The sequence below is a fragment of the Paramormyrops kingsleyae genome, chromosome 23 (assembly GCF_048594095.1).
Source record: "Paramormyrops kingsleyae isolate MSU_618 chromosome 23, PKINGS_0.4, whole genome shotgun sequence".
NCBI classification, from domain to species: domain Eukaryota; kingdom Metazoa; phylum Chordata; class Actinopteri; order Osteoglossiformes; family Mormyridae; genus Paramormyrops; species Paramormyrops kingsleyae.
The window spans coordinates 6086823-6231001 of record NC_132819.1 but is presented as its reverse complement, the minus strand read 5'-3'; the positions used below and the strand labels follow the sequence as shown (position 1 = coordinate 6231001).

The following is a 144179-nucleotide window of genomic DNA, read 5'->3' as shown; positions in this document are numbered from 1 at the left end:
TTACGACCTATATTTAGCCAAGTTGTCACGCACCTCCACCGATAACCATCGGAGTTCACACCATCTGTTTTTCTGGGAAAGCGGCATTGCAATCGAGATTAATGCTGATAAAGCCACAGATAAAAAAAATTCACAGAGCACTATCAGAAATACCTGCAGAGACACATATCTGGCACAGGGGTAACATGCAATAACCTATTTTGCATGCATATAAATAACATATTATGCCTAACATTTTGCATATATGCATAACCTATGGCAGCTTCAGACATTCAAACTGCGTACATAAGTAGCCGTGATCAGTTATTTTTTTTCACAAAATCAAGATAAAGACAAAACATATCTGATTATTGCGCATATCATACATATCCATGTCCTACACAAATAGAAATATATATGAAAAGAAAAGAGCGACCTACACGTAGGCAATTACGTGACTATCGACGATTATAATTTACAAGACAGCACTGAAAGGTAGAGACTGAAATCAGTATGTATTTAACTTGTTTTCTCTCGCCGATTAACAGTCCGCTCGCTGCCCGATCGCAGCACTGGTATCCCGGCTGCTTCTCTTAGCTGACACTCGGGCTTGGGAGGCCTCCGAGGCCGTCCACATGCAGCAAAATGAAATGCAGCTTTTCTGAAGCGCTCACCTGCATGGAGTCCGCGCTGATAATCTCGCCCTGGACACGTTTTGCTATTTCAATGGCGAGCTTGGATTTGCCCGTGCCCGTAGCTCCCAAAATCACCACCAAAGGGGGTACGACTTGTTTCTTCACGGCGCGGCGCATGGCGACAGAGGCGGCCGCCATCACTGCGAGCCCGCGGTCGGCGTGCCGGGCATGCGGAGTACGATCCGAGAGCAGCCCCGCGCCGTAGCCTGGTAACGGGAAGCCGTTTCCATGGTTACCTGGATGGAGGTCCTCCGAAAATTGGCAAATGGGATGAAGCAAGAGATATAATTTTCCACCAAAAGACAAAAAAAACCATCATATTGATCAAAGAATTTAGTGTACATGTTTTGTTTTTCATATAATGTAATTCTGCGGAACTTTACACTTGTTTTTTTACACATTTTTTTCAATAAGTTGCACGACATATCCATATTGCAAATCGTCCGACTTTAGAAATAAATCGCACGTGCAGCATTTTATTTATTTTGTGTCGTTTGTTGTGCAAGTATCCCTAATAACTAATTTATTAGAAGCGGTGGACATTGCTTCGCACCTTCCGTAAGACTTGAGTATGAATAGCCCAGTTCAGGTTGCCGTAGAAACGAATTTTTTTGAGTCCTGTAAAGGAGAGGATGCTCGTTACCATGGCGAGAAGCTTGCATGACGTATCTCCGTGGAAACGCCGCACGGGTATGAAAAGCCTGTGACCAGCATAAGGACCCTCGGTTAAACGGGTACTGATAAGCACGTTTGGTGTCCGTACTGCGTCGTCACCGTTGGTCCTGGCTGTGTTGATATCGTTTAAATTGAACGTAGCAGAACGAATCCATCATGTTTGGTTAAAAGCAAATTGTTAGGTCTTGCCAGAAAGACTGAACATTTTACGTGCTGTTAGCGTAATCAGTTATATGTTATAGTCATCGTGTAATAATATTCTCCGCTTTAAATTAAGCTAATGGAATCCCTGGGAAATTGAAATCGATTTGGGAAAGAATGTCTTATACATTTTCACACAAGTTACCTTCCATGTGTCTTATGAATCCTATATATTTTAATAAACATTTTGTGTTTAGTCAAAATAAATTACCGAGGCAACGTACAGACCGAGGTAGCGAAACATTTGCCTGCCATATTAGCGCATATATATATATATATATATATATATATATATATATATATATATATATATATATATATATATATATAGTGGTTTAGGTACTTTGTCAGGAAAAAAATATAGGCCTGGTTCAAGTTTGTACAATTGGCAGACCCTTGAGGGAACAGCCCCAGGAATTGTACCCTCAAATGTATTGATCGGTACTTTTTTCCTGAAACTGTATATTTTGCTCAAATAAAAATAAGTTCCAGGCTTAAGAGCAAAATTTTTTTATACAAAATCATTTACAACAGTATAAATATCACCAGTTAAAAGTGGGAATTGTTCTGTATCATCTGGCATCATGGTCTCCCACAGATGATTGGATTAGGAATTAACACCTATTACAGGTTATACCATAGTAATCGTGTTGGTGATTGTGGGCCAACCATCATAATGCACCAACAAAGTCTCCCTGAAGAGGGGCTTCCATTGTGAACTATGATTACCTTAAACCTTATGCTTTTACTTACCCAAGGCCTGACCACAACGCTAACCGGGATGAACAGGGGGAGGTGATGATTTTGTTCACTTTAATTTACATGTCCACTCTAAAGAGTCAGTATTCATCATGTGCAACAACAAGAGGCCAGCATCACTTTCTCTATTTATTTTTCTCAGTATTTTTTTTCATGTATGTTTTTATGAGGTACTGAACACAAAGTGCTAAAATATGGCTGCAGCCATTCTACAGTGACATAAGCAACCCAACTGCATATATGAATAAGCAAACTCCACAGACAGTATAAGAATTCATCTGCAGACAACAGAAATTCCTTAAACTTTGCAGTCTTAGCCAATAAGGTGACATGTGCTGGACTTGGGCAAAATACACGGCGACTACATCTCCGAGGTACAGAGAACTGGCAGGTAGATGTAGCAGAAAAGATACAAAAGGCCCGGTATGGACCCTGTGGATAAAGGCCATCGCTAAAAGGGAATTTTATATTATATTATATGCTTTCGACCTGCAGGCATACCTTTGAGATGCAGCTGAAACAACTTCTCAAGATTTCCAGGAGAGCGATTAAAAAGCTTTCCTCCAGTTTGTTATTTTTTCTCCTTGGCCAATAGGAAAAGTCTTCATGCAGTTTTGTAAAGCTACCAACAATTAGCATCATTAGCATGACTGTACAGCTGCCACTGTAATACACAGCAGCCAATATTAATCGGGTGCAATTAAACCACAAGTTAATTAAGGGGGAACGTTATGGAGTCAGGGCATGTCTCTGCTTGAGGAAACAACCGGCTCCGTGGGTCTGGACTAGTTTTCGACCAGACTTGGCTCTATAATCGCTTTACTAGTACTTATCTGAATAGCAAGTCATTTGATCTGCAGTTTCAGTTGTCTTTGAGTCGCTAATGCAAAAGGCTATCGAGATCCACAGTCCAGCACTTGACACCAGAAAATCATACATTTAAATGAATATAGGACCGCTCTCCACAAACACATTGTAGGAAAATATAGTATAAAATTGTTCTGTATTATTCAGACTCTATACAAATCAATAAACCAAAAAGTGAAATTAAAAGTACAGGCAGTGGCAAGTGTCACAAAGTGTCTAGTGTGATTGAAGTAAATAGTGTTATTTTGTTGATTTTTAATTATTTCTTAACAAAAATAGAAGCTTTGACATATATCTTGGTAAATATTTTTGACAGATCAACAGTTTGAGACCACCTGGGGGCTAAGGGACAATGAAAATTGTCTTTGAAAAGTCCTGGTGAATGGCAAGTATACTTATTTACAGAAGAATCCATACAGAACAAGCATTCATATTTTATATACAGAGATCTTTACATATATATACACACACGACTCTAAAAGATATTGTTCCTTAAGGATGTTGCTAAAGATACACGATTGTTTGAATAGGAAGAAAAGCTGTACCCCAACTACCTAAAACATCATAAGATGCACGTGGTATAGGTGACAGCTTTTGTACTGGACCACTGTTCTCAAAGACCATCGCAAATTGAAACTGATTATTAAAAGCTATTTCTCAAACACCACTAAACCTGTCTTACAAGTTAACAAAGACGGATTTTGTTGGGTTTTTCTTTTTGGTTAGATAAACACGTTTTGAGTAGTAATGCGTTTGATTTTCAATGGAAAAAAAAATCTTCTTAAAGTTCTGTCTAAAAGAGTTTAAAGACTATATTTGCTTAGGGTTTTTGCATCACTAAAATTGAAACACTCAGGCAACAGACAGCCTTTTCTCTTCAGGAAACCCACATGGTTTTCAAAATGGTTCTTCCTGGCAAGATCTATGCACCGACCAGGGAGCAGGAAGAAGGGATTATAATTATTTAATAACTTTGGATGGTATGCAGACCACACATCTCTCACATTATTGAATGAAATCTGAATCGTCGATCATGTCATACCGAGCAACCAATTCCTTCTCCCTTAAGACAACCATTGATCTAAAGCAAATTTGTGCAAAGACAAATGAAAACTAGAAAAACTAAAGAAATCGAATCCCCCCCACCAAAAGAAAAAAAAAAACCCACTCTCTCTGCTTCATCAGTGTCATGTGAAAAAGCATCATTTCAACATTGATTTTTTTTATTTTTTACATCCCCATGAGTCTGGTCACCCGTCCCGGAGCAGCCGCCCATCGCCTCACGGCCGCTTCAAGTCCGCCAGCTTCCTGAGGAGCTGCTGCTGGCGTGATCGGAGCTGCTTCTTCTCCTGCGCCTGGTGTCGCTCGCTGGAGTGCAGCAGACGCAGGTACTCACGGGCCTTGGTCAGGATCACCACCTTTGGGGTCTTGGGGCAGTCCACCAGACTGGGAATTTGGTCCCGCAGGGCCAGGAAGCGGGATCGCAGGTCATTGCGACGCTTGCGCTCCAGGTAATTGTGGGTCCTCCGGCGGTCAGAGTCCTCGCAGTCGGAGCTTTGGGGGCTGCTGGGCTGCGACTTGATGCATTGGTGCGGCGGAGAGGCGGCGGCGGCGGCTTTTCCCCCGGGGCTCTTCTGTGGAGACGGTGAGGGAGACTGCGGCTGGTGGTGCTGAGGCGGGGCTTCCTGCCGAACCCGTTTCCGGGGCGGCTCGGGTTCCGGCGGGCTGTCGGGCGACGGCGCAGCGTAGTTATGCTGCTGCTGGTGGATTGATATGTGGAAGCGCTTCATGCAGGGGTCATGGGGGTCGGCCCGCACGGTGATGGTCACCGGCTTACGCCCCCCCACCAGTCTCCCTTTATTCTGCTTGCTCTCCACCGTCACCACGTCGATCTCCTCCTCATCTGCAAAGAGCATCAGTTACAGCTAGACAGCACATAGGCTACCGGCGCAAGTAGGGGTCTGTCAAACCACCATCATCATCATCATCATTGTCATGATAATACCAGCAACATCTCCTCCTCCTACACCACATGCTTTACTAAAACCATTCAGCTGCAAATTCATATTGATGTATTACAGCGGAAACCCTTCATGCAGAGGTGCTGTGAATGAGTGCCGAGCTGCGATGGGAAGCACAGAGCTTGGGCCGGTTCCGCTGGGCGCCAAGGTGGCTGTTTGGGGGAGGAGCATAGCCTTGCAGAGGTCAGAGGTCAAATCCAGCTCTGAAAAATTCAACTTCATAGGATTTGCTCTAAAGCAGTGTTTCCCAATCTGATCCTCGGAGACCCGCTCCAGGGGCTGGGAGGGAGCAAAAACATGGACCGTCTTTGCGTCCCAAAGGACCAGACTGGGAAACACTTCTCTACAGGACCATTTCCTCTGGACCACTAAGTATTTAATTCACAACATTAAAATAGGCTATTTACCCAAAACTGAAAAGGGACGGAGCTTCAGCAAATGATGCAATCAAGTGCTGTTCCTTTCCGTTAAAAAGAGGAGACCTGAAACCCTCAGTGTTGCCACTAAAACAATAAAAATAGATTTTAAGAAATTGCTTTAGGTCTGTTCCCAAGGAAACTTCTCTTTAAGGTGCTGATTGGGTTAATCTAAATTTGAAATTAGGGACAAAATCAGGTCGGGGGTGTTGAGCCTGGTGCTTTGTTAGGGTTGAATAGCTCTTTCAACAACACAACACTTTCACAGCCTATAGAAAAGGAGGCTCTTGCTCCGCCTTGCAGAGGCTTCCCTGCTTTTTTTTGGGGGGGGGGGGCTCGATGGTGGGGGGGGGGGGTGCTTTCTCAACACTCCTGTGACGCATGTTTTGTTGTTGCCTGCATTGTGCTCACCTCCAAAAATCATTTACTTAGAGGGGGGTATTTTGAGTTTAAATCAGCTATAAACTTTTGGGCATATGGCACAAAACTGAAGGATTGTGCTGAGAAGGACCTCAAACTGATCAGAAGCACAGCTGCGTGTATTAAAAGGCCGAGTTACTTTTGTTGACACTGTGTGGGTCAAGTCCCACTTATGGCAATCCTTCAGTCCCTGGCTGAATTGGCTATTAAGGAAGGGGGTGTGTTGGGATGGGGGGGGGGGGTTTCCATAAACAAGAAATAGAGAGACCTCTAAAGGAACGAGGGACCCCCCAACTCCCTGTCTGGCTATTAGTGAGGTATTACACAATATATATTTTTTTTTTATAATCTCTCAATTGGTGACTGGGGGCGGGGCACAACACTTGTTTTGTTTTTACTAAGTCAGGAAATTAAAGTCTATAGAAGTAACAAAACCTTCATTCCAAGGCAACCCCAAGCCCATGTTAATTGAAGACCATCTTTGTCACATTAACACCTGATGCTTAGGATTCGTCATTCCAGGAATAGCCGAACACAGGCGCCATGAGCTTAATTTCCCCCTTCTGCCAAACGTGCCCTGTAACTCGAGTTACTCTACCGAGACTGTGCCCTGAGCTCGGCACACTTGTTAACAATGATCAATCTACGGCAGAGATGGGAGTCCCTTACCGGAGGAGTCGGTGCGTGATTCGGTGCCGGACGACGCCTGCTTTTTGCAGTTGCCGATCGGGAAGGTGAGCACCGCCGTGGGGTCCACGCAGTCAGTCGCCAGCCCGTGGTGAGCGGCCGGCGCATCGTGGGGCGCACACTGCGCCTTTGCCGCGTGGTTTGCGCCGGTCTGCGCGGTCAGGGGCGGCTTGGTCTGCACGGCCCGTCGCTCACTGACAACTTTCTCCAGCTGCCTGCTGGCGGAGAAACTGCTCCACATGCAATCCTGGATGATGATGGAGCTCAGATTGCCGAATATCTCCTCGGTATCGATTTTGTACTCGCCCTCCTGCTCCTCGTCCTGTCCCAGGAACTGAGTGACCCACTCCAGCCTGTCGCCCGGCGGCATGCCGGCACCCTCTGGAGTCCTGGAGGGAGACACGGGCGGGGTTGGCACCAGTTCGAATTTTTTCCAGATGTCCTCGCTGGGTGCCGTAGATTTGTAAAAGTCTTCGTCCAAGTGATGGTCGTCGTAGAAATAGTGCTGATACCGATCGTGCTCCATGTCCCAGTTCTCATGCCGCGATGCGCTCGAATTGATCCCGGGCATCTCCAACCTCTCGCCCCTCCCTCCTACCCCGCAAACCCCTCACTTTATCACAATCTGCGGGGGGACAAAAAAGGTGACAGGTGGCATTAGACCAAATCGCATAGCTGCCCAGTGCAAAAACAGTTCAAACCATTACCTCCTATGCTGACCTAACCAGTTACAGGGAGTTGTATACATACGTAATCGCAAAATGAAATACTAGCGGAGCAGAGACGCACCAAGCACCAAAAGCGCGTAATCAATTTAATGAACCAGACAGCGACAATGGCTATGTATAATTAATTGCCGTTAGCTAGCCATGTCTTAATTAAAGCGCTGGTTTGGAGAAAGCTCAGTGCGAATGGATCCAGGCGTCCTTCGCGCAGTCGGCACACACTTGTCGTGATCCACTTGTAAACTTTAGTTTCGCAATTCGCTATGGGCTACATTACACAAGGCTTCATTGTAACAGGGAGTCCGCCACCTCCTCTGAATTGTGCTGCTCTTTACTCCTAAATGGTGGAACGGGCAGATCCTGTAGGTAAAAATGGTACTTTGCACCGTATTCTGAAATGCTTAACTACAATCCGGGGGGAAAACACACTCACCGGTTCGCTTGCCACAAAATCTAACGTTTTAAGAAGCATCGAGAATGATTGAGGTAAAGCAGCCACCCCCCAAAAGAAACACCAGCGTATGATCTTCAGCCTTGTCAGGCGGCAACCAAAAAATACACGATCTTGCTCTTTTTCCCTCCTCTGTGCGAGGTGGGCGTCAAAACACAGACGGATTAATATCCAAGAGTCAAACGTGGAAAAAAAAAGTTTGAGTTGAAAATGCCTGGATTTTCGGTTTTCACAATGGAAAAAAATTAAAGCAAACTTTTACATATTTCTGCTTTTATTCCAAAGAATAGTTTTTCTCTCCGCTGCGTTGTTGACTTACGGCTGAGATTAAACCGGCCTCTGACTCTAAATGACAATCCTTAACCGGTCTGCACCGAAAACAAGACGAACTGCGCCCCACGCCACAGCCTTATTAAACTGTGAATAGTTTAAAGGACTGCAGCTCTATTTGATCGGCGAGAAAAAGGAGCCGGACCCAGTATTTGCATAAACGCGCGGCCACGCCCTCGCTTAAAGCTACAGCACCGCTGAGTAATTGCTCCTTATTGCCGTGCAGCGTCTGTTCATTTCGTGCTGGCTTCACCTGAGCCGATACACCCTTCTCTAGTGACGTTAATAAGCAGCTGTTTGTGGACAACCACAACACGCATAACCGCCCGTTTTGGTCGCCTGCAGTATTTTACTATAAGTTGTGTATCAACCGCGTTATAGGTAAATTAAAAACCACCAGCGGGGAAAACTGATTTTTCAGTTCTTTGCTCCTATCGCGACCTCGGTATGGTCTCTGTTACTGCGGCGTGTCTGGGTGTTAATGGTAGAGGTCGCGATGATTTTATTTTCCCAGTATATCAATCATCCATATGGTCAATGGTTTAAATTGATCTGTAATAAGTATGTTCCCACTAAAGTAATATTCGAATACAGATCAATAGTATTTTTAAAATATACTTGAAAGAATAAACGAAATACAATATATCCACGATGTTCCCCTTCTTTCTGCTACTTATAGGCTGCACGTTTACTGGATACTGGATGCATATGAACGGAGGCTTTTAATTGCCCCACTTAATGCACATGAATTATGTGAACTTTGATTCTGTAAGAGATAGTGATAAGTATTCAGTATGATCATAATGTCCATCAGCTAACTCTGCCCTATGCTGACTTTTGTTTTGAACCCTATTTGAATAAAGAATGTTAATATTTCCAGGATACAAGAATCTCCGATTCCTGCTCGAAGAGTAATACGGGTATGTCAGAGCAAATAAAGTATCGTGGTAATTATCTGGCCTGGATTGCTTGTGCACTTCTGACAGTAGTAGAAATGGCATTCAGTTTAATTAGGATTAATCAACTATTCAATTACTTAATTGCTTGAGTGCTCAGTTGCTCATTTACATCTGAAAATGTATTAGCATTCTTAGCAGGACAAGCATACAACATAAAAAAGCATTCTCTAAAGAATTTAGAACTACTAAGATAAGTGAATTGAATTCATTTCGAAACTTCAACATGCCTAATTAAATAAATAGTGCCGTTATTCCACAAGATCAGGGTTATATGTCACTGACATTTGTCTTCCAATAAACATCACTTTCTTTGTTGTAAGTGGAGCTAGTGAACAGCGCTAAAATGTTTTTATCAGAGATATTATATGTAATGTAATTCATTTAAAAAAATAAGCAGTAAAAAGCCACTTAAATGTCATTCTCTGTCCTCCCCTGGAATCTCGCCCCTTACAGGGAATGATGGTCTGACAGGGTTATTGCCGCCGGTCCACCTTGATACATGTGTTTGTGTGTGACTGTGCAGAGAGGTGACCGGAATTTGTGAATCACAGGGCAAGGTCCAGCCTCGCATGTCAATGCATTCCCATCAGCCGTACTCGCAGTCACTTTCAGAGGAACGGGCCATTCTTTCGTGCTTTGTTACCACCGGTAGATGCATTTGCACGACACACAAAGGAATTCTCACCTCCTAATGCTCGAACGACGGCCTGCTAACCAATGTACAGGAGCGAAGGTCAGTTATCCCTATTGACAGAGCAGCCCCTCAGTCAGACTGTCTTCCAAACATGCATCGCTACTCTCGCAGAAATGCTGCATTCCATGCGACGGCTGCTCACAAAAGCCTACTGCCCTGGCCCTCCGGGACTTGTGAACTACTAGTTTGGGATTAATTCCCATTTTGCATGTGTAAAGCTGGAAACGCTGCTGGAACCCTCCACCAACCCCCCCTGCATCCCTGAGGGACAATGGGCAAGGTATGTGGGGCCGTGGAGCACTCCAGCAGATTAGTGAGATGTTTAGAAGCCTACAGAGCTAATTACGGAGTCCGTCCTCAGGGCTATAAGCTTTTCAGCCCGCTGCAGCTGTACAAAAATGACAAATCAGCTGGAAATTAAAAATTATATATTCACCGTGTTACTTTTATGCTGGCCCCTCCTCCCTCTGGTTACTGCTTTAGTAAGAACATGGGATCAGATTCTTTTTCTCAAATGAAAAGAATCTACACTAAATGTCACCAATGGTCCCAGTATGACACGTGAAGACATCCCATAATGCACTGCTTGGGCTCTGCCTAAGTACAGCCAGCAGGGTTTATACTGCACCTTTTGACCTGAGGCAAAAATCGGTTAAAATAACAATGATGTAATGTTATCAAACTGTATGAACCGGTAATCTTTACAAATACGGAAGTTACTTTGGAGGAAGTCTGTTACACAAATCAGGAAGGTATGTCACTCTGGGTAACACTATATCAGTTGTCCTCCTGAAAAAAATCCTGGCCCCCGCAACACCTTTCGTTGTCTCTCTTAAATAAAGTTTCATAAAGACTTTAAATGCTTCCTGTCCCAACCGCACTCACAACTCTGCTCTTCAGTCATTGCCTTATCTTTTGCTTCATCTTTTAGATCCTCACTGCTTTAGGTTTGTCTGGGCTGGGGGGCTGGGGGGCTGGGGGGGGGTCACTGCTGTTTGTTGACCCTTAGAGCTGGGATCCAAACGGCCGGGCAAGTTGAAAGGTCCAGAAGACCAGAGCCGCAGTACAGCCAGGACAAGCCAGTGGTTGCCTAGGAAAAAGGGTGAAACGTCAAGGTCACCCTGTATCCTCTTAGCAGCTTTTGTAGAATTTGGGAAGAGCCACAGCCAAAGGTGGAGGAGGTACGATAGCAAGGATGGATGCTGCACAAAATTCTAACTTATCCCCTTGAAAAATCACTAAACACCTATAATTCTTAGTTATACTGGAATGACTGAATTGCTACAGGTCTCTGAAAACCAATAAATCTGACTGGACTCTTTTTAAAATGTTTATTTAAGTTCCTTTAGGGTAAGCTCTCCAGCAGGTCACACATCCCCCCCCCCCTTTCCTTCCTGGAATCCTTAATAAGTTCCTCTAGCGTGGATCCTGCAGCAGACGCTACCTAATCTGTTACACTGACTCCACCAGACATCTGTTGGCATATATGAGACTGGAGGACTGTCCATCAGCTAGCTGCTATCATGCAGGAAATGGAGCTGAAATATGAGTGTCAGTGCCGAGTCGTGACCTTCAGGATCCTGAACATGCTTAAGTACTTTGCTCGAAGGTTCAGCTTTGTTTTACCTTCTCCTGGGACTCGAGTCTGCGACTGTTCCATCACACGGCCAGCTACACACAGTCCCCTAGCAGCTACACCACCTGCCACCACACGCGTCCAGACGGCGATGTCGAGGGGCCGCCACTTTTGTTTAATGTTTCCTCGTTTTGCGGATCTTCAGTCGGCCGTTGGCTTTCACCGCTTGCAACTAATTAAGGAGCAGATTACTATGCTTCTTAATTGTTGAAGAAGTATAGTAATCTGCAATTAATTGAGTTGTGGACACTCCTGGAGAAAAAGTTCAATTTCAGAGCTACTTAATCACTTTAAAAGCTTTTGGTGGTACATGTATTTAAACCGTTTTAAGGATAGTTAAGCATTGTGCCATATAAACTATAAAAGTGAGGGAGAATATCCCACTACAAACAAGAGTCTAAGTAAAAATTCATGTTATTTGAAAAGCAAAACTGCGTCCACTCGAATGGATTGCAAACAGGTCTTCCTAAATATGCAGCACAAATCTTGTGCTTAGAGTGCAATGTAACTGAATTGGCAGTTCCATTCATCAAAGGACGTGTGGCTTAGGACACCCGAGACATCTGATTGGCCGAAATCCAGTCAGGAGTCTCCTTTTGGCCTCTCATTGGCCGTCGTTTGAATGAGGCTTGGCCAATCGCCTGCGATGCATCATCTGCAGTGTCCAGTTGTAAATGTGGGGAGCGCATGCATGGGCCCTTTCTCCATTGTGAGTGCCGGCCGGCCCCCTTTTTTTGTGTTGGTCAGTTTGTCCTTCGTTTCTGGCTGAGGCCCTTTCTGAGTAGGGGCTCAGCGAGGGACATGAATCGGTTCCAGGGGTCCCCAAAACCCCCATATTTTTTTGGACAGGAGAAGGAAATTCTCTGCATCTGCCTATCAAACGCTGCAGCATCACCCTTAACAAAGAAGGGTCAGATGTTATGGTTTTCGTGGCACCGTGTGGCGCTTCTGTCCTGGGGGGGGGGGGGGCTGGGTCAAAAAAAATTAATCCTGTTGCACAATGTTCACACCTCCCTTTGTTGTACTTGTGAAAAATACAAGTCGTTCTGAAAAATAATGCATGTCATTGGTTACCATGGTGAATCGGCTGTGGTGGTACCCCGGGCAGGATGCTCTCTGGATCAGGCCCGCACGGGGCCGGGCATTACATCCAGTCCAGTAGATTTCATGGTTCCGAATGTTTTTCTGTTGTCAAAAAGCGTAGCACACGTGATTTTTCTTGAGGAAATATTAAAACAGAACAGAATAATCTTCACGTATGGGAGTGGCTGAATGTTTCCCCCAAGTTCCTTCTCAGAAGGTTGGAGAAAATAAAATCTGGATATTTTAACGAGGATTACTTTAAAAAAGGAACGCTTGGGTAGTGGCTGCTTTAGGGTGATGGATGCACGGGAAAGCCACACGCCGGCGTCAATCGGGAACGCATCACTTTTACGGCGTTCCTGGGTGCATCGATCCTGCGAACGCGGAGCTTAGCTGTCAGCTTTGCGCACAGCCTGTACTTGTTGCAAGACGGGTCTTGGCAGAGGAGGACGAGAGAGATGGATGAAAGTGAGATCTAGACAAGAGACACTAAAAGGAATATCATGCTCTGCATTTCAGCTCGGCACACATTACATTAGGAAATATATGTTTCTCCAGGATATTTTACCGTGGAAATGAATCACGTCAGTTTGGCAGTTACATTACTATTCATAAGAGATTTAAAGAGAGAGAGCGTGTTTACAGCGGCAGATAATCAGAAGTTATAACTTTCTCTCAGTGGATAATAACATGGCACGCTTTCATTATTTGGCTGCTACATCTAGCTTGTAATTTCTCATTGCATGTCATAATTTGGCTGTGCTGTTACATTCAATTATTTTTCATCGTTCTGCTGTATATTTATTGCTGCAGCCAATATGAGTTTAGCACCTTACTGTAGTTAATCTCAGTGCCCCCCTCCCCCCACCCCCCAATTCCAGCTGACTCTTACTAACGTTTTGAAGCAAAATCTTACTTTCTCTACCATTTAAACAAGTATGAGTACAGGCACATTGAAATGCTTCTTTTAACAAATCCTATCTCTCCACTGAGACAGGGGCAAGGACGCCCTGGCAGATTCCATCGGCCCTGCATTTGACAGGGGCCCTTGAATAGGGAAAATTGGGCCTGAGGTGACATTTTGTCAGGGGGTCCATAAGCTTGGGGTCTGAGCACAGGATTGGTGTCCCAGGAGCATTTATTTGGGGGGGGGGGATAAGGGTGTTGCTCAATATTCTATCACTATTCTGCCAAACAGGGGATTCAAACCAGCGACCTTCTGATCATAGAGCCTGACCCACTGAGCCACATGTTTACATGCGTGGAGGGGTCTCAAAGCTGAGGCAGGGGAGTTGGTAAGGGCATGCATGTTAACCTTCAAGATGATAATCGGAGAAGAACCGAAACCTGCTGTAGCTCGCTGCTCCTTCAACCCCCCCTCCCCCTCCTTGGAAGTCCAACCAGTCCTTCAGACACCAGAGAAAGACACACATACTAATGTGCCCCTATGTGGACTGGGATATTCGCATCTGCCAGCATGTCTGTGTGTCACATGCCCCATTACCAAACCCCATTACCCCCCCTGCCCCCTGGTCTCCCCTCCCACAGACCCTGCAATGCACTGAGCGGTTCTTCCATGCCAACACCTGTGGCCCATTAGTGCCATCTCTTTCCACTTTAATCAGTCATGTGACCATTAGGTACCTGAACAACTTCATTAAAGCATTCTGATGTATGAATAAGGGGTTTGTGTGAACGGAAAATAAAAACAACCTATATAGCATGTAAAATACCTTGATTATATCTGAAAATGTAACGCCTATTCGGTTTTGTTCAATTATGGGTTCATAAGCCTTCTAGTTTGAGGGATGTTTTTCGCAGTCAGGGACTTTGAACCAATCAAATCATTTGGAGCAATCTGGAGCAGGGCCGGCTCTTTGCTATAGCACACAATTGGTAGCTGTCACGGGCCCCAGAGTTATCTGTGTTGCAGAGGAATTGAAATGGTCATCCGGGTTCTTGGTAGGGGGGCCTCCCAGGTTCAGCTTTGCCTGGGGCCCCTGGAAAGGTACCAGCCCTGACCTGGAGCTAAACACTCTCAGAACAATACAACTGCTAACTTGCTTCTGCAAGACCCTCTTCACCGTTAGCCGTGCAAATGAACAATGAAGTTGTTGAAGTCTTTGTGTGCCTGCGATCAGCACCTCCAGCGCACTTAATTGGCATAAGAACATCACCAGCAGCACCCGTCAGATGAGAACACTGACTATAACCCAACCTAACCTAACCCAACCTGGTCCATCCGGAACCTTGGAGAGCCACTGGATCCTTCATTGTCTTAACAAAGCGTTCAGCCCTGGTATAGTTTTGTTCCTCCAAGATACAAACAGCATTAATGTTCCCCCAAAGGTACAAAACTGTTCCTCAGAGTCCATTTCTGCACTAAAAGGTACAGTACAGCCCCAGTAATTGTACCCTCAAAGGTACAATCAACTGGTACTTTTTTCTGAGTGTCCACATCTACACACTCAGACATCACACGCTGTCTTTCTGCAGAGCTGATAGTGGGTTCCTGCTGAGCACTTCCCAACCCTCTCCTGATTCCTACAGGTCCACCAAAGCCGGGAAAAACAGCTACTCTGTGAGAACCGAACACCAGGTAGCCGAGCAACCTTGTAACAAAAACTCATAATCTTAACACTGGGTCAATAAAGATTTTTACATGAGCAGCACTCATTGTTATTTATGTGCCGATTTCCCCACTCATTTGCCCTCAGCTGGCTGCGCTGTATATTTGTTTTATTTTATTATGCTCACTTGCTTATCTATGAATGAGCCGTTTGTCCAATGGGAATTTAATGCAGTGACACCTGGTGGCGAGATTGTGTAAGTGCCGTAATTAGGGTTGAGAATAACGGCTAGGAAAACATACAATTTTCTGGGTTTTTTTTTTTTTTAAAAAAAGCACCAAGTCTTTTCAACTTCAGAGCAAATATAGAGTTGCTTGCAGTTCGGTCCTTTTTTGCTGCTGTTTATTTACTAAAGCTCTGGGTTCAATATAAAATCCAACAACAGTGTCCCTTGAGTGCTGAGACAATTGCCCACATGGCCATGCGATCCACACCGCCACACCGGAATAACGGAGCGCATGAAAGACACTGCAAGTACGCTGTCACAGAGATCGCCTCTAAACCCAGCTACTGGAGACATGGTGATGTAATTTCACAAGGTAAACACAGTGACGCAAACTGGCACACGTAAACACCCTGTAATACCCACAGACTGATTCCCTGCGACTCCGAGAGGCATAGAGATGAGGGAGCGGCGGCGAGCGAAAGGTTGCAAGTTTAAGGTGAGGCTAAGGGTGGCGCTGTTGTGCCTGTGAGGCAGATGTTTCAGCGGAAGCATTTTTGCGCCGACTATGGAAGCCTAAGAGATGTTGATCCCATCTTGTGATATTCGCCACAGTGGGGAGGTCAGGAAATAGAGGTGGGTGTCACTGTGAAGTGTGAAGTCAGGCCAGTGTTGGTGGGGGGAGATTATACAGTGGGAAACTCTACAAAAGCTCCTGACCCCCCCATCCCCCAAACCATTTCTTCCCTACTGAGGGCCACATTCACCCTACCAGCCCAACCTTCAAAGTCCACCAGGAGCATCTATCTCCACATGCTCAGTGCCAAACATCCACAGAAGCGTGGAGTCAGATACACAGGCCTTTAGCGTTTGTCTCACCGCCTCCATCTAGGAACCATGCAGATGTGGGAGATGGTGGTTTTCACTTTATCTGGCTTTATCTTTGTTCGTCGTTTACATTCCAGCTTTTGCGTATGCCAATTTCGTTTGACAGTTCCTGGTTTGAAAGTGGCTGAAATGATAAACGACTGAAAGTGATTTTCTGGATTTGCATCGACCCACCCGGGTCAGCCTCAATCTATTAGCCTCCACTCTAAACACATTCAAATAGTAGGTGTAACAGAAGTTCAGTATAGTGTCTCAGACACTACAGGAAGTTCACAATAATAAAAGTAGAGATGAATAGTGTTAAAGAAGTATTAAAAACTACAATGGTGGCGTAGATTTTGAAGAGGTTGGCAAAGCTTGTATTGTTCACCATCCCACCAATACAGTAGGTTGTTGCTGTCATTTACTACGCAGTTGTTTGGCTCTGAACAGGTTTCAGAATGTTCTGCGGAGCTGGGATCTCTGGCACTGCCAGGTAGAATAAAGATCTCCTTCAAATGCAGTAACTCCTACAAAAGTAGGTAGAATGGGGATCTAATTCAGAACTAGCATCTCCCACAAGAACCATGGAGAACCCAAACCTCCCCAGAAGCAGATCCAGTGGCTCGTGGGATCTAATCAACCAAGGTAAGACAAAAAACAAAACTTCAGAACTTGTGACTTGCCTTAGCTCTCAACAGATGACTTTCCAGAAAGGCCAGAGACCATTACCCTGCCAGAAATACTACACCCATTCCATTCTGCTTTGATGTCAACACAAAAGACAGTGTACCTTAATTCAATGATGTGTTATGTATTTACCCCCAATCAATCAGTTCACTAGCAGCAGGCCACAGCTATGGTTAACATGTCAGAACTCACTACAGTTGAATCAATGAAAATAATGAGGTTACGAAGAAATTATGGTGAACAGTAACCAGTATGGCCTTTGCCCCTGCAGTTCTCCTGTCTTCTTCAAATCCTTAGTTCTTTTAAACCTCCTCTCCCTGCTGTGCCCGTCCCTCCCTCCTCTCTGCATGCAGCCCCCCTCCCCCCCAAACCCCCTCCCTCATCATTCCCGTGTGCTGCGTGCCCAAGAGGAACGGCGCTAAATGATGCATGAGGATGTGCGTGTGGGTCAATGTATGGGAGGACAGTAACTGATTGGTCCCTGGGTACCGGGGTGAGTCATCAAGGGCCACTCAGAGTGGTGGAGAGGAAGAGGAGGAGTGTAGTGGGTGTGGGGGGAGGGGATTTTGGGAGGGGGATGGGGCAGAGACAGGGGTAAATGAGCCAGGGGCTGATGAGGCAGATTAAGAGAGGATGAGTAAAGACAACTGTGAGTGAGGGGGGTGAGCAGATGGAGAGGGGGTAGGAAAGACGGAGGAAGCACTAATGGACATTCGATGGGGGGCTTCCATGGGCCTCCTGAGAGATCCTGCACATGGGTGGGGTGCAAACAAGCAAAAATGTCACCGAAGACCGGTGAGATAGACACAGGCAGATCACAGAGACTCACAATTTGGAACACAGAACTAGGAAAACTTTTTTGTCGGTAATTGTAAGCATTCCAGAATTGGTTGTGGTTCAGGACAATATCACAAATGATTTGGCAGAAACACTTCACTGTACAATAAACACAAAAACCAAAAAACACAACGGAAAGAAATTACAAATTCAGGGGAAAACACAGAGCAAAGATGTCTTCAAGCAAAGAGTTTGCATACAAAAAAGTTAGCCCAAGTTAGACTAAATACCAACCTTGTCAGTTCCTCTAACTGACAAACAGTACGGCTACAGGTCATGCACAAACATGGCAGCGTTACATTGATTAGAAATCACTATTTGTTGAAATCATTCATTTTTGTGATTTTTCTCATCTAAATAAAACTAATAATGGCAAGATTGCTGCTCTAAATCATGCTTGTCATTGGATCATTACTTAAGTCGGTTAAGAAGGAGACAGATGGCGATCGGTGGCCGTGGGGTCTGGGACAGAGACAACTGAGGCTCATTCAGAGCAGACCAATATTTCTCCTCAAAACACTACCTTCAACGGCTACTTCTGAATGTTTGCCATCTTAAAACCTTGTAGGACCAGCCTTCATCCCCTGACCTGCCACCTCCAGCAACTTCCTGCAGTCACCCATCCTCATCACGCTTTCCTGGCTGACAGGATAATCTATCCTTTATCAAGAACTGCTTGTCCTTCTGGGTAAAACCTTTCAAAATAATATTAATCGTCTACTTACACATCTTTTACACACTTGTTTTACACTTTTTATTTATTCATTGAACTGCATATTTAATAAAGCAGTTAAGCTGACAGGTAGCATGATGGCTCAGTAGGTGGTGCTGTTGCATCTCACCTTCAGGGTTGCGGGTTTGAATCTCATCCTCGGCTCTATGTGTGTGGCCTCTGCACGTCCTTCTGTGCTTGTGCGGATTTCCTCACATAAAAACATACAGTTAGGCAAATCAGTGTCCTTAAATACTCACACAATAGCTGAGTGGTAAAGAAAGACGGATGGATTGCATTAAGATAAAGTTCTATGGATGTGATAGCAGAGGTTCTAAATCCTACTAAACACAGGCAATCATGGCTTGCTAGGGAAAAAAAAAAATTGAGTGGTGGAATTCTGTGGTAGCATTCAAGGCAACGTCACAATCTGTTGCTCCACTAGATATTCATTGGTGCCAAAGAAAATAAAGAAACACTGGCCCCCACAATAGCAGGAGTGAACACACACCCCCATCCCACACCTCACCACCTCCTGCTACAAGAAAAACACTTGGGAACTATCTCCTTAATTTGTGTTGTTAGGGCAACAATGGTTAACACCAACAATAGCCAGTCGCAGGTCAGCCAGAGCCGTGGAATGACACATTGTTGCGCTATTGTCGGCCTGCCGTATGTTTGTCAAATGGGAACCGAGATGCCATTGGGGAGAAGTCAACCAGTGAACATTAACCCATTAGCACATTAGCACATTAGCCGCTTCTCCAGAAAGACAGGACACAGGAGGTAGGAGGGAGTGTAAGGAAGGAATTGCTTTTGGGGGGGTGGGGGTTGGGGGAAGGGCACTCCAAGAATTTGGTTCATTCAGGCCCACTGTGCTTCCTGATGCATGCGTTCCCACACCCACCATAGACGGCTCACCAGTCCATCCTATGTCCCTCCTACTTCTGCATTATACCTCAAATGTCTTTCTAAACAGGATAACAGAAAGAAGTTATCTTCTCACTGGGAGGGTATCAGCACACTGGGTTGTATATTACTGACAGGATTGGCTCCCACCCTCTGTTGCTAGTTGTGCTTCCATGTAGGACCCAAATGGTGAATCCATTGCTTCTTGCCTCCTTGACCTTCTTCGTCACCCCTTCAGGGAAGAACCAGCATCGCATGGTGAGGACAGACCACACAAAAAGCTGCAATGTCTTGGGAACCATTTTTTTTTTCAGACGCAGTCAACCTTGGCTTTGTGTTGCTGGTGGAATTTGCCCCTTAGAGAAAAATAGTTGGGATCTCCTGGACTAGCTGATATATTTCACATACAACTTTAGCTAAATTTACATTTAGGTATTCTCAGATTTGGGAGAGAACCTTCTTACGGTAATATCAATGGAACGTTACTTACATTTTACATTTTAAGAAAGGTTTTGTAAATATCAGCACAGTGACATTACTACCTGAACATGCTATTAATGTAAATAGCGTCAAAAAGCATTGTTTTATGACAGTGCTCCATCTGTATTCTTCAAACATGGCATCCAGCCTTAAATCTGTGACCTTTTAGGGATAAGGTTCGAGTATTATCTACAGCTCTACCATGTCTTCTATGTGTTTATGTATTATTGCAGTGGGGTAACATTCTGGGAACGTTTGGAAAGCGTGACACTTTGAACGCATTATTTCATTTCTAGAATGAGCCATCGCTAGCTTGGGTCCCCCCCACAAACTTATCAGATGCATCTGTCATGGCAAGAAATTCATGTCTGCTCATTCGAAACAGACGCAGCAAAGTTCTCGTGGAGGATGGACTGTGTTTACGTCCATTAGCGTTGTTTTTCTTCCACAACTGTATTCTTGAGGGAGTGATCTGCGAGAGGAGGTACAGAGGGAGCGGGCAGAGGAACAGACCCCCGGGAATAAAGACATGCAGTGTTCAGTTGCTCTTCACCCACCCCCCCACCCCCCCATGGCCCCGCCCCTGCTGTGAATTGAATTCTTTGGGGTGGGTGTATTTCTGGGGCTCTGACAGTTTCTCGATGCGAGCGTGTGCGATGGGCAGGAAACATGCAGACTCAGCTCCTGGGGGGGGAGAGGGGGGGCACATCTCATGAATAAACTGTAAATGCAATGATACAAGACACACATCAAATGGAGAACACTGAGATGCATCATCCACCCATCATCTGACCCATCTGCTCACCTGACCACGGAGCCACAGCTCCACTTCCTCTTCTGGCATCTGGTGATCCGAGGAAAGAAAGGGGGGGGGGTGTTTCCCATAGGGGTTATCTTTAAGGGCCCCCCTCTGTCACATCGAACGACCGGCTCCTGCCAATTGACACTATTGATGACCCTGAAACCCTCGGAGATGCACACGTCGCAAAGGCCAACTGATCATTTGTCAGTCCATCACAGGCGCTGCCTGTCGTCCGTCTTTCTGCTGCTGACTGCTGCATTATTCGGCATCGACGTGCAGAGCTGGGGCTTTCCGGGTTCGAAACTCGATTATTCAAAGCCAGAGCGTTAAGGGGGGGCATTCACACAGTGATGTGCTTCTTTGCGGCATGAAGGTATGTGACTTCAAATGCTGAGAATGCAAACGTGGCATAAGAACTGGAATATAAACATGATAAATGGTATGAAGATATTATTAAAATATTAAAGTATTAAAAATGTGATACAAATCAATTAAATGTGAACAACAGATAAAGTTAAAGGTCGAGTCTTTACATAAAATAAAAAGGCAAGTCATTAAAAGAAATTCCATAGATAAACAAACTCTATAATATAATGTGTTTGTTCGTGGTTATAATCTGACGTGTAAGTCAGGACAGCTGCAGACTTCTCCTGTGTTTTTCTTTCAATAGGGTGTTTTTTTTTTTACAGTCGTATCACATTTTGTATTGTGTGTAAATCTGAGGGCAGAGTTTGAAGAAGTGTGTGCATCGTGTTTCAGGGGTGGATGAAAAGAGGTGGATGATGGAGTGGTGTGTGTTCATGGGGGTGTATCGCATAGCAGCTGGTATGGAGCACAAATCTGTTCTGCTCTGAACACGCCCCTCCCCCCTCTCCTTCCACCCCTGGTCGAACTGGCTCTGGGGGGGCCACTTCTAACATAATGGCACCCACCTTTAAAGCTATGTCTCCCCCTCTGCCCAAAAATGGGGCAGGGGTGGACGATTCAGCTCAAATAGCGTGGAGGCGCCTGGTCAGCTTCATCGTAGCCAACAAGAGGAAGAATGTTCCGAATTCCGCTGCTGGTTTCCCGCTCTTTTTCCGTGTCAGGAAATCCGAAGCCCTGGGACACTGACCTCTGACCCCCATGATTGTGTGTTGAGTATTAGGGGCCAGCCTGTCTGCGTATCGCTGAGAGAGGGACAGGAAGAGACGAGGCGGTAAGGGTGCACTGCATCGCAGGATACAGGTTAACATGCTGAGATCCTCAGGTTCACTGATTCTGCACGTCTGGTGTGTATAACCATGGACGGAAATGATGGGATGGATGAGGGGGGTTGTAAACCCCCGCCCCAGTAATCAAAAACAGCCAATACAATCCCCTGCAGCCCCTTAAATGGGTGGAGACCTCAACCCCTATGGCCAACATAAAGTTATACCCTTATATACTGAATGCATAATACCAACAGCCTCACCTCTCAGACAAGGTCTAACAATAATTCGGTTGCTAAACTGTCCGTTTCATTTCTAATAAAAAACCGGAGTAGCCTGTCCTTATATCGCGTCCTATTTGCGCCACCTCCTGGACATTTGTATGCACGACAGCTTCACTATATGACTTGTGAGTCTTCGAAAGACCTCCGGCTTCTCGTAAGTGCTTTTCGAAGCGTTTCTCCTGGTCAATAAGCTTTGCTGTCCTTGAGGGGGCGGATAATTAGCATCGGCCTCCGTGGCAGATTAATGGAAGTGCTGCGTGCGCTGCTTCTCAAGCACAAACTGCTAGCCCCCCTGGGATTCGAACACGCGGGCTTGACCGGACCCAAGCGGATGGCGGGGTGCACGGCTTGGCCGACCGACCGATTCCTTCTCATTAATAATGAAACGGCGCCGTCATTATCGACAGACAGGTAGCCTAACCTACAAAGTTAGTCTGCGCGGTAATTTTAAAAAGATCAATTGAGATCCTTGGCTCAATATGGTTATTGCAGGAGAAAACAATCCGAAAAACAATTATGGGTAAACAAATATTGTCACGGTGGTAAGGTATTTAATAGACGTATTGGAAGTCTAACAAGCCAATTGGAATCCATAAATCATTTCTTAATAGCAGAAGCTTCCTCTCTCATATAGTATCTGGGAAATGTGATTAATCAAGTGTAAACCATTCACTGCAAATTCTCTAGAGACCGATAGTATTTATTGTGCTCTTAAACATAAACTTGTTTAAACATATGACTGCTTTGATCCCCATGGTATTTCTATATGGTATAATGATTACGGTTAATCTTATGTGTTATTATATATACGGACTTGAAGTGCGTGTTTAATCTTGTCAGTGAGTGATTGACTTAAACTCATATTCAGAGATGACGTGTGATCCATGATTAATGTTTTATTGTTTATAAGCAAGCTTACAGGATCGGTGGAGTACGCCCTGCAGTTGGGAGCGGCTGTCCCATCACGCAGCAGGGCTTGCAGATGCTCCACGGTGGACGCTTGCATTGATTTTTTTAGACGAAGAGGGGACCATTAGACACAGCGAATCGATTTATCGGCCTCCCAGAAACGACACTGAATATGGACAATGAAACACTTTTTTTCCCTTCCCAGAACCGTTTTGACGAATGTCAAATAAACGTGGCTGTTTAAATTAATTTTACAATACTATAATCAGACGCTCTTATATAAAAGTAAGTTTACTGTTATATCACAATGTCACATTAATTATTTTATTAAAGTATTTGTCAACTTGTATTAAATGCTCTTATATACAAATTTTCTAAATTGTTCTGTTCTGCTACACGCCGAGACATTAAAATATAGTAAAATATAGAGCAATACCACCAACGTCGAGTAGATGGCAGCAAAAAACCATTTCACACGCATTTTGATAGTATTCGTTTAACAGAAATACATTGGAAAGACGTGGTTAATTTAGGTCATTTTGGAGGTGGAGTGTTTGCGTTTGTGCCACGTTTCCTCCCGTAGTGCAGAAACATGAGACAAAATGACGTTTCTAAAATACCCATAATTATGTCATTTTAAGTGCTCTACGATGAGAAATTCCGTGCGAAATTCCAGGCTTACCCTATTCTGGATCAGGGTTATTAAAAGTTTATATGGGTTAGTAAAGTTGAACATTTAAATGACAGAGATTTGATCCTTTTAAAATTGTTATAACGAGCTTTTCACAAACACTAACTCAAAGCTAGTAGTGCAGGTACTAGGAGATACCTAATACCTCCCGCTTTTGACTGTCTGACACACTGCATCTGCGTGTTAATCTTACTGTGTGCTAATCGTGCGATTGTAGATACTAAGCATTAAATGGGACGCTTTTGTTACAAGTCCTGGGTGAAAAATCCCAGTGGAGAAGAGAAAAGAAAATAAAGTGACCGTTGTAATGCAAATAGGGCGGTTGCTGTTGAGCATGGGCGTAAATTACGGGGGGGATGGGGGGTTGTAGCCCCCCCCAATAAATCAAAACCAGCTAATACAACCCCCCAAATAACCATGTTCCCTCGTAATGGGTGGAGACCTCAACCCCCGCAATGTTCCACCCAAAGTTACGCCCTTGCTGGTGAGGAAGGGAGATGCCGCGCTGTCGGGCTTTCTGGTGCCGTACCTGCATAAGCTCACTAATTTCGTAGTAACGAGTGGTGTGTCTGTCTGTGTGTGTGGGACTGGGGGTGGCTCTCTCGTGACGTGAGTGAAGGTCTCTAGTTCTCTAAAAAAAAAAAGATCAAAAGGTAGCACTTTATTTGGGGTAGTGGGAGGCAAAAATACTTATTGATAACTCAGTTACTACTCAAGTACAAATCATGAACAAATATAGTTGCTACTTGAGTTGAAAGATGCGTCCCGACTCATTAATGATGACCGAACATTAGATCAGTATGTAATTATGTCATTCATGACTTAAGTAGTTCCTGCAGTGGTTCCTTCAGTAGTTCACAAAAGGGTTTACAGAATTAACAGATATAGTAACAAATATAGTACTTTGTTTCAGATGATAGATGTTTCAACAAACATGAGATCAATATGTGATTGTGGTTAATTAATATACCAGTAATAGCATGATGGGACATTATTTGTGCCCCCTCAAGAAATGTGTTATCGATTAAAGTAATCAACATGTCGCTGCTTAGAAATGACATCAGCTGAATTAGGAAAAGCAGCAACTGTGCCAAAGTTCCGTGCGCTCACAGTTTGTTGCCCCTAGCGCAGGGCATTACTCATGCAGGCTCGGCTCAGTGAGCAGTCCGGGGGCTTTCAGCAGTACTGCCAGCGTTACTAGGTGATCTAATGCAAAGTTTCTCAACCCAGTCCTCGGGGACCACCAGACGGTCCACGTTTTTGCTCTCTCCCAATTGGCAGGGAATTGGGAGAGAGCAAAAACATGGACCGTCTGGTGGTCCCCGAGGACCGGGTTGAGAAACCCTGATCTAATGTGTGTAAGTGCTGATTAGCAAAGTGGAAGCGCCACATTTGTCGTTAACGTACTTGGCAGGTACTTTTGTCGTTGACTAACTTAGCTCTTTAATTAAACAGTTTTGGACCCATGTAAGTTGACTGGTTAACTTTCGTCAAGGGTACAACTGCGGGGCAAGAGGAAGCTTGTACACCAACCACCTTTTGGCCACAAACCGGACTTCTTAGTTACTACTTCCCTTTGTGTGCATGGATAATTTGTAGTTATATCTGATATCACAGAGAATAACTGGAGATAATGAGTTTGCTGTACTGGTTCTTCTGTCAACGTTGTTCATTGATGTGTTTTAATATCACAATGCAAATCAGTCAGAGTAAATTCTGTTCGAATCAAAATCAAAAATGGAACATTTGCATGCAGCAACATCACCGTGAGCAGCTGCTATACCACATTAAAAATGTGTAATCTTCTTAGGGGTTGGGGCACAAAACCGATATATGTGTGGGTGGGACACTCTTCTTAATTGTTTGCAAACTGGAGACCTGTGACACCCAATGGCCGCTCTCCTGCAGGGGTTTCGGATGGGTTGAGTGATGTATTTAAATGAAGACAATGTGGAAACTCTTGTTCCCCTTCATCTTTTGTTCTGGCTGGAAAAAGGAAAATAGCCTTTGAGGGCAACTGCAAGATTTTTGTCTGGTATATGTGTGTGTGCATTATATATAGCACACACATTATTATACAGACACACACACTATATATATATATATATATATATATATATATATATATATATATATATATATATATATATATATATATACACTCACCTAAAGGATTATTAGGAACACCTGTTCAATTTCTCATTAATGCAATTATCTAATCAACCAATTACATGGCAGTTGCTTCAATGCATTTAGGGGTGTGGTCCTGGTCAAGACAATCTCCTGAACTCCAAACTGAATGTCAGAATGGGAAAGAAAGGTGATTTAAGCAATTTTGAGCGTGGCATGGTTGTTGGTGCCAGACGGGCCGGTCTGAGTATTTCACAATCTGCTCAGTTACTGGGATTTTCACGCACAACCATTTCTAGGGTTTACAAAGAATGGTGTGCAAAGGGAGAAACATCCAGTATGCGGCAGTCCTGTGGGCGAAAATGCCTTGTTGATGCTAGAGGTCAGAGGAGAATGGGCCGACTGATTCAAGCTGATAGAAGAGCAACTTTGACTGAAATAACCACTCGTTACAACCGAGGTATGCAGCAAAGCATTTGTGAAGCCACAACACGCACAACCTTGAGGCGGAAGGGCTACAACAGCAGAAGACCCCACCGGGTACCACTCATCTCCACTACAAATAGGAAAAAGAGGCTACAATTTGCACGAGCTCACCAAAATTGGACAGTTGAAGACTGGAAAAATGTTGCCTGGTCTGATGAGTCTCGATTTCTGTTGAGACATTCAAATGGTACAGTCAGAATTTGGCGTAAACAGAATGAGAACATGGATCCATCATGCCTTGTTACCACTGTGCAGGCTGATGATGGTGGTGTAATGGTGTGGGGGATGTTTTCTTGGCACACTTTAGGCCCCTTAGTGCCAATTGGGCATCGTTTAAATGCCACGGCCTACCTGAGCATTGTTTCTGACCATGTCCATCCCTTTATGACCACCATGTACCCATCCTCTGATGGCTACTTCCAGCAGGATAATGCACCATGTCACAAAGCTCGAATCATTTCAAATTGGTTTCTTGAACATGACAATGAGTTCACTGTACTAAAATGGCCCTCACAGTCACCAGATCTCAACCCAATAGAGCATCTTTGGGATGTGGTGGAACGGGAGCTTCGTGCCCTGGATGTGCATCCCACAAATCTCCATCAACTGCAAGATGCTATCCTATCAATATGGGCCAACATTTCTAAAGAATGCTTTCAGCACCATGTTGAATCAATGCCACGTAGAATTAAGGCAGTTCTGAAAGCGAAAGGGGGTCAAACACCGTATTAGTATGGTGTTCCTAATAATCCTTTAGGTGAGTGTATATATATATATATATATATATATATAGTTTTTCTGTTGAACAGGAAAAGGTCACACGTCCCTGGAAATGGGTGTACAGAAGTACCTTTTAGTTTAATTTAATCTGCATTATACTATAGGTCATGTTACGTGCAAGTGGTATCATTTGCAAGTGTAAAGCTATAATTCATGTAAACGCCACATGTCCTTTCCTTTATGTCCCCAAATAAATCTGCGTTGTGCCTTAAACATTAAGGCGTTGGCACAGCTTGCTGGTTAACACCCAGGCATTTTCACACCTTAAGCAACTATCTGTGCTAGAGTGTTTCGGAGAAGCTGGTTAAGTGAAATTGCCTTTGACAGTTGTCATGTATTTGTGTTTGAACAGACTGATAGGTGACGTGATTCACAGGTCTCTTTAGAAGCAGCGTACATCCCATGAAACCTGAAGTGTGTGTGTTGTATCCATCACATTTTCCAGTTGGAATAAACATACAAATAGAAAGAGTATAAATTCAGACCAAGGTTTTGTTTCAACCAACCAGTTGAGTATAAAGTGTCACGGAGACCTCAGCTGGTTGGTTGAAACAAAATCTCAGTCTGGATTTGTACTCTCTGGACCTGAAATTTCCACCGCTGCTGCTTCGTTACTGAGAACTATATTTTCAAATAGTGCAAGAAAATAGTCTGTTCTAGAACAAGTTTTACCTGAAATACAAAAGTTCATCCATCCATTTTCAGTAACTGCGTGTCCTATTCAGTGTTGCAGGGGATTCCTGAGATGGTCCCGGAGGCTACAGACTCAAAAGTTTCCCTTCTAATTTGAAATGTATGTGGTACAATGTAATGTTCATTGCATGTATTTTTTGATTGAATTATTTGTCCACATGCAGATGGTTGTGCTGGGCAGAGAAAACCTTCGTGTGATTTGAGAAATTTTTAGGAAAATGCATTCAGCAACCATATTTCCATATATTTTTTCCAGTGGTTTATCATTTTATAATATTATTTTAATATAGATAGATAGATAGATAGATAGAGAGATCACAGCCTACAAAGTTGCTGTGTGGCTCTAAACAAATATGTAATGCCAGGTTCTTCTAACTGAAATATTTGTCATGCTTTAATAGGCCCTGCATACTTTGCCTGGGGAAGAATCACCTGTAACCCAAAACTCTACGATCTTGCCTTTCCCTTGTTTCTGAAGCAGTGCTGAAGTTCCCCACAACACAAAGAAGCTTGGAAAGGCTGGTTAATAAGAGGTGCCTCTGTGCTATCTTATCTGCAAGGAGATTAGGAAGGTGAGAACCTAGAAACGGAGAATGCACACCAGCAGTGGGGGAGGAAGGCGTTCCCCAACACAAACGACAAGGCTGTCAGACAAGGGGAGGGGGGCGAAACCTGCCATTGTTCCTGCACGAAGAACAGAGGGATTATCCTCTGGGTACTAGGTGCAGCAGGTAGCTTGAAACGCTGCAGCTGTTGCTGAAAGTTCAGACTGGCCTGTAAATCTGAGGTTAACTGCTGTGGTAAAGTCTCCTTGTAAATGTTTTGCTCTGTATGCGGCTTTTCATAGAGCAGGTTCTCAGTATAAAGACGCGAGAAAACAAAAACACCTTTGGAGTTGGGTTCTACCTGTATAGATTACTTAGGAGGTCTTGAAGGTCAGAATGTCTTCATTTTTTTCAGTGCCATATTGTTGCATTGCAGTTTATTGTACTGGGTTTTTCTTTGGGGGGGGGCGGTCCCCTTTCATAGATTTTAAAATTAGTAATTATGCTACCTGGCTAAATGCCCGAACATTAGCAAACGTTCAAATTTGTTATTTTACAACATGGCTACATGCCTGCTACACAGACAGACACAGAAACACGTCATTGATATATAATATATGTGTGTGTGCTCGTGTGTGTATGAACACAAAGCTTTAGGCAAACATCAATATGCAACCTTTGGCCAAACCTTTGTTTTGATCAGATTTCGAACTGTCTAATTTACTTGGCAGTACTCATTCAAGGACACGTAACACAGTGTTACCACACATAACGTAGCTCGCAGATGCAACAGAATCAGATGCGATAAAGCTTTAGTTAATCATCCCCCCGTGCTACCCCAGCAGGAAGGACGGCACGACACGTGGCACGTAGGCTTGTTCCTGCCGTCTAAACAAGCCAACAGACCCAGCGCAGCGCCGTTCGAAATCGGGATAAATGTAAGCGTTGTTTTTGGTGGGGGCGGGGTGGAGTTTAGGAACCGCCAAAAGTCAACCTTGTCTCAACCCTCTGCCACATTGACAGCAGGGCTGAACTTTGGAGCTATCAGCAGAGGATCACACTGCCCGGTCACTCTCATTGTTTTGGCTCCTTTACGGTACAGACTCTACGTTTGTCGATGCGCACCTGACGGCACCAAGAGGTGTTACTCCGTGCTAAATGCTCCAGCCTCTGATTGAATAATATGCTCTGCCCACAGTTTTGGCTTCAAGTTGAAAAGTTTGTGCTGAACACATGCTGAAACTAAAATTAAAAGCAGGCATGCCATTGCAGTTCGGACCCAATATTCATTATTTGGAACAAGGAACTAGAAATCTGTGGGGTGCCCGTTATACCTGGGGTGGTATAGTGTTCCCATGGGTTTCCTGTCCTAACGAGCACTTCCTGTGTTTGTATGGGCTTCCTCTGTTTGCTTGGGCTTCCTGTGTTTGTATGGGCTTCCCCAAGTTTTTGTGGTCTTCCGGTGTTTGTGTGGGATTCCTGTATTTGCGTGGGGTCCCTGTATTTGCGTGGGATCCCTGTGTTTGCGTGGGGTTCCTGTGTTTGCGCAGGCTTCCCCTGTTTGCATGGTCTTCCTGTGTTTGTGTGTGCTTCCTGTGTTTGCTTGGGCTTCCTGTGTTTGTATGGGCTTCCCCTGTTTGCATGGTCTTCCTGTGTTTGTATGGGCTTCCCCTGTTTGCGTGGTCTTCCTGTGTTTGTGTGGGCTTCCAGTATTTGCTTGGGGTCCCTGTGTTTGCATGGGGTTCCTGTGTTTGCGCAGGCTTCCTGTGTTTGCATGGGGTTCCTGTGTTTGCGCGGGCTTCCTGTGTTTGCATGGGGTCCCTGTGTTTGCATGGGGTCTCTGTGTTTGCGCAGGCTTCCTGTGTTTGCATGGGGTTCCTGTGTTTGCGCAGGCTTCCTGTGTTTGCATGGGGTTCCTGTGTTTGCGTGGGGTCTCTGTGTTTGCGCAGGCTTCCTGTGTTTGCATGGGGTCCCTGTGTTTGCGTGGGGTCTCTGTGTTTGCGCAGGCTTCCTGTGTTTGCATGGGGTTCCTGTGTTTGCGCAGGCTTCCTGTGTTTGCATGGGGTCCCTGTGTTTGCATGGGGTCTCTGTGTTTGCGCAGGCTTCCTGTGTTTGCATGGGGTCCCTGTGTTTGCATGGGGTCTCTGTGTTTGCGCAGGCTTCCTGTGTTTGCATGGGGTTCCTGTGTTTGCGCAGGCTTCCTGTGTTTGCATGGGGTTCCTGTGTTTGCGTGGGCTTCCTCTTGGTTTCCGCCCACAGCCCAAGACCTGTGATCAATTGACATCCCTTCCAGAGTATCCATCCTTGTGCCCTGTGCTTCCTGGGAGGGGCGTCAGCCTACAGCATAGGATTGGATGATGCAAACATGCATTCAAACACCAAACACACACACACACACACACACGCACCGGTTTGTAATTATATCTTTGTGGGGACTCTCCATTCATTTCTATGGGGAAAACTCTAATCCCAAAATGACGACCTTAACCTCTACCCAGCCCTAACCTTAACCATAAGTAACCAGACAAATACGAGACTTTTGCCATTTTTAGTTTTTTGATGACATTCACAGATCTTTGTGGGGACCTGAAAAAATGAAAAAGTTTACATGTACAGTACTGTGCAAAGTCTTAGGCAGTCAAAAATGTATAAATGATCTTCACATTGGTGCAAAACTATGATAGTATGCCTGTCAAAGCGTGGCAGCTTAGCCATTTTAAAACCTTCAAAATTGCCCCCGTATTTACAGCAACTGTCCTACACACAAACATATTTTTCAAGTACTTATTCAGCCTGCTTGGCTAATCAATAGCTCATTGAGTTATGTAACTAATTAGTTAATTAACCAATATATATAGACATTCTTGTTATTTTTTTTTATTGTGTTACTGTTAATTTGTATGTAATGTTATAATGTTGCTGAGCAGATTTGCACTTGCTCAGATAAATAGCTGTAAACATTCTCTTTGGCTGCCTAAGGCTTTTGCACAGTACTGCATGTACCAGGCAGGGAGAACAATCACAGCCAAATTCATCTGCACATGCTCTCCATGTGAGTCCTCATCACACCACTTGCTATATATAGCCACAACAATGTTCTCTTGACGCGCAGTCATGTTTGGGGCTTAATGGCGGCAGCAGGACATGGGGGACCAGGAATAACCTGGATGGTTTGGAGAAACGCCCCCCCCCCCCCCCCCCCCACCAAGGGGGCCATACTGTAAGGGTGGACATGGCACCATTGACGGGAATGGCAGGCCAGTGCAGATCGGGCTTCTAAGGGACAAGTGGACATGCTTAGCACTTGACGTGGCGGAGATAGCGGTAGAGAGTTGTGATTGGCTGGGAGGGTCATGTGAGCGGTTGGCGGCCATGTTGAATAGCAGGGAGACCAGTTGGGACAGAAAAAGCAGAAGACACTTATGGCATGTTCTATTCTGTTTTCTCTCTCTGATTCCCACTGCTCTCATATGAATTCACACATAAATCAGCATTTCCCAAGGTCTCCGTATTATGAGCACTGGGATTTTTTTTCCAAAATGGGTCAGTCAATTGGGTAACAGAAGTGAAGAGCCCAGCAGAGAGACGACAGGATTCTGGGAAGGAGTTGCGTCCTGTTGTAAACGGTTAGAACCAGGTTTATCACCAGTGGAGCTGCTATTTGGCAGGAAGTTAGAAACCAAATTGCCAGCATTGTCATACACAGATAAGACACACAGCCTGAAGCTGTAGCTACAAGGGGTAATAAAGCATTCAGTTGCTTAGGGAGCTGCTGACAAGGCATGATGGGAAAGTCATTTTTCACTCATGACTCGTGCCTAATTATGTCTGAGCTGACATGTGCTGTCAGGTGTCTCATGGCATCACTTTAGCATCTGCTATCAACCGTGTCTTTCTTTACAGTTATATTCCTGAATTTCCCTCTGGGGTTAATAAAGTATATCTTATTCTTGATCATGTACTGTGTTTTGAATCTGGTTAATTTATAAGTTGTATATGGACACTCAAGGTTACCCATGGATGTAGACTGGGGGTTTTAATGTAGTGATTTATTTTTTAGACCAAAGACCTTCCAGCTTGAGGGTTCTATCATCCAGCATTATATTAACCAAGAGAGTATACAGGGGCGGGGTTACAAGGGTAGTGGGCCTAGCTGAAAGCTGATTGGGCCCCAGAGTACCTCCTCTGCTGTCACTCACCAATTCGAAACATATAATTGGTTAACGATTGGGTTGGCCCCTCTATGAATTACAAAAACCTCAAATCGTCCGTCATATAAATATTTATTTTGGTGTATCCGCCCAGAAAGCTTTCTTGGTAAGGTAAAACAGTGGTTCAACACCAAGCAAAATTCTGACTGATTAAAATTCATTTTTAACGGACATGATATTTAAAAAAAGGGGGGGGGGGGGGGGACCTAGTGCTACCTACTGTAGATACATACTGTTATTTCAAAATCATGGTGTTTTTTTTTAACATGAACATAGATGAGCCTTGCCACGGACAGGTTGACGAATCCTCATGATACTATATGATTTTACTGTACATAGTCCTGAATTGTTCTCGTATCTTATCTGCTGCTGGCACACTTTCCCAAACATTGTTGACACCGTGGAGAACTGTATGGATTGGTGTTGGCGGTGTGCAGATAACCCAGTGCTGGTGTCACTTCCACAGCAGGTCAGTCTATCTGATTGGACACGCTGCTGGCTCCACGTGGCTAACCTTGGGACCTCGCCTGACATGAGGCATTTATCAGCACAGTGAGCCCTGTGGGAATGGGCGGCTCCAAATTACAGGCCACTGCCATGAAGTAACACTTACGCAACTACCCCCCACCCCCTCAAAAAAAAAAATAAAAATAGATCTCAGTGTCATGTCAACATCTCAACTAACAACTTTTTGTATACACTTTTATATTTTGTACTGTTTTTGACCTTTTATTCTCATATAGTAGCACTGATCATGAAAATGTAGCTTAGTCTTCTTGTACCATTGTGCAATGACAATAAAGCTTTCTACTACTTTTAAATAAGGACAATGGTACAACAAACATAGTTGCACTGTAGTTTTTAAAACAATACAATTTTTTGTTGATTATGAGCCAGGCTTAAAATGAAATAACATTTTAAGCCCAATGAAGCGTATAATGCTAACAACACTGTATTAGCTCCTACAGCTGCAAAGAAGATATTATTTAACAATGTTCTTTATAAAATCTTATCCTGGACAGAGAACAAGGCAGTGTACACACTGAATGGGGGTCTAGTCTGCTACAGGACACACACCAAAAGCAGACAATCCAGACACTGAGGAAGGAAAAGGCAGTGTGCAGAGAATTAGATTAGATTAGATTAGATAGTACTTTATAAATCCCTCGGGAAGGTTCCTCCGGGAAATTTAGTATAGGCAATAGAATAGGCAAATCTACACTCCAGTCTAAGAAACCTAGAACCCACTGAGCCGTAATAATAGTATCCATCAATTTTCTATACCCACTTGTTCTATGCAGGGTTGCAGGGGGTTGGAGCCCATCCTGTATAATAATAATAATAATAATAATAATAATAATAATAATAATAATAACAACAACAATAACAACAATGATGATAATAATAATAACAATCATTATTATTATTGTTGTTGTTATTATTATCATATCAATGACAACAACAAGGATAATTCATACAAATACATAAGTCAATAATAATACATAATTGTGGCGTTTTCATGTTCCCTAAATCTCACTTCCATATGAGCTGAGCTGTGGATTGGTATCATGTTGTTGATATATGCGCCAAAACGACGACACTCTGTGCTTGATAAGTATTTACGGAAAATGAATGGAGAACATAAGACCCTAAACTGGAGGAAATGTATGACGAGAGCGTTAGTAAGGATGACGTGCGGGGAGGAGGCGTGGCCGGGGCAGCCGCTACATCAGTAATGAAGCGCGGCTACTCGCCCAGTGTCGCCAGTAGCGTGTGAACCCGCCTTTCCAAGCACGGTTTGAGCGCTGAAATCCTGCAGGAGCCCGTCAATTCAGCATTTCTTACACAATTTTTACAGCAGTATGGTGAGAAGAGAAGGAGATGATACATATTCCGCCACTAATTTGTTACACAAAAAAGGCTTTTGGACGAATAGGAACAAATTTGCCAGTAAGGTAAGTCGACGTATCACTTAGTATGTGGTATTAAAAGGTTAGCGAGTTGTGGGAAAGCAAATTATGGGGAATGTAAGTAGAGCCACTGTATTAATTGTAACTTGGCTGGAGGTAATAACGAGCAGTTCGGTAACTGTGTAGTATGTGAGCCGTATGCCTAACCGGACCGAACGCCTGAGCCCGTTTCATTCAGTCTGAGGGGGAAAAACGCCTTTCTTCCGAGTCTGGATTGGCTTTAAAAAAAAAAAAACCTTAAAGCCGTACGAGATGTTTATGTTTTTAAATGTTTTGTGGTAGTAAAGAGATACTTAACACGAGTAGGTTTTTCTTAGGCTGCCGGGGGCTACGTGTCACTGTGAATGAGTGAATTAGCTTCGCTTAGGTTAGTCAGTCACCAACCCGTTAAAATGTAGTCAAGTCACCTAAACACTCATTACTGTTGGTATTGTAACTAATACTTATGTTATTAATCTTTTACTAATTCTCCTGTATTTTCTTTTATGCCTTTATATTTTTCCCCACGCCTTCCCCACGAGTTCACTTGTTGCCGGTTTAAAATACTACACGGTACCTTCATTGATTTTTTTCCCTTCCCATTGTTATTTATTATGATTTATAATCAGTGTAATAAATGAAAATATGTGCTACGCTGAACATACCACCTCCGTAAAAAGAAAAATGTGTCGGTGCTTAGTTCGGATTCTCCCCGGAGCGAATTTTTTGTGGTTTCCGGCTTGCTGTAGTAAAAAACGATTCTGTAGCTATCGGATGGTAGGTAACTTAACATCTTTGACCTGCTACGATTCCTACGAATGAAACCCGAAGTGTATGCCTTGGAAATATACTGGGATGTTTTAATAGAAACTTTTGTAGCTGTGGTGGAAACCCCATAAAAGTTTTGGATTTAAGGGGTTTTTTAACAGCTAAAACAAACCTGAAAAAAACCCAACATTGAAGAATCACACATTCAACACAACAGTAATTCTTCTGATCCTTATTTTGAGTTGTTGCATTCAAAATGTTAGATCTGCTGATGAGTGGTGCAGACATTGCAGCTGTCTGGAAACGAGCTTGGACCCAGTCCGGTCCATGGGGTATTTTGTTCAGTTTGACTACCATCCAGGCCATCTGTATATTTCGTTGTTCTGTATTAATGTCCGTGGGCCACCTGTCTCCATAAAGTTGTGAGCTATTGTCCAGGTCTCCAACCATGATAATTATGTTACTTCAGTCATCTAGAGGGCACCTTAACTCCTAACACGCATGTGCCCACTGGCACACGTGTACTTTTGTAGTCCACCCATTATATTTGCAGTGGGGGTGGGTGAACAGATTTTATCGACCGGATAGTGACACACAAGTCCGAGAGATCAGAATGTTGTTGGATTTGTCAATCCTGTGGGTGTGTCATGGGCCTGATGTCTGATACCATATTAAACGCCGCAGTGACAAATTGTCAGTTGGCAGAGCTGTTCTGGGAGCAGCGTGCCACGCTCTGGAAGTATACGCGAAAAACTTGGGAGGAAAATGGTGAAATTTCGTTGTCAGTCATGGCATCAGGTTGATGCGGTTTGAGGCGTCCACACAGCTGTGAGTTCTGATAAGTTGGGTCATCCACTCAGTTTCATAAGATTAAGATTACTCTCCCCAACCCTCCCCCCCCCAGAAATGGAGAGCCCAAACCAGGAACACATCCAAATGTCCCGAGGTTAAATGAGTGAGGTGCTGCCAGGCCGGCCCATAAATGTATTAACTTTGCACTGTCTTGGATCCACGCTGTACAAGTACCATGACCTTTGAATAAAGTTTTTTTTTTTTTTTTTTTCCCCTCCGTGGGGTACAGTCATACTTGTTTCCCTACTTCAGACCTCAGTTAACTCTTCTCAATTTGTACCCCCCCAGGGAGAAGAGAAGAAGGGCTTGTCAGTGTGCAATAAGCTTTGCTATGCAGTTGGAGGTGCCCCATACCAGATCACAGGATGTGTGCTGGGATTCTTCCTGCAGATTTACCTCCTCGATGTGGCACAGGTGAGCTCTCGGCCAACATCTCCCCATATACTCCACACACCGTTTTTTGCATACGGTCAAAGCACGCTATTGGTCGTAGTCCTGCTTATAGAAAACGGTCGAGGGGTCGCATACAATTTATTCCATCAGAAATGTATCTGTAAATGTGAAGTCTGAATAGTTTTTAAGATTATCATTTACCTGTAGGCACCCTTTAAAGGAGTGCTGTCTGTTTATAAAGTACTCAGACCTGTAGTGCATCTGTTTACCCAAGACACAGTTGTGGTACAATCTACCAGGCTCCCAAGCCATTCTAGCCGTTACTCTGTTTCGAAATTGGTTGCAAAGGTGCCTTTCCTCAAGTAACTGGCTTTTCCTGGCATGGTTACTCTGTCGTATGACCTTGAGCTTAATGGTAATGACCAGCTCATTTTCCTGTGAAAGGTCTGACCTTAAGTTCAGTTACTGTGCACTGTACGCTTTGAAGCTTTTCTCCTAGATTGCCTCGTCTGTGATGCCATAGGCTGACTCTTGGACATAATTTGAATGCCCCCTTACCAAAAAAAACAGAAAAGCAATTAAATGAATTTATATGCCTTAGCTAGAATGACATCCGTTCAACTCTGTTTTGTTTATGGTGACTTTAAAGCTGCTGGTGTACATTATGGTTTGACCTTTTTTCCATTGGGATTTCTTTGCCTTTGAAGCAGCAGTTTAGGGGACCTTACCTTACACAGCATTATCCTTTGAGTAATGAGTCTGGGTCTAAGGCCCCCACACCTGCGAGTGAGTGAGAGGCGGTTGGTATAACGAGGAATCTTACCCATCCCCCTCACCCCCCCGATTCTTTCCTACAGCTGGATCCTTTCTACGCCTCAATAATCCTGTTTGTGGGTCGAGCTTGGGATGCTGTGACGGACCCCATGATCGGCTTCCTGGTCAGCCGCAGCCCCTGGACCCGCTTCGGCAGGATGATGCCCTGGTACGTGTCCCGCGTCTATGATGCTGCCACCGGTTCTGTACTTTTGGTACTTTGAGCACACGGTACGTCATGTGACGCAGCTTTTTGTCATGTGGCCCGGTCTAGTTTTATGCATACCCATGTCATAGAGCGGGACGTGTGTTTCTGATCCAGGTTTACTTTGTAACGCCCAGTCACCTTAATGTCGCAGGCTTGCAGCCTGAATCACTAAGCCAAATTTCAGTCGTCGGAAGCCATCGGTGAGTCGGTGTCAGCTTGGTTGAACACGGTTGTTCCCCATTGATGCCATTTTGGCCAGTTTAGCATCTTGAATTGCCGTCTGAGCTAGTCAGCTTATCTGAGCGAGCTCTTTGATTGGTCTGTATATTAAGTCGTTTCTAGCCTTGCTGGTCTGCTCCAGCGCCAATGATCATAATCAACAGGAGCCGACGGGAGTGGACCGTTCGCTTGGTGTATACCCAGCGTATGCACTGTACCCTGAGCTGCCTGTGTCACTTAGTGTGCCCTTCAGATTGGCAGTCACAGTGCCCTGAAGAGAGCAACAGAACTGATCTTCAACTTGTGCTGTCTAGAAAAAAAGATTAACTCCTAATAAGTACCTGTGAAGGCATGCTGCAGAGTGGTCAATAGCCAGAGGAAGATTTATTCTGGGGTTTGTGAATTCTGCAACTTCAGCATTGGGGGTTTTTCTGGGATGCCATCTTTGACTGAGAGGCATGCCAGCACTCGGTGAATAGCTATTTTTGTGTTGGGATTTCTGTCGGGAGACTGATTGGGGGGCTGAAGAGGATTGGCTATTCTTAGGATGCTTCCTTCAGTGAGTTTCAGGATTGGCTTCTTACTCGGGTTCATCACCGTGTCCTCAATGTCAGAGGGACTGTATGTGTTCTGCTTCTCAGTCAAAGGACAGCAGTGGTTGCATTTACCTGAGGAAATTTTGCTACACACTATGACGTGAAGCTCTTTCACAAGAAGAACAAATATTTGCATAGTATATGTTCGGTATAAATCCCACCATTTGTATGGTGGGATGGACAGAACTGTCTTTGCTGAAGTGTTGCACTAAGATCCAGTGTTTGTCCCTGTGATTGTATCCATAGAGAGCCTAGGGTGTAATGGCTAAGCAGTTAGTCAGCATGAACATACTGTTCTCATAAACGGTCTTTGGGCGAAATCTGCTGGGATGCCTTCAGCATTGAAATGGCACACGAGACTAAAGCAGCCTCTGTATTTTAGAAGGGAAGACTGACTTGTGCAAACTGATGCCTGTCAGCGTTGTCTGTAAACAAGCGTGTATCGTGGGCTCTCTTTGCTGGGGGGTCGGCTTTGGGGTAATGGGGAAATGATGGGCAAGAAAATTATTTGATCTGATTAGTCTCTTGAGCCAGAATACAGAGCCTGTCTCGGGAATTGGGTGCAAGTGGGTAACTGGCAGTCGCTGTCTTCCAAAGAACAGGATGTTGGGGACCCCCCCCCAGCTCTGGGGGAATGGTGAAGGAAGTGTGTATGTCATCGAGTCCGGTTCCAATGAGATGTGTGGTAATGAGCATCCTGCGCCAAACCCCGATTCCCTCCTGATTATAGATGCGCTGCGGAGAAGCGCTTGTTCCCTGAAGCAGTCCTGACTTGGTTTTAGTGTCTCTTCCCCAGCATGTTTTTCTCCGTACATTTATTCTAAGTTTGATTTAAGGTTTAGTGGTGGACTTGATTGTGCCTTCCAAAAATTATAGTGCTGTCACTCAGAATACAACGTGTGACTCAGAATAACTATTACGCGTTTCATGGGATTTATAAATCAAGTGGTGTCATCACGCATTAAGACTAATTATAAAACGGGAAGATGGCACCTACGGGAAGGGAAGTGTTAAGCCCAAAAAAACTAACAAGAATCACGTGGAACTACATACTTGTGTCCTCTTGTATTCTGAATAAAAATCTACTTAAAAAAAAAACTGAGACTGAAATAAACTTTAAGATGTAAGGGACCGGGAAGCCAAGGCACCAGTTTTTCCCTGTTGGTATGAGAAGAGGAAGTCGTGTTAAGCATGTGTGCTGGGGGAAGGGCTTCACTGTGATTGGTCCAGCCCACAACACACCACTCACTTTCGCCCAATAACGGCTGCCTCGCCCACCCAAAACGTAAGAATGCATGAGGAATCTGGGAGGTTACTACAGTTCAAGCTGCTCCGTCGTGGTCTGACTGCTAGGCTCAGTGTCAATTGGCTGATGTATTAGTGGGGTAATGTGAATCAGCCCTGTGTAACAGCCCACCATCACCCCCGAAGCCTACCCTCCAGGCCTGACAGACACAAGAACCAACTGCCAGGCTGTCCGAAAAAAAGCATGTTCTGTGTATTTGTATGAATTTGACACTGTGTTCATCTGTTACATATGACTCCTTGGTCGCCTTTTGAATTGACTTGTTGTAAGAATTAAGAATTCTGTTCTATTTGTGTCATGCATAACTATTAGTCATTTCACTCTCTTTAGTTTTTCCTTAGTGCCACACGTGTGGCAGTGTTTGGTAGATGGCTGCGTTAAATTTGCGTGTGTGTTGCGTTTCTCTTGTGTTTTGTATAGGAAGCCAGTAGGAACCGATGACTACAGACTTTGGCAATTTATTTTCTGAGCACTGGTAAAATCAGTATTTTCTAAGCAAGAACTTTATTTTTTGTCTCTAATCTGGGCACAGACAGGAAGTCCCAGATCTCCCATGGATAGCAGTGTTCTGTCACTTTCGTCGTGTTAAGTACAATTGACTGCAAGTTGTAAAATGGTTTTAAACAAACACGACTGCTCAGGGGTAGAGTAAGCAAATGCTGGACAAATCTGGACAGAAATAAACCGCAGCAAACGTGCTTGGGTTTCGTTGGAACTTTAAATGCAGCTTATAGAATAAGAGCCGGTTAGTTATGGTTATTGCGATAAACCTCAACTGCCGGTTCGTTAAACACACGTCACCCAGCCGGTCGAAAACTGGTCCGGACAGCTGTCAGTGGCATATCCACCGGCTGGCTGTGTGTAACAGTTTCACAATCTGTGAGGCTTTAATTACACCAGATGTACCTTTTAGCTCCTTGATAATTGCACTTTGAGAGTACGGTTTTTGTTACAGAAATCCGTTATGCCACGCCGTCTCTCCCAGTAGTGGAAGTAGGCAATTGAGTAATGTATGAATGATGCAGTGTCACGGTAAACTGATCGTAAGGTGGGGTTGGTTAAATAAAACGAATGGGATACAGTTACTCTAATTACTCAATGCTGCGCTTTGATTCTGATCAGTGTTTACACGCAGCCTGTTAGAGGATAGATGTGGGAAGATCTTCCCCATGTGTGGAATAGCTTTGTCACGTTGCGGTGGATGACTTTACACTCCAGGGTTGTGTTTTTTTTTTTTCTTTCTGGCCGTGGAGCACTAGAAACGTACCATACCAGTGTGTGATCTAAAGCTAGATGTCCTCCTGTACTTGGTAACGGCTTACCAGTGTACTTTTGTAAGGGATGTGTGTAACTGCGGTTGTACCCTGGGGTGGAGGTAAGCCCAGAGTAGGACTCTTACGCATTTCCCGACACGTACTCAAATTTTTTTACGTGATGCACTGAACTCACGCCTTTGAGATGTGGAAGAAAACTGTAACGGCTGGACAAAATATTACCACAGTACAAGAAAAATGTACCAGTACCTGATCATCCCACTACTGAGCAACCTGCTGTCTCATCTGTCTGCCAGTAATTTAGTCATGTGCTTTCATCAAGGGTCATGCAACACCGGATGGTGTTTTGGTCACAGATCCAGAGTAGATTAGCAGTGTAGAGAGACCTCTGTGCCGGCTAGTGACGTAAGCAGTTGTGTCATGTCTCTACTTGCCGCCATCCAGTCTGTTTCCATTATGAGGGAGTGTGGCCTCTGAGGAAGTCGGCAGTGGGGGTTGCTTCAGTGTTTCCATGGCGCTCACGTTTTACGCATGAAGACATTTCTGGCCTTTGTTAGGGGAAGTGCTCCCCGGAAAGTCAGCGGGGACAAGCGGGAAATGTTCTGGTCAGGACAGAAGAGGGAAGAGGCTGATGAGGTTAATTGGCACACTTTTGCATTGTAAATGCTGGGAATGTAATGATCATCTGGAACATGTTACAAAGGAAGTGACTCAGAGTATGATGTTAGACTGAAGTTATATTGCAGAAGGATCTGTTTTGATATAATATGTGGAATAGTGCAGGTTTGTGGTTTGACCTCACACCAGAAGGTTGTGCATTCAAATTCCAGGGACTGCACCTGTGCTTTTCCCAGATTATTTTGTTTATACACTGTTAAATTTATGGGTATTTACAAGCCTTGCCTTGATAAGCTGGTTTGGCTGCATCTAACCAAAAGCAATTTGGTTTTGAGTTTTATAACACAAGTTCCTCTGGTGTCTGTTCCTTGGAATGCATAATTAACAGTTGAATCATTTTAATTTTGTCAGATTCTAAAGCTTCTATAGCTCAACAAGTAAAGCGGTGTTATACCAACACAAAGGTTGTGGATTCATATCCTAGGGGGTGTGTTTCAGGTAAATGTGTAATGCATTGTGATTTTGCTTCAACTTTGACCAACTTTGTTTAGTTTTTTTTTGTTGTTTTTCACACACCTTGTCATTGCATTAACTTGTCATTAACTTCTGGCTCATTCATCCAGTTGTCTCATTCATCTCCCTCAGGATCGTATTCTCCACTCCTCTGGCGGTGATGTCCTACTTCTTGGTCTGGTACGTCCCCCCTGTCGAGAAAGGCAAGGTCGCCTGGTACCTGGTATTCTACTGCATCTTCCAAACTCTACAGACGGTGAGTTTCAAACATCTGCCCGCCTGGCCCCATTCCCCATTTTGCGTCAGTGTATTGTGTTACTTGGCCTGTGTAGGGGCTGGATAGTCCACCCTGATGACTGAGGTCCTGTTTCACTCATCACAGTGCTTCCACGTTCCCTACTCCGCTCTTACAATGTTCATCACCTCCGAGCAGAAAGAGAGGGACTCCGCCACTGCATACCGTAAGTCGCAGTGGAACTGAGCGATGCAAGCCCCTTATCACAGCGCTATCGCCGTATTTCCAGGCATTCCTAGATAATTCAGGTTGTCTCCAGTCATTATCTGATTATGGGTCCTCTCACTGATTCGTGTTTCCATGTATCTCACAGGAATGACAGTAGAAGTAATGGGAACACTGGTGGGCACAGCAATCCAGGGCCAGATAGTGGGAGGAGCCAGTGCTCCTTGCATCCCGGTGACGACTGACAGCGTCCAGGAGTTCAACTCCACCAGCCTGCAAGTTGGCCTGGATGTCAACGTCTCTCATATATCTCTGGACCAGACGGTACGAGCTCTTTAAGCTGCTTTGTAGCAAAGTTCTCCTGTTGAACACAACTTTTCACGTCACTAGCCGGCACAGAGGTCTCTCTACACTGCTAATCTACTCTGGATCTGTGACCAAAACACCATCCGGTGTTGCATGACCCTTGATGAAAGCACATGACTAAATGGTTTTGTGTAAATGCTTTTAATCATTCCACAGTATGTCTGCTTTCCTCACTTTAGTACTTTTTGCATGTCAGCATGTTGCTTTTTTGCATATTAATTACGGACACTATTTACTGATAGCTTGTGACATCACTATTTTTAATCACAAGGCCTGCTACAGGCATGCCTATTTTTTTGCTATAGTAAAATGACGCTCCCTCCCTATTTCCTTCCGCCCTCGGCAGAAAACAGCCTACATGATCGGCTCCGCTGTCATCTGCGGCATCTACGTCATCTGTGCAGTCATTTTGTTCTTTGGCGTGAAAGAACACAAAGGTAAGAGAGGTTTCCTTCCTTTCTGTTGTTCCAGCTACGCGTCCATCCTGCTTACGTATGATGAGTACAGGCATCATGTCCCTCACCATTCCCACAATGCTGGCAGCCCTCCCATTCCAAGCAGGAGCAAATGTAGGCCTGATTTGGCTCACCATGAGACTGCTGGACTGCATGGGCCAGAGGCTCTCGTGTCCTTGACTAAGCGTGTTGTGTTTCTGAAGCACAAGCCGACCGGCAGCCATGAAATCCCACACTGGGCAGGCTGGAATTAGTGCATGCTGGGGGTGGGGTGGGCTGGGGCGTTGAGCAGCCACATTTTCCAATAGCTATGTACACTGAATTCTGGTAATTTCTTCCCCTTCTCAGAAATGGGCCGATCAAAGTCGGACCATTCCATGTCGTTCCTCCAAGGGCTGCGCCTGGTCATGAGTTATGGGCCTTACACTAAGCTTGTCATGGGTTTCCTCTTTACCTCCCTGGCATTTATGGTACGTTCTGCCTTGACTTTTAAACTTAGTGTTACGATATGACATCCTCCACAGGCTGCCACATGATGCAGCTTCTTTTGCAATCTTGTCGGCTAACGTTTTGCTTTTGTCTGCCCCTGAACAGCTCCTTGAAGGAAACTTTGCACTGTTTTGCAGCTATACATTGGGCTTCAGAAATGACTTTCAGAACATTCTCCTTGTTATTATGGTAAGACAACATGCTAACATTGTTGTGAGACCGACTGAAGGTAACAGTAGATTCAGTGCTGCCAAAAAAAGGGTTATTCTAATTCTGGTACAGGTACAGCTTTTATGGAGCAAAGCCTCTTTGTATGATCTTGCATGAGGTTCCCAAATCATTCATTTATCACGCTCCATTTTATAATATCTACTTAACTTTTACAATGCTAGCTGTAAACATACTGCCCCTCACTTGGCGCTCTCAGCCTCAGCAGATGCCGTTAGTCATTTAGATGTCAATAAAAGAGGGGGGGGATGTTACGGAATCGGATTTGTGGTTAACGTTAGCAAGTTAGCTAACGTTAAATAGCTAAAAGCTAAATTACATAGCAAAGCTTAACTTCACTTCTAATTTAGCACAATAAAATGTACAGTGCAGCACAAACATCAACATTTACACTTTAATATTGTTGTCGGATCCAGTAAAAATTAATTAGTGGGTAGTGAATGTCCAGTCCCGCTGTTAATTAAAAATGTCCGTGGCACTGACCTGTCAGTCAAAAACTTATTAGCCAATGGGGACGCGTCCCTGAAAAAGTTTGTGTCAGAATTGTAAGCAAAAAGTCAGGGAGCACAAGTGAGGAAGCTGGCAGCGTAAACAAAGGAAAACTGTGTTTATTATTCTTATATCTTGTACTGACACTTTCTTGCATCTTTGTGGTCTTGCCAGCTAATTTCATTGTCCAGGCAACTGTACAATGACAATAAAAAGTCTTGAAGTCTTGAAAGGAAAACATTATCAAAAGACCAATCGTGTTTGCAAGTTATAAATTTTACTTTTGAGATGACATTTCTTTTGCTTCAGTTTTTTTTTTTCTTCTTGAAGCCTTGTTTTTGCTTGATGTTAAAGTTTTGCTTGATAATATTGGCACAAATCTGATTCCATAGGGATGTAACCCAACAGAACTCATTTTGCGAGTATGTTGAAGGGGAGTTGGTTTTCCGAGAAACCACGCACTTTGTTGTATTGTGGGACAGCCTCTAGGTTGCCATGGTATCCGATTGTTTCCTTTCAAATACACTCCGGTTTTGTGTTGAAAGCAGGCTTTCTAAGCTGGAGCTTGTCTGGCTGCCCCTTTTATTGGAGGGAGGCTGGGGAAAGTGAGGTTGAAACTGATTGCATGGTGGGAAGCGATGGAACCTGACCCTCACCTGGCCTGGCAGAGTCTTGTCCTCCGTTACTTAAAAAGCAGGGGGGTGAGAGTGGCTCAGTGGATTAGGATGCAGTGCCTGTGATTGGAAGGTTGTTAGTTCAAATCCCAAGGGTGACAGAGTGATGTCACCATTGGCCCCATGAACGAGGCCCTTAACCCGCAGCTGCTCCAGGGTCTGACCCTGCCTTCTCAATTGCATGTTGCTTTGCATAAAAGTGGCTGCAAAGTAAATAATGATGTAAATGAATTCATCAGCCTAAAGACGCCGCATGGTGTTTCAGGAGTGCTTGGAAATATAGATTATCTCAGGCATTTGTCGCCAAACGACGTCGCGGTCATTTTCTTAGCTCCTTCTCGGCTAACTCGTTTGCATCTGTCTGTGTGCCTTGTGATGGGTCAGCAATTCCTGCAGATGTCTTTCTGGTCCAAGGCGTAATAAATTGGAAATTACATTTATGCTGTCATCAGCGATGTCAGGGTTCTTCATAAGACTTTCAATTTCCTAGAAATTTCACTTGGGTGTGGAGGGATTTCTTGTTCCATTGTTTCAGTAAGATATCCTGTGTTAATAACGAAGCTTAACACTGGAGTCCTAAAACTGGTTTAGTTGCCTGCAACCAGGGTCATTATTGTTAACAAAAACTAAAATAAAGCATTTTCATAAACTGAAATAAAATTAGATCCGAAAAATAAACAACTAAAAATGAAAACTGTAAATATTGCTTCCAAAATTAACTGAAATAAACACTAATGTCAAACACTTTCCTTTACAATTTTTAAATATTTAGTTAAGAGTAATTTCTTTAGTGACCAGTAATAATACCTGGGACATTTTGAGAACTGTGTATTCATGTAGGCTTCTCTAAAGACCAGGCCCATAAAATAGCTGTACAACTTTTCAGTCTGTCCCTAGAAATATAATTTCTAAACCTGAAACGAATAAATATATAAAAACTAAATGGAAATGTACCACAAGGAAAACGAAATGAATGATTTCAAATGAAAATGTAAAAATAGCTTAAAGTGGCTGGGACTGTGGCCCTTAATCTGCGACCTTTTCCAGCTCTCTGCTACCCTGACCATCCCATTCTGGCACTGGTTCCTGACGAAGTTCGGAAAGAAGACTGCAGTGTTCCTAGGCACCGCGGTGAGTACCGGCACATCTTTGCCAGAATTTTCCCCTACGCGTTGAGCGTGAATTACATGACACATGCCCTGAAGTGTTTAGACAATCGTGAATTTATAGCCTGTTTATGCTGTCAGTGTGCTGACTGATGCCTTTTTTTGGCAGCCTGTGAAAATGGCAGTCACTAAATCCTAATCTTAATTCGCATTCCATAGTCAGGATTTTACAAGCACAGCAGAGCCTAGGATTGACGGGGAATTCTGGGTAAAGTTTTCCCTGTATTTTGTTTTGCGCCCATCTAGTCAGTCATTCCTTTCATGATCCTGCTGGTCTGTGTGAGGAGCAGCCTCATTGTCACATACGTGTTGACCTTCGCCGCTGGTGCCAGTGTGGCTGCTGCCTTCCTCTTGCCATGGTGAGTTGGAGCCCGGACTGGGACACTATTAAAGTGTCTGTGTGGGGTTCTTCCAGTTGTGCCCAACCCAGGCCACACGAGTCCCTCCCTCTGCCCACAGGTCCATGCTCCCTGATGTGATCGATGACTTCCAGGTGAAGAACCCGGGCTCTCGCGGCCACGAGGCCATCTTCTACTCCTTCTACGTCTTCTTTACCAAGTTCGCCTCTGGCATCTCCCTGGGCATTTCCACCCTGAGCCTTAAGTAAGAGAATTTAGAAGTTTTATTTCAGTTTGGCAGACTGCTGCATGTCTGGGCCGCAGTGAGAGATGCTTGATATTGAATAAGAAACGATTCATTCAGACACTTTGCGTAACCTGGAATATCTGTGGCTTTTACAGTTACATATTACACGCTGTTTTTGGCCATTTTGTTGACATAATCTGTAGAAGTCGCAGCTCCCTCATGAACAGATTCCTTATGCGCCTCTGTCCTTCAGATTCGCAGGGTATGTGACCAGAGGCTGCTCTCAGCCAGACGCCGTGCACTTAACCCTCAAGCTACTGGTCTCGGCCGCACCCATCGCGCTCATCTTTCTGGGCCTCCTCATTTTCTTGGTGTACCCCATCAACGAGGAGGTCCGGCAAGGCAACCGCAAGCTGCTGCAGGAGCTCAGGTGAGGGGTCTTGCTCCCACCCCAGCCCAGCCGATTTGGTTGGATCTTGTTGCTCGATTTAGGGTCTCTAGGGTGTCCAACATTAACTCCTTTGGCAGCTGCTGATTTAAAGGCTGAGCTTATGTCCCAGATCCTGCACATTCACATCCCAGAAAGCTGACTCCTGTTGGTCTACCTTAATTGCTTCGTTAAATGTTTAACCAATAGACTATCGGAAGACCGAATCAATTTTGCATACGCGGTCCGTATAATGATGCCGAATGAAGCTCATTGAGCACATAGTCTGGTAACTACAACCAAAGCTACTACTTGTTGGTGACTGACCTACATGCTTGCTGTGGATTTGCAGGGAAAGCCAACCGGACTCTGAGGACTCTACTGAGCTGGGAACTGTGTAGGATGCAGGCCACACCTCCAGCGGAGTACTGCAGGGAGGGTGGGGGGCTTTGTCATGGGTGTTGAGCACAAAGTGCTCAGCCACATCAAAGGCATTGTGTGGTTCACCAACCACCCCACCCCCGCCAGAGACCTTTGGGGGTCAAGGTCACTCGGGCTTCTCACTACATGGACCAGAACCCATTGAGAAATTGTGAGCCCTTACAGACAAAATGCCAATGTTACAAAAGAAGTTTTTTTTTTTTTTGCGGAGGGGTAAGGGGATTGATTACAATTCTTTTTTTAGTATTCTGGAAATGGCCACAGTTTCCACCAACTGTTACATGCCTCATGCCTACAGTTCTCAGGCAGAAGTACTGGACGAAACTTGTGCTTCGGAGAAGGTCAGCTGCGATGAACGGAAGTGCACACACCCAGCGTCAGTGCATCTTCAAGAGCCAAATGCCTTCTGGGAAACTGGAAACTTTAAAATATATGCAAGAAATGTGAAGTCATTCAAGCTGATCTATTTTTTTTTCTCCCTTCATTTGTATTTCTATGCTCAACTTCATTGAGTTGTGGGAAACACCTGGGAAAGACGTTTGACAGTGGGTGTCATTCCGGATATCCCACTCCGCTGTATTACATACAGTGACGTTTGGCAGTGGGTGTCATTCCGGATATCCCACTCCGCTGTATTACATACAGTGACGTTTGGCAGTGGGTGTCATTCCGGATATCCCACTCCGCTGTATTACATACAGTGACGTTTGGGAGTGGGCGGCATTCCGGATATCCCACTCCGCTGTATTACATACAGTGACGTTTGGGAGTGGGCGGCATTCCGGATATCCCGCTACGCTGTATTACATACAGTGACGTTTGGGAGTGGGCGGCATTCCGGATATCCCGCTACGCTGTATTACATACAGTGACGTTTGGGAGTGGGCGGCATTCCGGATATCCCGCTACGCTGTATTACATACAGTGACGTTTGCTGTATCTGTTTCTCCTGCAAGATTTTTAAATTAAATGTAATTGTCATTTTTATGGCAGGCATAATCTACTACATTTAAACTTAAGAGGGTGGGAAAAAATTTGAATTGGCTAATGTGCCCCTCCTTTGCAGTTGAATAAACAAACACTAATTTCCCACTCAGCTGGGACTGTAAAACTAGGGGAAAAAATGTTTTGATAGAAGGCTGTTGCACATTTTTACGTGTATATATTTTGTATGTAAATTTGTATATATATATATATAATATTTTGTAACTATAGACCCCAATGTGGAAATAATTGATTTATGTTGTAGTGAATTTTGTGACATAAATAACTGTTAATAAATGACAAGATTCATATGAAAGCAATGTTTCTTTCATATGAATGCCCCCCCCCACACACAGTGATGTACATGTGAGCTGATTGGTATAACCAGCCCCTTTGAGAAAAGCTGGAGTGTATTTTCACTTATTGACACAAGGTGGCAGCAATGACAATGTTGAACACTGGGTTCACTGCAGGCTATTGTACATTGCAGATGGAAGTTTAACTGATGGGGGGTTTGTTTAAAACAATTACATTTGTGCAGGGGCTTGTTTGGTAAAAGTGGTCATACTTTCCACTGAATGTTGATATTCACACCAGGGTGGTTTAGTGATTTCTAATTCCCCGTTAAATCCAGTTGTTAGAAGCTGTAGGCCAAATTTATCTTTAGATGAATGTCAATACCAAGAATGCAAAGACTGTACTTGTGGTCATGGCGTGACCAGTCTTGCTAACATCCTTCCAAGAACAAAGTTGGAGTGCAATAAATCATGTGATTAGTTTTGTTTGGCGAGGATGCAACTGATGCGTCCTTGACATTTCAGGTGGAGCAAGAATGACATCCTGGGATTTTTATTGTCCTCTGTACTTTTGTTTTTAGTATTGGAACTGGTCTTTGGCAATGGAAGATAATGTCAAATGGGTACATGAGAACACAAGTGTAGCAGAGTACACACACGCACATTGGGAAGCCCCCTATGTCTCCCTAAGAGATCTTAACTGCTGGTCAGTTGAGCTGTCCATAGTCTCCCTAGCATAAATATTAAACAACCCACAGATGGTTTTAAGACTGCTAAATCAATCTGCTGATTTAGTCAGGCACAATACCAGCAGGATACTCAGTCGAGCATTTAAATAAACCAGTAAGGTCTATTAGTTTAATTTGGAATAAAATGTGGTGGAATACATGTCTGAAGTTCCATAATATTTTTAGGTTGCAACGAAGTTAGGTCATTGCCCTCCACAAAGATTTAAGGGTCTGTTCTTAGTATTTAAATGTAATTGTCTTTTTTTATTTAGGCGACTACAGGTTCAGAATCACTTTTCTTGTCAAAGTAATGTGACATTTACAAGGAATTTGTGACATTTGACCTAACATTTTGTTCCAATACAATCAAGATAATAAATACTAAAACTGTGAGCACAAAAGAAAGTACTAGTATAAAGTATTAATAAAAGCCCTACTACAATTATACTATATATATATATATACTGATTTATGAATTATATACTTACTGATTTATGAATTATATACTTACTGATTTATGAATTGAAAGAAAACATGTTTTAGTTTTTTCATTGATCAAATAGACAGATGATGACATTGTACAAACATTTTTAATATTTAAAAAAAATATTTTCCCCTCCTGTTTACAGGCTATCCCCCAGTAGTAACTGGGTACTGTACCTTGCTCATGACTGCTACTGGCACACTGCTTGTCAGCTGCCCACTGCTCCTTCACAGATGGGTCACATGCAGAGGTCACATAGTTGTGGTGCACTTTGCATTGTGCTGTGGTGACAAATAATTACTCACTACAGTAATAATAATAATAATAATAATAAGAAGAAGAAGAGTAGTAAAAATTGTTAAATACAACTACTAGTAGCAACACGAATTGTAATTAAGAATATTAATAATATACGCATACATGCACATATTTTATTATATTTTTAAATAATTAAGTGTATGTCCTAATTTAATAAGAGAGAAATTCCGCCTTTTTTTACGTCTGAAGGTGTAATAAAATTACGTCTTTATGCATGAAAAATCGACATGTTGATTTTTTGCATCCAAAGGCTTGCAACGTCTTGACGGCTTGACGTCTCTGGCCGTTAATATTTGACGTCTTTAGGCATAAAGTTTTAAGACGTTTTGGCCCCGTTGGCCTTCCATAGTGAATTTCCGACTCGTAGAGAATAATCGAACGCAGGTGCCCTTAACCCCCCCCCCCCCCCCCCCACATACTGGTCCCCTGAGTAAGGGGGAGTAACCCCCCCCCCCCCAAATGCAGATGCTCCAGTGGTGTCAGGTAAATGCCTGAGCTTTGCTTAGACACAAACTTTGCTCTCAGCTTTATGTAAACCTGTGTCTATGTCTCCCAGGAGAGCATGATGGGATATGAGAAAAGAAGAGCAGCACCAATGTATCTGTACTCGTACTTGTGCAAATGACAATTAAAATATCATTTAATTTTATTTAATTTGAAGTGGTCTGAAGCCCGCCCCTGCTCCGTGCGTGTGCAGACCCCATGGTCCCCCATGTTGTGTGTGGCACCGGCGTCTCCAATCTGCCGATTGTGTGTGATTGTGTGTGCCCTCCCACAAACTGTCCGTCTGTCCAGGGTGTTCACCTGTCCCATGCTTCCCGGGAAAAGCTGCCAAACTCGCTGTGAGCCTGTCCTCGACAAGCAGGTGGCAGACTATTGTCTTTTGATGATCTATTTCCTAGCAATTTATGGAATGTTAGACGATTAAAATGCTGCTGTGAGAATTAATTGGTTTTGGTTTGATCTGGTCGTCAAGGATTCACCTTAGACATCCACATGCCAATGCATAACTAAATTATAATCATAACCAATTTATATATCACTTTTCCTTACAAATGTGTTTCACATTAAGTTAAAAATCCTTGGCATCTATAAACTCATAAAATCATAAATTTAACAGCCCCGAGATGAAGGTCGACCCATGACTGAGTAGCATACATAACAAATAAGTGCGCGCCTGTAGTACATAACGTGGTCCTATAGGAACATGTGGCAGATTTTACTTTTGACGTCTTGAAGGACGCATGGAGGGTGGAGCGGAATGGAGATCAGTAAGGAAAGTTTGGAACTTACCCACTGCGCATAGTGACGTTGGAATGACATCTTTAATATGTCGTTTTTGGACGTCCAATTTTGGTCCACTGAAGGGGTTGTTTTGTAACGCCAGGCGACGTCTTTTTTTGACGTCTAATGAACGTCTAGTATTGACGGCCGTGGGACCTCCATGTATGGGCTATTTATAGTCCAAATGTGGTCGTTGTGGACGTCTTATAATACCAAAAGCAGACTAATTTTAGACAATGTGTATGTCGTGTCTCGACTAAATTCATATATAAATGAACAATTTCACCATGCTTTCAATTAAAACTTAAATTTAAATAACGTATTACTGCGACGGGCAGATGGAGGTATCGCGAACAGAGAAACACGGAGATTACTCTGTCGGAGAACATCCACTCAATTAATAATCCGTACAAGGATTACATCAGGCACCCAAAGAGCACCAAACATAATTATATGTAAGAAACACAAGGTTGTCGGACAACGAACTGTAAGACGCATCCACGGTGGGACATTTATGTAAGCTAATTACACACGAGGATCAGACCGGGTACACACAAGACACATGTAAACACATGCGCAACAATAAGGAATTACCTATTAATTAACAATAACAGCAACAACACAACAATGGCTATTTACAACTGCACGCGGGGCATGCTGGGACATGAGCCCAGCCGGTGCTACAGTGTATACAACAGAACAGTACAGAGCTAAAGTATCATGAAAAGTAGTTTCCCCAAGCGAGCTCGATGGGCCGAATGGCCTCCTCTCGTTTGTATATTTCTTATGTTCTTATGTAAGTAAAAAACATAATTTAGCATTAACCTGGTTTAGCAAGCTGGATGTTAATTTGTTCGACCGGGCATCAAGCTGCTGCCAGATTTTGAAATCCCGCGTTCTGCACGTGCACAAAAGTGTCCGCGAGGGATGTGGATAAAACTGTTACAGCTGCTCTGCACTACTCAGTTTTCACATGGTTTTCAGAACGAACATAAAAAACAATGCACGATATAATTTATTGTCATATCAGCGCAAATGCACATAAAATACGTACGCATTGGCATAATAAATCATGTTTGTTTCGAAATAATCATCTGTATTCACATTTATTATGTTGATAACAACAGTGTTGATATTTGTAAATAAAACTATATTTCCTGCACCTGTCATAGTCGTCCAAATAACGTCAAAAAAATTACGTTCAAATGTTGAATGTCATATTGACGTGCAAGTTGGGTCATGGATGGACGTTCAAATTGTGGACCTAGTTTGGACGTTGTATAGATGTCCAGAATTGGTCATGGACTGACGGACCTAATATAGACATGATCTGCACGCCTATCCGACGTCCAATGTTTAGTGGGTAGATGTCAGCAGGCGCATTTTGCAGCTTGTTTTGTTTGGTGGGAAGCCGATGCGGCTGATCTAAGATCAGAATACTTTCGTAATCTTGTGAGAACCCTGACAGCACTATTCTGGAAAAGTTTTAATTTTCTAAAAGTAATAAAAAAGAAAGCCACAGAAATTTATGGCGATACAACAAACACTTGAATAAGCCATCTTATCACCTGCGGAAAAAATCGGTTCTATTTTTCCGAATTAATTACATAATCGTCTTGTTTTTACGAGTAATATTTTTTTCTGTTTTACTTTCTGTTTTCCCACCATGTATCTGTTTAGTTTAATCCGCTTTTATTTCTATCTTGGTTTCACACGTTGGGAGAAATTCAAGTTTTTGAGTAGCAACTTGGCGCAGGCACCTCAAGATTTTCGATTTGTTTAGGCGTAAAGCCACTTTCGACCTGCTTGACATTAAAGTGTTTCTCCTGGATCCGTTGATAGAGTATGACATGCGGAGGCGGATCTACATTGGGGCATGGGGGGAGCAGGTCTTGCCCCACATCTTCCCCCTAAACTTTTCAGTTGCTAAAACTGTAATCATACAATCGCCACTACGTCCATAAGTTGCTCAAATCACTGAAACAAATGGGACATGGAGAGAAATCAAATAAATGCAATCTTAGGTCCTGCAAAATCTTCGCTAGGGAACTGCGCTAAAACGCGCTGACAGCGCGAGCCTGCCTGCGCGCGGGTGCGGAGTAGAAGAGCCACTGAGCTGCGCTGCGTCTTCGAGCGAAGTCTTAATTAGGTCTAACCAAACACCCGAATTTAAGACAAAGTTAAATCAGTAATGCATGTTAAGTATGCTAAATCAGCAATGTATGGCTCGTATGCTAATGGAAATTCAACAATTAGTTACTGTGATGTTAGCCAAAAGTAAGCTGAAGTCGCTCACTAAACGGAGTTCAAACACATGATTTCTAGGAGCATTTAGATTTAATGACCTGGCTTTCGTTTTAGTAAAAAGACATAAAGAGCCGCAAAACACTAGTATGTTTGAACCCATAACACAGCAGTAGGTTGCCAGTGGGGACTGTAGGGTGTGAGTGCAGCTTTTCAGCTTGGAAACTTGTGAAAAATCACATGCGCCATACAACCACATCACATGACCGTCTGATGAATCTGGCTCTTTTCAACATTGAGAAACAGCGTGCAAAAGAACTTACAGTAATTTGGATGTGTTTGTTTTTCTGCATAGCACAACAACCATCGCCTTAAGCTGTCATAAAAAATGTGATCAGACATGGCCAGATGCGTAGCGCAGAGCCAGCAAGAGCTGCGCAGTTTTTCACACGAACAGTTGTTCCAACTGTCGATCATTAAGATAAACTTCGGGAAGTGTCTATTACCGTTTTTCTTGATTGCTTTGGCACATTTCATAAAACATACCTAACAATTAAGTTCTCAAGATTATAAGAACATTTATCAAACCAATTCATGCATACAGCAAAGCACTATGGTTTAGCTGCAAAGCCTGTACTTATCCAAAACAAATGTCTGAAAAGCACATAATTCCACCAATGAATTAATCAGTGCCAGCAAAATGAAAAGTACAATAAGCATCGTTTTAACCATGAGAGTCAAAATGCTTAGATATATCGTCAGTTTGTCAGTGTAAGTATGCTCCTGAGCTCCATAATTCTGAATGAGTTGGTTCCCACTTTCTCATTGTCACTGATTGATCATTTTTCTTTAGCAAATTGATTGATTTGGAACAATTCGCAGATGACAACATTTCCAAAATAAGAAGTATAATCCCCACACCATAATGTAGGTATGTTACAAAAAAATCCAAACCCCCCATATAACAGAAAATCTTTTGTTCTTAATGTATTTTAAACAAAGGCTGTGATCTTAAGTTGAGAAATTTAAAGAAATTGAATAAATTATGTAAATAATTTAAATAAATTCAAAAAAAAATAATCAATTTGTTTTATAAGCTGTTTTAGTGAAAAAAGCCCTGCAGGAATGCACAAAATATCAGTGAAAGATCTCTCATAACAAACACACTTGGTCATCTACAATGTAAACAAACGCGCTTGACGAATCAGGTTGCAGTATAGCAGTCAAGTGACCTCTGGGGCACCTCATTACCGTGACCGCTCAGTAGGGAAAGCTTTCGTTCGCAAGCAAAACCATTGACTTCGCAACTAAGAATTCTCACGAAATTTCACACAGACATGGTTGAATAAATGATATATCAAATCTATAGGATTTTATTAAAAATCTATTTACCTCTAGTGATTTTGAAGCGATGCCTTTGAGAAGTAATTTATCGGTAATTTTGCAACGGGAAAAGGAAACACTTCTGACCGGTCAACAACAAAAATTCGAAATCGAGGTTGTGACGAAAAATGTGAACTATGTCATCTATAAGCGTGTGCACCTGGAACTTTAAAGATAAACCTACCGTTCAACTTTTTCCGCGGCTATGCTATTCCCCGCATCCACCAAACTCGTGATGACGTGAACACACCTGCGCGGAAGAGCGACGCAGCGGGAATCAGGAGTTTGTAACATACCTACATAATGTTACTTCTGCACAGCAGAATATCATTTCTCTTTGCCTCACACAAATTTCCAAATGTTTTAATACACATATATGCAAATAGTTTTGTACAATTGTCATCGTTTGGCATAATTATCAGTGGCTTTAAGCTTTAATCTAATCTAGTTTCCCACTGTAATAATTTTACACCCAAAACAATATATGTATGTGATCAGCTTGTTAGCCACCCCATACAAAAAAGTTAAATAAGCTGTCAAAAAGATATATTCCATAAATTGCAGTGATACAGCATTGTTGTGTTTCTGGTTTCCACAGTATATTTTGTTGTCATTTTGTTGTTCTTCAGCAAACACGGCGTGTGGAATCACACGAGTCGGCCTAAATGCATTTCAGATGCATCAGTTTATATCCGTGCAGCATGCCGTACTAAATCAAAATGTGTTTTTTAAATAATATCAGGGTTTCTAACTTTGGTCAGCTGGCTGGAGTGAGATTCAAGTCTGTACACACATGCACACGCATTTGCACGTATGTCACAGTTTTATTACCTTGTAAATAGTCTGTAGGGTTTGCAAACTACCCCAACGCTTTTAATGGAGCTAGTTTCAGTTTTGTAATGGAATAATATAGATTTGCCGTAATATTTCTTGCATGAGTGCCACGCCAGGTATGGAAGTTGGCAACTCTGTAATACAGAAGCTCAAAGAAAACACGTGACTTAAACGCAGCGAAAGTCGAAAACCTTAATCGATTGCTCGGTGCTGATTGCTTTTCCTGGCCCGTGTAGTCGATCGCCGAAACAGACTAGTGCTGATGTAACACATTGACACATTGAGCGAGGGACGCACCACCCGGCATCAGTAAACCCGGATCGCTCTTTTCCTACATCTTTGCTGATTCAGTGAGTTAGAGTTCTGTCCGACATGCTATTTTCACGCTAAAATCGTTGTTACGTTTTTCTGTTGCCTTTTTTGTCTAGATTGTCAAAATTGGCTGACCAAACTTCATAACCAGGAAGATCCATTCAGTCTTAGTAGGTTAGCTAGCATAATGTTTTCTTGACTACCCACCCTTAAGCTCAGTTTAAGCCAAAACTAAATAAGTATTTCAGTTATATTTTTGCGCTGTTAACGACGTAGACAGCATTTTTTATTAACGATAGGCTGGGTGAATTTATCTGCGCGCAATGGTTGGCGCTAAACACGTCATGTTATTGAAGCATGTGCGCCGACATGCTGCTGTAATATGTACATTGTTAAATGGATGCTGTACGTTCTGGCAGTTATTATAATATTGGTAATGCATTCACTTAGTTCGTAGAAAATGCATGGCCGACCTAGGCCTGGACTTCGTGATTGCTCAATAAATCTCGTTTCGGAAATTCTTCATTATATGATGATTGGGACGTGTTCGGTACATTGCATTAAAAAAAACTTGCTTTTGTGCTCCCTATAGTCTTCACGTCGTAAGAAGCAGGCTGTCGTGATGGCGGAACAGCAAAGCCCAGAGGAGAAGTTCCATCTTATCACCCGGAACCTTCAGGTGAGGTTTTCGCATTGCTTCTTACAAACCAATTGAAATCGAAAGTCGCGCTTGTCAGCTTAGACGTTAAGTATTTGAGGAGCAGTTTAATACATACAGTACCAGTCAAAGATTTGGAAATATCTACTCATAGAAAGGTTTATTTGAATTATGAACTGAACAAAAAAAGTTACAATTCTTTGGTAGGGGCAGCTCTGTGGGTTGGGACTCAGAAGGCTTGCTTCTTCTCCAGGAGGTGCTGGGGGAGGACAAACTGAAGCAGATCTTGCAGGAGAGGGAGCTGAAGGTGTACTGGGGGACAGCCACCACGGGGAAGCCCCATGTCGCCTACTTCGTGCCCATGTCCAAGATTGCAGACTTCCTGAAGGCTGGCTGTGAGGTATGAAGATGTCCGTGTTGGTGATCCCAGCAGTGCTGTTTGTCTGCTTGGAATGGCTTTTGGTCACACCGGGTGTCAGAGTGACACACATTGGGACATTATTATTGATTTCACTGAGCGGGGAATGCATATGGTTTTGAGGCCAGTCTGCCACAGATAGTTAGTGCAATAGTTCAAAGTATTTGATGGACCTTTTTCTAACATTGCAGGCACATTGTATGGATGAAGATCAGGAACAGTTGAAATTTTTTAGACCGATCACACCAAAATTGAAGTATAATGCATAATGATAGCAAAGAGAAGGGCAGTTTCAGATCCTTGATGCCTTTTATATGATGACTCAAAAAGTCTTTTATGGATCTTTTCAGTCCAGTAGTCTCAGGTGGCAAAAAAGGACATAAAGGGCGGTTATAGAATACACTTGATCTTGTGAACACAGTAACTCTTAAAGCATTTTATGGATCTTTTCCAAATTTGGTAGACACATAGTAGAGCTGGGCGATAAATCAATTTAATCGATTAATTAGAATTTACAGTTCAGGACGATGTGTTTTCATGAAAATCGATGTTATTACTTTTTTTTTTTTTTTTTACACACGAGCGCCAAAAGCGGAACTAATGCGACGCACCATTCTTCACAGGTAAATTAGCGCGGCGCACCCAAACACTGTAGCAGATTCACTAACATGGCAATGACAGGGGAAAAGCTGGCACTTGTGCCCAAGAAAGGTGTTGCTACATCTGTAATATGGAATTGGTTCGGTTTTGCAAGGTCGGACACAGACCAAACAAGTCCTCGTTGCAAAGACTTTAAAAACTTTTGGCATACAGCTCATGAAAACCCTTTTCCTATCTCAAAAAATTAGCATATTTCATCCGACCAGTAAAAGGAAAGTGTTTTTAATACAAAAAAAAGTCAACCTTCAAATAATTAATGTTCAGTTATGCACTCAATACTTGGTCGGGAATCCTTTTGCAGAAATGACTGCTTCAACGTGGCGTGGCATGGAGGCAATCAGCCTGTGGCACTGCTGAGGTGTTATGGAGGCCCAGGATGCTTCGATAGCGGCCTTAAGCTCATCCAGAGTGTTGGGTCTTGCGTCTCTCAACTTTCTCTTCACAATATCCCACAGATTCTCTATGGGGTTCAGGTCAGGAGAGTTGGCAGGCCAATTGAGCACAGTAATACCATGGTCAGTAAACCATTTACCAGTGGTTTTGGCACTGTGAGCAGGTGCCAGGTCGTGCTGAAAAATGAAATCTTCATCTCCATAAAGCTTTTCAGCAGATGGAAGCATGAAGTGCTCCAAAATCTCCTGATAGCTAGCTGCATTGACCCTGCCCTTGATAAAACACAGTGGACCAACACCAGCAGCTGACATGGCACCCCAGACCATCACTGACTGTGGGTACTTGACACTGGACTTCAGGCATTTTGGCATTTCCCTCTCCCCAGTCTTCCTCCAGACTCTGGCACCTTGATTTCCGAATGACATGCAAAATTTGCTTTCATCCGAAAAAAGTACTTTGGACCACTGAGCAACAGTCCAGTGCTGCTTCTCTGTAGCCCAGGTCAGGCGCTTCTGCCGCTGTTTCTGGTTCAAAAGTGGCTTGACCTGGGGAATGCGGCACCTGTAGCCCATTTCCTGCACACGCCTGTACACGGTGGCTCTGGATGTTTCTACTCCAGACTCAGTCCACTGCTTCCGCAGGTCCCCCAAGGTCTGGAATCGGTCCTTCTCCACAAGCTTCCTCAGGGTCCGGTCACCTCTTCTCGTTGTGCAGCATTTTCTGCCACACTTTTCCCTTCCCACAGACTTCCCACTGAGGTGCCTTGATACAGCACTCTGGGAACAGCCTATTCGTTCAGAAATTTCTTTCTGTGTCTTACCCTCTTGCTTGACGGTGTCAATGATGGCCTTCTGGACAGCAGTCAGGTCGGCAGTCTTACCCATGATTGCGGTTTTGAGTAATGAACCAGGCTGGGAGTTTTTAAAAGCCTCAGGAATCTTTTGCAGGTGTTTAGAGTTAATTAGTTGATTCAGATGATTAGGTTAATAGCTCGTTTAGAGAACCTTTTCATGATATGCAAATTTTTTGAGATAGGAATTTTGGGTTTTCATGAGCTGTATGCCAAAATCATCAATATTGAAACAATAAAAGGCTTGAACTACTTCAGTTGTGTGTAATGAATCTAACATATATGAAAGTCTAATGTTTATCAGTCCATTACAGAAAATAATGAACTTTATCACAATATGCTAATTTTTTGAGAAGGACCTGTACATACTGTGGAAAAGCTGGGATTCATTAACATGCTAAAAGTTTTAGACCCGAAGTATGTGCCTCATTTTTCTTAACACTGGCAATTTTTCAAAAGCTTTCTTTTGCACTATGTCAAGCCCAATGGCATAAAAGTGTTTACTTAATACCAAGCTGACATGATAAAATTGTGTGTGTTTTTTTCTATTATTATTATTACAATATTACTTATTACTTTTATTTCTAAGTTGGAGGGCATATTGTATTGTTGCCAGTTTGAAAATAAGCTGTAGAGAAAGCTTTCTAAAAGTTTTTACATGTTTCTAAAAGTGTTTACAATGGCGTGGTCTGCCATCTCACTTACAAGCATCTTTTATGGCTTCTCAGATTGCACTTTAACCCTAAAGTAAAAAAAAGCTAAATAAATTTAAAACTTGTTTTGAACCATTTTTGTCATCTGTAGTTTGACTTTGAGTAGGGGAGGGGAAAATCGATTAAAATTGGAAATCGGATTTTTTGTGAAAAAAATCTGAGATTTTATTTTTAGGCCATATCGCCCAGCTCTAACACATAGTATGATTGATGATCTAGTACATAAATTTTGGAAATAAAAAAATACATCAAAATTTATGCAACATTGCTTAGTGGCAGTAAAGGGACAGGTGACTGAGGCAGATATTTTACCCTGTGAATGTAACTGATATTTGATGGATCTTATTTCCTCTTCACCTATACATGGTGTTTGGGGTCTGAACGCAGTATCAGGCCTTGGGCTGCACGATATCACATCACAATATAGTCGTGATTCTATGCTGCATGCGCAATAAACATTAGGGCTTTAGGTCATTTATCAGAATGCAGGCTTTTCTGTACTATTCCTACTATTACATCCACAATTTTATAAGCCTAAAATATTGAGTATCAATATCTTTTAAAAGAGGATCTATTGTGGTTAAACTAGGTCAAAAGACGTTGGAGATGTGGCGGTACATTTTGCACTTTTAAGTCCGACACGTTTATTAAACTTGTATTATTATATGTACAGATTACTTACTAGTGTGAGTGTTCTGCTGAGACCAGGACTCGAACCTACGACCTCCTGGTTGCAGCCCCCTCCCCTATGTTGTACTACATATTTTTTTTCTATGGACCCTGCAGGTGACCATCCTGTTTGCAGACCTGCATGCCTACTTGGACAACATGAAGGCTCCCTGGGACCTGCTGGAGCTCCGGACTCAGTACTACGAGCAGGTCATCAAGGCCATGCTGGAGAGCATCGGCGTGCCCCTGGAGAATCTGAAGTTTGTCAAAGGGACAGACTTCCAGCTCAGCAGGTAAGGCTGCATTCGGCACTTTCACACCCTCCTTTTGAAACATCGGTAAGTTTTTGATTCTGTCATTTGTCAGTGTGTAAGTATGTGCTGCACAGAATCCGAATCCTTTTTATTAGCCAAGTATGTTTCCATACAAGGAATTTGCCTTGGTGGTGCTTTTAGAAGACATTACAAAAAACATACAACAATTATCAAAGGTATGTACAGAAAGTAATAAACACTAGATTGGCAATTGGGTAATTATATGGTAATTAATTTTTAACAGTAGCAGTAATGATGGTAGTGATGTGATTAAACATGTAATTATGAGTAATTATGTATGTGTATGTATGTGCATAGTAATAATTGTAGTATAAATATAAAACAATATTAATATAAACTATATATATATATGATATAATAAATTAAAGGGCTCTTAAATAGTGCAGTAGTAGCCAAGTCAACTCTATATGGTGTGTGAGTGCAATATGTATACAGAGTTAGCAGTATGTGTGCATAATGAATGAATGAATGAATGAATGAATCTTTATTGTCATCATACAAAATATGATGAAGTTGGATGCAGTCCCTTCAGTGCAAATCTTAATGTGCAAGAGTGCAGAATATAATCATAGAGGAAGTTTATCAGTTGTTCATTGGTTATGCTGGTCGATATTTCATTGCAGCTGACAATTAAGTCCATTCAGAGACTGATTTGGTTAATGAGAGACACAATCTGAGGGAAGAAGCTCTTGGCGTGTCTTGTGGTCCTGGTTCTGATTGCCCTGAGTCTTCTCCTGGAGGGTAAGGTTTGAAAGATGTGGTGAGCTGGGTGAGATGGGACCTCAAAGATTTTGTATGCTCGTTTCCTGGTTCAGGTGTGTCTGGAGGGTAAGCAGGTTAATGCCGATTATTCGCTCTGCTGAGTGGATGATGTGTTGCAGTCTGGCCTTGTCTCGCTCAGTGGCTGATCCAAAGCAGGACTCGATGGGCGCTTTTCCACCGCACGAAGTACGGTACTTTCGCTTTTCCATTGACTTCCGGTCGAGTACCAGTACTGAAAGTGCCAAACCAGCTGGGGTACTTCTTTGGTACTTTGGAGTGGGATTTGCAAACGTATTTGCTGTCGAACTGGTTATGCAAATAGCCTGCCGCTGAAACACAAAATACACACAGCGAACAGCGAGAAACGAAATAAAAAGCAGTAGAAACAAAAATATTGAGAAAAGTAAAATGGAAGGATGGACAAACGAGGAAACACAGGCTTTAATCGCCATATGGTCGGATGAACAGATCCAGCGGGATTTAGATGGCACGACTCGAAATAAAAAAGTATTTGCCGTCATAGCAAGTCGCTTGGAATAAATGGGGGGTAAAGAAATGGGTCCGTGATGGTTTTAAGGTATGAGGCACAAGTCTCTCAAAAACCTTCATTAACACCGATGTGAGAGCCACTGGTCTGTAGTCATTGAGGCAAGAGACTCTGGGTTTCTTTGGAACAGGTGTTATTATGGATGATTTAAAACAGGCTGGAACAACACAAAGATCCAGTGACTAGTTGAAAATATCTGTGAAGACAGGTGACAGTGAATCTGCACAGTGCTTCAGAGAGGCTGGGGAGACAGAGTCTGGACCAGGAGCTTTCCTTGTATTCTGACTCCTGAAGATCTTGTTTACATCTCTGTCGTTGATTCTTATGAGGAGGTGGCTGGAATTAGGGGGGGGGGGGTGAGCTGGGGAGAGTGTGGGCGAGGTGTGAAGGAACCCAGTTGTGAAGAAGGCCATTGAAAAGGTGAGGGCTGTGAAGGTGAGGGCTGTGGAGGCGAGGGCTGTGGAGGGCGAGGGCTGTGAGGGCGAGGGCTGTGGAGGTGAGGGCTGTGGAGGTGAGGGCTGTGGAGGTGAGGGCTGTGAGGGCGAGGGCTGTATGATGCGTGAATGTGGCTTTTCAAACTAGCAGTAAAATTAATTTAATGTATTGGGCAGTCGATGGTCATCTAGTAGCTGGGTGGCATTTTTCTTTTTGTAGTTGGTTAATGTCTGCATTCCTTTCCAGACTGTAGATGGCTTGTTTGTTGAAAACTGGTTTTCCAGCGTTTTGCCATATTCCAGTTTGGCAGCTTCGATTGCCTACAGGTGAAATACCTGTTTATTTTAGGTGCTGCTGCAGTCTTGGCACTCCTGTAGACAGTATGTTGATGGATGTCTTCTGTTTAAGCTGAATGGAAGGAATCATTTCCTGGAATTTGGTGATTGTGAAATATTTTGCTTTCGCGTTATTCACTTATGGTGCGATGGTACAGTGGTTTGCACACATTAGCTTACATCGGCGCTGTTGCCTTGCATCTCTGGAGTGCAGGGTTTGAGTCTCCACCATGGCCCTATGCGTGTGCCCCCTCACATCTCCAAACACATGTTAAGGTGAAGTGGAGTTGCTAAAGTGCATGTTTGCCCTGTCCTGGGTTATTTCCTGGCTTCAGACCCCGCTGTCCTGCATAGGGCAAGTGGGCGTGATGGATGGATGGATGGATTATTTAGTCATTGGCACAATAACACCCCCCAAGTTAGTTCCAGGCAAGGCTTGTCCTCTTGTGACCCCTCCCTGTGCTTGTAGGGAGTACACCCTGGATGTGTATCGGCTGTCCTCAGTGGTCACTGAGCACGACGCCAAGAAGGCTGGAGCTGAGGTGGTGAAGCAAGTGGAGCACCCCCTGCTGAGCGGGCTGCTCTATCCAGGCCTGCAGGTAGAGTGCCACTCGCACCCGGCACCTGGGCCAGTGCCTCTCAAACTGTGGCATCTGAGTGCCCCCAGAAGACTGGCGATTTATCTGTGCTAAAAAAAAAAGAACTAAAATCAAGGATCAGTGTGGTAGATCAGTGAAATCATTGTAAATTACTTGATATCTGAATCGTTTTCATTTTGATAGTTTCTCATCATGACAAGCAGCCTGAGCTCTCTCATGGAAATGCTAACTGCTGTGGTTGTGCTGTGTCTGAGCCGCACGCTGCTGAATCCTGGTTCCAAAATGGTACTTGGCTCATGAAGTTTGAGAGCTGCTGGCGTTGGCTGGTGCTTCCCGACCCAGTCCTTGGGCACACCGAGACCGTTTGTTTCCTCCCAGCTCCAGCCATACCAGATATTTAGGGTTCTTGATTGGCTGGGGACCGGGTTTGGAAACACTGGCCCCCAGCAGATAGACTTCTTTGCGATTTATTGCATACATACATGGAGCAACTTTTGCTGACACGTCCTGATTTTGCAGAGTTTCATGTGTCTCTGGATCAACAAGGGAGGGGCTTGTGTTTCACTTTAACCAACCACAGCCTTTATTCTGTGACATCACCACATTAATTAAAGCCAGTGCTTTCTGTTAAGTAGCAAAGCACACAGATTTGTAAAGTACCTGCTTTATTCTATATGCCTTTTGTTAAGATACAAAACAAAATAACACTGCTTACCTGCAAAGGCTGCATGGAGCACTGTAAGGGCATGTCTTTGTTTTATGATGATAATAATAATAATAACAATAATTAAAAGGCTTGAATCAGCAACCCTGTGACCACAAGCACAGAGGCTTAGCCTGCTGAGCCACACACTGCCCCCAGCCAGATGGCCGGAAGCCTTCAGTTTGAAAATAAGAAGAAAACAGATCGATGCAGTGATGTCATACGATGAAGACTGTGATTGGTTAAAGAAGTGAAACACAGGCCCCTCCCTTGTTGACCCAGGGATACATTGAACTTGGCAAAATCAGATTGAGCATATTGATGCATTGTGTACATTGTATTTTGTTCTTTATGGTTAACAAACTGAGTGGATACCCAAGTGAGAACCTTTGCAGGCAGTTGGAATGTAGATTATTGTACTCAAGGAAATGTTTTAAAATATCAAATAAATCAGCAAATGAGTGATTTTCGTGGTTAATGGTAACATCCCCCCCAACTAGGCTTTGGATGAAGAGCACCTGAAGGTGGATGCTCAGTTTGGGGGAGTGGACCAGAGGAAGATCTTCACGCTGGCTGAGAAGGTACTATGTCCGGCTGTCCCTGCCGGTGTCTATGGCATGTGGCCGATTCTGCTGCTGCATAGCTGGCAAACGGTGCCAAATCAGGGTGCGGTACTGAATCTGTTTTTAATTAGTTGGGACACGGTGGGTTAGAACGCTGTGGCTGTGATGGGAAGGTTGCTGGTTTGAATCCCAGGGTCAGCAGAGTGATGTCACCATTTGGCCCCTGAAGCAAGGCCCTTTCCCCCCAGGGAAGGCTTATTATTGGGACTGTCTGATCCCGTTTCCCCCCCCCAAAAAAAATCTACATCACTTTGGTTAAAAGCATCTGTTAAATAAATGGAAATGTCAGTGTAATCACAAAAAAAGTAGCTATCTTGATTCTGGGATGTTGGGAGTGATGCTTGATCGGCCAATGGGAGAGGAGCATAATTCTAGACTCCTATTGGTTGACGGCTATGACTGGAGAGCTGAACTTGATTGAGTAACGCAGATTGATGTACTCTGTGTGTCCTGCAGTATCTTCCTTCTCTGGGATACTCCAAAAGGATTCACATGATGAACCCCATGGTTCCCGGGCTGACGGGGGGCAAGATGAGTTCGTCTGAAGAGGTGTGACACCGTTATACAGCTGCACCAAAATGCTGAGGCATTTTCACCACTAAACAAAATTTACTTGACTTGTCTGATTACTGCTATCAGACAGCTGCTAATTTACGCTGTTCCCTTTGATATCTTGTGGTGTCTTAGGAATCCAAGATTGACCTCCTGGACAAGAAGGAGGATGTGAAGAAGAAGCTGAAGAAGGCCTTCTGCGAGCCAGGCAACGTCCAAAACAATGGCGTCCTCTCTTTCGTCAAACATGTGCTCTTCCCCCTGCACTCAGGTGTCTTGTTGTTGTTCGCCCTCTTGTGGTAGACAATAGGAACTGCAACTCCGTTTTTTTTCTTGAGACGGTTCGGCGAACTATTGCCTACTAATGCTGCAAAATTTGAACATACCCGTCTTCTTGCAGAGTTTGTCATCAAAAGGGACGAGAAGTGGGGAGGTGATAGAGTGTACGCGAAGTACGAGGAGGTGGAGAAGGACTTCGCGGAGGAGGTGGGACCCTCTGTTTGCTGCCTGCTAATTTCACGATCGCAAATTACAGGTGTAGACGGCTCAAAGTTAAATCTGCAGTTCGTGCGAAAATAATGTTTAAAAAACAAAAAAAAAAAAGGTCAGGGTCTGACATGTGATGACCTGCACCGCAGCTCATCCACCCGGGGGACTTGAAGGCTTCGGTAGAGGTGGCTCTCAACAAGCTCCTGGACCCCATCAGGAAGAAGTTTGGAAGCCCCGAGCTGCAGAAGCTCACCAGCCGCGCCTACCCAGAGCTGGCCAAAAGCAGTGAGTGATCTGGAGGCCATTTCTGCATTGCAGTGCACTTAGCATGCTATGCTTGAACTGCATCATTTTTATCAACAAATGTTTTTTTTTTTTTTGGAAAATTAAAACATTTGACTCTGCTGGTGTTAAACTGTCCTGAAGTTAATAAAACGTTGCAAAGGTACAAAACATTGACAAACTGAATCGCGATTTAACGATTCAGTTGTATGAGACCCGCCCCCGAGTTACTCTGACCTCTGATTGGCTGTCATGTCCAACATGACTGCATGACCAGCTGCCCTTCATTTGGTGTGATGCAGGCCTGAATTTCATTCTAAATGTTTGCAGGGTAGCTCCACATACTGGGAGTTTGGTGACCCAGTAATTAGAGCTGAACTTAGGATTGGTAGCTGGTTAAATGAAGATAGTCAGGCTGTAGTACATTTCTTTAGAAAATGTGTGTTTATGTAATGTACACGATGTGGGTAAAAGTATGTGGCACCAGCTTGTCCAACATCTCGTTCTGAAAACTTTTATTTTCCCAGAGGAACTTGTTTACATTGTCAAAATGTGTAGAGGTGTTTTCATTTACAGGATTTCTTGTATGTTTGCTAACAGAGGGGGGCGCCAAAGGAAACCCCAAAAACTCTGATGAAGAGGAGATAACTCCTGCTCGCCTGGACATGAGGGTGGGCAAGATCGTGAGCGTGGAGCAGGTAAGGCAGGGAGGGCACCGGTCTTAGGGCTGTAAGTGTGACTTACGAAAACTTCAGGCTGCGTGCGAGGAGTCTGAGTCCAGACACAGATTTGACAGACCACAAAAACCAAAATTTTGTTATGCTGATATTTTTTTTTATGTTTGAGTTCGTTCATGATATACATAAATAAATAAAATAATGTGCCAGATACAGATAATATGCAATGAGTTGTAACAGAGTTTGAATGACCTAAATGTTAACGACATCTACCCCCCATTTATCCTGGTCAAGAGTTGAAGAACTGAAAGATTTATATATTAGGGCTGTCAATAGATTAAAATACAGTGGTACCTCAGTACTAGAACTCATTAGAACTCGAATTTCTTCAAAGTCGAACCAACCAGTTAGAAAAAAAATGACCTAAAACTCGATCTGAATCGCAGAAGTCCAACTGTGAACGCCGACCTCAGATAACTTGTACACGCGGGGAAATCAGTCACACGGCACTTCTCTCAGCAGATACAAAACGCTTCAGTCTCAGCCTCGAATCGCTGTGATAATGTTTGTTGGTGATAGTGTTTTTTTTTTATTGAAAATATCAGGTAATATGCTGTATTTTATATCATTTTGGTAGCCATTGCTCATCCGAAAGTTACGCAATAGTTGTACAAATGTTACAACCTAAAAGTTTGCGATTTACAAACAAATTAACGAATACATAATAATAATAAAAATAAACAATGGACCGCATGGCATAGTCTAGTGTTGGCATAGTGTTTGGGCATGGCTTGGGGTAGTGTTGGGGCAGTGTTGGGGCATGTTCTTTTGTTTTGTATCTTAACAAAAGGCATATAGGATAAAGCAGGTACTTTACAAATCTGTGCGCTTTGCTACTTAACAGAAAGCACTGGCTTTAATTAATGTGGTGATGTCACAGAATAAAGGCTGTGGTTGGTTAAAGTGAAACACAAGCCCCTCCCTTATTGATCCAGAGACACATGAAACTCTGCAAAATCAGGACGTATCAGCAGAAGTTGCTCCATGTATGTATGCAATAAATCGCAAAGAAGTCTATCTGCTGGGGGCAGTGTTTCCCAACCCGGTCCCCAGCCAATCAAGAAGCCTAAATATCTGGTATGGCTGGAGCTGGGAGGAAACGAACGGTCTCGGTGTCCCCAAGGACTGGGTTGGGAAGCACCTATAATATATAAATCGGAGAAAATATAATAATTTTACGAAGATCTGGGAAGGTGTGGTGACGATTTACTATGAAAAATATATGAAATAATTACAAATCCCAATAAACTTAATAAGCCTACATCCAATTTCGGACACTGAAGGAAACTATACCATTTGACCGGAAACATACTCTCGTAGAGAATGACTTTGAGGAAGAAATAAATTACACAGTTAAGACATCACAGAAGCGTGTGACGGACCGCCTCATTCACATATAGCTAAAGAAATAATATTATTAACCCATAAATAAATCATTTCTATTTACGAAAGTATTATCATAATATGTTAAGACATGAAAATGCGAATGCGTCTATCGTTCTGAGAAGAGCCGCAGCCTGGTATGGTATTTAAGACTGGATGTACTTCGATGTACTCATTTCACATCGACAGTAACTGCAAATAACTATGGTCTTGTCAATGGACCCATTTGACAGAGTTTTGAAGCTGAACCTGCCATTCAAAATACCTTTTCCTTTGTTCATTATTTTTCCCGAGCTGCCATCCGACTCAACAGGCGTTAATGGCGTCAAAAAAATTAGTCAGGTTATAATGAATTCTCGTTGACACGCTATTATCGCATTAACTTTGACAACCTATGGCAAGCTGTTTTAACATTTAATAAAGTCACACTCCTATCCGTAATTACATTTTAGATATACCTAATAATATTTCTTCTAGTCATAATTATATTCTTACTAGTCAGAATGGCAATTACAGATATCCACAATTGCATTTTTACTAGTAGAAAATCTAAAACTTTATTTCTCCTAGTCACAATTCTATTTAAGATCTCTTTAAATCTTTACAAAGTATAAGTGGCCGTTTTGACATTTAATCTGGACTGGATATGTATTGCAGATATCCGTGATTCAATTCTTCCTAGTTAAAAAGAGCATTTCAGATATCCACAATGACATTCTTCCTATCCACAATTGTCATTTCAGATATCCACATCGTCATTCTTCCTAGGAGAAATTACGTCACTTGCCATTCATGTGTATTGGGCTTTCAATTTCAGATATCCACAATTATATTTCAGATATCCAGAATGTTCATTCTGGATATCTGCAATTCAGTTCTTACTAGGAAAAACTCCCATTTCAGATCTACAATCCAATTATTCCTAGTCATAATTTAAATTTCAGATAACTGAAAAGGATACCACCATTTTAGATATCCATAATGTAATTTTGAATATCCAAAATACATTGTGACTAGCAAAAATTCAAAAGTAACATAATTTCTCCTAGGAAGAATGATGATGTGGATATCTGAAATGACAATTGTGGATAGGAAGAATGTCATTGTGGATATCTGAAATGCTCTTTTTGACTAGGAAGAATTGAATTAGAGATATCTGCAATACATATCTAGTCTAGCGATTAAACGGCTTGTCATAACAGCCCTATTATTTATATTTATTTATGTGTATATATATACACTCACCAAAAGGATTATTAGGAACACCTGTTCAATTTCTCATTAATGCAATTATTTAATCAACCAATCACATGGCAGTTGCTTCAATGCATTTAGGGGTGTGGTCCTGGTCAAGACAATCTCCTGAACTCCAAACTGAATGTCAGAATGGGAAAGAAAGGTGATTTAAGCAATTTTGAGCGTGGCATGGTTGTTGGTGCCAGACGGGCCGGTCTGAGTATTTCACAATCTGCTCAGTTACTGGGATTTTCACGCACAACCATTTCTAGGGTTTACAAAGAATGGTGTGCAAAGGGAAAAACATCCAGTATGCGGCAGTCCTGTGGGCGAACATGCCTTGTTGATGCTAGAGGTCAGAGGAGAATGGGCTGACTGATTCAAGCTGATAGAAGAGCAACTTTGACTGAAATAACCACTCGTTACAACCGAGGTATGCAGCAAAGCATTTGTGAAGCCACAACACGCACAACCTTGAGGCGGATGGGCTACAACAGCAGAAGACCCCACCGGGTACCACTCATCTCCACTACAAATAGGAAAAAGAGGCTACAATTTGCACGAGCTCACGAAAATTGGACAGTTGAAGACTGGAAAAATGTTGCCTGGTCTGATGAGTCTCGATTTCTGTTGAGACATTCAAATGGTAGAATCAGAATTTGGTGTAAACAGAATGAGAACATGGATCCATCATGCCTTGTTACCACTGTGCAGGCTGGTGGTGGTGGTGTAATGGTGTGGGGGATGTTTTCTTGGCAGACTTTAGGCCCCTTAGTTCCAATTGGGCATCGTTTAAATGCCTCGGCCTACCTTAGCATTGTTTCTGACCATGTCCATCCCTTTATGACCACCATGTACCCATCCTCTGATGGCTACTTCCAGCAGGATAATGCACCATGTCACAAAGCTCGAATCATTTCAAATTGGTTTCTTGAACATGACAATGAGTTCACTGTACTAAAATGGCCCCCACAGTCATCAGATCTCAACCCAATAGAGCATCTTTGGGATGTGGTGGAACGGGAGCTTCGTGCCCTTGATGTGCATCCCACAAATCTCCATCAACTGCAAAATGCTATCCTATCAATATGGGCCAACATTTCTAAAGAATGCTTTCAGCACCTTGTTGAATCAATGCCACGTAGAATTAAGGCAGTTCTGAAGGCGAAAGGGGGTCAAACACCGTATTAGTATGGTGTTCCTAATAATCCTTTAGGTGAGTGTATATACACACACACACACACACACACAGTGATCCCCCACCTATCATGGAAGATGCGTTCCAGACCCGCGATATAGAAAGACAATATGAATAAACATTTTTTTTTTATAGTTCAAGCCTTAAAATACCCCTCCCACAGGCTTTAAACAAATATAAACTTATTAAAACAACACATATGATATGTGGATGTTGGTCTAAGGATATGAGTAACATAATAATAATAATAATAATAATAATATGTAATATCCTTGATGTATCGTACCGTCGATTCATTCAAGCCATAATGGCGAGCGACGTCTGCGTAACGCTTTCCTTCCTGAAGCATATCCAGGAGTTTTACCTTCTCCTGAATGGTCAAGGTCTTCCTCTGGCGCTTAGGCTCACTGCTACCAGAAGGCTTAGAAGATGCAGGACGCTTGGGAGCCATCGTAGGGCTTAAAACGAAAACAATCAGACCACAAGCAAGGTACGCGATACGCAGAGAACTGTGAAGCGTCGGGGAAAAATCTGCGATATAGCGGGGGCGCGATAGCTGAACCGTGATATAGTGGGGGCGCGATAGCTGAACCGTGATATACAGTAGTGGGGGATCACTGTAAAGCAGAGTTTGTGTTGGCTGTCTTTAAACTTCTCAGACTGTTATAGATGAAGTCTTCAGCTTCATTTTTATAAATTGTCAAATAATTTTGTAGCTGTTGTAGTCGAACTATGAATATGATGGGTTAAATAATTACTGATTGACCACTTAAATGCCTACAACTGAAAGGTTTAAATTAGTTATTTGTAAGATTTAGGCTTCAGCTTAAAATGACTTTTCACTTGGCCTATGGTTCTCAGATCGTAATGATGAATGTTTTGAAATCCTTTCTCAGAGGTGCTGACATTTCGCCGGGGGTCTGACTCTGTCTATCTCTGCCTCCCGGGGGGGTTGGTTCTGAACTTTGGGCATGGCTTGGGGTAGTGGTTCTGTCGCCAGTTTTGCATGTTGTTACACCAGCACATTAGACTCCAAACAGGAGAGAGTGCTGTTTGGTAACAGTGGCACCACCTCTGGTGACCCACCGAGACCAGACCCTCGACTGGGGTGGATTTCACAATGACGGCCAGAAGAGGCATTTCCAAAAAAAAAAAAAGGGCCCGATTTCTGACAGTCTGCTCTTTGCTCTTTGCCTTCTCTCTCACCATGTCGCTTGACCTAGTTTTCCAGATTTTCCTCATATGGGTCATCATATATATATTTTTTCTCAAGGTTCTTTGTGAAAAATTTTGTTTTACATAACTGTGTTTTTGTGGGGTAAGTCCAGCCCCTAGGACCCCTGTTCCGTAGTCCCTGTATCTCCCACTGCTCCTCACTGCTCTCTCCCCACCTCCAGCACCCTGATGCCACCTCCCTGTACCTGGAGAAGGTGGACGTGGGTGAGGCAGAGCCCCGGACGGTGGTGAGCGGCCTGGTGGACTACGTAAGCCAGGAGGACCTTCAGGACCGACTGGTGGTGCTGCTGTGTAACCTGAAGCCGCAGAAGATGCGGGGCATCGAGTCCCAAGCCATGCTGCTCTGTGCTTCCATGTGAGTCCCACCTCCTCCTCTCCCTGCAGTAGACCCTCTCCTCCTGCCTCAGCATCCTTTTCCTGTATCCCACCCTGAAGCAGTGCTGCTCGAAGCCTACGTGGTGACCTAGGCGAGCTTCACTGCCGGCACCTCTTGCCTGAGAGAAAGGGAAATTGGCTTGCTCCACCCTCCCAGAAGATGGTGCCCTAGGGGGCTGCCTATGTCACCTCATGGCTTCACAGCACTGCCACTAAGGCTGGGCAGCCGGATGGTTCCCACATTTCAAACTTAGTTGAGCTCAGAACAAACTAGAACTTATTTTGGTACCTCGGCTCTTATTTCCCGCCCTGTTGCCATCTGCTTTTCACATTTTTTGTTTATGTTTGTGTTGTTTAGTTAAACACTTATTTGCAATACTGTTGCAGAATTTCATGAGGCGTTTCAGTCATGAGGCGTTTCAGTCATGAGGCGTTTCAGTCATGAGGCGTTTGTCGGCGAGGCGTTTCAGTCGGCGAGGCGTTTCAGTCATGGTGGCATATAAGAATCGTTTCCTTTTGGTGTGTCTCCACTCTGTTGCTCAGTGCCTGGCTTCTCGCTGTTTTGCAATCTGGGTTTTGGCTCGGTTTGGTTTCTGAAGCGACCTGTTTGCTCTCTTCGGTGTGGCGGGGTGCAGCGAGGGCGATCCGAGGAAGGTGGAGCCACTGGACCCTCCCATTGGCTCCGCGCCTGGAGACCGCGTCTTTGTGGAGGGGTTCGAGGCCGGCATGCCGGACGACGAGCTGAAGCCAAAGAAGAAGGTGTTTGAGAAGCTGCAGGTACGTGAAGCTCCATGTCAGAGAACAGACCCCACTAATGAGGAGATGTTCTTCAGGCTGGAAAACAGCCGTTAGCTTCATCTGTACCTCCGGCCAGTTGTGTTTGTGTGTGTGCGTGTATGTTTGTGTGTGTGGTGTGGGGGGTCTCCGGACTTGGAGACTCTGTCCAAATCCCAGGGATTTTGGCCCTGTAAGTACTCTCTAACCTTTGACCTCTTTACAATGAATGACCACCAACCTGATTATAATGAATAATTAAACACATTTCAGATCGTTATGAATCTTAATCTCGAAATCTGATCAGTATAACTCATCAAATCATAACTGATTGATCTGACATCATTAGTATAAAAGTTAAGATTCCATGCATCTTTTTTTGCTTGGTGTGTAAATCAGTGGGTTATGGCTGTGTGTGTGTGTCTGGAAGGTGGTGGGTTTGAATCCCGTGTCCGGCATAATCATCATATTACAAAGCCCAGCTGTTCGAGCCGTTCAGTTTTGTTTCTGATGTATTGTTGCCTTTTTAAATCCTGCTCTTTTTCAAGGTGGACCTGAAGATCTCCAGTGCGTGTGTGGCCCAGTGGAAAGAGAGGGACCTGATGACCAAACTGGGACCAGTCTCCTGCAAAACACTCAAAGGAGGCAACATCAGCTAGATACAACTGTGCTCCACCAGCCGTACCATCTCCATGAAGGTTTGGGCAGCACAGGGAAAACAGAGGGATTTTCCGTCCCTTAATGTTAGCAGGTCATTGCCAAATTAACTGTGACGGATCCACGCTCCTCTCTATCTCCTTTGCCTCAGCCTTGAGTTCATCCTGGAAAATAAATGCCAGAATTTTTTGATGATTAAAACACTTGATCCTAATGCCTGTTACTTATCACTTTAGCTTCAACTTCCATTTTTATTTTAATTGTTTTCTGCCACTGTATTTTCTTCTTTGATTTTTGGGCATCATAATCGCACATGTAAAGGTGACACTACCCTGTCACAGGCATGGGACATTTCCTGAACGTCTGCTAAAACTGTTTGCGTCGCTTCTGTGAAGGACAGGTCTGCCTCTACATCTGTTGTAGTCACATACCTCACGCTCATCTCACGTGACGTCTGGCGTCTGCACAAACCACTGTTCACACTGGTTATTAAATGTCCTTGTTTCGGGATGTTCTCCAAGTGCGCAGTTTGGGTTGAGTTGCTAGCGTGTGAGAGGACGAATTTGTGGCTTTTCGCATGGGCGTTGGGGTGTTGACTGTCTAGCATTGCGCAGACCGAATTGTAATTATTGACATCAGCGCTAGACGTTGTACTATTGCAATAAACAGCTGTCTCCCTGGGGGTGGAGTTTCTGCTCTCCTTGTGTCAGACACCTTGTGTGCAAACAGCTCTGGGATACTCTGGGATTGCTCAGAGATTTCAAAGTCACCAAGCATTCTCATGCATGATCTGACATCCATCCATCCATCTTCTGTAATCAGGTGTCCTATTCAGGGTCATAAGGGGTCTGGAGCCTATGGGGACAAGGCAGGGAACAAGCCAGGATGGGGCACCAACCAATCATAGGGCACACTCACACCTATGGGCAGTTTGAGAATTCCAGTTAACCTCCACTTGTTTTTGGGCTTGTGAAATGGGAAGAACATGCAAACTCTACACATGGAACCCAAACAGAGACTTGAACCCCAGTCCTTGAGGTGTGAGGCAGCAGAGCTAAATACTGCGCCACCATGCCACCCCTCAGCTAGAGAAACACAAAGACAGACATGTTAACCATTTCCTTTCATCCACAATCTACCTGTTAACAGCATCTAAGCTGGAATCCTCTGTATCCAGCTCTCATCCTCAAATAGTTTAATGTTCATTTCAAATAAATGACACCTTGTGGGATCTAATGTTTTATTTATAATGCTCTTTTTAAACAAAGCAACTGTACATTATTATGTGTAATCATAACCATAATATCATTATTACTTGAATATCAGAGACAGAAGGTATCTTGACTGCATCCAGTGGAATCCAGTGGATCACCTTTTTCCACTTAAGTGATTCTCAGAAGGGCGAGTTGTGCAAGGAGGCATCAAAGTCCAAAAAAAACAAAAAAGTAGTGGTTAGGGTAGAAAAAATTGATTTTTTATCTATAGCAAAGGATACAGCATCTCTGCTGTTTTGTCTGGAGAAATTTTACTGGAGGACCCTGGTGCACTGGGCCTTGGATTGCGATAATTGGCTTCTCATCCACATAACGGATTAACCCGAAGGCACTGTCTACAGTGTCTAGTCACCACCAGGCTCAGTTAAAGGTCACTTGGTGTGGGAGAGAGCCAGGAGTGAAGTTCAACCCCAGGTGGTCACTTGCTGTTATCTGAAGGACTGGTGGGCATTGGCCGCGTTAAACAACAGGGAGTCCAGCTCAAATACAGACCTAGACAAAGCTTTGATGTTGCGCCATATTATGTGGGCTGTCACATTCTCTCAGTGAGTACAGCTGTGTCACACTAGGTGGGGCGAGTTTCTTTGGCATCATCAGGGCAGCCTGTGTTTCAATATTTAGAAATCTAAACTAAACTGCAGTTTTTGGAAATGAAAAAAAAAAAACATACAAAAATTGACCTGAAAACAGCAGTAGATTGATTGAACAAGAGACATACGAATTTTAAGAAAGTAGTCAAACTACAAAGAGAAGAAAATTTTGAAAACTTTTTAAATTTATATGTCTGTATACATCCAGTTTGATGCCAACATTTTTTTGAGTAACAGTGCATTAAGGCATTATAAAGTCTTGGAAGTTGTACTAAGAAGCAGCTGATTCATTCAATTCTCTCTTTTTACTGGAAACCCTCTGTAATCATTGCCTTTGCGAATGCAACAGATCTGATACAGCTTATTTACTTAAAGTGCTTTTCTGATTGACAGCTCTACCACATTGTTACGCAAGTATCCCTTTTTGTTAAGCACAACCTACTTAAAACAAAAAAATAGCAAAAAATGTAACAGGTGTTTATTTCTTCAGTAAATGACTGAAAGCTTGTAAAACCGAAAATGAGAAAAATAGAGCTGCATACTTTTGGAACCAAAAATACAAATGGAAAATTATGCAATAAGTAGTCATTCAGCTACACTCCAAAAAGGAATACTGCATTAATTGTAATGATATCTTTAATTTTGTGATGCTTTTAATATATTTTCTTCTTATATCCAACCTCTGGAATGTATCACGTACGTCGTTTTGGACAGAAGAGTCTGCTAAATGTGTAAATGTAAATTTTGGGCCGTTTTCAAAACTTGGCAGTAGTGGTTACTACCCATCATGACCACTAGGTGGTAACGCAGGCTTACAGTCATAAAGACCATGGAATTAAAAAGAAAAAACAATATTCAGAGTAACATACTCAAGGGGTTTCTACTTGCGCTTTTGTAGAACAGAAACAATTTAAAAAGACAAATGTTTCAAAATAAAGCTATAAAATCAAGGGAAATTAATATAAACACCATTTTTGCATAAATATGCAGGCCACTTAAGGCTAAGGCTTTGATTAAGACTTCCTCGCAATGAGCATTTCCAACTGACTCCTCTTTAGAGTCTCTCTCCAAATTTCTTGCTGGCTAGTCTCCAAAAAGACGTGCAGTTGTTTACAAGCTTGGTGGTACTCCAACCGCACTTCCATCTTCTTGACTACCTGCGGAGAAGGGAGAAGATGAGAGAGCCAAGTTTATATCTGGCATCCATTAGCACAGACTAAAGCAAAATCATCACAACTGGATGCCACTTCCTCAGTGGGAGAGCTGATGATAGGCTACAGGGTAATTTGAATAACTAAATAAGAAATATAACTAAATAAATATTACCGTTTTGCCAAACAAGGACAAGTTTCTTAAATAACGAGTTGTCTAAGTTATCTTGTCCAGGATATATCCTAGGCATTTGCCCAATGGTGCCTATGGTGGGCTGGCTAGCTGGATGGATAGATGCATGGATGGATGGATGGATGGGATGGATGGGACAGGAAGCGTTGGCATAAATAAAAAAAAAAGTTCTAGCTGAAGTGTATGTTGGGAATCTTAAAAAGCTCAAAATTCTGTGGCTCAAATCACTTTTGTGGATTATTTTGCTTCTCTGTCAATATGCAAATCATCTTCAAGAAGGATGTTTACAGAAATTTAATATTATGAAATGCATTAAATAAAAAGAACGTGGTCTTACTCTAATTGCCATCCGTTTGCTGTGCTTGCTGACCTGCAGGTCGCACTCCTCCTGTATGTCCGTTGGCATTCTCCACGTTTGCACTCTGGCTCATCGATTTTTCCCGCTGGTTCGGTACATACTCTGGTTTTCTGGCAACAGGTGGTGGTATCTTGCTTGGCTTCTTGGTTTGAGTCTGAGCGCATGAATTAGCAGCCACCGAACTTGAGTCCGTGATCTGCATAAGCTCTGCTGCCAGGTTCTGCTTGAGGCTGGATTGAAGCTCAGGGGAAGTGGGTGTCTCGATGACGACTTTCTTTGTGCTCCTGGAGAAGATAAAGCTGGCAGTGGAGGCAGGAGATTTGTGAATGTCACCCCCGTCTGGTGACCGTGGGGAGACTGCCCCAGACTCCACACTGCCAGATGATTGCAGGCTGGGCCTGGCCAGGAGCCCTTCCTTTGGTCTCATGGCCGCTGTCTTCATTCGGATAGCTTCCTGCAGCCGCATGGAAGATGATGTCCCTACAGGTGGAGGTGATTTCATGGACAATGATTTTCGAATGGGCTTCTGAGGAACACTGTGGCTACATGTCTGGGTCTGGCTTTGGTCCTCGTTGGAGCTGTTACTCTCAGTTGGGTTAATGCTCTCTGTAGGGGTTGTGGTCTGATCATCACTGACATTGACAGATCGTAGACGGACCATCTGGAGGAGCGAGGGTGTGACTAGTGGAATGTTGGCATCCTCCTTGGGTACAGGAGTAGTCTTGCTCCGAGACTGCTGGTCTTTACCCTTGCCATCTCGGTTTGTGATACTTGTTCTTTTAAAGCTCATAGTGGCTTGCTTCTCTCCCAGCAGTATGGAAGCATGGGGGACGTGAGAAAATGCAGGTGGATCAGTCTGGATAACGGTAGCTGGTGGTAGTGGTGGAGCTTCCTGTGGGGGAGGAGGTATACCCTCTGGTAGAGGAGATGACAGCCGTGGAACCTGAGACTCTGAATATTGACTTACAGTAGAAGTTGGCCTCATCTCCAAAGGAGTCGTTGAACAGTGGATTTGGACCTCTGTTGTGATAGGGTTGACGAAGGTGGATGATAAGCCTGTGCTTTCTTGTGTCACATCTCCTCCAGTATGGGTTACAACCTGGGTTCGGCATTCCTCGTATGCTGTCCCCATGTGGGTAGAGGGTGCCAACTCTTCAGGTGGCTCTTCCTCTACTGTTCTCTCCTCTGTGGCGCCCGACATTCTCTGAATCTCAGCTACTGGGAAATTATCCACTACATCAAGCAGGGTTTCCTGAAAAACTGGTGGTGGAGGTGGGGGAAAGTCCAGTTCATCTTGCCCTTCAAAGACTGGTGTGGGATTCTCCTCCATGGGTGGAGGAGGTGGAGGAGGCCAGGATGACTCTATTGTGGGAGTCTCTTGGTGGTCTTCCTGGAAAACGGAGGGCACTGCGATGGGGGGGCTTTTTTTCGATGGCGGAGGGGGAGGCTGATGAGAGGGTGGTGGGGAAGGAGGTGGAGAAATACCAACCTGTTTGGGACCTTCCACTAGAAGAATCTGCATGGTTGACTTCAAACCTACAACAGGATCTTTGACCTTAGCATCTTCCTTCTGGGTAGTAAATATTTCTTCAGGGGAACTATGGATTTTTACTTCTGGAGGGACCATTTTCATCTGAGCCAGCAGATTTTCCTCAGCTTTAAGGTTCTCTTTTTTATATGCTATTAAACTACTCCTTTTCATGACCGGGGGTGGCATTTTCTTTACTATTACCATATCTTCTTGTTCCTTCTTCTGGTTTGTTTGGTGAAGTTGCAGAACTTCACCATCTAAACTTTGATCTTTGGCTGGTTCTGTCATTTCTTGTTTCTGAACATGTTCTGCAGTTTGCTTTACTGGACCTTCCTCGATTTTCACAGCTGAGGGATCCCCGAAACTTTTTACAGAAAACTCAGAGTTCTGCACTGATGCTTGCTCCCTTTGGCTTTCCATTACCACCTCTTCCTTCTTTGAAGTTAGATCCTCATCTTGTTGCTGCCCCTCTGCTGTCCCTTGACTTTGATCACACAGGAGGACCGTTGCCTGCTGCTTTTGAAGCATGGAAAACCTGTTGGACGCACCGCTTGAGCCACAAAGCAAATCAAAGGTGCGTCTGTTGTGCATCCACGTCTCAGGGGGTGGAGGACAAGGTGCCTTGACTTTTGGTGGTGGAGGAATGTCAAATACTTCCTTGACAGATCTGGCTCCGAGTGTGGGGCTGACCTTGGCGCTGTCTACAGAAACGGGGTGTGAGACCCTGGGAATATGGGGGGGCAGGCCATTGGTGGGGGCTTCCTGGTGAACAGGCTCAGACATAGCCGATGACAAGGAAGTTAGCGAAGATGAGATTGAGGCAACGGGCGATGCTCGGGAGCCTATCCGCTCTGGCTTGGCAGGCTTGGCCTTCATCTTTCCTAGGGAAGGTAAACAGATTTCTTTAGCGGAGAGTGTGGGGGTGCCACTCTGGCTGGAATAACCGCTGGAAGGAGACAAGGTCCTATCGAATTTATTATCCTGGAAGGCCAGCTTCTGTGGAGAGGATTCACCAGAACTCAGCACACTATCTAGGGTGACTGTTTGGTCTGGGGTTAATATGCTGGAGGAGACAGAAGATCTGGAGTCGTCCAGAGAAGAGTCTGCAGAGTTTGTAGGACTCCCAGCACTGCCAGTCAAGTTCTGTGAGAGAGCCTCCTCCAGAATGTTGTCATGCTTTACTCCGTTGACCCGAGAAATCTTCCCAACACTGACTTCCGAGTATGTAACCTCTGGCTTGATATTTTTGGAATGCAGGGAGTACGTTCGTGTGGGTGGGGCTGGCGGCATCCTTGTCTTCATCACAGACATACTGCGGACACAAGAGTGGTCGCTCCGCTGGCTTTCACCTTCATCCCTCTCTTGCATGGCATGGGAGTTCAACTCAACTTGCGTTTTGGTGCCCGCACTTGCTGAACTGACCCAGCTGGTGGCACTGCCAATGCTCAACTGGTCCGGGGCCAGCTGCCTGCTCTGCTCATTTTCCTTCACAGTGCCATTAGGCACCATAGTGTGGCTGGCACTGCCCTTGGAAGAAATGGTGGAGGAATTGGACACGATGGTCTCCGAGGACTGCGAGTGGCTCCAATTGGAGTCGGCAGATGAGGGTCCGTGACGGACCTGAGAGCGCGAGGAGGCTGGGCTCCCCGACGCCACGCTGCTCTTGCTCACCGTGCGGACGCTGCTCCGGCTGCGGCAACGGCTGATCTCAATCACATCCACCGCAACGGGCAGGATGGCATTAGGAATGATCTTAGACAAGTAGGTAGCTTGGGGTGATATGGACATGACCGGGCCTTGTGGCTCCTGTAGAAACCCAGTGGTGATCAACCCTGGCACAGCCAACGATTTAGGCCTCAGCGATGGAGACAGGCGATGGCCGAACTGCCGTCCAAGGGCCAGGTCATCCCTGTAGACTTCCTGGATGTGTTGTTTGAGGAGTCGCTCTTCTTTAGACGACTGCAGAACCTCAAGGTCCAGGAGGTGGACTCGTGCTCCTTCATGATTCACCGCTGGGGCGTCCCCATCAACGGTTGGTATGACCACGACATCAGGAGGAGCTTCTCTTCCATTGGTGAGCTGTCTGTCCATGTTCTGACGAAACAGCGTACTTCTCTCCAACCCTTCAAAGTGGAAAAAAATTGGATGAGATACAAAAGAATTATTAACATTCATTGACATCATTTAATGTGTAATTAATACACCATAATAAGCAAATCATATATAAATATAAAGCTTAATTAATTATTTCTGTGAATACCTTTGGCCATAACCTTCAGATTCCCTGAAACCTTATATATTTCACATTCTATCTTGGTCTGCTTAATTCTAATTGAGTGGGACTGAAATGAGCCGCAGTCATACTGGCTAAGGGTAACACTGATCAGCTTAGTATAAAACTACTTCCTGAGGGATAATAACAGTTTTCCAGTTTCGTTGTACCCAGTTCCTTCTGGACATGCTGAGGTATCCCCATGATGGTGGTGCGTCTGCCCCTCTTCTTGGGCCTTTCCACCTTAGTGGGATTCAGGGGCTTGAATGTCGAGCCTATAAAGAATGTAAAGAGCGACTGCTGAGAAGTGTGTGCATATTCCAGAATGAGGCCCACACGCCCTTCAGCTGTCATGGATCAAGCCCTGGAATGCTGGGGGTCTGTTGCTGCTTTTAATATCACTCTGTCCCACCCCCAACTCACATCCTCCACAGAAGAGAGACTGCATTGTAGACAGAACTGAGAGCATACGTGGAATTCTTGTGCCACCTGGTCTAAAAAACCACCTGGTCTAAAAAACCACATCATGGAGACTGGGCTTATGTATCTTACTGGTTTTGATATTTAATATCCCTGTGCAGATTTTTCCCTCCAAAACAAAACTGACATCAGAGTCCCTGATTTAATATTCACTAGACAGGCTGTGTATTCAAGGCCTTGCAAAGGCATGAGTGTGTCCCTGAAATATTCTACTGAAACCCCCCCTGGGACTCAAAGTCCCCTGTCTTCCCCATGATGGGTGCCCCTGAGTATAATATACTGTAAAGGCGGCTGCTTTTTCAGTTCAGAATGCAATCAGGCTCTGTTACTGAAACTCTGCTGTGAGAGAACATGAGACCAGATTAGGTCAGACCATGGCATCGAAAAGCTAAAATTTTTCTGTGTGAGCTCATAGATTACCTTGGCGACTCAATGAGGATCGCCTGGACGCCATCAACACGGAGTCACCCGCGGTGCTTCCAGACTCCAGTGACTCCTTCCTGTCCCGTGGCTCGCTATCGCCCCCTGGTGGAAGCACCGCTGATGACTAAAATGGAGGCAAACACAGTATACTGATTATGCTTTATATTCATTTTTAGATTCTTGTTTTTATGCTGCCACAAGATACTACAAGACAATAGATACTGACATGCTGTGGTTACTGGAAAAAAGAATGGATCAATTAAAAAAAGCTAAAAAAAAAAAAAAAAAACTCTTACGCTGACACTTTGGCCGTCTTGGAAGTCAAGGTCACTCCTCTTTTCTGTGAAAAATAAAGCATGCAACATCGCTGTTGTTGAAATTATAACATTATAGCTTTATAACGCAGGTACAGAAAGCCCATTTATAAACTGTGTTCAGATTGTGACAGATGATGATCTCTGATGACTTTGGGGCGGATGCTGGGTGGAGCCAGCTGGACGTACCATCCTGCTGAAGCTTCTTGAGCCCCTCCTGGGCCTCGATGTGCAGGTCCTGCAGGTAGTGCGGCCGGCTCCCCTCAATGAACACATTCTCTTGGTAGTGCGGCGAAACCTGGTAGTGCACGGTCAGCCTGCGGTCATCCTCCGGCTTTGAGGCAGCTGCCGTAAGGGAAAAGGAGGGACAGAGAAGGTGGTGGTGAGACAGAGACTCCCAATGCACATATGTGGAGCTGCAGCCTTCGCTGGTGAATAGAGGGGAGCCTTAAAGGTCTCTCTGTCTCACGTTCAGGTTCAGCCTGGCTGGGACACTGATGTCCACCTTAATGCCTTTACTAGCAAGTATAGGCAAATACTGGAGTCTAAAATGGTCAATGTGAACCAGTTCTTTAGCTTTTTTTCATCCAGTGGAGTGTGGTTCAGTGTTTTAAGATACTGAGCCTGTTATTGGAAGGTTTCCAGTTCAAATCCCGCCGTTGAACCCTTGATCAGGGCTGTTAAACCCTAAACTATCTGAACCTGCTTTCTGAAATGTACATCAATTAGGATAGAAGAAGTCTTTGCTAACTATCTGCTAAAGATGATTCGTTTTCATTCGTTAAGCAGTTTGAGGAAGCCATGCTGGGATGGATGCGATGCAAAATATAAAGTGACTTCACTTCAATGTGCTGCCTTAAACCAATGGACTGGTTTCAGAATCCCAGTCTGTTCCCATCCTGTGCTTCACCAGACCATCGGCACTGACAGTGACTGGTTTTAACCACCTCTGGCATATAAGGGGTTAAGGATCGGCACACATTTTCCTCTATCCTGCGGCACCAGCCAAAAGTTGTGTGTCCCTCCAAAGGCACAGGGTGACCTTTACAGTCACAATGCGTATGCCCAGTCCAGTCCAAGCCAGAGAGTATGCTCGACTGTAAGCTGTGGACACTAAGTGCTCATTCAGCGCATATCTGAAACAGTACCACCTTAAAGCTGAGAGAAAGATAAAACCTGTTATACCAGCCTTTCTGAGGCAGAGGAAACCAAAAACGCTGCACTCTGCCTCTATCAATGGGTTACTTAAGCAACCCCTATTAGTTTGGAAGGAACAATGAAGAGGTGTCCATGGAACTAAGCTCTGTACTTCCTGAGGGACTTATATTCACAAGATTGTATTCTGCTGTCCCCCAGGTCAGATCCTTGGGAGGCCTCCAGGAAAACGGCCCAGAAGCACTATGGGATGGCTACTTTGCTAACCAGTCAGATTACAGAACACTGGCCTGTGATTTTCATTGTTCTTGAGTATTTACCTTGGTATATTACATCAATCGTTTCACCAATTGTAATGAAGGACAGTGATATGTAAGGAGAACAAGACAAACAGGTCTAGATGAAATCAGTGAATATCTCCCTCACCAGAATAACCAGGAAGGAGGGGAGCCTGATTACTTATGATCACATGTGTGGAGAGATATTTCTATCGAGGTGAATCCTATCAGTGCCATTTAAATCTCTCCTGGGCCATTCAGCCATATGGGGGTGACAAGGGGATTAACTTGACTCACTCATTAATGCCTTCAAATCAAAGTGTTGCAGCAAAGCCATGATGTGCCTGGCCAGCCTAAGTGAGGAACAAAGAAAATGGTGCGACTGATAGTGAGACCACCAATGACCTAAAGTCAGGCTTCCTCATCATAAGTTACAGTACTGGGAACCAAAACTCACTCAGTGCTCATGTAATCCAATGAAGAACCTTTGTTAAATTTCCAAAACTCAATAAGTCCATATAATTACTTACAGACGTATCCCGTGGACTGAGTGAGTTTTGTAAATTATCTTAATGCTACAGAACTCCAGCCATTCTGGACAGGGTCTTATATTATGAACGACACATTTAAATAGGAATATATCAGATCTCAGGTCTGAGTGTTTTAGCTAACAATCTCCACAGAAACCATGAAAAGGAGACTTTTTGTGCAGGGGAACTGGGGAGAAAGGGAACACCTGACAGTGAAATTCAGCCGACCAACGGTCGCCCCCCGAAACAGGACTGAGCCTCATTCAGTGGCCGGAGTTCCTCTACGGGGTAAAAAGCCCCTCATTGGGTCTTCAGTATCCTGCTCTCAATGGCCAAAGAAATAAAAGGGAACCTAACAGCCTCCCCTTCAATCCAAGTATCTTCCTGTGGGATTGTCCAGTAAGCCAATCAGATAAGGTGATTCTCTGCAGGGTGTCAGGTGACTAAGGTAATCATGGTAACATCCATGCCTGCCAGACTGGTTTGGTGTGGGCGGCTAAATCAGCAATGAGGCATGGAAAAAATGGGCCACATTATCTATTGGAGAAACATTATAATGAACTTAATACTGATATAATTAATTTTTTTTTGGTTTCAGAAAGATGACCAGAAGTCACTAGGCTCCTTGATCAGACCAGCACAATCCATTAATTATCAGATCTAATTCTGGAAATTGTGCTCAATCAGGTGTAATTTCTCAATGTGAGACAGTTACAGAGAGCATATTTACCCCTTCATTAATTAATACACAGTGTCTCAACAAGAGGAAACGTCTATCATACATGATTGTGGGTGGGAGGAGCTCATGGTTATGGATACCAGTGATTCAGGGTCAGAACCATCATACAGAAATTGTAAAAAACCAGGTCCAGATCTGTATCTTTTAGACAAATTCCATTCCTGACTGTCACAAAGTCACCTGCAGTCAAGAACGTTTAAGCCACCTCCAACTGCTCAAAATAAACATCTCAGTGTACAAAACTGAGGATTGCTTCGTTCTTAGGAATGCCGAACATCGTCATCATTCTCCACCGGTGTAAGTATATTGGCAAAAGGCTTTGACCATTTCCCTCTTCCATTTCTGATGGTTTTCCCGCACCCCGTCAGTTGCAGAACCTGTCGCTTCTGAGATCAGGAAAGTCTACTTGAAGTTCCACACATCATTTCCTGTTTGCAAGCACAAACGCTGACCGACCGGATCTACAGACAGCGACAGACCCGTACTCACCCTTCTTCTTGAAGATGGACAGTAGAGATCGGATGTTCTTACTCAAGAAAATGACCATGTCTGTTCTGGAGTGCTTGTCGAGACCATGGTACTAAAGGAAATTCAGAAGAGCAGGACTTGTGGAAGTGGAATGAAGTCTGGCTGAATGAGGTCCAGCTTCCAGATAGAAGAGCGTCTAAGCGGACTGTCAGCGGACAACCAGCCGGGACACAATGTGATTTTCTGTGTGTCTCACATCCCAGCTGCCAAATCCCGCCACCCAGACACACCCCCCCCCACCCTACCGCTGCCCCCTCCTTCACAATTTCACGTGCCCCCACCTCCCTCCCCATTGTCGCCCTCAGCCTGACCACCCCCCTTGTCTGTTCATACCACAAAAGCCTGGAGTCTGTAGGTTGGGTGTGATGACTATACACTCCTCGCAAAATCGGCAGAACAAAAGCACACGAGTAAACAGGAGATTAAAGATGAACTGCTCTCAGTACAGGGCATCTGTTTCCAAGAGAGCCACACAACTCGCTCTCTTTCTCTCACGTTCCCTCCATCTCCCTTTCTCACTCGTCCTCATTGCCGCCTCTTCAAAAAGGCAACTCTTCAGAAAAGGGTTTCATTCATGTGACGACAAAAGGATTTAGCTCCACCTCTCAGTCCCACACACACACACACACACACACACACACACACACACAAAATCCTCTTTGATCCCTGTTTTTTTCCCTGCTGTATAGGTGATGTATTGGAAGTGACAGCATTGTTCAAGTACTTATGTAAACGAGGAAGTTGGAGGCGAGATGGAGGCCTGGTATCCAGCAGAAACCCCAATGCAAACACCGACAGCTAATCCCCTGTTTATTCAGTCACATGTCTCTGGCACAGACCAGAATCACAGCAGGCAGGACCCTCAGTGATGCCCATACACCCAGCACCCACCCCAGTACCCGCTGGGCACCCATGCCACCAGCTGGCCTTTGGGAGGAGGGGAGGGGGGCTGGTCTTGGAACAAGATTAACGTTTTATTCAAAGTAATGTACATTTCTGAAAAGGCAGAGTCAGCTAGTCCCGGCAGCAATCAGGAGTTAGGGGCTTTGCACAAGGGGCACAACAGTGAAAACACTCTGCCGACCATGGGATTGGAACTGATCACCTTCCGATTACAGGCACAATATCTTAACCCACTGAGTCACACACCGGCACAGAGGCTATTAGCATTAACGACAGATTGGGTCAGAGGGAGTCTTCAGGGAGACAGGTGCCCCAGTTGTTGGCACAGACATCTGAGTTTGGAATACCTTCCCTTCCAGAGGAAAGAACCCACGTGACACGGAGCTTATGGAAAATTCCCAGGAAAATGGGTACCTGGGATCAATCTGCACTTAACTGGAATGCTGCGCGGTACGATACAGTGACCTGCCCCCATTCCAGGAATAACTCCATGGAGTGAGGAGATCCGTGCCCTGGTTCCGATCTATGTGCCTGGGCCCTTTGTGCAAAGCGTAGATAGCAAGCGAGGCACGTGTCACTAGTCCAACTCACCTCCCGTGCTGCTTCTGAAATATCACACTTGGGGAGGGAGATTGTGGGGGAGGGAGATGGGACCTGAAGAGCAGGAGGCTGCGGAGCAGGAGGAGCATCTGAGGACAGTATTTAGAAGAAAGATGCTTTTATTTATTCTCTCTCTCTCTCTCTCTCTCTCTCTCTCTCTCTCTCTCACTCTCTCTCTCTCTCATACTAGCAGAATCGTAAATTTATATCTGTTTGAACTTGCGTATTAGTGCAGGTACACTGGTGTGCTTCTTCACATATCCCAACTTGCTCTCCATTGACACATACACACATTTACAAGCAGGCCCATAGCCAGAATAAAGATGGGGGCTGGATAATTGCTAGAGTTTAGATTCTCTGCCCGAGCCCGAGCCCAGACCCGACCCGACCCGTGGGCCGGGTCGGGCCGATATTTCCTGCCACTATCTTCGGGCCGGGCCGGGCCGGGCTGGGCGGGGCCATGATCAAGCATTTGTGTGTGTTTTTTTTTTTTTTTAATCATTACTTAATTAGCCTAATTGGGTGGAGAGCTATGCCATAAATATAAATGTAGCTCCCTCCCGTAAGACACGAGCACAAGAGTCCTTTGCATTTAACTGAGCCGACGGTTTATTCGAAAGACAGTGGCTTCGTTATTATCACCATCATGGCAGACGTGAGAACTAAATACAGATACGGAAACACAAAATCAAGCACATTTACTTACAATATTAGCTAACAAACATTGAAATTCAAATGAAATATAAACATAAATAACAATAAAGACAGCTTAGAGAATTCATATACAGTTAACACGAACCTCAGTTAGCATTTACATTTACATGGCTAAATACAACAAACTTAACTAAAACTTAATTAACACATACCTCGTTGGCTGCTTACGGAAGGATTTAACCTTTTTCTTAACCCTTTACTTAAAGTTCGATGCCGAGCACACAAACTGGTTCCAGCAGCAAGCGAACTGGATAAGTGAAAACGTGCTTTTCTTCTAAACGTGTCTCAAAAATCCATTCTGAATAAACAAACAATGCAGTTTACATGCTTCGTCCTTGTTGCATTTTTCATTAAGATAAATCTAAACTAATTTCTGTAGTTCAAACAACTTAGAATTGTAGTTGAGAACGTCTGTTACAACGGCTCACGTATTAAAAAATAGTCGGGTTTAAATCGGGCTCGGGCTCATAATTACAGTTAATGTGTCGGACCGGGTCGGGCTCGGACACAAGGTGCACGGGCTCGGGTAGGGTCGGGTTTAATTTTTTGGGCCCGATCTAAGCTCTAATAATTGCCTCCTTCAAGGGCCCAATATAGGTGACTGTTCTGCCCAGGATGGGACTCAAACCAGGATCCTAACCCACTGAGCCTCACACGACCCCCCCCACCCACCATTGCATTTCGGAAGTTTATCACTGTGTTTTTGTAAATAATTTTATGTTACTAAGTTAGTAAATGCTTTGCAACCTGAGGACTGGCACTGGTTCATTTTCATGGTGTCTAACAGCAGCAAGTGCCATGTGGCAGTAAGGATTCTGATTGTGATATTCTGCTTTACTTGAGATTCCTGATTCCATCAGACCAGCCTTGCCTTCCTCTCTGCTGTCTCACTCCCCCCATCGACCTGAAGGCAGCCAATCAGGACAGTAGCTGTTCCTGCAACAGGTGTCGCTATCTAACCCAATCAAATCAGCAGTACTTTAATTACATGCAATTACAGCATAATTCTTCAGCAGTGTCTCCACAGTGGCACCATGCTGATCTGGCAGCTTAGCAGTGTGTCTCATATGCAGTCTCCTAATGAGTGTATTCAAGTGGGACACACTGTGAGATCCTAGAAATACCACCGAATACTAGCTCCAGAAATAGTACCTAAACAGTAGGTGTGTAAAAACTGTGTTTTTATTTGAAACATAGATACAAAGAGCCTCACGTTGGCTTTTTAGACACGGTTTGATGATAGACAGTTAGACAGTAAGCGTCCCATAAACAGAGAAGGGAGAAAGGGAGACGCACACACACAGAAACAAGCACACGAGAACAACAGGGGTCCCAAAGACTGGTCTGAGGTCTCTTCTCGCCCCCTGTTTGTGACATGCATGAATATTCATCATTTCTTGTTTGCAAAGACGCCATCTGGCACTTGGTGGGTGGGGGGGGGGGGGGGGGGGGGGAGGCTGCTGGTGGGAGATGAGGGGTGCTGAAGGTAGGGAGGGACTTTTAATGCCTGAAGGGTGCTAAATGTACACCTCCACCAGAGCCTGAAAGCCACGTGCAACAGAGTCCTGAAACACAGAGGCATCCCATAGAAATGGAACAGGCCCACACAGCCCATGAGCATTCAGGATGCTTTCCCTGAGACTGCTGGCATGACATCATCCAAAGAACTACTAAAAAAAACACTCATCCATCCATCCCTCCCTCCCTCAGGGCCAAAGGTTCACTGACCAATAAACAATCAGGAATTAAATGGCAAATACTCCCTGAAAGACTTTAACCAGCAACATATTTCCATTATAAATTTCTTTCTCCCTGTGTAACATGGGTGTAGTAAAAGGGTGGAGTTTGGGCAAGAGCAGTATTGCACTATTGCACATGTTCTATGCAGGCACTCTGCACCTTTGCATAAGTGGTTTGTTGGTACCCTGTAGCTAGATAAAATAATAGGTTGTGTGTGCATCAGATACATGCATTAACACATAGGGGAGCAAAAAAAATGCATCTTTAGGTGTAAACATCAAACTCCGCCTATGGTGACCTCTGGCTGATCTGGTTTCCTCCTACAGTCCAAAGGCATGTGATTCTGATTGCTAAATTGTCCATAGTGTGTGACAGTGAATCCCCTGTTAGAAGCTGGCATGGTTGTGAGATGGACAGATAGCTGGTCGGATGACTGCTTGGATGTTTACCATTGCACACCTAAAAATAATAAAAACACATTATGAGCTACTGATAAACGTACTGAAAAGGCCAATAAAATGGTGTGTCAATTTCCTCTGTGTTTCATGTTTATTGGTGCAGTAATACAGGCAATAAAGGGTAATAATTCTTCTTTATTTAAGTAGCTTATTGATTTAATATGGTTCCGGTAATAGACCATAAAAAGTTTGAATGTTTCAGTTATTTCCTGGCCTCATAAGACTCAACATGTTTTATGTTAGTCATCTGCAGCAAAGGCACCTGCTATATAGAGAACCACAATTATTACAGCTACATATGGGTGCTGATTACCAGGGGCTTCTGGGAACTCTGTGTTTGTGATTGTTGACACAGTTCTCTTCATGAGTAAACTGCTTGTTTGAATGTTTTCCTTAGAATAGATATGCAGGAATGCACACCGCCTGTGACATGCTACAAAAGCAGTGGCCACTAGGTGGCGCCAAAAATGCTAGCTTTACAAACGAGCTTAAAATGGACACTGTACTGAAAGGAGGAAAACCAAGAAAGGCAAAAGTAATTCGTAATTTTCTGTTGGAATATAAAAAGGGTAATAACATTATTCAATTAAATTTATTCAATTTAAAGTCCTCTCCTGAGTTTTTAAACACACTTCAAAAGACGTGTTTCTACAAAAAACCACATAGGCAGCAATGCGGGTCCCAAAGGCTGTTGGTCATTAATGTAGATTGGAAGAATTTTTATGTGTTCAAATGTATGAAAAAGATTTAAACTCAATGTTTTAAATTACAATAAATGTTTTTTTAGGAAAAACTAAGCAAGAAGAAAGGGATTTAAAATGGTGATTGAACTGCTTTTCTCCTGGGACTTTGCAGAAAAAAACTTCTCAATGTAAAGGACACATTCTGGATTCCGGATGGGTGACATAACTGTAACACATTGTGAGACTGTGTGTGTGTGTGTGTGTGTGTGTGTGTGTGTCTGCACGAAAGTTGCATGTGCTCTCCAAACTGCTGGTTCCATCTAGTTTTCTCACATGGTTCCAGGACACAATGTTTGTTGAATGGGTTTGTCTAAATTGCCCATGCGTGTGTAACACTGTGATGGTGAGCTCTGAGATCCAGGCCTGGTCACAACCCTATATAGTACAAGCACTATTGGAAAAGTAGCAAGACTTTTTTGTCCTGCAACCTCTTATTAAGCTTCTGCTGTATGTATATATAGAAGTTGATCTCCATTTTGCTTCATCTGTGGTTTAGAGCAGTATCCCCAATCTGGTCTTCAGGGACCCACAGTCCACGTTTTTGCTCCCTCCGAGCTCCCTACCAGTCAGTTCACATTTTTGCTCCCTCCCGGCTCTTGGCATGGACGGTCTGTGGGTCCTCAAGGACCAGACAGGAAAACACTGGTTTAGAGGTTGAGAGAATTCAAATTCACTCTCCACCCCACAGCAACACCCACTATTGGCTGGACACTCACAGCAAGTGGAATGAAACAAAAAGCCCCCCCCCCCCCCCCCAAGGGTATTATGAAACATAATGAAACTTTCAGCCCTAAAGTGAGCAGAAGCAGGTGGCGGACAGCACATACACCAGGGACGTGGGCTGCAGCCCCCACCCCTATACAGCTGGCATGAGCATCGTGTGTCGGGGGGACTAACGATGGGGTTAACTGAAGATTCCCAACTGGGAGAAAAACTGGAAAAAATATTAAGCTCAGTGGTGCAATGGACAGCATTTTGGACTTCTACACTTTGGGTGAGGTCATGTAAAGGTTGGGAGGCGTCATGTGGCTCAGCGAGCTGGGGTGTTAAACCCATTATCAGAAACCCTTCATTCGCTCCAGGGACTGACTGACCCGGCTTTCGCAAAAGTGTTTGTTGCTTTGGATAAAAGCGTCTACTAGCTAAGTACGTAAATGTAACAAAGGGAAGAAAAAAGACAGAACATGATAAAAAAAAATAACAGAAGTCAGAATCAGGCATAAGAAAAGGGGGACAGATAGACCGACTCATCCATCAGCCCTGATATCACCTACAAGTAATTAAAGTTTTAGAAAAGAAACATGCAAGGACACAATAGCTCTTCAGGCCAAGGGCACAGATGCTTAGCCAAGCTGAGTCCGAGGACCAGAGATGCGGAGTTGGGCCCTCAACTGACCCCGGGTACGTTACAGAAATGATCACCATAGCAACAGGATGTGCATGCCAGTCACCTAATGCATGCAGGACTGTTAAGGTGACTCATTATAAAGGACGAATAGCTGCATTAATACCTAAGTGTACCGCTAGTGGCGCCAAGTCATGTCTGGATGGGCTGTGAGCGGAACAGTTAGAGAGGTTAGCAGCAGGCCTAAGAGCCTGCATCGCAAAGCAGGATTTCCTGCTTAGCTGGATAACTTGTCGGATTTAAGGTAGTCTGAGCTAAAAGTAAGTGAGCGAAGATGAAGTCAATTCAAACTGGGGTACCTTAAATCTGACAAGTAATCCAGCTAAACAAAAAAAAAATCCTGTTTTGTGATACAGGTCCCAGGACGTCAAATGAGGCTTCACTTCTGTTTGAGTAGCCTTGGATGACACCGCTTGGGAGATGTTTCGATAAGTCAGACTGAATCGCTTGCCGACATGAGTTAGGCGGGTCTTGTGCTGGGATATCTGCCGACAGATACGTGGACACGTTACCCCCGAGACCCAGTAATGCTGCTGAATATTCAGTGACGCTCAAACGGGGTGCGGTTTGGCCAGAGCTGGGGGCTGGGATTGCCTGCTGTAAGTAAGGTCATGCTCACTCCCGGTGAGCCACAGCTGTGCTGATCTGCTCACATGGACGCATCGCCGCCACCAGCATGCTGCTGAATTAGAATCGTTTATTTATGGCCAAGTACTTTTTACGTACAAGTAATTTACTTTGATTTGTTGTGCAAAACACTCAAGGATACTCAAGACATTTGATGTAATAAATTATGTAGTTGCAACACAAAAACTACATTAATAGACAAAACACGACAAAACAGCGTGCGCGGACACACAAAGGCAGCCTTATGGGGGCCATCTTAGTTTGCACTGTGTGTCAAAACAGGATGGAGCAGTACCCGCCCCATTAATGCAGACAGGGCAGGAGTGCCACAAAAAGTCATGCACTGTGTAGTGAGCCCAAAATACGCCCCCCCACACACACTCACACACACACATTTAGGGCAGTTTTCTCTAAAATGAAAACAGGAAAAGAATTGGAGCTAATGAACCGTCAGTGTGGCTGGGCCAAGCTTTGAGCTTGTTCCATGGAGAATAGGTGCGATTAGTTATGGTGCCATGCTGTTAATACCTCCGACACATGATGTTTATACTCCAAAAGACCACGAATTAGACACCACTGGCACTAAGTAATAAGTTCAAGGACAGTCTGCATTTGGACCAAGTTCAAATCCGTGTCTGCACCATCTATTTTGGACACACACACACACACACACACACACACACACACACACACACACACACAAGACGTGTTATAATATGGCCCAAAACTGACCTCCAGCTCTGTCCTTCTGAAAAGATGCTATTTTTAACACTTCTGTACTCCAACTAGCACCACATGCCATGGCCTACCAATGGGAACAAATGTTTGATTTTTGACTCCAGCAATACAGTACTAATGCGAGTGTTGTGACGCTCATTTAACATTTTAGCAAACATCTTGTTTACCCAAACCAGAGAGACGAGTTGGCTCCTGGTAAACGCAGGCTCAGAACCCTCAAGGCTAGCATAACAACAGGTTATTCATAGCGTGCCGGAGAGCCTACAGCGTTCAGCTAAGATTAGCCAGCTAAGTCACGGCAATGGGGCAGCATTTTAGAGTTTGCCTTCAGTTCCATCAGTCACACCACCTCTTACTTGGCATCTTGGGTCTTATTTCAGCCAAAGGGAGGCCCATCGCTCACTGCTGGCTTATTCTGCTGTCCCTTGATAGCAGGGGCAGGTATGTGCACTCTGCTAACTAGGGATGGCCAATTGACCTCACTAGTTGGCACGTTTGATTAACTTTGGGGCACACAGTGAGCTCTTGTTTAGGTAGAGAACACTGTCTAGTGGTGTCAGAAAATACAGCGGATGGTTCATGAAGCTTCATTTGGCCATATTTACTGCTAATCTTATTCCAGTTCCACTTAGGGGCCCGAAACATGGAAGTCATGGAGGAAAAACAGCTGGCTGCTGGTCACAGACAAACTCCCTCCTCTTCCCCAACATGTAGAGGTCATGAAGCAAGAGGGAGTCAACCTCTGATCACAGATCAGTTCCCCGGTCGTTTCCGTTTTGCAACCAAAGACTATGCCAACTAGTGAGCTCTTCACAGATTCCATATTACTTTGCAGGTTGATAAGATCTGTTCGCCATGGCAGGGAGACAAGAATCTTGTTTTGTTTATTGTGCCACTGGAAAAATCGGTAATATGATATGAGATATAGGCTAACAGCACAAAGGTAAATATGTCTGCAATTAGCATTGCTGTATCTCCAGCGATCCATATTCATGCAGTCCAGACCCTCTCCCTGTTCCTTCCAAGACCATGCTGTGAAATTAAAAAGTGTTAATTAAAATGGCCAGCAAGGCCAGTGACACCAGTAAGGATGCATGCAGGGATCAGGTCACTGCCAGCCAAACGTCTCCTCCACACTGGATAGCTAATGGCTAAAACATGCAGTGTACCCATTCTGCCAAATATCACTGCAAACCCAGACTGGGTGCTGATCTCATTTCTCATTCAAAGGAACAATCTGGAGATGGATTTAGGGTCGGCTTTCCCTTGACTGGAGTCTGGGGCACGGTTGCAAAGGTGCCTTTTCATGTAGAACCCGGTGCTCAAGAGGGAAGCGGGTCATACTCTCCGCCTGCGGCCCGCTCTTCTTGAGAAGCGGAACACAGCCCGCCGTAATGTTTTCTTCATGCGCTGAGACAAGAGACTCCAGAGAGGGTCCATAGCCAGCAGACATACCGGCAGCCACAACTATGACCTCAATGACGAAAGGAGCAAGATAATATTTCAGACATATTAGAAATCAATTTAGTGAACAAGGATCATGCTCTCGCTACCCTGCCCTCTGTTTCCCTTCCCTGTTTTTCCTTCTATCTAAAGAAACTTCTCCACACTGTCTCCCATTTAAACATACGAGAGATTTTAAGAATCCTTTATTTATTTATAAGGCTTTTTACAATCAGATGGCCACTTATAACCGTGACCTTTTTGACCCTATACTCAGCAATCAGGACACTCATGTCTTCAGATCTGGATCTTCTTGTTATCCCAGGTCCAAGTCTAAGACCAGGGCTGACAGAGCTTTTATGGCTGATGCTCAAGGTTCCCTCCTGTAGCTCAACAAGTAGCGTTGTGTACTAATGATGTGAAGGTTATGGAGTCTCAGGGAGCCCCAATTCTAACCTTCCTTCTGCCCTGAGTTGCTGTGAATAAAGGAGTTGGATAAATGATGTTCCTGGGGATGTCAGACCAGCCCGCAGTGTGGGATCCTTTAAATCGCATCAGAAAGTCCTTGTAAGGTGCTATATAAATACGCTACTAACTTACTTCCTGTGTTCCTACTCTTTGTCTCTTGCTTTGTCCTGATATCTCCTTGTCTCTCCTTCCCTCTCTCCATCTCTCCCTCTTTCATCCTCTCTCTGTCTGCCTCTCTCCTGCATTCTCTCTCTCTCTCTCTCTCTCTGTGACCCCACCTATCCATATACATTTCACTGCAAAACATCCCCTCCTGTAATGGGGGAGGCCTGAGTAGTTTGGCTTGGCCCTGTCTAATGTCTCCCTTCTCACAAACTCACTCGCACAGAAAGGGTGCGGTTCCAGGCTTTGTACCAAGCACTCACATATGGGCAATAAAACGGCATCGTCATGGCAATAGGAGAAATCCAGTACGAATGCCCTAAATGCAGATGCGGGTGACATACTTTCAGAGGTATTTCAAAATAAAAGCTGCGGGATTCCTTTGTCATTGCGCTGGAAATGTAATCTCCCAAAATAAATCACACAAACATACACTTGTGATTCTGCTGAGACGAAAAGCCTAGGAGGTATTAGGGGAATACATAATAATATGTTTTTATTCTGTAAATTAAGTTCCATCCAAGGCAGGAAAGGTAAGAGGCCACTTCATACAGAGGACTGAACACAGCGCGATGTGCAGTTTCCTGTCACAAAGAAAAGGTGAGTCACCAGCTGGACATCAGATGACGATATTTGCGTGTCTGAGGCAGTGAGGGAAATCAGGGGAATAACCGGGAGTGGGTGGAGTGGAGAGATGGAGCTTGGATTTGTCTGTTTGTAGGAGAATGTCTCTTAAAATGTTAGGAAATAGTTTCTTACAGATTTATATCCAGAGAATCACTGATTAGTGATTCATGTCAACAAAACTCTTGCAATAACCAACCTGCTACTAAATCTGCATCTGGCACCTCTATCCGAGACAATAAGAGACTGGACACAACAAGCTGAACAAGCTTATTTGTACCCGCTCCCAGTTTGGACACATCCTGCTCACATTTTCCGGGGTAAAAATGGCAGAATCTACTTCCTGAGCGTTTCCACCTGGAGCTCGTCTTGTGACGTACAGGAGCTCCCGTGTCAGTTTGTTTTGGTCTTTAAAATCTGTTTGACACAAAATCAAGCTAACGTCACTCCATGCTTAAGCTACTCACAGCAAAAGTCTCAGAATTAGACCTCTTGGACGTGGACCAATTGCAGTGTGACCGGTGCGTGGTGTGGCATGAAATTCAGCAAAGGCCAGTCTGCTTATTAAAAGGCTTTTAAAGGAAACATGGATGCAGCTACATGCTTGACCACATGAACTGGGTCCAATGGATCTGTTCAGCTGGAAAGGGCAGGAAAAAGTCACAGGTATAATGAAACGTGAATGTGACAGGGTCCTTAAGGATGCATGGGAATCATGCTGTTATTTTTGACACATAGTATATAAAACTTGTGGAACATGACTATGTCACCTGAAGGGATTTGCATGACTGAAAACCACATGTATTTACTGGGGAGTCCTTGTTTTGTCATAACGCAGGCCAGTAGGAATGGTCAGAAAGGAAAAGGTTACTATTTTCAGACTGCTTCCCTAGAGATGCACCGCAAAACACTGCTGTAAGGTCACTACGCAGTGACTAACAAGGAAAAACAAAGCGATTTCCTTCCGTTCCCACGACTCTTCCACTGACACTTTCCACCACTACTTCGGTATTCATCTCTTTAGCTAACACACCTGGTAATTATGGGATGTTTCTGGGGAATAATGAGTCTGCTAGGCTGGAGGACGATAAGGCGGCCTTCCCTAAGCACAGCGTACGCTGATACCATAACAGCCGAAGAGTGTGAGGTCTTCGGAAACAGACGGAGGCGCGATTTGCTCAAATCCGTTCAGCGGCTGCCCATGTTCCAGAAAATCAGCTCACTGCTGCTTACTGTTCTTAGAGGTGGTGAGGCATCATCAAAAACCCTTTATCAAGGCTTGTTATTGAGCTGTGATGAAGCGTTTGACACATCAGGAGAGAATCGGGATTTCTCTGAGTAAGGAGTCGGACTTCAGAGGACGGGGAAGTCTTCCACATGCCTTTACAGCTGGAGTACCGTACAGTATATAATGTAACCCTGTCACGTCACACCTGTGGGCAGCACACAATCTCGCTGCCTCAAGCTCCAACAGACACCAACACAATTAACTTAAAATACTGTACTGTCAGTCTGTGCGAATTACAAGGCTGGAATTTTTTTCTGGCACAGCGTTTGGGGAACGTCCTGTGTGCGGTCAAAGATAAAAGTTAAAAATCCACAAATCAGGGTGAAATAATGAACGCAGATGAAATGTTTTGGTTGCTTGTGCCTTCCCTGGTGTGGGAGGTGAAGATACGGATTCTCCCTTATCAGGCACAATGGAAGCAGTATTCACAGGCTTGCCCATTAGCAGGAATTAAATGAGATGTCATCACATAACCTGGCCTGCTATAAATAATCATGTAAAAAAAAAAAAAACCTCCAGCTTCACTTCCAGCCTTCAAATAAGCAAAGAAACGCCTAGATCCGCTTCCTGAGGTTTTACCTGAGGTCGCAGTTGCTTCCTCAATTAATTACTGCTTCACCTTTGAGTCACAGCATTTAATTAAGGCATATAATCACCCAAGGCTGTCTTATTGTGGTGCAATAAATACGAACGTCACACTGAGGGAACTGTGGGCAAACGGGGCATTTTAAACAGGAAAGAACCTGCATTTGGTTCACCTCTGTTCAGTTTGCCATCCTCTCACCAGCACAGTGACACAAGGTAGCTATTAATAGGATGACCCACAGCAGTCCCAGGCGTGAGATCGCTGCATCATCGCCCTCTCCAAGACAGACTCCTCCAAACTGACCCCTCCAGGTGAAACTCCTGTTGTTTCACTGCTTGTTCACTGCTTAGAATCACGATTCCGCTTTCATTTTGATTAGAATTATATTAATTCTAAGTGCTTTCTAAAGACACTTTTAGTTTATTGCGATACAATTTCCATTCCCCCCATAACACTCCCCTCCCCTCCATAATATCATAAAATACACTATATGGACAAAAGTATTGGGATCCCTGGTCATTACACCTACAGAAACTTTTATGACATTCCATTGTAAATCCACGGACAAAAATATGGAGTTCATTCCCTCTCTGCAGCAATAACAGCTGCCACTCTTCTGGGAAGGCTTTCCACAAGATTCTGTAGAAATTTTTGCCCATCCATCCAGAAGAGCATTTCTGAGGTCAGGCACTGATGTTGGACATGAAGGTCTGGCTCACAATCTCCATTCTAGTTCATCCCAAAGGTGTTTGATGGGGTTAAAGTCAGATCTCTGTGTGGGCCAGTGAAGCTGTTCTACACCAACCTCACCCATCCACGTCTTTATCGGCCTTAGTTTGTGCACTGGGGCACAGTCATGCTGGAATCCGGTCCTCAGGGACCCACAGATTCTGTAGAAAGCTGGGAGAGAGCAAAAACGTGGACAGCTTGAAGGTCCGTGAAGACCAGGTTAACTGGTAAACAGTGAACTGAAGTGTTACCACATCTTCATATCTGCCAAAAGTCTGAGGGCATGACTATTTCTCTTCGCAAGCATTTAGCACGTTTCGTTAACGTTACGTAACGCTAAGGTAGTGCCGGACCAGTGCGCTCAGGAAGGACATCAGATGACGGTCCTTACTGTCCTAACGGGACTGCACCCTTTTATGCTGAAGCTGTGTGCTGCAGAGATTCCACTCCATACTGGGTGGAGCTAAAAACAAGAAACATCAGGTGTAGAAGTCATGACCCAGCAGTGCCACTAAGAGTTGCACACTTCCTGGTCATTGATTTTGTGAAGGAACACAAAACTTGTCGGAAAATACAAAGCGCAGTGGAATACCATACTTAAAAATCCCACACAAATACATATTTCTCTGTATTTGTCTTTCATCATTTTGGTGTTTCTCAAGGAACTGGAAGACCAGCTAAACCACAGAACTCCAGAAACGGCTTCATTCCACAGGTCCCAACTTGTCCTGGCCCACAGACTCCCTCACACAAAGTCACCCGGTGTTTGCAAAGGCTGTTATTTTTGTGTTTAACCAACCGAGCACAAGATGACAGTTAAGGCTTCCACATTTGGCCCAAGGAGTGCGCTGAAAGCATACCAGCACGGAAAACCGGGAAAAAAAAGGCAGAGGCGCAGATCTGAAAGCAAAGCTGGGAAAATCCAGGCAACATCAGATCCCACAGGCAAGAACCTGAGACAGAAATTCAACATCCACGTGCAACTGACTCATCGTGAATCAAGCCGAAAGCCCATTAGCTCCTAACAGAGAAGGTTTTGTAGGCCGCGTGCCTTTGCCAAGCATATCACAGCGCAGTGATAACGGTTCCTGTGATGTGATAAGAGCAATCAGGGCCTATTCAATAAGCCTTTTTTAGTGTTTTTTTTTTACTGCAGTCTACTGATTAAAGGAATGGACTTTGGACCAATTGACTGCAAAGGGTAACTTGCTATTTGCCTTACTATTATATTCACATTCACTCTTCAGTTAAAAATACCCAGCTCTAAATGGCCAACAAGCAAAATAGTAGGCTATGCTGAGCGGCTTAACTAAAACTCTCTCCTAAGCAGTTAACTGTTACTCTCTAAAAAAGTAAATATAAATGTATAAATATTAAGTACTATATGTTTAAAAAAAAAAAAAACAGCCCTTGGCTTAACACTCCCCAAAAATCCCATTTTTAAACTACATCATCACACAAAAATGTCTTCCTCTCATTCACATCTGCATGAAATTTGGTGTGTGTGTGACAGAAAAAACGAATAAACACACCACTCTTCCTCACTCTTGAAACTGTCAGAGGTCCAAGGATTTCTTACAATCTACACAGTGAAGATGAACGGGCTGCTTTGCATTATCCAGTAAACATGAATCAAGTTCGACCACAGCTGCAGCAGTAGGACCCAGACAAGGAAACAGCCTCCGTTTGCCAATCTGACCTCCACAGGAGCAGCAGGGGATCCCAATACTGAACTTCAGGCCTGGTGGCTGTAGGTTTGTATCCTGAATGGACACCTGGACTCTTAGGTTCCTGAACCTCCCCGTGACCCTGCACTGGATAATCAGTCGGATCAGGGTGGATGAGTACATTAACCTAGCAGCTCCTTTGTGAGTCCACATCTGAAAAAACAGCAAGGAGATATGGGTGTGACTTTGAATGTTTGAGTTTGATAAGCAAAAGAGGAGAGATTCTGTCCATCTTTAGGTGCTGCTTAAGGAGACTTTGGTTTTCCGCTCCTCCCTTCTTGGCTCCATTGCTCATGTTCCAGATGATGCTTCCCTGCGAGGCAGATCCTTTTATAGGGAGCGTCTGGCAAGTAACCAGGGGTCACATGACCAAGAATCGGGCTAAATGACCAGACAAATGACTTACACTTCCAGTCTAGATTACAGGGAGAATTGGGGCTGTCTAAGGGAGATAACAATATTGCTGTTGGTGAATTTCTGTTAAATCTCGAATCAATACAACAACATCCATCCTCTCCTTTCCTTGCGAACACCCAGCTCCTGCATTCACCCGCTGAAATCTCATAAGTCCATAAAAGGTGGGTTGATCCCTGTCCACGCAGCCCCATCCTACAAGGGAGCACAATTCAGCAGCTATATTGTGCAATGGATTGGCCAGATCACCTCGCCGGGAAGGACTCGTTCGACACTTGATGGAAACAGATAAGGCAATGGATGGATGGATGGACAGATGGATAGATAAGGAATTATTTATTCATTGATCTCAATTTAAAAATTGTAGTACAAAAAGCTTTTGTTAATCACAGGGTCACTGCAGTTGCCAATATATTGTAGTCATTATATACATCCATTTCTCCTGGTGAGGGTCACAGTGATAACCATTTAAAATGGCTCTGAAACACATGGGAGCAGCCTGAAGGCGCTTCTTCCTGACATTAGGACTTCAGAGAATTCATTTCCTGGGAAGCACCGGCCTAAGCCAGAGGCGCGGGATTTCATTCAGAGCCTCAAAGGTGGGAGATTTAAAGGTCGGCAAGAGAACACAGATCAAAAACATGAGGGGGTTGGGATGAGGGTGGGGGGGGTGGTAGGTGCTCATAACACAGGCGGCCTGCGTCAGTCAGCAGCAGGTAAACAGAGACAGAGAGTGATGCATTCACATTTATAACACAAAGATTGGGCTGTCCAGGAATGGGGGGGGGGGGGGGGGACCACCGTAAACACTACTAAGAGCATTTAAAGTAACAGGTGTCAGATATCCACCTGTGGAGACATTTTTTATTTTTATTTATTTTTTTTATACGGCCCTGTTTATATGCTTGGGGGCGGAATTTAATGCATCCGAATAAACCTAATGACTGGAATGTCCTGTTCCCAAAATGTGTGTAAAACCATGTCTACCTGCTGGCAGTGAGTGGGATTCCCCGGGGGGGCACAGAACTTCCATTAAGCTAGAAAAGAGAAGACAAGACCCACGGCAGCAGAAAGAAACCCAGACTCATCTCAGAAAAGCACTCATGGAGTCGCAGAGCCAGGTATTAATCAGGAAACGTATCAATAGATGCTCAAGAAAATATGCCAGTCGTTTGACATCTGAAACCTACAGGAAATCAGTCACGCTCCATTACTCACAGTGATGTTGCTGGAGCCCAACAGGAGCGATTCACCATATTTGTAGCATAATTACATTATAATAATGTAACAATTCAGATGCCGGATAGTTTATCAGTTCTGCATTTTAAATGAAAATTAAACAAAGGTGGGCAGAATTAATAACAGGGATTGCTAATGATCCAACCATCCATACTATAACCATTTATCCTGGTTTGGACTCCAGCATGAGCCTGTTGAGGGCTGGGGTCCAGTCAGAATGGGATGCCAATAGGTCATCAGGCACAAGTCAGCAATACCTTGCCCTGTAGCTGTAGAGAGATTTCCCCACCTTGGGCCCCTGCTGACAACAAAATGGGTGGTTAGGTCAAAGCCCATAGGAAGTACTACTGTGCCAGTCCTCAGAAAAGGCACTGGAATCAACCCTTTCATCAAAAAGGCCAGCTGCAAGAATGACATTGTAAGCGATTTACGTTTCTGAAAAACTGCGGCTCATATGAGCCAAATCTGCAGATTAGCAGTAAGAGTTGAGGACTTTAAAACGCTGTATCAGACCCAAAGGAGCAAACCAAACAGCTACAGCTAACAACCCTCTGCAAGTCGCAAGAACACCACAGTGCCGACGTTTCTCCTCACAACAATTAGTCCATTTCCTGACCACTCATCCCGCACCAGAAATCTCATGCATGAACCAAAGTACTAACCAAGTACTAACCAGGTGGAACAGCACCCTGCTAGGTGGTGCATATGAGCAGTGACTCAGCAAAGCGTGACCTTCAGAGATGTTCATGCAAAATCACGGGTGGTTTTCTCTTCTCTCCACCTCAAATAATGCCTTTCAGCACGATTATCTCAAATTCACAAGACATCCTATTCCCTGAAAAGCCTCCCCCCCCCTCCCCCCACAATAAGCTGGGAGGTGTCACACTGTGTACTCTGTGTTCCTGCTCCTTGGGTGTGTCGGGACAGACGAGCGCTTACTCAACAATTCAGTGCGTCAAACTGGGGACCATCTCCCTCCCCCCCCCGTTCACTTTTTGGTTGGTGCCTAGAAATTACGACAAAGGCCGTGAACCTGCATTGTACTGTTGGGATGTGGATTCACCTCAATGCCAAGCAATTGCTAAGAAATCCCAGGAGAGATAAGATAGTGCAGAGGGCACTGATGCTATCATTTACATTTATTCTTATTTAGCAGATGGTTTTATACAAAGCGACATACAAGTTTGGGAAACGTACGACCAAGCATAAGTGCAGCTAGGCTGAGCTTCCAATGTATGAAGTACTGGAGCAGGAGCTACACAACATCTTTCAAACAAGCAAGAATCTACGGAGACTATGCAGTAACCAGAAAGTGTAACACTGAGAACATTCAGGGAACATACAGTGGTATTCAGCTAGTGGCAGTATTGAGGTGGGATTGAATCCAGAAGTTTGTTGGTTAAAGTCAAAGATCAGAGGCTGAGGTTGTGTCTGCAGGTCCAGGGTCCCGACAGCAGTTACCTGGGTCATCAGAACCCCTATGTATGTGATTGGATGGTGGATTCAACTCTATAAGAATAAGAAATCCGAAACTGATAAAGCAATAATGCGTAAAAGAATTTGGAAAAGGGGAAAACCTTGGGACTGTATTCAGAAGGATGCTGATTAAGCTCCCTGGGCAGAAGCTGATGTTTTGTCTATAAGTCAAGGTCCTGAATGTGTTTCCCTTGCTGGGAAAGATTTAAAGCAGTAACCATTTAGGCTGCAAGCCCAGATTCTTACAGGACACAGACGGTGCAGCTGTGGAGGACGGCTTCACCACCTCAGGACGGCGGCGGTCTTTCCCCGGGATCCCGTCTCCTGAACATCCGTGTGGTCTACATGACTGAGAGCAGCTCACTTGCTGGACATTCTTCCGCAGCTGGTAGAAATGTGCTAATCCTACAACATCCCGGATTCACTGATCTGTCATGCTGCGGTCACCAGCTCCAGGCGTCTTTTCCAAACACTCATCACTAACTAATTTGTAGGAATGTTTGTGGTTATTTTTGGCCAAAAAGCAGAGCTAATGGATTTACCGTGTTCATGGAGAACTCTCTGCAAAGGCCTAAACATGCCACACAAACTACACACATCAGAGAGCCAAACAGTAGATGATGTATCTTATACATTAACATCATTTCTGGTCTGTTGTCAAAGATTAAGGCATCCCTATTCTCCTCTTGATTAATATGTATTGTGTGTATATTGTGTGTAAATCGAGTTTCAGTGCAACAAATGGTTTCTCTGTACACCTACTATGAAGACTGTGAGCCATTGTTCTTCTCACTACCAGACAGAAGCATCCACTGGGGGTTATGTACCGGCTGGAGCGTCCCACCCCAACATAGATCAACTGTGCCCAGAACTGAAGAGTCTCTATGTGTCCTAGGCGACCTGCTTTAGTGCAACTGGACAGCGTGTAAGAGGTTAGCAAGAGTGAGTGTGAACTTGAGTCATCTTAAGGCTTCTGCATACATCTGTTACATTAGAAAAGGCAAGGACACTGTCTTTCATCACAAACATCCGCCATATCTATGTGGTCCCAAAGTAAGGGAAACACCCATAATGACCAATAGGGTTGATTCCAGAATCTTTTTTAAGGCATAAGAGGGGCCATAATTCATACAAAGGGGACAACCTTATTAGCCAATGATGTGTTTTGAATTGGCGAGTGAAAGGGGAGGAGGCCCTCTGGGGACCAATCAGCTTTCAGCTGGGAGCAGTGCCCCTGTGGCCCCGCCCCTGATACACCCTTGATGACCAATGATCACAATGCTGCAGTGTCATAACACAAAACCATCCGGACTGATCAGATTGACTTAATGGTCATCCATTTCATGCCTTGTTACACATGATGCTTTGATCCAGTGCTGGAACTTTCCAGACATTAATAACTGACGGGGCTATGCTCATTCCTGCTGAGTGCCCGTCCATTTTTCTCACGCTTCCTAAATCACCGCCTGCCTGACAGTGAGCTGCCCGCTCGCAAAAGTCCAAAAACAGCCAGGTCTCGTGTGTGCGCTGTAACGCAGAAGAGAGAGAGTGGTGGACTGCAGGGCTGCAGAAATGCACAGGTGGGGCTTTTACAGCCTAGTCTTATCAACCTCATTACACCCCCACTATTCCTTGACCGTTTTAATCCCTAACCCTCCAAGAGAGGGGATTACTTGAACATGCAGTATTTTCAGCTCAGAAGTAGGGGGAATAAGAGGGGCCATAATTCATACAGAGGGGCCAATCTTATCATTAGCCAATGATATGTTTTGAATCATTGAGTGACAGCAGAGGGGGGCACTCAGGGACCCAATGAGCACTCAGCAGGAGCCAGCAACCCCATGGCCCCACCCCTGTACATACCCTTGCCCAGACCCTACTCCTCACCGGGGACCGGAGTAATCCTTTACCGCTATAAATAACCACGAACATTCCTACAACTGAGGCAGCAGCGAGGGGCTGGCAGACAGACAGCAGGCACATCACACCGGATCGGAGTGGAGGGATTAGTGCCTTTTTACTGCAGGAGCGGAACAACCAGAAAGACGTGCCATTTGCGGTCAGAAAGACCACACACGTGTTTGGGTGAGAGGATCACGGAGTAGGACAACAACCTTCCTGGGGGGGGGGGGGGGGTTCTTCACAGTAGCACTGTCCTGTGGCCAGTTTTAGTGGTAATTTAAGAGGTACACTTGTGGCCCCAGAAGGTAGGTTCAAATGCCAGGAATGAACATGCTGGCCATTTTGTTACCATTCGACTCTATATCAACTGGAGGAGAGTTTTTTACATGAGCAAAACTGCACACACGTAGCATAATAATGATAAGCATTTTTAAAATGACCCAAAAGAGAGAGGCAAGCAGGAAAAGGCAGAAGGCCCCACAATGCACTGGGGCCACCACCAGAGGTAGTTTTAACATAACCAACAGTGTATGAACACGCTGCTAGTCTCATCCACAGCATCTTTTTACATCCATCCACCTTTCAACCATTTATCCTGGTCACAGTCTCATAGGGGGCCTGGATGGGGGTGTCAGGATCTCACAGAGAACACAGTCTTATACGATTAGATGCTCCTGTTAGCCAATCGGCATTTCTTTGGACAATGCGAGGAAATTCATGTGATGGGAGGGGGGGGGCATGCAAAGACCATGCAAATGGTGGTGGTGGTGGGGGAGGTTTCAGACGCTCAGCCTTGGGGGTGCGAGTCTACAGTGCCATGCTCTGAGATGCTCTCATCCTTCTTCAAAACAGTCATTTTAATATCATCATCCTGTTATAAATAAATCTCGTAATGGTAATGCCCAGGGTGTCCCCTGCTTCGTTCTACCTGGGGGAACGTCCACGGTCTTCACAAACCACCTATGGATGGATGGAAATCTAATAATAATAATAATAATAATAACCAACAGCACTGCTGCAAATAGATGGGTGGAATGAGAGCGGATTTGCGGGACAGTGATGTGTTTTCCCCGTGTAACACTGGAGTACTGTTTTTTAAATAACAGTAAGCATAGAGGCTAATAGCATTCCGCAGACAGTTTGCGCAGACTGCTGGCACGTCTGCACAGTCAAGGTCAAGCTATACCAGCCTGACAGGTACACCTGTAAGCTCGTGACTGTTGAAAAGAAACCATATCCTGTAGCCATGAGACCTAAACACATCACATTCATTTATCTGACATTTTTGTCCAAAGTGACATACAAGTGCGAATTAGAAAGCTGGGTCAGTGAGAATCCCAGGAGCGATTGGGGTTATGAGCAATTACTCTACCAGCCACAGATCTTGAACTCATAACCTTCTGGTCAAGAGCACAGATACCTAAATCACTGAGCTACACACAGCTCAGGGTTTCATATAAAATGATATATAACCAAAGTAGTTCCTTTGCTGATATATGCTGTTTTGGACAGAAGTAACTCCTTTTCACGCATTCATGTATTGGGATATTTTACCTGGGCAATGCAGATTCGATATGTCACCCAAGGGTACAACAGCAAATTCCACCAGAACTCAAGATGGTACAGGCCACTGCACTGCTAAAAAAGACTCAAATATCTGATCTGTGATCTGTTGCTTTTGTGTCTTAAGTAGCATTACAGAAAAAGCAGAGTGCAAAATGAAAATGAAACAATATTTTTGCTTATCATTTGTACAGTTTTGTACATATTGTTAAATGCTACATGTCTTGTCCTGTCTTGTGTCATGTTTGCAGTGTACAGGAAGCCACAATCCCAGTGTTCTTGCGCAATAATAATTTGGATCTGTATCTGGAGTACAGGTACATCGGAATGCTTCTTTTTGCGTATCTCATCTTGCTCTCCTTTGAGGCACACACACATACACAGGTGAGAGTGAAACTTCAGTCTAAGCACTGGGTCACCGGTGTGCATGTGCTCTTGGAGCAATTGAGGGTTAAAGAGCTCAACCGTGGCATCAGTTCACCAGCCCCTGGATTTCGACCATTGAGCATCCGATCACAGGTAGAAAGTCCTAACCTACGGAGTCTAACATAAATGTAAATCAACAGATAACTTCATCATTAAATGGATAGAACAAAATTTGGCCTACTGTTCTAGACCTAAAAAATTCTATATGAAGGCAACTTACACCTTACAGGTTATGGGACACACTCCTTCAGAGATGCACTGTGGAGGGGCCATGCATTTACAAGAGAGGGGACGTAAACAGCAACCATGTTGTTCTACAGCACCCACATTGGCTAGCTGATGGGAAGTAACAGCATTGGTGCCCTGTGATTGGCTGAACATATGCAGTGTGCTACTGCTAGAGTTGGAACGTTCACACACGTCCTACCATTGAGTTAAGCCTGGTGTGCCTCACATGTTAAAATTTACCTCCTGCATCCTGAGATAAAGAAAATCATTCTTACTAGTATAAATGCACCCATAAAAAAAAAAAAAACAAGAAAATCAAGAAAAATCATGGCCCGAATTGAATTGGTAGCAAATGTCATGTAACTGTTGTATCTAGAGAGCTCAACATCAAAACAAAAACAACCAGGACCAAATCTGAGGAGCAGTTTGACTAAAAGATCTCTCAAAATGAGTAATGCGCGAATAAAATAAAAAATGTGTTGCAACCCTGGTATGATATCACCTGATTTGTATCTACAAGCTTTGCTACAGTCTCTCCTGAGTGTCCTGCCTCCCTGCAGGCCGTTTACCAGAGAGCTGATCATGACTGTGCATGAAACATAATTTCCATCCATTATTAGATTGCAGCTAAATTAGTTAATTTCTCCTTCCCATCAAAGCATCACAATGTGACCGAAGAGCAGACAGCGAACACGGCACGCATGATGGCGGCGGCGGTGACGCAGGGATGCCCGCGGTCCGGTGCCTCCTCAATTAAGCTGTGCAGCAAGGGGAGCCGGAGGCAATAAACGGGATTAACCACAACTGCCGTGGGTCCTGGGACTCTCACCGGGAAGTCAGCGAGAATGGGCAAGAGGAGGCCTGATAAACCAGGGTTTGAATTAAGGCCAATTTTGGGGAGTTCTGGAAGAAACAGAAAGAAAATATATATGCCTGAGGTGGGTCCCCCTTAAAATGGCCATATTCTGTACCACCTCCCCCCATTTCACAACTTTAACCCCCCCCCCCACTTTTCCACCTTGCCCCCCTGATCTCTGACACAGTTCAAACATTGCCTTAAACTTGCATGCACCCTGTCCTACCTAAGGGTGCTCAGCTGCACCCTGCTGAAAAAGGGTGACCCATTGCCCTTCAGACAGACTGCATTCCGGGCTAAAAACCTCATTTGACGCTCCTCACCACACACCGATTTCAGCCTGAATGCTTTTTCAGTTTCACAACAACATCACCGCTCTCTCAGGAGGCAGGGGAATGTAAACATCATTTCAGACCTTTTTATGTTGGTAGGTGTGGTGTGATGCATAACAGGGTTTGGAAGCATGTCACATTCATTACTTCATTATCTATATAACCCTGCAGATAAAAACCCACACCGTAAAGCAAAGAGCCTTTTACACTGAAAACATTCACTTACAGAAAGCTTAACTACTCTCCATCGGTTTAAGGTTTAAAACTGCATGATAGAGGAACACAGCGAGGCGTGAGGGTCACATGATCAGCCGATACCCGCGAGGGAACAATAAGTATTTATATGTGGGGCACAAAGGGGAGCCTCAAACCGAACAGGCCGGACCAGAACTGATGAATTCGGCAAAGAAAGGGCGAGACAGTCAGTCCAGGACGGAGCACACATTTACAGGGTCGCCAACTCTCACGCACCTGGCGTGACACAATCTATCAGACTTTCACGCAAGAAATCTTACGGCAAATCTATGTATTTCCAATATAAACCTTAAATTAGCTACATCAAAAGCGTTGGGGTAGTTTCACAGGGTAATAAAACTGTCATATACATGTAAATGCGTGTGCATGTGTGTGCAGACAGTCTTCTCCAGTTCAGCACCAGTCAGCACTGGAAGAGTTTGTGAGTCTTTGCAGTCTGGTGTTTATGATAAAACCACACCTTGGGGGATCAGAGAACCTGTAATTTACCTGCGTATCAATCAGGGTGGGGGGGGTTCGCTCCCGGAGGCCGTCTCTGCCGCGAGCACAGGTGACAACGCTCAACAAACATATAAGACGCCAAATCGCCGCTTTATAAAAAGCCAGTCTGCTATAAAGAGTCCAGTCAAAGTGGTCCCTGCCCAAACCGCGTTAATGTTTCATCTCTGACTAGTTTCTTTTGGCCGTAACTCTGGACCCCGGAGAGGCGGACCCCGGCATCGCTGTGAGGTGTCACCCTACCGGACGCTCGCGCATCTCACCTTCCTGTCCCAGGCCCCCCATCCCGCATCAGCACTCCGTCCTACCTGCTTTGGCTTTATCCGCCTTCCCGAAACGCCAGAAGGACTGAGCCTTTCCCCGGCCCGCGTTAGGCTTCTTCCTCTGGATGGCGTTGCCCATGATCGAGTCTCCAAGCGCCTACAGTCCCATGTCGTGGTGGCGCGGCCGCCCCCGCCTCCGCCTCCGTCCGGAGCCCTGCTGACATGCGGCTCCTGCTTTCGGCTCCGTCCCCCCCACCCCTGCCTGGGCTGCCCGCACAGAGCTGCGTTCTCTCGGTACTCGCGAGCGAGTGAGTGAGCGGGCGTGCGCCTGCATGTGATCCTCCCTCCCTTCCCTGTCATTATCTCCTCTCAGATCTGAGCCGGCTCGCGGGCTCTGTCAGTCAGAGCTCGTCCCGACCAATAGGAGCCGTCGCGGGGAGGGATTTCGGATTCCAGCGTGCACCTTACTATCATCCTGACCACGCCCCCTACACGCCTTCCCATAGCTGTATATCTTCCCACTGACCCCTTAATTACGAGCCACCTAAGCTGAAACTAATGAAATCTGATAACAAACATACTGTAGCAAATTAAGAAAACAGTTCTGTCACGTAAGGATATCCCCAAAAGTAGATAGATAGATAGATAGATAGATAGATAGATAGATAGATAACAGCAAACAGTAAAAGCACAAAGAATGTGGATATTGAAAGGTGCTTGGTGAATATTCTGTTCATGGTCCTCACCGGTTCTGGTCTATTCAGACAGTCTATCCTATTTTTCGGGGTTGTCTTCTCAAGACAATCAAGCAGCCACACAAACGGACACCGGAACGCATGGCCCCTCTCACTGGCATTCGACTTTGTGGGGGACAGCTACTCTTCTCTGCATTACAGCCCTTTCTGTTTCCTGGTTTTGTTGCGGCTCTCGCCCCGCTGCAGTAATGGGCAGCGCATTCGCAAAACACTCCTGCAGCTAGTCAGAGAATCCTCTGATGCAACATCCTGTAAGCCGACGCCTGCATAGCCAGTGCAGTCCAGAACCTGGGCGTATCTGCTTGTTGTTCTTCCATAGCCAGGACATTTCCACTGTAGTCACTGCTGTTTTTGTTATGACCTCACTACACACCTGCCTGCTCCCTCGTTCGCACCCAGCACCCCAAGCTCTGAGGCCCAGGATGACTTGTCTGGACAGCTCTGTGAGTCTCTCTGCAATTGCCCGTCAGTAATGGTATTCCCCAACCTCACTGCTACCCCCACCCGCTAACCAGCACACCGGATCCAGACAAAACCTGTTTTGGGGACCTGGATTATGCTGAAACTTGCCCTGGGGGCTCCTTCCAATCAGGGAGACTATCTACTACGTCTGGAACAGAAGTTTCCTCAGTAGTTCCTCCGTCTTTAGACTCAAAGCTGGGTGATGATGATAGGGGTGACATCACCTAGAAGAGTCTGCTGGAATGATTCCAAACTCTGCCTTCCCCCTATATGTGCATTGACAAAAACAGTAGGTTAAAAGCACTGGTGATTGTAAGGTCATCAGTTCAAGGTCGCCAGTTGGCATAGTGATTTCACTGTTAGGCCCTTCAGCAAGGCGCTTAACCCCCAGCTACTCCAGGGACTGTCTGATCCACAGTTGTATATCGCTTTGGATAAATGTGTTTGCTAAATAAGCTGTCATTGTGTAGGGCTCCAACATGCTGAACTGGGCATTTGTTCAAGCAGAGATCTCGGGAAGGTCCATTGCTGTTGTACCTTTGAGAGAGCTGCCCAGTCCACCTGTAACTGTGAACCACACTCGTTTTGCCTTTGACCACGAGTTGCATTGTATGCAAGCTTCCGTGATCGCCATGGAGATACAGGCGGGCCGAAGGGGTGAACACTTAGGGACAGTGAGTCTTTCCTGGGCCTGATTCGCAGTGCAGTCCCCTGGAGAATGAGAACTGAGGAAGCACCTCTGAAGGCACGTGACTTTTCACCAGTTTCGGGAGGGTGAGGCTTAACTACTAAACTCTCCCCGCTTCCCATATAGCCGGTCCCCTGGCGCCGCACAACAAAACAACATTTTGTTGCCTCAGTTAATAGTATTTCAAACCCCACCCCAAGAGTGAAGAGTACAAAACAACGGTAACTGTGAGAATGAGGAAATTCGGAGGGATCCTCAAAGACGCCGGTGACAGCTTCACAACACAGAACAATACGGGCCCAAATCAATTACCCCGTACAAAGAAATACATTACAATGCACGACTGCAGGCGAAATACTTCAGTATACGTCAGAAGACAATATCAGTGACAAAAACTAGAATACCACTTGCCCTCAAGGCATGAAAAATGTAGCAATTATATACAGTATACACTAAAAAGAGATTACTGAAAAAGCTTTGTGGTTTCAAGGGTTGTCAAAATACCAAGTATTTAGAGATCAGCATTTTTATACGGAGATGTAAAGCATTTGTGTTTTCTGTAGCCTGCAATGATAGCGAGAGCGTCCTAATAGCCATGTCAGGCTTTGAGCCTGTTACTATTTACAGGCATTACTGGAATTACAGATGGACCCATCACGTGAGACCTCCACCTAGAGCCTGGCTCCCATCCAGACCATTATCAATGGAAAATGAGCTCTCCCTACGGGGCGCCGGAAACTTCCACGGCAAGTCCAGTGGGTAATGGACCCTCGTAATGTGTGCTTCCAGATCTGCACACACTTTGGCAGACGTGCTGACTGGAAAGCAGAACTGCATCATCTCATCATGCCTACTGGGTTGGCTTGGCTGCGTGGGAGCTGTTACATCCTGCAAGGGCACCTGAGGAGGCAGGGGTCTTGGCGTCAGTGGTACAGTCACGCCCGGTGGGGTGTTGGGGTGGGTGTTTTGGTCCTGGCTTCTCTCCTACTGTGATTCGTGCTGGCCAGGTTCAAGTGAGAGGCAGCCAGCATCAAGGCCTGGAACCCACAGCCACCTGGGTCACTGGCTGTAGACACTGTAAATCTGCAAGTGAACTGATTCCAAATGTTCACCAGGAAACAGACATCAATGGCTAACAAAATATCACTGATGGACCCACGTGAGGCAGCATAAAGTGAACCTGTAATTTATTAATTAGATTAGATTAGATAAACTTTATTGATCAAATTCTTGGGTTAACTAATTCTTGAACTAACTGACAAGTTATTTCCATAGTTTAATGGGTAACCAGTGATAATTGATTGTACTCAAAGGGGGTAATGTGTCTGAATCAGGCCCCGGTCACATCTGTCTCATCAGAACCCCTCTGCCCACAATCTTAACAGCACCACCTGCCACAACTGTCACCCCAGCCTCTGTCACATCTACACAATCCATTTCCATCCCATAATATCACTCACTTCCCTATCCAGCTCGGTTCCATTTCTGGTTCCTTACCAACTCCCTGTTTAAGTGGGTGAATAAAATGGAAGCTGGGAAAGTAGGATTCACACCAAGAGGTTTTGGAGCGAGGTTTACAAAAGCAAGACATAGTAGAGCATAGAGCATCACAGGTGTGAGAAGGGAAACCATCTGCTTGTCCCACTGCAAAGACCCGCCGCCGTGTCCCCTCCTACACCCCTCAGCGCGACGCCTGCTCAGCCTGTCCCACTGCAAAGACCCGCCGTGTCCCCTCCTACACCCCTCAGCGCGACGCCTGCTCCGCCTGTCCCACTGCAAAGACCCGCCGCCGTGTCCCCTCCTACACCCCTCAGCGCGACGCCTGCTCAGCCTGTCCCACTGCAAAGACCCGCCGCCGTGTCCCCTCCTACACCCCTCAGCGCGACGCCTGCTCAGCCTGTCCCACTGCAAAGACCCGCCGCCGTGTCCCCTCCTACACCCCTCAGCGCGACGTCTGCTCAGCCTGTCCCACTGCAAAGACCCGCCGCCGTGTCCCCTCCTACACCCCTCAGCGCGACGTCTGCTCAGCCTGTCCCACTGCAAAGACCCGCCGCCGTGTCCCCTCCTACACCCCTCAGCGCGACGTCTGCTCAGCCTGTCCCACTGCAAAGACCCGCCGCCGTGTCCCCTCCTGCACCCCTCAGCGCGACGTCTGCTCCGCCTGTCCCACTGCAAAGACCCGCCGCCTTGTCCCCTCCTGCACCCCTCAGCGCGACGTCTGCTCCGCCTGTCCCACTGCAAAGACCCGCCGCCGTGTCCCCTCCTGCACCCCTCAGCGCGACGTCTGCTCCGCCTGTCCCACTGCAAAGACTCGCCGATGTGTCCCCTCCTACACCCCTCAGCATGACGTCTGCTCAGTCTGTCCCACTGCAAAGACTTGCTGCTGTGTCCCCTCCTACACCACTCAGCATGACGTCTGCTCAGTCTGTCCTAGAGTCTCCTCATCGGAACAGACAGTTACAAGGCAATGGCAGCTTTCCAATCCTAATCAGACAATGAACCCCCCCCTCCCCAACACACACTATTAATAATGGCCCATTCTCCACCCTAGGAGAGTGGCCGTATGCAGCTGGAGCTCAGAGGAGTGCTTATTTGTGACAGGGGTGTACGGCTGAATAAATCTGTGAAGGAGGTCATTCCCAGAACTAGCCTGTGATAGGTCACATAACAAATAATAATGCATTCATAAAGCATTATAAACATGGCTCTAAATATTTATCAAAAGGCATAACACATTATAGCCATGTTTATTATCAATGCTTTATGAAGCTCTTATCTATAATGCAATATAGATACTGTCATAATGCACTGTTGTTTAATTGTGCTCTGGTGTGTTGTGGTAGCAGCTGGGTCTGGGATTTGACCTAAAGATGGAGGGGCATCAGGTGGTTCGTGTCACGGAATGACAAATATTTTGTGCCGTTGTCATGGTGACCCTCATTTTACGTAGAGTCTCTGCCTCGTGCCTGCATGGCCTTCTTCAGTGAGGTCGTTGACAAATCACAAAAAAATCTACTGTGGAGTAAGAATTCAAGGCATAGGGAAGCATGCGAGAAATTTTGCCTCAAACATCCGTGACCAGCCATGCAAATGAACACATAACACTGATAAAACTTGGAGCTGTACTGGTTTCAACTGGATGCTGGTTTCATTTCAGTCAAAAACAGGATTCAAAGAGCAATGAAGGGTGCATGACCCACATATATCAATCAAAACCTCTGAATTTATCTTTGAAGACAAGCGTGTTGGGCAATCCCCTCAGTGCCCCCAGCTATACCGCCCTCTAGTGGGTAACAGTGTTCAACACTCATGTGCCTCGTTGACCATACACAATTTCAATACGCAATTTGACAAAATAACTGTAGGAAAAAGTTTAACAAGAAGAGTTTTGATAATTACACCAAGCGATATACCAGTTGTCTGCATGGCAGAGCTTATCTGGGAGTGTTGGCACGTCCAGGCTGGGCTCCGCAGCACCACCTGCGCCTCAGACACAGATGGGAGATGGTGGCTCTGCTGCTGGAGCTCAGGGGAGGATTATCAGCAGGCCGAAACCACGTGAGGCATGAAGCAAGGGGTTAGGGAGCGAGGGGGTGTTTATTTGTTTGCACCACAGGGGTGTCACTAAGAGAAAGATACATGCAGGGCAGTGGGCTGGGGGCCCATGAGGTCACACACCCCCACCAAGTAAAAATAATACTGTCACTTCCTCACCCACAGACATGCACGGCTACCTCCAGTACCATTACACATAAAACTCCCCCCCCCCCCATACCACTTATGCTCCTCTGCACACATCCGTGCGGGATCAGAGTCAGAATTCGCTATATCTGCTCAAACAATGCTGTAAAACATAACCATTTCTGTGGCCTACAATTAATATATTTACATAAACACATGCTAACTAAGGCTAATTACGCATTTCTTTGCATTGACCTGAGGCCCATCCCAGGAACTAATCACCTGGTTATTTCTCAGCTTAACCATCACGCCACCTGCTGTCCCTGGCTGTGAATGACACCACTGTTCCTTACGACCCTTCCAGAAACACAGGACCATCTGGCCTGGGTTAAATGCAATGCAGAGCGGCTCCTTAAGGACAAGAAACGTCCGTGGTCCGTTCATTAAACCATATAACTCATCTCACAGTAACAAACTCCCCAACAACACATATGGTAGAAATCCAACTCACAGATGATGTAAGAATTTGGATTGTAAAGTGGAACCTCTCAGCCTTTCCAGCGACATCCACCCAGTTTTGAAAACTTCTCTGTTCCCTGTTTCCCAAAAGGAGGGAAAAAGGAGAAAGGAAATTCCATGCAGCTCACAGAAACAACAATTATTTTATTTATAATTTCATGAAAAGGTATATAGTGTGTGTGTGTGTGTGTGTGCGTGTGTGGGGGGTGGGGGGAGGCAGTGGATCAGTGGGCCTCTGCAAACCCCCAAATGTGAAATCTGCACGGGGAGCAAGAACTCGCTCAGCCACCTGGTGGAGAGCCGAAGGCACTGCAACTCATAAAGACTTTAAAGGCTGGGAGGGGAAGAGACATCACACAGTCAAAGCAGCAGCTATCTCAGATCTAACAGGAAAGGTCAGCGTTTGCATTGGCGGCGACCTTGAGTGTGTGTGGGAGGTCTGTGCTCCAAATGCGTCAAGTGAGGCGCCATTAATACTCAGACGTTTACTGTACTATGCGAAAGTTTTAGGCAGGCAAAGAAAATGTTTACAGCTATTTATCTGGGTAGAAAGTATGTATTTGCTCATAAAGAATAATGTAATTTAACATTAGAGCATATGCAAATTAGCAGTAACAGGACAAGTGGCTACAGAAAATGGATGGATGAATGGACAATTAGACAATAAAAAATGGACAAGAATTTCTTCTGCTCTGCAAACATATCTTGTTAGATGACTAGAAGAACACCGCTTCGATTTTCAAACATCTCCTCTGGGGCACACCTCCACGTACCTTCACGCCATTCCACGTACTTCTTACATTTCACTCTTTGATTAATTAATTCGCTTCTGTCATAACTAAATGAGGTATTGATTAGTTATACCAGTAAAAGAATTCACAGGTGTATTGGACGGTTGCTGCAAAAACCGGGATAATTTTAGGAGAGGTTTTGAAATGGTGAAGCTGACAAACTTTGAGAGGGATGAAATCACACCAACAGGAAGATCATTTGGACATCATTCTCTATAACTGCCTAAGACTTTTGCATGCTGTACATCTGAGGGCCATTGAAGGAGCTGCAAGTCTGACTCTGACTCATTAGCTTAATTGTCACCTCGTTATTTTAACGGCCGTTTATGGACAATCCACAGCTCCTCTAATAACACTTTAGTAACCGCAAAACGCTCTCATGGCACTTCCTCTATTTTCTGAGCAGGAATGTCTTTTGCTTTCTGACAGGCAGTTTCCTGATGTGCTTTCCTCAGTCTGCTTCGTTTATGCTGCTCTGATAACAGGAAGTTATGAGCTGGAGGAAAGTTGAATTGCGGTTAATGTTTCCCGTGACTTTGTTTTGGCGCGGTGAGTCAACAAATTCCTCTCCTCACTCTCTAGAGGAGCACTTTCATCAACGGTCCTCTTAAAAATATATATTGCATGGCATGTAGAAGCACTAATATGGTCGTGCCAAGGCTCTGGGTTTCCCCAACCTCAAAGAGACGTGCCAGACGGTGCATTCCCTGAAACCCACAGGCACAGGTGACTTATGGGCCAGGACTTTATCCAGAGGTTATGTAAGTCACTGACCTGCGTGTGTTTACTGAGTCGCTAAGATACAGCTGGAGTCACGTAGCCCACTTGTCATTTACCCGTGTAAACCTTACAATCTGGCTGCCATTTATAAAATCTCAGCCGATGTGCACGTGACGGCCAGCAGAACACTGGCGTGGCCCTGGAAGACTGGTGCTGCTCTATCAGAATGGTGTTTCCACCGATAACGGGTGCCTTGTGATGTCACAGAGGTGGAGGACATCTCCTAGGAGGAAATCACCAAAGCTTTTATGTTAAAGCCAAAACCTTTTATTTTGTGGTCAGGCTCTTGGAAGAATCTCAAAGGAAAATGCATCACTCCCATTGACCCTGGTTTTCCTGAGGGAGCTTTTATACACTATTTCACAACAGACAGACACTCCCTAACCCCCTTAGATTTGCAGTGGTGAGTAGAAGCTTAATCTTCTTAGCTACAGTATTAATAAGTAATATTTGAAACATTTTGTAAGATTAAATATTGCATCTACTCACAAATCCACAATAGTCTTCTGAACCTGGACTGAAGTTCAGCTGGGATCGGTGAAGATGCCATCAGAGAACTGGGAACAGACTTAAGGATTCACTTGGTACTGCGCAGACTCTGGTTTGGATGGTATTTTGGAGTTACTACAGCCAAGCTGAGCTTTGCCCTTGAGCAACACAAACAGGCAACAGAGGAAGGCCTCAGTTTTCATGCTTCTGTTTTGTACCTGTATTCTCAGGGCGGAAGGCAGGTGTCCCAGCTTCTTAACTGTCAGAATAATCACCCCCCTCAATTAAATGAATGTACTTTTCTTTGGGGCAGATTTCGGCCAGAAATAGCTACGCCGTTATTAAACTGGGAAGACAATCACAGGCTTTCAATATCATGTTATTATATTGCACTGGATACAGTGGATATCAGCCCTCTTGAGTTTCTGAAACCGACTGGGGCAGTGGGTGTGTTACAGGAACCTCATGCAAACTGGTGCTGGAATAAGGAGACGACAGCCTCACGAAACCGGCTCCTTAATGTCAGACAGCTGGGGAAGCGAGGTCACTAAATATTAAACAGCATAAAGACACTGCAAACAAAAGCAAGAGAAGTGAGGAGAAAGTATGACTGAGAGTGGATGTGTGTGTGGGGGGGGGGTCTCCATGGCAACCAAAAGACTCATTGTCCCTGGTTAGGATTTACTGCGCTTGCTTTATCTATGTGAGGGACGAGGAATTCAAGCTCCCTCTCTGCGCCCCCCATGGGTGGCCCTGGGATATTGCACGTTCGGTGTCTGCGGCAACTTCGACAGGCGCTAGAACTTAGCGCTGCTCTTGCCAAATGTCAACTGTGACAAACGCCGCCCTTGGGCTCAGGGCTGAGCCTCCCATTGGCTGAAAAATCGTTATACCGTTTTCGCTGAAGTGAGCGAGTGCATTGGTGACATGCGCTGAGCCGTGGAAAGTTAGATTCGGACAGCTCGTTAGTGAGTCCATTCCAGGTCACGAGTTAGATAACAGGAGCCGCGTGTATCGGTGGCTAGCACGCATGGACACGCACACACAGACACGCAAACACGAATGCGGCTCCCCCGGGAGCCTTTCTGGACGCGGCGTCGCGTTACACAGTTCCAGACGTCTGCGTCTGAGCAACAGAGCCAGATAACCCCCGTCCGTCGGCCTGGTTACCGCCAGGGACCCAAACAAGGAGTCCTTCTGAAGGAGGCCTTCATTTGGTTGCTTAGCAGACGCTTTTGTGCAAAACAACTTAAAAATGTCGCCCCGCAGCTTACATTTGTAGTCATTTGTGCTGGATGACTCATATCCAAATGAGGGGGCAGGGAAACAGGGCAGGGATTCCACACCAAAGTAACACATAGCGGCAAATGTAACATCGAGCAGCCTTGGGGAAATTGCTTAATATACAGGGGTGGGGGCACAGGGGCACTGGCCCCAGCTGAAAGCTGATTGGCCCCCAGAGTGCCCCCTTCCCCACACTAACCGCTTGGCTAATGATAAGATTGGCCCCTCAGTATGAATTATGGGCCCTCTTATGCCCCCCATCGAATTGCATCTGTTAGACAGGGAGGCTATCTCCGTCCCCGAATCTCCCTAAGCCTGCTCGCTAGCCAGCTGTGGCTCCCATGGGAGTTGGCCCCCGCACAGCTATGCAGGTGTGCTCTGGGAGGGAGGTGAAGGGCATGCATGGTACCGGCTGTGGAAAGACGGAGGACCAGTTTGCCTTTGCCTCTCGCGTCTGGGTCACCTTGAGGGTAACGGATAACGAGCCGAATTCCAGCCTTAATTAGACCCCGTCCCGCCTCTGCTGGCTCCGCTCAAAACAAGCTCCTGACAAAGGAGCTAAAGTCCTCGGACGGCGCTGCCTCTCGCTTCCAAAGTTTCCTGTTGGAATTTTAATCCCTCGTTGTGGTTCTTTTTTTCCCAGCAAGGGTGACTCAGAGCGGACCGGTCTGGCCCGCATACCTGCAGGAGAGGCCACCTTCGGGGTCAGAAGCTCATTTCCTGACCTTGGTAATATCGTCACGTTCTGTGTCAGAACAAAACGCAATTTTTAACCAAACTGGTTCTGAGTCGTAGCCCGTTAGGCAGTGTTTCCGCAGTCCGGTCCTCAAGAACCCGCAGACAGTCCATGTAGTTGCTCCCTCCAAGCTGCCAGTAGGGAGTGAAAATGTGGACTGCCTGGCAGGGAATTGGGAAGGAGCAGAAATGTGGACTGCCTGGCAGGGAATTAGGACGGAGCAGAAATGTGGACTGCCTGGCAGGGAATTAGGACGGAGCAGAAATGTGGACTGTCTGGCAGGGAACTGGGAAGGAGCAGAAATGTGGACTGCCTGGCAGGGAATTAGGACGGAGCAGAAATGTGGACTGCCTGGCAGGGAATTAGGACGGAGCAGAAATGTGGACTGCCTGGCAGGGAATTAGGACGGAGCAGAAATGTGGACTGTCTGGCAGGGAACTGGGAAGGAGCAGAAATGTGGACTGTCTGGCAGGGAACTGGGAAGGAGCAGAAATGTGGACTGTCTGTGGGTCCAGTGGAAGGTTACCTAACAGTAAACACTTCAGCAAGTTAAGGAAGTCGTGGTGAAGGTGGATTCTATCCCAGGCAGTGCTGGGCGTGAGGGTGAAGATGCCAGAGTACCCAAATCACCCAACACTCACACGCCTACCCAGACATCAGGCAGCAATCAAACCCACAACCCTGGAGGTGGCAGCCCACCTGTTACCATTAAAATTAACATTCTGCACTAATAATACTACTGATATGGAAACCATTCCATACACGGCTTAGTGGCCACACAAATCCTCCATGGGATGTGACATGACCGCACAGTAAGCTGCAGATGCCGTGATGTCAGCGCATGCCTCCTGTCCGCCACGCCGCATTTGCTTCTGCAGCCTGCTTGCTGAGCTGCCCTCTGCCGCCTATAGGGCTGCGTCCACAGCATGCTCTTGTTGCCGTGGAGACAGGCTCACGTGACGTAAAAGATGTTTCTGCAGGGTAAACGTGTGGTGCTGTTGCCCAGCAGCCCCCAGGGGCCCCGAGGGTTTCCCCAGGGGCCCAGGGCAAAGCTTTAATTGGGAGGCCCCCCTATCAAGAAAACTGTTTATCATTTCACTTCCTCCACAAAGCATGTAATTTGGGGGCCCTATCAGCTGGTTATTCTGCTTATAGCTAGAGCCAGCCCTAGGTGGGGGGGGGGGGGGTCGGGGGGGCGGCGGCACGAAAAAGTAAAATGCCAGAAAACATGGTGCAAACGATGATGTCATCAAGTTAAATTCCCAAATATTCTGACGGGGGGTGAGACGGGACACCGGGGCGTTGAGAGCTATTGCCTCTGAAACCGTAACCCCCCCCCATACCTGGACAGCCGACAGCAGGATGAAGTCACGCACCTCCATCCCTGACACACACACGCACACACAAACCCCCAGATTCCAAAGCCTACCCCACCCTACCACCATCTGTGAGCCTTACGGTGGCGTAATGATCATGCTGCGCCACACAGGCCTGGGGGCGCCACGGTTAAGGCGCCACATCCCTTAAGCAGCCTCCTGCGTAAATACCTGGCCGTCTGAACAAGTGACGGATGTTTGGGTTGTAATGTTGGCCAGAAGGCTTTACGACGTGGCACCGGCGTGGTTTTTCCGAGCTGCTGGCGGCCCGACACCTCTGCCGAGCCTCAGTCAACACCCTACTGTTTAAACGCTGGCTAGGGGGCGATCCTCAGCTGTCCGCTTTAATGACATGAGGCAAAGTCTGGACTGTATGTACAAACCGAAAGAAAGGACGGGGCCCTTTGGTGTAGGATCATAAAAACACACATAGGTTTGCCCACAACACATATGCTGAAAAACAGAAGCCGGGATAAAAACATCGAGCCATGAGAAGCGTCCTAAATGGCCAAACAGAATATGCAAATATTCACAGGATCCCGACGGCAGCGGCTTTTACAGCAGAGAGGCACTAGAGAGAAGAGGTCCCTGTAATTAAAAAAAGTGTTTGCAGAGTAACTGGTGTAAGTCATCACTCTGGCTCAATAAAGCTTTGTGTCCTCTGCACCCCCCCCCCCCCCACAGTCTTTAGGCTTTGTGCCTCCCCCCACTATGAAAAATTCTGTCAAGTGGAATCAGGCAGATCCCAGCCACCTTGGTGGGATTGGGGGCAAGGGGGGTAAATAATTTATGAGCACGCTGGAAGTCTCACAGTTGCCGTGGGTTTACAGAGGCAAGTGTGGGGTAATGTTTGGAGAGGGCGGGGCAGGGAGAGCCGGCGAGCCCCCCTCAGGCACTGCGGACGGCCCCGTTTTATGGACCTCCCCGCCTCGCCGGAAAGCGGCCAAGCAGGTTTCTGAGAAGGAGCTTCAGGACGTCCTGCGTTTCTGCTGCCGTTTGTCCCCAGTCAAAAACGAAACAGCCTGTGTGAAATTGTCTTGTGTGTGAATGAAACTTCCCCAAAAAAAAGGCAGAGAATTGGTGGAAACGTGATCCGAATTTTCTCCCCGCTTTCCTGTGGTCACCACCAAGTCTGACAGCGACAAACGGATCGGCGAAATCCTCTCTGTGTAAAGCCCCACAAAGAGGCGACTAGACTGACTGTAAACAATTACACTTCAATGTTACCCATCAAAAAAAAAAGCGGGATGAGTCATCCAGCTGTTCTCTATTACATAAAAATGCATTATATCCTACTAAAGCCTGAGATCATCGAGTGTCACAAGATACAGAGCAGTTATTACAGAAAAGTCCTCTCTGCTAAGACAATAAACCACAAAACAAAAATGACCGTCCTCTCAGACTACAGGGAGCTTCCAGGAGACCAGCACATGGAAGTGTCTTGGGAAGGGTGCTGGCCAGTGAAGACCTGAGACGGTATGGAGATGCAGGCTATGAGTATCTGCTCAGTCTCTGCTCACCCATTAGGAGAAGGAATATTGATTGAGACTGGCACTCAGGGTTAAGCCACGCAGGTCCCACACAGGAACAGGCTGAAGAGGCGTGGCCTGGTCGCTGTGGGCGTGGCACACTGAACACGAGTGACATCAAGCACTGCCAGCATGACGGGGGTCCTCTACACATCCCACATATCCCTCTACACATCCCACCCAGGCCCCCTGCTGAGATCCAGTGCTGGGATAGTAAAAAGCACAACCCCGCACATGTGATGTCATCCGAAAGCCCTAACTGTCCTCTTCAGGGAACAACAGGACTTAATAGGGAGGCATGTACCGTGTGAGAGATATGAGCAAAAACAGAATGTCCACTATAGAGGACAAGAATGACTCGCCATACCTCAAGAAGACATGCATGGTGATTTTGGGCTTTCGAGAATAAACCATGAGACTGACCCATCCTACAATCAGACGACGTGACAGAAAATGACCCAGAAAGAGGAAGAGTAGGGTAACTCAGTACCCAGGCTCAGGGATCAGTTTTAGCACTACTGAACTCGGACAATTAGATCTGGCGAACAATGTCAGCAAGAGTAACATTCCGGCCATAAAACGACAGCATCTCCACGCCTAGGGGAGCAGAATGACCAAGCATGCAGATTCAGCTCTTACCTTTGGTGCAGACTGGCTCAGTGTGGCTCTGCTCGGCCATCTGACTGTCCGCTGCCCTGCTTCGGGGCTCCGGCCTGCCCCCTCCATCTCTGTTCTTCTTCCTGTCTCCCCGGAACCAGCCCAGGGCCCGGCTGAGAGACCCTCCGTTCTTCCTCTTGGCCTTGTTGGTCTTGGCCTCGCGGGCCAGGACCTCCGTGATATCCCGGGGCACCAGGTCCCCCACAGAGTTCCGCCTTGACATCCTCTCCTGGTGTCCCCCGCCCCGCCCCCTTCTCCCGCTCCTCAAATGTAAACGTTAATCCTGGAAGACCCAAAAAGAAAGAGAGAAAGAGACATCCAGTTTTTACCAGCCCCACAGAAAGACAGTATTTTATCTAAGAAGTTCTGCCTTCCTACACGTCCTGCCTTGTTCCTGGGGAGGACCAAAGGCTGTCAAACAGATGTGCTCTGTAACAGAGTTGTAGTCGTTCTCACACCGCCTCTAACACGTGAGCATGAGCTTCTCCAGAAAATGTTTCCCAGCTCCGGAGTCCGATCCCAACCGGAAAAGTCTTTCTGACGCAAATAGAGCCTAAGAAGAACCTCAGACTTCACACAGAAGAACAGATACTCCAAAAAAGAGTATTCCAAAAATTTTCCCTGCGCCGTGAACAGCAGCACACTGGCAGCTCGCCAAACAGCGGCGAGACCCAGAGCCGTGGCAGGCTTGGAGAATGCGGCAGTGAGCCGTAGGTGCGAGTAAATCCCGCCGGCCCGGACCTGCCTCACGGCGTGGATCCTCCGCGCTGTTTTCCTCGCCTCCTCACACTCGTGCTTTCTGGCAACCGCTCATCCTCCTGCTCAGTCCAGCCCACCTCCTCCTCCTCCCTGCCCTCACTCTGCCGGGGGGCGGGTAGCCCCCAAGCTAAAGGCACAGTAGTAAGTGGCTGACTGCCCTCCCCTCTGTTCGTGTATATGTGGTCGTGTTTCATGCACGCACGCACGCAATACTCACACTCAGTCTGTCCCCTCCTCATAGCCCTGCTCTCCTCCTTAACTCACAATCTCTCCACGTGCTCCGGAAGGTTCCACGAGAGCCTGTTGGTCTGAAAGGACGGCCAGGCAGGTGAGCTGGGGAGACCCCCCACCCCGTTATTCCCGTGCCGCTGGTGAGTAGCTTGAGTTGAAATTCGACTCCGCTGGCTGAGCAGAGTGACTGACATGGGGAAATGCAGGCAGGTATTCTCTCTCTCTCTCTCTCTCTCTAACTCACACACACACACACACACACACACACATACACACACACACATACACACATACACAAAAGAGAAAGACAAACAAACCCCCCTCACTTGAGATCCCTGTTCCTAAGCTGTCAGCTCAGTCCTTATCTCCTGCTCACTAAAAACTAAATAACGGAACACGTGGCTTTGTGGGAGCTGGGGGGGTGGGGGGGGGTGGGGCGTGGTTTGTAGTGGGGGGGGGGGGTTGGGGCGTGTCACATGACTTCTCCCTTGGCAAAGCTCACCTTGTAACACGTGTTAGCCACAGCCTGAGCTGCAGCAGAGGTGACCTGAGGGGAGCGCCAGTACCACTGCCTCAGCAGGGCTCTGCCCATCGGTGACCGGCCGTTACGCCCATCGCTCCGAAACATTTGCCCCACACGTGTGTCGAATGTCAACTTCTTCCACCTGGCAGCGCTATGGGGCCCAAAACAAAACCAGTCGCTTATCTGGCAGCCATTTCAGAGCCAATCACATGCAGTACGCTAAGGGAATGAAAAGCTGTATTCGCCATTTGCACAAGTACTTTGGAATGCTTCTCATCACATGTCCTGTCAGGCTCTCTGGTGAGACACACACTCATAAACTGCTGAGTGCAGAAGCAGCCATTTATCTGCTGTCCCGGGAGCATGTTGGGCGGAGATAAGGGCCTTCGTCAAGGGCTCACGGGAAACATGGCTATTCTGTTGAGGACAGGATTTGAACCCACAACCATCTGCTCCCAGACACAGGGGACTAAGCCACTGAGCCTCATACCACCCAAGCAAAGGGATGATATGAGAAAGGAGGGGCGTGGCCAGGAGGAACATGCTGTTCCACAAAAAAAGCAGATGTGTAGCCAGTGAAATTAGGGGCTTAAAGTTATATAATTAGCCTCTCTTTTGATGAAGTGATTAATGAAAAAAAGGTTATAGATGGCTGAGTTTTACACTGAGCTCTAGGAACACTGACAGCCGCTGATTTGTGTGAAACAGTGAGAAATTCCGGTTCCTTGGCGGGTTTCGTGCACTTATGTGTAAACCATAGGAAACAGGAGACACTGCCTGACATCTGAGAGTGATCACTGCACTTCGCGCGTTAAAAGTGGCCTTTATTTCACGCCAAGCCGAACCACAAGGCACCTCTGCCACTTGAGGCAACATCACATAATCCGATGGCCTGGAGCCAACAACGATTTATTCCTCTGTTAGATGGTCACGGAGTCTCTCGGTAAAGCAGCGATCGTGAAGACTGCAGAGTCATAGATAGATAGGTAGCTCCTCAGGATTCCTGGTTTATCTGTGTTCATTGAATTGAGGAGAAGCATATGGCGCAGTAGGCTAAGCCTCTGTGACTGTGATCAGAAGGTTACTGGTTTGAGTCCTGGCCTCTGTATAATAGCCACAGCTGTGGACCCTTGAGCAAGGCCCTTAACTGCTGCAGGTCCCTGCCCTTTGCTGCCAAGTTTGTTCTCACCTATGTGTCTCATGTAGAGCAAGACAGCATAGGCAAAAAAGAGAAAAAAGAGAGAGGTCGATAAAGTGTCATTAATGTTATGAACCATCAGACCACTGGAGTTTTCAAGTACAGGGAGCCTGAGACTCAATCAGATACATCAATGTTCACCCAGCCAAAATGATGCAGTTCACTAGTGGTTTGTGAAGAACTTCATTAATCCTGACCCCTGCCAGCCAGGGCGCCACTCACTAATCGTGGCATCATTATTTGCACGATTTGCCTTGGCTGCACCCCAAACCTGAACCTGTGGGGATCGGAGATTAACCACCGTGACTCACTCGGACATTAAATTCAAAACACTGGCTACAGTTTGAACCGTGACAAAACATTCTTTGTTATCATGGAGCTCAACCCCTAATTTATTGTTCTGAGACGAAACTGGGCATTCAGCACTAATCAGTGACCCTGAGGCTTCCAGACAAACATCCTGTTTATGAGCAGAAAGTAGCAGAGACCAAAACAGCCCCTAACACCCAGATGCTACACAAGGCGAAGAGTGATGAGGTTAAACTGCACATATCCTTGACCCGCTTGTTAAAACTTTGATCTGTTTTCTATAATTGGCTCTGTTTGTTCTTCGAGGCCTGAAATACCAAGATCTCTCTTTCCCAGGGCTGTTAAGTTTACACAGTGACCTTTACCCTCCTATATAAACATGACAACCTTACAGAACTCACAAGAAAAGAGAGATGCTATGTAACCTGCTGTCTGCATTCGGATGCGTGCAAATTTGACAGACAGGCAGAAGATTCAGCTCAATCCGTGCAACCGAATACCTTTTTTGTGTGTAATATTCCAGAAAAATCATAAATTCTGCTTGAGAAAAATTGTAATTAGCTGTCTGGGGGATGATGTGTGGCTCAGTGGGTGCTTGTGATCAGAAGGTCGCTGGTTCAAATCCCAGGGCTGGCAGAGTGATTTCACAGCTGGGCCCCTGAGCAACCCTGGAACCCATCAACCATCCCGCTCACAGAAAAAAATAAAATAAATAAATCTGATTGGCCATGCTATATTTCCTGAAACTCTATTACATAATATAGTTTCCATATGAACTTTAGGGAACTGTGTCTTGTTCACTGCACACTGTGAATTGTAACTGAGGTCCTAAATCACAGAACATTGCCTGAACCTGTACAGCTCTCTGTAGCTGTAGCTTCAAGGCCCTAAAGCATCAAAGCGTCGCGGTGAGCATGAGGCTCAGTAGGTTAGGACTCAGGTCCTGTGGTTGGAAGGTCACTGGTTTAAATCCCAGGGCCAGCAGACTGATGCTGCCTTTGGGCCCCTGGAGCGAGGCCTTTAACCTCCCCCCCCCCCGCTCTTGGGGCACTGCACGCTGGCTGACCTGGTGCTATGACCCCCTTGTTTGCTCTCACTTACACGTGTGCCTTATGAAGATGGGGTAGGCGAAAAGAGAATCTTCCCACAGGAAGGAATAAAGGATCTCTCTTCTGTTCTAATTGCTCTTAGTGGCAGCTTAGAACCTTCCGGAAAGGTGGCATATCCCATCACCCCTGTCTGTTTACACCAGCTCTAGCTGGCCAACAGCATGAGCACTGCCTCCTCCCAGCTGTCTACCTCTACTCTGCGCTCTCTCAGCAACCAGCCACCTTCCTCTCATGCGACAGGGCCTTCGATTGTTGGGTCAGATCAGGATTGATCACAGCACATGGGTGACTCTCCTGTGACAGTCATCCATCAATCTATTCTCGTCCTCTTTCTTGGGGCCAGGGCACAGGGACAGCAGTCTGAGCAGGGATGCCCAGATCTCCCTCTCCCTAACCACCTCCTCTAGCTCCACTGGGGAATACCAAGGCATCTGCCCCATGGTCTCCACCCAGTTGCACATGCACAAAGCATTTCCCCAGGGAGAAGCCAGGAGGTGACCTAGACTGATATCCGAACCAATTCAGCTGGCTCCTTTAGGGACATATGCACAAACACTGAGACATATATGTACGGACATTTCGGCGCCACCTGCATATGTACACAGCACACTGCACACAGGAATCCCGGCCTAACAATCGGGGTTAAGCTCCCCCTCTTTCTCTCCTGGCTACGCACCCGTACACACTAAGCCCCCTTTGTGCCAAACTCCGGCCCACTGTCTGTGCCACACGCCCATAGCCGAGGGAAGCTTATTCAGAGACAGACGGGGCCTTGATGTCACGTTGTCCCCTGAATGGGTACGCCAGGGCTGGATCCTCTTTCTAGTCGCTTCTTTGTTAGCCGCGACATTTAAAAAACACGCGGGATCTCATTTCAAGCGCACAGTGTCCGAAAAACAATGTGATAGCTCTCGCTCGCCACTGACCCATTCATTCCCGTTTCGGTTCTGCCTTGTTTACTGGCAATTGCTACGAAACATCCCGAACAGGCTGTGACAGGATGAATGAGGAAGTGGAGGAAGGTGTTAGCTGGCCGCTAGTTGTCGTGTTAGCTGGCGGCTGGATCTCGTTCCAGAGGCCTCTTGGTTCCTGTGGCCTTGCAGTGAGTCTTTCCTTGGTACCGGCATCAGATTTTCATTTAGTTGCTAGCTAACATTTTTCGCTGAAGACCTATGTGATTCATACTCTTATTTTTGCTAGAGAGTTTCAGGTAAAGGACCTGGTTCAAGGATACAAGAGCAGAGCCCTTGCAGGGCCTAGAACTGATAACCAGTACACTATGGATCTATTCCCTGTTGCACTACTTGCCCGCATTTATTTATTTGCAGATTGCAAAAATTAAAGAATGGAAATCAACAACTCTAACAAGTTTCAGTTGGTTATTCAAGACACTTACTTTGTTAGTTTGGTCATTAGTCCTCTTCCTTGATCTGAAACCTAGGACAGCGTTCAAAAACTGTTCCCCGAACACGTTCTCGATGCTCAAAGAGCCACATCTGAGGGAAGTGGCTGTTAGTCTAGGTGGGACTTTGACCTGTTGCAGTATTTACAAGAGAGCGACGCTCATGTGCAAATCGATCAACATGGCCAGGCAAAAAAGAGCCATGCATTTTTAACCTCTAGGTCAGTGTTTCTCTAAACGATCCTCAGGGACCCACTGACGGTACACATTTTTGTCCCTCCCAGTTCCCTAACAGGCAGTCCCAGTCCCCCTACTGGAAGCTGGGCAGGAGCAAATATGTGGAGATGTCTACTGGTCTGAACTACAAAACACTGCTCTAGATAACATCCATTTTGCAAAAACACAACTTTTAGGTTTGAAAAATGACTGCCATTTCAGCTACAGATATTTCACCAGAAGCAAGATGGAGAGGGGACTGTTTTAAAATCATTTGCAGCTCTTTGCTGGATCTATTTTTATCAAACCCTCCGATGGCCTGGTTTGCATAAACACCAAAAACTCAGAGTCAGTAATTGTATTATTTTATTAAATTTCCTAAGTACAATCCAGTACCACTCAGCCGAAGAAAAGAGCTACAGATTTGAGTCCATTAAGGCCTGAAAGTATCCCAACCAGAATGATTAATCTGATTCTTGGCAGACAGAGGAAATGCTTAATGTTCTTAATGCATCCGTGCGCAAACATTTCAAGGCAAGGGGATGGAAACAAGGACACCATCTTGTCAGGATGGGATTTTGGCAGGACGGTACGTAGCTCTCAACTGTACTGACGCCTCGGAAAACACTGGGAAGGCCAGAGCCAGAAACCACACCGACGCCCCCTGCGTCTCCCGGGCCGTTTGCAGCTGAACCCGTCTGCGCTGAGAACATCTGCCTTTGGGAGTTCTTCTCCTCTGCCATGATTCCCTTCCTAAAAAATGCATTGCTAACAAGAACCTGGTGCAGGAGCATGTTCAGTCCCTGTGAGGCATTCCGCAGCGATCTATGTGCAGGGGCGTCTATGTGTGCACGGGCACACGCCTGTGCTTATGCATAAGTCAGAGCAGAATGTTTATCTACAGTGATGTCATAATGAGGAATGCTTACATCAGCTTTAATCCGCTTTTTATCCAGGGGTTTCCGAGGCACTGCCGAATATCTGGACACCATCTGGTGGGGGATGATGAAACAGAAAGGCCAGTGATTGCAGGGGGTTGGCTGTTGTGGCTGGAGTAATTCAAACCCTCTTGGTCTATCGCCCCTTGTGTCATGGGTGAGATAATGAGCACATCTCAACACAGAATTTGCTCTCCCCATTGACAGAGGCCGGCTTCGTTGTTGAGGGCACCGCTGGGGGCTGAATGATTTCATTTTTCGCACTTCACAAACAGAGCAAAGGAAAGCGTGCTCCCACTGTCTGTTTGGACTCTTGGAACAGAAGGACCCCCTTTTTCTCATGGTGCCTCCAGGCATGCATCCCATGAGTCAAGCTAACAGCAGACACCCTGCCTCAATAGAGGCACATGAGCTAACAGCAGACACCCTGCCTCAATAGAGGCACACGAGCTAACAGCAGACACCCTGCCTCAATAGAGGCACACGAGCTAACAGCAGACACCCTGCCTCAATAGAGGCACACGAGATACATATGGACGTTACTGTCTGCAATGTACTGGTTCGCAGGGCGACCGGGGTATGCAAACCTTCGGAGCCAGGGAACTGAGCTTGTTTTAGCCTTCTTTGCTAAAAAAAGACCCAGACAGGTTAATACAAATCTGCTCTGAGGGGAAGCGTCCAGGAGCATTTCCAACCTGGTTCATCCAGTGCCTGTCATCAGTTCCTACCTGCAGAGCCTGTTACCTGCCCCTCCAGAACCCCGTGTGTCCTTTGCTTCAGCTCTGCTTCATGGTTTTTCTACAACAGTGTTTCCCAACCCGGTCCTTTGGGACCCATAGACAGCCCAGACAGGGAGTTCCAGTAGGGAGCTGGGAGGGAGCAAAAATGTGGACTGTCTGTTGGTATCCAAGCACTGGGTTGGGAAGCACTGATCTACAATGTCACCATTTGCCAAACTGTCATCAGGTATTTCCTTGAAACCCCCTGCCTGGTTACTTGTGGTTACCAGCTTTACCTATTGAGAAATAACGTGTGTGAGTAGTAAAATGCTACATAATCCAGTTATAGGTTATTTGGACAAAGACTAAACCTGTTTGTTCACAATGTCCTGGTGCAAGGAGGGGCTGGAATCATGCTTACAGTCAAAAAAGTATGTATGGTCAAAAGATTTCGGACACCTGGCCTTTACACTTACAGGAACTTCCGACATCCTATTGTAAATCCACAGGCACCAATATGGAGTTGGTCCCCCTTTTGAAGTCAACATAAGTGCAGCTCTTCTAAGAAAGTTTTCCGCAAGAATTTGGTATTTGTGGGAATTTTGGCCCATTCTTCCTTGAAGAGCATTTGTAAGGTCAAGCACTGATGTTGGAAATGGCTGCAATCTCCATTCTAGCTCATCCCAAAGGTGTTCAGTTGGGTTGAGGTCAGAGTTCTGTGCAGGCCAGTCAAGTTTTTCCACACCAAACTCACCCAACCATGTCTTTATGGACCTTGCTTTGTGCACTGGGGCACAGTCATGCTGGAACTGAAAAGGACCTTCCCCAAACTGATCACACAAAGTTGGAAGCATAGAATTGTCCAAAATGTCTTGGTACACCTTTGGCAATGGATCTCAATGAAACACCTGAATGCAACGATTAAGAGGTGTGTCCCAATACTTTTGTCGATATGTCTACATCTGAACAGTTTGCCATTTTTTTGTTCTGCATATTATGTATATTATGCTTAAATCTGATCATTGGATCTCAATCACAACAAAGTGTCAATTCAAGTCAATTGAATTCAATTCAATTCAATTCAATTTTTATGAAATGCCCTTTCTTGTCTCATAAGGACTGATTCCATATAAACAACAGGCAGCTCCTGAAATTAGGTTTCAGCTCTGAAACTGTCATGGCTGCAGGCACAAGGCCTGGGCCTGCCCCCCCCCCCCCCCCACCACCTTCCCATGAACCCTCTGCACCCTCCGCTTCTGCCTGCAGGCGTCCCCTGTAATTTAACCTCAGCCTTTACTGCCCTGTGAGCTGCCGCCTGAGGCTGTTACCCTCCCACTCCACTTTGCTGTCTCAGACCTTCTCCTGAACCCGCATGACAAATTAAACAGCAAAATGTTTCCCTGCTTGGGGTCTGTCGGCGGCGGGATATTCAGCCCGAGCTCCTCGCTACACGCAACCCCAATCTTCCAGGCCGCAAACTAGCTGTTTATTTCCATTGCCACTTATCCTCTTCAGCCTCAAGATGAAGAGTCCACATAAGAATAGAACTCAAATGGATCTCCGGTTTGAGCTGCGCTACAGAATCCACGTCTGACTCTCGGCCCTGTGAGTTCAGGTATGTAAGTTGTTATCGAGAGCTTTAGGGAAACGCACCCCAGCCGGCTAACACCCCAGCAGGGGTGACTGGTTGAGAAGGACACCCCCTTCTAGAGATCCCACACAGAGATTCCCCAAACACCCCTACCCCTAACCGGCCGGCACAGCATGGCTGACCAGGAGTTCACTACTCTGTCTCCTAACCACACCCAGATTCTTGTAATTCTCCATATGCAGAAACACAAGCCCCCCCAAACACGCAGTAGAGAGAACAGGGCTGGCCAGTCCCGGAGCAGTTTGGGTGAAGGGTTGGCCACCTATGACGCTTGACCTCTTCACTGCAACATCTGCATCCTCCTCAAAGTCATTCTCTTTAAGGAGATTATGTCTCCAGTGAAATTGCTATCCGGAGATTTCCTCAGTAACCAAGACTGGGGCATTTCTATCCTCGGTAATCGAGATTGGGGCATTTCTATCATCGGTAACCGAGGCTGGGGCATTTCTATCCTCAGTAACCGAGACTGGGGCATTTCTATCCTCGGTAACTGAGACTGGGGCATCTCTATCCTCAGAAACCTAGGCTGGGGCATTTCTATCCTCGGTAACTGAGACTGGGGCATTTCTATCCTCGGTAACCGAGACTGGGGCATTTCTATCCTCAGTAACCGAGACTGGGGCATTTCTATCCCCAGTAACCAAGACTGAGGCATTTCTATCCCCAGTAACCAAGACTGAGGCATTTCTAGGCTTTTTTTTATAGTGTGGCGGGGGGGGGGCATTGCAAATCAGGAAATTGTGGCAGAAATACAGTGTTGAAAATTAGCTTAGAAGGCAGTTTTATACTGATTAACTTTTTTGCATGGATAGAACTGAACAATTTTATAGTCTCAGGCATGAATTGTTCATTTAACAGTATTTATTTGTAACAAACATTGCAGTGTGTTCTACACTTGCTCTCAGCTTGAAATGTATAGATTGTTTAAATCCGGTTAGATCACTAAGATAACATTCTCAAACCTCACATTTCGATGTTTACGCCTTTATTCGTAGCTTTTAGGAGAAGCGATTATGCCTTTGATCTTTAAAACAATCAAGTCACAGCTATTCACTAGACTGCATAAGTTAGCAAATTGTAGCTAAATCTATTTATAGCTAAATTCCACTCTTTAAAACATATGGATAGTAACAGTGCTCAGATCCAGTAACCAGCATTGTTGGGTTGCCAGATAGTGATTGACAGTGTTCTGATCCAATACCAAGCATTGTCAGGTTGCCTGGGAAGGAATGACAGCTCTCTGGTCAAATGATACTGGGCACTGGAAGATTGAGAATATTCTACACCAATGCTGTTAGGGGACACCAGAGGGGGCAATCATATTTGAGGGAGGGCGGGTGCCTCCTTATAGACCCGCCCCTGTTTGTATGCTCCAGCGTTTATTGGAATTCCTAATTCTTTGGTATACTTTTTGTAGTAAAACAGCACCACACCTTTCCTGGTACCAGGTGTGTCTTCTTCCTCGGCTTACGGTTTAAGCACATGTGGGCGTTTTCCTTTCATCTCAGGGAACTCAAGGCTTCAGCGCAGCTCAGCTGACGAGTCCCCGCAAGCCGTTACTCCTGCTGCTGGATTCCTGTAATGGAACAGCCCGGCAGGGCCGCGATCCAAGGGGGTACCGTAGAGAGTGGAGGTCCAATTTTTTATGTAGAGAACCCCCTCCCCCAAATCGTCCCACCCCTAAAAATGTTAGGATAGATTCGTCAAAACCAGAGCTGTGCTGTCATGTTTAGGGGGCTGTGGCCAGGGACGGACTTAACTGGTACACAAATACGCATTCACCTTTAAAAACGATACCTGCCACAATCGATTGTTTGTAAAAGCACAAATGCGTACTTATTTTATGTATATTTATGACAAGAAAATACCTTGCATTTTAACATGTATACTGCAAATGAAGTAGAGTTAGCATATAAAGGATAAAAGGCTTTTTATTTTGTTTTCATATCAGCGCAAATGCACATAAAATAAGTACACATTTACACTGTTACTACAATCGATTGTTGCACGTATCGTTTTCAAAGGTGAATGCGTACTTGCGTACCAGTTATGTCCGTCCCTGGATATGGCTAACCTTGAGATGCCATTGGCCACTTAATTTGCAACAAGGAACTCTGCACCAGCTACAAACGGTACCTTGAATAATTCAAAATAATTAGCATCTGGTTTTTCTGTAGATGGCTGTAAATACAAAGCTTCCTTGATGTGCTTAACCTTGTATTTCCTAGTTCAAAATTTAAGCACTTTCAACAGTAATAGACAACTCAAAATATCATGAGTATGAGCAGCAAAATGAAGTGCCTTTCAGGGTGATTGGCCTCCCCTCCACTCCCCTGCCCAGCCCACCATGACAGATACACAGATCCAGAACATCTGAGGTCCAGTCTGGATTAAACTGTTACCATAATTGTTATTTTCTTGCTCTACAGGGGTCTGCTGATGGCAACTCTAACCAGTCTTGCATGACTGTTGCCTCTCCTACGGACATTTGCACAGTACTGCACTCCTTATCCCATAAAAGCAGCCTGTTGAAACTGATCCTTAGAGAGCTACCTTTCCGGGCCGTTTGATCCTCCCCCGACCCGACGCGAGCATGGACCTCACGGCGAGTGACTCTGCCCTTCAGCACACAGAAAAATCACTAAAAATGGCCAAACCGGTAATTCAACAGTCAGATCAGACACTCGATTACCAGCAGAAAACCTAACGAGAGAGAAAGAGACAGAGAGGTGAGAGTGCAAGAGAGAGAGTGAGAGAGTGCAAGAGAGAAAGCGAGAGAGAGAAAAAGAGAGAGAGAGGGGGAGATACAGAGAGACAGAGGAGAGTGAGAAAGAGAGAGGGGGAGATATAGAGGGAGAGGAGAGAGAGAAAGAGAGGGAGAGAGAGGGGGAGACTATATATTTTGGAAGCGGAAGTGGGAGGTCTCTTGGCATGTGGGTCTGGCTCCAGATCCCTGTGGCCACATCTGGAAGAGCTGAGTAAGAGAACAGCTCGACGTCATCTCCCTCTGCTCTCCCCACCTCCCTGTGACGAATGGCTGTTATTTCGAGGAAAGGCACCACGTGACAGTTAATCAAAGGCACTTGATGTTCTAGAGTACGACTGGGCAAGATTAACGGGCAACAGAAACCCAGTCTGACCAGCTGCTGTGTGCATCTGGAACAAGGGACAAGTACAAATAACCAGTCTGGAAAATCAAAACAAAGGAAATGTTACAACAGGACAAAAACCCCAACAATGCTTCACCTTTGTCACCTGCGTTTAAACTCAGAGGGCTTATAAGCGAAATGCTAGGGACTAGATGTACGTGTAAACAGTGCATTTTTCATGAGAATGACAGGCATAAAACTTGTTTCATCGTAACCAGCTTGACTGTGGCACGAGTGCTCAATAGCGCCATCCACAGCGAACATGCAGAAAGTCAAATTGGGTCTCATAGAACGGGTCTGTCTCCTGGCAGAACAGCTCAAGAACCCATGGATAGGAGGTCGGAATGATCCCGGAGCCGACAGCACTCTCCCGACTCCCCAGATTTACACAGACACAGGCACAGACACAGGCACAGACACAGGCATAGACACAGGCACAGACACAGGCATAGACACAGGCACAGACACAGGCACAGGCATAGACACAGGCACAGACACAGGCACAGACACAGGCACAGACACAGACATAGACACAGGCACAGACACAGGCATAGACACAGGCACAGGCATAGGCACAGACACAGGCACAGACATAGACACAGGCACAGACACAGGCATAGACACAGGCACAGACACAGGCACAGACACAGGCATAGACACAGGCACAGACACAGGCACAGACATAGGCACAGACACAGGCATAGACACAGGCACAGACACAGGCACAGACACAGACATAGACACAGGCACAGACACAGGCATAGACACAGGCACAGGCATAGGCACAGACACAGGCACAGACATAGACACAGGCACAGACACAGGCATAGACACAGGCACAGACACAGGCACAGACACAGGCATAGACACAGGCACAGACACAGGCACAGACATAGGCACAGACACAGGCATAGACACAGGCACAGACACAGGCATAGGCACAGACACAGGCACAGACATAGACACAGGCACAGACACAGGCATAGACACAGGCACAGGCACAGGCATAGACACAGGCACAGACACAGGCATAGACACAGGCATAGACACATTTCAAAGCAACAACACTCAAGAGCCCCTGAGCAAATGTTTGGTTTCTACAAAAAATGCCCAGACCCCCCCCCGCTTCGCGGACGGAGAGTGTGGTTCCATGAAGTAAGGAGTCACTGCATGGTGCTGTTTGACCTCAGACCTGAAGGCCACTACCACGGCTGGCCACTTCCAGACATAGGGTGACCACCTAATCCATGTCAGAGGGGGTTGTAAGCTACCATTTCAACCATTTCAATTAAAAAGGACCCAGATTTCACTTCAGTTCTTGCTGTGTGCTGATTGGTCAGTCTCCTATAGTCATGCATGTGTCACTAATGTTAATGTGAAACAGCTGAATGAGTCTCTCAAACAAGGAAACAAACAAGTCAGAACACAAGAAGAACTGAACTATTTAGCAAAGCACAGATTTCAGTTATGAAGTATCTTAGAGCGCCCCCGACCCCCCCCCCGCCCCCCCCGACATGGATTAGGTGGTCACCCTAGGCTGACAAGGACGGACGGTGAAGCAAACGGTCCCCTGTGCACGATGCCACCCTCCCCGGCCAATGCAGGCGGCATTAATGCAGCACCATGACCCGAGGCCTGATTATTGTGGAAGTTTCCTTTCCCAGGTTTGAGAAAGAGGTAGGTGTGTGAGTAGGTGTGTGAGTGCGCCTCACTCACACCTCCCAGATTGCTCGAGCATCCCGGGAAGAGATAAGAAATGCTAACGAGCTGTGTGAACATGCCCTTGTGTCCAAGTTACCATGGAAAAAAAGGGGGGGGCAGTACCCAAGGGCGTGTGAAGGGGGGAATAGGGAGGGAGGAGGGATGGGCAGGGTTACTAACAGGCAAAAATGTGTGGAAACAAGGTTCCCTACTGGTACCTTGGACCTGCTAATTATGAGGCACAAGCAGGGCTGTCAATCCCAATACTAAAGCCCTCTAACGAGCCAAACTGCCTCGTTATCATATTTGCCTCCTGATGTTAGCAGTTTACTCCGTCAGCCCAGTTTTGAGAAAGAAAAGGGTTTAAAGAGAGCAGTAAAAATAGAGCTAGCCTGTGGTCAGTTACTTTGTACTCCTAATGACCGGAAAACCCAGGCAAGCACAGGTGGAAATTCATCTGCACTGGAAACAGATGTAGCTTCATTTGCAAGATGACTGTGCTGTGTCTGATGTTCACTCTCCCACAAAATCATTTTTTTGTTTTGTTTGCTTTGGACAAAGGCGGCGTCCAGGATAGTGTCCATTCTCTGAGTCCATGGTAATCCACTCCAAACTAATGCAAGAGGAATGGGGGCATTCTAGTACAGAACACACCCTGACCAAGGCAGGGTTAGGGTAGGAATTTGCCTCATTGGTTATGCCTTAATGGACTCAAATGAGGCCGCATTATCAAGGCATTCTACAGGAAAGGGGCAGAAAGCCGCTGAATATAGGGCCGTCCAATAGGAAATTCCTCAGAGCCGCGATGATTCATTGAGAAGATTAAAAAGCTTCAGTGTGAGGTTCTTGGGACACACCCTTAGCGGGTTGGTTAGCATGACCGGCTACCTGCTCCACTGCCCCGTTGACTCAGTGTTGGCGTGACAGTTAACTCATGAGTTCCTCAGCAAAGAACCCGGCAATTTTGAGTGGGGCGGGTGGCAAATAGGCCTTCAACCACTGCCCCAGGGTGAGGCACCCACGCATGGGTCATTCCAGGCTTACAGAGACAAGGTGGTCCTGCCACTCCGCTCCCAGGACGGATTATAGGGTTGGGGTACGATGATGAAGACATGAAGCATCATACAAACAAAGCACAGAGATCACAAGGCGGCATCTGAGCCTTGGACAGGCACCGCCCAGCTACACCCACCTCCAACCTCCTCCAATCATTTTCTGCGTAATGGACAGCATGCATTATGCACCATCTCGGTCTTGAGTTACTGGCTGCCTCTTTCACTGTAGGGAGACAGAAAGTGCCTCTCGCGATCTGCAGGCCATACTCCCTCTCTGATAGTAACATACTCCCTCTCTGGTAGTAACACACCGTTGCTCAGAAGGCAGTCAATGTTGCCCCGTCATCCATTTCCCAGTTCAGCGTATGCCGTGTCCCCGCCCCGGATTGTCACTCTGGGGCGGGGGGCTCGATTAAAGGGCCGGTGGAATGTTTGTTCGGGGGAACTGGCACGCCTGAATTGCCGAGCATGTGCCTGTACGTGCCCCGCATGTCTCGCATGACTGGGATGTTCCACGCTGCCATAAATAAGCAGCAGCCCCCAACCTTTCTGAGAAGATTGATGTGCTAATATTAAGGATGGAACTAAATTATATTACACTGTATTAATCATGTAATTGCACAATTCTTGCCATGCCATTAATACAGTGCCAAAACGTGCATGTGACCAGACAGAGTCAGACTCACTGAGTTCTCTAGTTACGCTTTCTGGACAAATGTCTCCACTGAAAGTCTGTACATCAGGGGTGGCTAGGGGTTACAAATTTTGAGGAGGTAAGAGGATAATACATTTCCCAGGATTTTAATAGTGAATTTTCTCAAAGAGGAAAAACGTGTTTTTAAATTACAACAAAACTATATATAATGAGTTACTTCAAAGTTACTTCTTTTATAATTTAATCTCAGAAATAGAAGCGACCCTACCTCTGCTTCTATGGACCAGCCACCTCTGCTGTACCTGGTGTGTAAACAATCGTTCTGGCCCCGAGTGCCATATCACAGCCCATGTGACACACGGTTCTTGGCAGCCTCAATGACTTTTTAAAATCTTTCTACATCCCATCTACATGTATATTATTAAATTACACTTCATGAAGGCCAGATAGATGTTTTAGGTGAATTTTTATTGTTACCGATGCTTATGAAACTACATGAGTAGGCAGTACACGTGGTCTTCTAGAAGTGGACATTTCAGGTCCAGAAAGTAAAAATCCGGATCAAGAGATTGTTTCAACCAGCTTAGTATAAGTCACAGTCACAGAGAACTCACCTGGTTGGTTGAAACTGGATTTTTACTTTCTGGACCTGAAACGTCCCTCCTGGTGGTCTCTCCCATGAGACACTGCCTGCAAAACTGTACTGCAGATCCTGAAGGCCTTGATAAAAATGGATTGCAGTGCCATCTTGTGGCAATGTTAGGCATTACATAAATAATACACTCGAGGCTTTATGAGTCACTTCAGCATTGTCTCATACTACAACCATCCACAATCATCCCAGTTCCTCCCTTACATTTTCATCTATGCACATCATATTTAATAGGGTGTGAGTGCTTTCAAACAGGGTAGAATGTTAAATTCTGAATGCTTTTAATCTGAGCATTTATCCGTATTTTGGCAGCACAGAGTGTAGCGTCCTTTCATCACGGTCTCTGTTCTGTGGATTTACTCATGTACTTTCTGTAAACATCTTGCTAACTTACTAACTAGCTAAACCAATGTTAATCTTGCTAGCTAACTTGCTTTTTGAGAAAACATCTTGTGTTTTATTTTATTTCACATTTACAAATTTCCTGTGTGTCTCCTTTAACATGCAGACTACAAAATGCCTTGCTGCTCCCTCTCTGGAAGAACCGTGCTCCTGGGCTTTTTTTTGGACTTTTTTTTTTTGTTTTGCTCATCAAGGATGCAGTATTGTATTTCACGACTGAAAGTATGTTATGTTCTATCAAAGAGCAGTGACTTCAGAGGACTAAGTGCTGTGATATTCGATTATGGAGAACTGAACAATGTTCCTCTGTGCCGGAGTGGTACAAGATTTTTAAGTTCACTTTTAACTTATCACAGTCAATACTGGGATATTGCAAATACTGCGTGTGGTTATGTACAGCGACACAGTTCCTTATTTACACCAGTATATTTAAAGTTAGAATAGCTAACTTTATGGAATGAGCAATAGAATGTAAGATATGCCAGACCTGCAGTCATTCAGATAACATATATGCAAGCCTGGTTTATAACATATTTAACCCTATTTCAGTAATACTTGCTTTGAGTATTGGGCTGTAGAGGCACTGCTGTGCCCCCCTTAGCTTCCTCCTGGGCGCGACCACAGTTTGACCCTGGGGCCATGTCCAAACATGGGTCTGTCTCGTCCTTTAAGGCATGGATGATGTCAGCGGACGACAGAAGGTCCCTCCCCTCTGAGATCCTACTTGGATCGGTGTGATTTGCTATCTGATCTCCTCTTAGTTGGCCAGGAAGGGTATGGGATGAGACACAGGCTTGTGTTCCTCTCGGGGATATATTAATAAACCAAAACAGATCCTCTGTTTTCCTGGAGACGATCTGCCAGGGGATATGAGAAAAGAGGAGGGCGACTCTCTTCATTCGCGCTATTTGCTCAGACGTTGCTGGACCAGAAAAAGAAGATCCACATGAGGCAGCTGCACTTTGGTAAGTTCACTGGCGGTAGAGCAGGGCCCCATCGCCATGGAGACGGTGGGTTTGGTTTATGTTTGGAACTATATCTGTCACGGTCTGGCTCTTGTTGAGTTCTGCCTCAACGTTATTCTGACCTGAATGGTTCCTTAACATGCCGTTTCAAACTGATAACTGCTGGCTCGTGAAGTTGCTAAGGCAAGTCGCGGGTTGATCATTCGGATTTTTAAAGTTTGCAAAGAGAGTATTCGATCTCTGGAAAGACCGTGAGGAGTGATAAGATAATCAAGGCGGGAATAGATAGGATATAGTTGAAGGGTATGATAAGCCTGTTGTGAAATAACCTGGAGCAACTTTGGAGGAGGAGGTGGCAAGGTTCCTACACAAGAAACCAGGCAATTATCATGCCCTGCAGTCACACAATTGCTGGGGCTTTTTGAGCAGGCTTGAACGAAGGCCAAGACTGACTCTACCCAGGCTGGATTCTTCTAAAATAAATAGTCTAAGAATAAACGCCATTTGGGATTCGGTCCACTGAAACCCAACGTCTGCGGTTTGACATAACATGAGGTGACATTCCACTGCTGCATGAACAAACAGATCGTGGATCAGTCTCGAGCACCTTGGTAACTCTGATTGCATCAGTCGTGCAGTTCTCCTAATGGGCCCAAAAACACCATTAACGAATGGTGCGGGTGACTTTGTTTGACTTAAGGAGCTGCTTCATTTTTTTCCAGACTGACAATGGATAGCAAAGAGGCCCCAAGCCAGCTGAAACCTACTTGGGGGATTTTACAGGAGGCCAGTGTTGGGACTGAAGGGAATCGCATGCAGGAGGCTGATTTACAGTTTAAGGACCAGATGGAGGAATCTGGGACTGATACCAAGTCTTACTCTGAGGGCATCATGCTGCAGTTCGGAGAGAGCATGGACTGGGCAGGAGTCCAGCTAGAAGGTGCAGCAGAAGATCCCAGAGGGTCCCTGGAAGGCCTGAGTGTCCAGTTTGAAGAATGCCTGCATGAGCTGGGGGCATTGCTACTGGGGCAGAGTGGAGGCATGGACAGCCAAATCGAGGGGTGCCTGGGAGAGATTAGCACGCAGCTGGAGGAGTGCACACGAGAGTTGGTGGCACAACTCGAGGACTCGGCGGAACGGGATAGTTCCAGGGGCGACTCCACGACACGGCCAAGCGACGAGGCAGTCCTGGGGGAATTGGGTCTCCGGTTCGAGGCGTGCATCGCACAAGTGGGTGCCCTCGAGCGGCACCGGGACCAGCTGGTGGCCGAGCTGCTGGCGCTGGAGGAGCCAATGGCACGGGAAGCCCAGGAGCTGAGGGCGGAGCTGGCGAAGGTGTGGCGGCAGCTCGCCCAATCAGAGTTGGAAAGGCGGAGCCTGCGAGGAGAAGTGCTGGGTGTCCGCAAGCGCCTCTTTGCCGTCGTGAGGGAGTGCACCCAGAGTCGGATCTTCCTGGACACGTTGCAGCGTGACGTCAAGGAGTCAGTCATCACGCAGGTGCTGAAACATCCCATAATCCTAGACTGCCCTGTCCTGGTTGTGCAGGGTTGCATCCTGTGTTAGTTCCACACTTCTATTTGAATGCATAACACAAAAGAATGGACAGATTAGTTCAGTCAGGGAAGTTGAGTCAGGGGGCAGTGTGTGTGGCTCAGTGGGCTGAGTCTCTGCGCCTGTGATCAGAAGATTGCTGGTTCAAACTTGGCCTTGGCAGGTCTGTGAATCCTTGAGCAAAGCCCTTAACCCCCAGTTCCCAGCGGAGCTGCAATGGGTGGCTGCCCTCACCTACAGAGAGGCGTAAAGAGAATTACCCCCCCCCCAGGGATCAATAACATATCAAATAAAGTGTAAAGTATAAAGTAAAGTTAATTCAGTCAAAAGGGTTGCAGAAGTTAGTCGTCAGAATTAAGCAATTCCTATATGTGTTTAAGAGATTAAATACTTAAGCGCATTTAAGAAAATCTCCAAAACAAGACATTTATGAAATGATGTCTGTTTAATTTCTCCATCTATCTTCCAGCTTCAAGTTGATGGTCAATGGTGCCTATTAGTTACCTCTGTCATGCGTACAGGTTTATTGCATTAACTTGTCAGGTGCTTTTATAAAGGGAAAACCTCATTCATTTTGTGGTTCATACAGCTGGATAATTCACTGAAGCAGTATGAGCACCATCTTCTCGTAGCCCAGTATGA

General features: G+C 45.3%; 6 protein-coding genes across 10 annotated transcripts in view; 3 read left to right on the top strand and 3 right to left on the bottom strand.

The window, feature by feature from the left end:
* Positions 1-866, bottom strand: part of trit1 (tRNA isopentenyltransferase 1) — a 21586-nt gene extending 20720 nt beyond the window's left edge. The window contains exon 1 of one of the 2 annotated variants that reach the window (XR_011984936.1): positions 654-864. Coding sequence is in view for 1 of the 2 variants with exons in the window: in XM_072705672.1 (XP_072561773.1) it covers positions 654-812 (159 nt within the window). In the remaining variant the exon portion in view is untranslated. Of the gene's footprint in view, positions 1-653 lie in introns of both variants that reach the window. The other variant, XM_072705672.1, reaches the window with a different exon arrangement.
* Positions 867-2425: 1559 nt separating this feature from the next.
* myclb (MYCL proto-oncogene, bHLH transcription factor b) lies at positions 2426-8373 on the bottom strand. The gene is made up of 3 exons (XM_023832179.2): positions 7879-8373; positions 6703-7345; positions 2426-5079 (listed from the first exon to the last, which is right to left on the bottom strand). The coding sequence occupies exons 2-3, from the start codon at positions 7289-7291 to the stop codon at positions 4457-4459; spliced, it is 1212 nt and encodes a 403-aa protein (XP_023687947.2). The 5' UTR covers positions 7292-7345; positions 7879-8373; the 3' UTR covers positions 2426-4456.
* Positions 8374-34340: 25967 nt separating this feature from the next.
* On the top strand, positions 34341-49196 carry mfsd2ab (MFSD2 lysolipid transporter A, lysophospholipid b). The gene is made up of 14 exons (XM_023832141.2): positions 34341-34562; positions 36465-36590; positions 37427-37551; positions 42249-42372; positions 42499-42577; positions 42725-42900; positions 43289-43379; positions 43746-43867; positions 43992-44075; positions 46325-46408; positions 46690-46802; positions 46903-47046; positions 47282-47458; positions 47808-49196. Exons 1-14 carry the CDS (start codon positions 34470-34472, stop codon positions 47854-47856), a joined length of 1587 nt encoding a protein of 528 aa, XP_023687909.1. The 5' UTR covers positions 34341-34469; the 3' UTR covers positions 47857-49196.
* Positions 49197-56661: 7465 nt separating this feature from the next.
* On the top strand, positions 56662-75065 carry yars1 (tyrosyl-tRNA synthetase 1). The gene is made up of 14 exons (XM_023831978.2): positions 56662-56801; positions 57356-57442; positions 57675-57821; positions 61242-61417; positions 64008-64137; positions 65341-65421; positions 65920-66012; positions 66151-66286; positions 66416-66501; positions 66654-66789; positions 67387-67484; positions 72738-72931; positions 73587-73728; positions 74274-75065. The coding sequence occupies exons 2-14, from the start codon at positions 57386-57388 to the stop codon at positions 74382-74384; spliced, it is 1587 nt and encodes a 528-aa protein (XP_023687746.1). The 5' UTR covers positions 56662-56801; positions 57356-57385; the 3' UTR covers positions 74385-75065.
* Positions 75066-75605: 540 nt separating this feature from the next.
* Positions 75606-125704, bottom strand: nhsl3 (NHS like 3). Of its 4 annotated transcripts, none has more exons than XM_072706010.1 (8): positions 125329-125704; positions 124335-124635; positions 83158-83313; positions 82951-82994; positions 82652-82778; positions 81922-82026; positions 77961-81602; positions 75606-77403 (listed from the first exon to the last, which is right to left on the bottom strand). In XM_072706010.1, the coding sequence occupies exons 2-8, from the start codon at positions 124573-124575 to the stop codon at positions 77357-77359; spliced, it is 4362 nt and encodes a 1453-aa protein (XP_072562111.1). In that variant the 5' UTR covers positions 124576-124635; positions 125329-125704; the 3' UTR covers positions 75606-77356. The 4 variants fall into 4 exon arrangements, with proteins under 4 accessions (XP_072562111.1, XP_072562112.1, XP_072562113.1 ...); XM_023831975.2 differs by having other exon boundaries at positions 76414-77403; positions 77928-81602; positions 125329-125703; XM_072706011.1 differs by lacking the exon at positions 125329-125704 and having other exon boundaries at positions 124335-125281.
* Positions 125705-141718: 16014 nt separating this feature from the next.
* The window catches only part of sync (syncoilin, intermediate filament protein), a 4584-nt gene continuing 2123 nt past the window's right edge, over positions 141719-144179 (top strand). The window contains exons 1-2 of the mRNA XM_023832152.2: positions 141719-141986; positions 142709-143483. Coding sequence (XP_023687920.1) covers positions 142716-143483 — 768 coding nt within the window. The 5' untranslated portion in view covers positions 141719-141986; positions 142709-142715. The remainder of the gene's footprint in view (positions 141987-142708; positions 143484-144179) is intronic.

Bases quoted from the DNA above. Each gene is read 5' to 3' on its own strand.
- mfsd2ab (XM_023832141.2), top strand. From the start codon at position 34,470: ATGGTGAGAAGAGAAGGAGATGATACATATTCCGCCACTAATTTGTTA. The intron at 36,591-37,426 runs GTGAGCTCTCGG...TCTTTCCTACAG, and splicing joins ACCTCCTCGATGTGGCACAG to CTGGATCCTTTCTACGCCTC. The intron at 46,803-46,902 runs GTGAGTTGGAGC...CTCTGCCCACAG, and splicing joins GCTGCCTTCCTCTTGCCATG to GTCCATGCTCCCTGATGTGA.
- myclb (XM_023832179.2), bottom strand. From the start codon at position 7,291: ATGCCCGGGATCAATTCGAGCGCATCGCGGCATGAGAACTGGGACATG. The intron at 5,080-6,702 runs GTAAGGGACTCC...TGCTCTTTGCAG, and splicing joins ATCACGCACCGACTCCTCCG to ATGAGGAGGAGATCGACGTG.
- yars1 (XM_023831978.2), top strand. From the start codon at position 57,386: ATGGCGGAACAGCAAAGCCCAGAGGAGAAGTTCCATCTTATCACCCGG. The intron at 67,485-72,737 runs GTAAGGCAGGGA...CCCCACCTCCAG, and splicing joins AGATCGTGAGCGTGGAGCAG to CACCCTGATGCCACCTCCCT. The intron at 72,932-73,586 runs GTGAGTCCCACC...GGCGGGGTGCAG, and splicing joins ATGCTGCTCTGTGCTTCCAT to CGAGGGCGATCCGAGGAAGG.
- nhsl3 (XM_072706010.1), bottom strand. From the start codon at position 124,575: ATGTCAAGGCGGAACTCTGTGGGGGACCTGGTGCCCCGGGATATCACG. The intron at 82,779-82,950 runs GTAAGAGTTTTT...CCTCCATTTTAG, and splicing joins AAGACGGCCAAAGTGTCAGC to TCATCAGCGGTGCTTCCACC. The intron at 82,027-82,651 runs GTAATCTATGAG...CATTCTTTATAG, and splicing joins ATCCTCATTGAGTCGCCAAG to GCTCGACATTCAAGCCCCTG.